The sequence below is a fragment of the Cavia porcellus genome, unplaced genomic scaffold, assembly GCF_034190915.1.
Source record: "Cavia porcellus strain 051 isolate PalLab524CR breed Dunkin Hartley unplaced genomic scaffold, mCavPor4.1 scaffold_22, whole genome shotgun sequence".
In the NCBI taxonomy this organism is placed as follows: Eukaryota; Metazoa; Chordata; class Mammalia; order Rodentia; family Caviidae; genus Cavia; species Cavia porcellus.
In genome coordinates, this window is record NW_026947505.1 from 25,515,995 (window position 1) to 25,660,173 (window position 144,179).

The window sequence follows — 144,179 nt, forward strand, 5'->3', positions numbered from 1 at the left end:
TTCCGGGATAGAAAAAGACTAAAAGACCAAAGCAGATGTTCAGTATATAGACTCTCCTGGCATTCTTTGTATTCACCAAGCCTCCTGCCTTCAGTGGGGCAGGTGTCCCCCAGTCCAAAGTCTCTCTGCTTCAGTCTCTTCAGACAACAGAATGCTCATCTTCTGCTCTAGAGTGAGAGGGATAGTAGCTTCGCTGTGGAAGAAAGAGAGGTACAGAGGTAAAGAAGGACTATAACCGCTTCATATATACTTTCAACCAATCCCTCTATTTACCTCCCAACAGGACTTCCAGGATATTCCTGGTAACTCTGGTTCCTGAGGTTTTCTAGGGTGCATGACTACAAGCAGTCTGTGTCGGAGTTCCTTCCAGCTTAGTAAATTTAGCTTTTTCTCTTCTGCAAAATCTGTGACATCTATCTAATGTAGAATCTCCAGTCTGCTAGCTTACAGTAAGCACACGCTCCTGTTCTCTTTGTGTTTACAAGTCTTTGCCTTTATTATTATTATTTTGATACAACTTTCAGAGGAAGCAGCTACAAATACGTTTACTCAATCCACCATGCTTAACTGACTCTTCTAAAACAACACATTTGTGGTGTACAAGGAAAATGTGTACCAAAGGCCTTAAGTGAGCTAAAAGTTTCACACAAAGTCTGCAAAACATTAGGGCCCACAATCTCTATGCAAACAGGTGAACTGTGTGCCCTTAATGCAAAGATTTCCACAAACACAACCATCTTCAATTTTATGCTTTCTTTCCAAGCTTGGAGAGAGCAAAATGAGAAAAGCCAGCCACAACCATCCCCAATTTTTCACAGCCCCAGCTAACAAGGCCATCATTTGTAGCATGAGCTACACTATTTTTCACAAAGCTTAGCCACTGTTATTTTAGGGCCAAACCAAGAAATGGTGCAGCCTACTAAATTGTACCACTGCCAGAGCTCTGGATCCTTTTAACTTCTAAATTTTGAAACTGTGCAATAGAGGAATGATATTTCATTTATAAAGAGAATGAATGCAATTTCTTACCGTCACCCATTAACACCAAAATCAAGTCAACCAATCCAGTAGTCTAGGTTGCATTTCTGTAGCCTAAAAATGAGAATGTGGCTGACTTCCAACATTAACTGAATGCATAATTGCTTCACCTGACCTCGCTCCCCACCATGGGCAGTAGACAACAGACAAGAAGAGACTTGAACAGACAATAAACACAAAGCCTAATTTTCTGGCTTTTCACCCCATTCCACTAGAAAAGAAAAGCTATAACAAAAGCAATTTTACAAGATGTCACATCCACCACTCACCTCCATAATAGGAGACCCGGGAGAGCCTCGCTCTGAAAGTATCTGGGCACCTTCTTATCCATTTACTATGTGATATTCCTTCCTTCATTTAGAATCACAATGCCCACACCATTCTAATTCTCAAAGAAAATGTATATAAGTCACAATATAGTATAAATAAAATGGGAAGATTTCCTGTGAATTTGTCACATCACACTTTCTCATGCAAGGAAACTGTGTGCTTTCTGCTCACTTTTTCAGTGACTTTGAAATTCCTTTAAAAATGAAGTTGAAAACGAAGGAAGGAAGGAAGGAAGGAAGGAAGGAAGGAAGGAATCCTTATAATTACTGAATATCTCATCAGCATTTCAGTAATTTCATATGCTTTCATTTTGTTTGGCAGCCTTCCTCAGATAATCAAAGACAAAGATGCATCCGCAGAATGTGATCAAGTTTGGTCTTTCTCCTTCTCGTAGAGAAGGAAATCATCACTTTTCACACTTTTAAAAAGACAGGAAAGTGTGGACAGAAGGAAGAGCGGGAAGAGGAAAGCTAATTAACAAAGAGCTGAGAGACCAACTGTGACTGCATTTGTTTTCTATTGCTAAAGAATGACCACCAGCTCAGGGGCCTCAAACATCACACATTTATTTTCTCGTGGTTTCTATGTGTCACCAGTATTCCAAGGCTCAGCTCCTCTGCACAGGGTCTTCCAAGGTTGCAGCTGAGGTGTCAGCTGGGTTGCATCTCATCTTAAGTCCAACAAAGGAGGGACTTGCTTCCATGCTCCTCCAGGGATTGGGAGGGTTGATCTTCTTGCAGCTGCAGGACTCTCAGCCACTTGTTTCTTCAAGGCCAGAAGAAGATAGTGTCTCTGACACTAGGAAGGGTCCCAGTTCCCCTTATATAGCTTTCTCCTGCTTAACTTAGACCTATTTAAGAAAATCTTTTTGATTAACTTTGGCTCGAGACCTTAATCAGAAACTCATATCTCTTGTCATACAGTATAACATAACCACAGAATGGCATCCCACCTCCTTTACCATACAGACTCTATTGGCCAGAAGCAAATCACAAATCCCAAGACACTCAAAAGATGAGATTATGCAAAGCTGTGGCTCATTTGAGGGTACCTTATGGAGTGTCCACAGCATCTACCCCATATTTCCTTAAGTAGAAAATAGAGTTAGTGAATCATTTGCTTATTGAAATATAAAAAGAATGAATCAATTAATTTAGGGTATAGATAGAAAAAGGAAGTCTGTTCTGGTGTTTGGTCAAGAATTGCCCTCAATTACATATATTGGAGGAAAGAAAGGCAAGATTCGATAAGTGTTTTGCTGGCTTTTGACTGTCAGTCATACAATCCACACAAAATGAATAGTAACATGTTTTTGAGATGCCCAGAGGCAATATTTTGAAAATTAGTCATGCACACTCATTTCTACCTTTATAAGCATATACCCTAGACAACTTCATTTGTTTGCCTAGAGGATAGTTAGGAAGTGTTACCAAAAGTATGCCAAGAGAAAGACTTCGGCTCTACACACACAGACACTCACATGGTGATTTATCAGCAAAAAGATTATTTTAGAGAACACACTACTCTCTTAAGGTGAAGGTGTCCATATAATCAAACTTCCCCTGTTATGCAGCAAAGGGTAGTTTGGTAGGCTAGATTACAGAGAGGCTCTAGGATAAAGGAGGTCCTATCTTACCCCAGCAGTATAGAGCCCCCAGCAGTAATAGAAGGTGACTCCCCAGGGAAGTTCAGGGACAATCATGAGGGTCATCAGGCTGGGTGAAGGTAATGAGGGCTTGTGGTTTAGATGCTGAAATTCCCTCCCCGCCAGAGTCCCATGCACTAAGAGGCAAAGCCTATGGAGTGTGATTGGTTTACAAGATGCTACAGCTGACTTGCTACTAGGAGATGGGGCTGGTTAAAGGTTGGTGAAAGGTGGATCATTGTGGGCATGTCAGGGAATGTATATCTCCCTCCTTTACTCCTCCCCTCTCTGCTTTCTGACATGAGCAGCTTTCCTCCACAGCAGATTCATCCTCCATGCTGTCTTTCCTTGGAGCTGGTCAACCATATACAAGGACTAATGCCACTGAAAATTTGAGCTTAAATAAGCCCTTATTTCTTTAATTTTTGGGTATCTAGCACTATGTCTCACCAAGCAGAAAATGACCCAGACAGAAGTCAAGGTAGTTGAGGCCAGCAGGGAAGACCACAGCTCCCTGAGCAAGGACACCAAGCAAAAGTGTAATCACCCCACTGCAAAAGCCCTCTGATGCTGCCCCACACAAGATGGAGCAAACAAGTTGGTTCCACAGACCCCAGCTCTCTCCAGAAGCTCTGAGATCATCTGAGCTGTGCCCCTTGACCCACATACCTCAGCTCATTTTGGGAAGAAAATCAAGAAAAAAAGAGAGGCTGAAGAGTTTTAAAACAAACTGCTCCTATTCATATATTTTTTAATTGTGCACACAAACCTTTGCTATATATTCTGTACTAGTATGAATCTACATTTATAATTTACTAGAAATGAATCTGGATACCCTAGAAATGAGTCTGGAGACCAAACTCAGGAGAAAGAGACAAGAACTGACAACAGGCTAGAAGAGCAGCTTTACCAAACGTAGATTCTGACATATCTGTTCCATCGAATCCAAACAATCATTTGGGATATTTAGTTTAATTAAAATTAGTTAAAAACTCATGCTCTCTGACTCTATCCTTGATCTTGAGAATCCTACTCTACAAAATGAGGGACCAGGATTCTGAATTGTTAACAGAAAATTTGGGGAATTGTGATGCAGAGATCCAAACCCATTTCAAACCTGCATTTGGAAAATGCTCCACAAGATCCTCTTTGACCCTATACTTATCAGTGTAACGTTGTCAACAGAAGGTACAAAGCTTAAGCTCTATTAGAATGCTCCAGGTGAGTCCAAGCTGAAGAACAGTGAAATCCAGCTCCAACAATGGAAGTGTTCTTTACTAAAATGGGAGCTCTGTAAAGACTTTGCTGAGAGTTTCGTCTGCTTTGCTACTGAAAGACTGAATGAATGAAGATTGGATGAATGGTGAGCCCACAAACCTGTCCGCCTTCCTAACAAGTGAAAGCGCCAAGTGTAACAGGACATGTGTCACACCAACACTTTAAGAAGTTTGTTTCCCCCCTTTTTTCTCCGCTCTACACTACCTCTGAACAGGGGAAGTCAAATCACTCCTGCTCTGTGAAGTAGCAGAGCCTTGGAGCAGCCCCCCCCTCTCTCCTGCTCTCCCTGGCTTGCTGCCACCAGCACCAACAAGAAGCATAAAACCAACCTGAAAATCCTTGCAAAGCCACATTTTTACTGATGACGCTAAAAGAGCCCCCAAAGGAACCCTCACATTGATATACAAGTTGTAAAACATCCCCCAAACCCCATTTCCCTATTTCTCCTCCAGGAGTTTGTACATGGCCCAGCAGGCACCTTCTAACCTGCACCTCTGCCTGCCTCCCCCATCCTGGTTTCCTGGGAGCCCCTCCTGCTCTTTCCTCTGCTTTCCTGATCTTTCCACTCTTCAAACTGTGGACTTTCACACCCTCTTAAGTTACACATTACATTCACGCCCTTACACAGCCACTACAGCAGCACTGGAGAGTCCCCACTGCCTGTCTCAGGTTCACTAAGAGAACCAGGATGTTTTAAAAAAAGGGCCTCCCCCAAGGCAAGAGAGACACAAGACTGTGGGTTCTTTGAAGTAAACAATGCATCCCTCATTTTGGTGGAGACTGACATTCTAATTTCTGTCATGAGATAGCCCTTGCAGGACTGGGCTACTTCCTTACCCTGCACTTTCAGGTCCACTTCCTTGTCCTTGTCCAGTGTCCTCATCCTGCTCTTATTCATATGTCCTCTGCCACTGCCCCTGGCCTGTTTCATTATATGTGGTTCTTCCTCCAAGGAGATTGTAAGATTCTCCAAGGCAGGAGCCCCACCTCTTCATGTCTTTGGGTTCCTTCTGCAGCTAGTCCCTATTTGCAAGTTGGGTGTGGACAAATTATGAGTATTTTCCAATAGGACTTTGAGTAACACTTCCATCTTTCTTTTCCACAAAGATTATGCCTGGGGAGTAAGAAGGCAACCAAGTCATCTCTGAACACAAAGGACAACTGTGTATGTAAATATATGATAGGAATAGTCATTCAAACATGAAATTGATCCTGGAGGACTCATAAAATAAACTGTAGGCAATCTGAACGGCTCCTGTGGATTATCAGCCAATTAATTCTACTGACACTATACGAAGAACGGTTCATATTAAAGCAGGTTCCGAAGGGGGCAATGCTAAGTCATTGCCCATTATCTCCCTCCCCCTGATTGGAGAAGTAGCTGGCCACTGGACCAGATGTGCATATCCAGGACTCTGCCCTGTTGTCAGCGGATAAGCCCCAGCTGGAAGGGATTTCCCCCTGGGAGCTAGATTCATAGAATTTGTCTTTTTCCTCGAGCCCCCTAAAATACCCGAGAGAAAGCCACGGGAGAAAGAGGAGGAGGAGATCAGTATGCCATAAAGGAGAAACTTAGCAGGGGTTTTAGGCTCATTAGTACCAAATGGTACAAAATAGTCAAATGCAAGAAGTAGGTCAGCAAGAGAGGAAGGAAAGACACTGTGCAAAATCATATGTGCTCTTCACCCTGGCACAAAGCTATTACTGTGAGTCCAGGGGAAAGTCGATGTGTGGTGGTTGTTTTTCACCTACACACTCTGAAATGTAAATCGGCAGCCAACTGCCTGCTCTCAGCCCTCGGAACCATGTCAAGTGTGGTTCACACAGAGCAAAATTAATGCTGTAAACGAGAGACAAAGTTCACTTATGAGCAACACTCTAATGGGCAATTACCTCTTCTCTTTGCTTTCATTCCTTTTTCCTTTTTTTCCCCCCTCGCGTTAAGGAAAAGCAGTCAGTAGAGGATATGAAGGAGACTGCAGTTTTATTTAGTCTGGCTAAGAAGGCAGCTTTTATGCATTTTCTGAGGTGTGTATAATTACAGGTGCAGTTAATGTGCTTAAGAGCTTAGGGGAAGCAATTGTATATGAAAGATAACTTCCTAACAGACAGCTTTATTACAGCCGGGCCGGCAGCTCTGGGCTCCGGAATGATGCACCCGTCTCCCTCCTGCCCATCCTCCTGTTCTAGCAGTGCTTAGCCCTGCAAAGATGCTGTCGCCTACGGAAATGTTTGATTGAGAATTCAGCGAGGCCCTGAGAGCGACACATATGCTGACTGCATGTCCTCAGATCTCCCAGAGCTGACCAAGGAAAAACAGCCTGCAAAGGGCCGACAGTGGCAGAAGATCCAAACCAACAGAAAGCTGATTGCTAGCAAGCCCTTGTGAGAATTTAAGAATGCAGATGAAAAGCTCCACTCGAGACATTTTCAAGTAAAGATGAGATTGCAGTGCTCCGTTTCAGTAGTGCCATTAACCAGATTGCAAGAGCCCACCGAATTTGGTCCCCTAAAGTCTCCCTATGCAGGACAAGCCTGGACACACAGTTGTTGGCTCCTCCACAATGTCCCTACTCCATGGGTTTAGATTATCTAGTGAAGGACATTTGCCCTGTCAAGGGTCATTCTCCTACATGTCTCACAGGGGAAAAGAGTCACAGATGTCATTACAGAAAATGCAGCATGCTTAACTTCTTTCATAGGGCTGGAACCAGGGACCAAATCAAACGGAAGAAACGATGAGAAGAAAATGAAGGGCCAGGAAGGGTGAGAAAAAAGGGAAACCACCTGACTGACCCCGACATCTTGTCTCTGTTTCCCCTATTTCTCTCCCGGGCTCCTCTCTCCCCTTTGTCTTCCCTCCCCATACCTGTGCCAGAACCACAGAGACAGAGTTTTTTAGTTTGAACTCTCCTGCCCTTTAAGAATGAGATGGACTGCTTTTGTTTTGGGTTTTTTTTTTTCTTTCTTTTTTTATGTAAGAGCAGTTGCAATTTTTGATGAATGTAAGCACAATTAATGATATCATTCCCTGGTACTTACTACATGTTCTGGTTAAAACAAGACTAAGAACACCCTGACCCTTCTACATACAGGTTGTTCTGGGAGAAGCAACAAGCAACTATCTGAGGCCTCGGCTAGATGTGAAAGTTCACAGTCTCTGTCTTCCGTTCTTTCTTAATTACTTTCTTTAGCTTTCTGCAGAAGCAGAGTTTAGGCCAGGAATTACATTCTTAGTCTTTTAATTTGCTACTCATCTACCTAAGGCCCACAGATAGAGCTTTTTATCTGGATCCCCATCCTCAAAATCGACTCATTTTTATAGTTTTTTAATATACTCATCTTTCAATACTTGCAGTCCCATAATAGTTTTTCCACTCCCAAAATATAACATTTGTTAAGTATTATGAAAAAAATCTAAGGTGATATTATTCATATTGCTTGATCCAGTACAATGGAAGAAGTAATAAGTACTGGGTTTCTGCCTTTCCTTTTTACCTTACAGCTTTCATCTAGTTACCTTCTGCTCCAAAATGGCTGCTAACATTTACTTGGAAAGACTAAGTGGGACCCCTCCCAGCTGAGTCAGCTCTCCTTAAGCAGCCTCCTGGAAGTTCCACACAACACTTCTACTTGCACGTGATTACCCAAAACCTAGTCACATGGCCATGTCTTAATACAAAGGAAATACAGAACTTTCACTGGGAAATTGTCACTCCAAGTAAAATCCAAATGCTCTTACTAAAGAAGAAGAGAAGACTGGATATTGGGAAGAACTTAAGTAAAACACTTTCATTTATTCAACAACTGTTTACAAACACCACTCAGTGCAGTTTGTATTGCACTGAGTATTCTCCTGCAAGTATGTTAAATCAAGAATGTCCCCCAAAGGCCTCATGCATGCATAGATGAGACTTTTGGAAGTGTTTGAATCAGGGGAGAAAGATGGCTGACTTACTACTGGGTAACGGGCCCTGGCTGGAAAAGGTATGACCTGAAAGGGCATATCTGCTCACTCTCTCTCTCTCTCTCTGTCTCTGTCTCTCTGTCTCTGTCTCTCTCTCTCTCTCTCTCTCTCTCTCTCTCTCTCTCTCTCTCTCTCTCTCTTTCTGTTTCTCTCTCCCTGCCTCTTGATCACCATGACATGAAGAGCTTTCTTCCACTAGACCCCCCTGCGATGCTATTTCTGCCTGGAGCCAGCTGATTGTGGACTGAAAGATCTAGAAACCATGATCCCAAATAAACCTCTCCTCTTGCAAGTTGTTGCTATCCAGGATTGTGTCTCAGCAATAAAAAAGTAATGCAGATAAGGCCCAGATCTAGCCTACAGGAGACACACCAATCACGATACTAACAGACACTGGTCATGCCAGACTTTCCAAGCAGCTTGTCATGGTGACATGCCAACAGAGAACATGACATCTCACTCTAAATTCTTCTCCTGGCAAATGCTCAGTTCTTGTATGCCCCAGCTCCTGGATGTAATAGAAGCTCTTGGGAACATAACCTGAGGAAGTTCCCTATGCTGGGGGGGGGGGGGCACAGCACACAGATATTCCCCTCATAGACACCCTCATTATCAACCTTTGGTCTCTGTGGGGGCTTTATACTATAGTTCTCAGAAATCTCTTCCTCATATAGTTCCAAGCTCAAATGGACCACACAGACATTTTTGCACTCACTGCACAAGGTGGATGTGAAGCCACAGCATGCTGATGTCTGGAAATGATGCTGGCTTATATTGTCCTTCTTTTCGGCCCCTTGCTATGGTTATTTATTTGTCTTGTGTCTTGCCTTTTTGCTATGGGATGATACCCACACACTTCACATCTCCAGTCCCATCAGATTTCCTCTACTCCAGGGCCCTGGCTAAGTGAATGTCCAGTTCTGTGTTAAGGGGGCATCCGTGCTCCCTGTAGGTCACTCACAGCCCTGAGTTACATAGCAGGTAAGAGGCAGGGGCAGCTTTTGGTTTGTTCTTGAAAATTTTCCATTGTCTTCGCCAAGCCAGTTCATCTCACAGGTGTATTTTCACCGTACTGTTGGTTACATCCAGCATTCCTTCCCACAGCCAGCCTAGCTAAACCTCTGCAAAGGAGGCCCAAGAGCAGATGCAGAGGCAATGTGCTGCGAGCTGCCTCACCCCCACCAAGGCCACTACAACGCAACAAGGCTACTCGCTTTAGAATACTGTTGTACATGACAACTAATGTTTTTTCTTAGCCTTTAGTACATCTGCAGACTCAGAGAGAGGAACAGGAAGCAATATGCTATCGTACGTCGTATTACACAGAGACACAATAGACTAGGTAGCTAGATGACACATAGAAGTAGGTTGATGGGTAGATACATCAGTAGATAGATAAAATTCTATAAATATATTGGAACTTGCCCATCACTGAGTGCTCTAGCCAAATGAATAGCTAAAAAAGTCGGTGACTACAATAAGGAGGTCTTTTCTATTATTATAAACTCCTATGGCTCAGATTCTATTAACAGAAATACAAAATAAACCACTTTGTGCTAATCTTCCTATTCCCTTGAGTAATATAATATATTCAGTATAAAAATGCCTTAAATATGTTTTTACTAAACTTTAAATGTTTTAATTAAAGAATAATTAGAAATACATGAAATGTGCTTGCTTTAGCAACACATATACTAAAAAAAGAAATACATAAAATGCTTTCTTACCATTATGTTAGTTCTTACAGATATTTACTTTAAAAATCATATATTATAAACTGTAAATGCATTTATAGAAAAAAATATAGCATTTTAGGAGCATTTTATTTATTTTTACATATTAATTTAATTTTGTTTTAAATAAATAAGACACTTTAGTGCCAGGGGTTTAGCTCAGTGGCAAAAAGCAACTGCCTAGCAAGCGCGAGGTCATGAGTTCGATCTCTGGTACCCAAGAACAACAACAACAAAAAATTCCACTTCTGGGCATAGTCCCAGAAGAGTTGAAAACATCGTATCACTGTGATACATGTTTATAGAAGTACAGTTTGTAATAGCCAGATCTTAGAAACAACCTAAATGTCCATCAACAGAGGAATGGTACTTTTATACAATGGAGTACTATTTGGCTATAAAGAAGGATCACATTGAGACTTTTATAGGGAAATGGAGGCAACTTGAGACCAAACTCATAAGTGAAATAAATCAAACTCACATGTGTAAATACCATATTGTCTCCCTAGTATAAAAAACAGCAAGAGTAAATAAGATACAGATCCTCAATAAGTACTGTAAAAGGGTAACAATTTGCTCAAAGGGGAAAAACTAACTCAGGGAAAAGGGAAAAAAAAGGAAGGGAAAAGAAAAAAATATATGAATTTGTATATATACACTTAAGATAGCTAAGATTATTGTGCTACTAATTCTATTAGTTCTTGGAACAAAACAGTTAACATTCATAGGAATGGGTCAATTTTGCATGGTAGTGTCTGGCAATCTGAGGAACTCTTTTGAAGATTCCTATGTAAAATAACAACCTTAGTTTTGTTCCTGCCACCTTGTTTTGAAAGCCTATACTGTCATTCTTTTAGCTCCTTGCTATTGTTGTTTATTTGTTGTGTTTCTTGTTTTTCTAGTAATTTGTTTAGTTTTGCTTTGTTTTGTTTTTCCCCCTAATGCAGAAAGGATAGATGAAATGTAGAGGCATATACATGCCTAGAACTTCTCCTAAATAGTTTACAAGAATTGATTGTATTATACATGATGATATGAACAGCTACTTTGAAGAAAAAGAGACATTATGGCAGTCATTGCTGATTTCCTGTCATCATGCAGTGAAGTCCAGTAATGATTTTATTCTTTGTTTAGATTGGTTTGGGTTTGTTTTGTATTGTTTAATTTCAATATATATGAAGATACGAACAGCTATTTTGAAGAGAACAAGAGACATTGTTGATTTTCCTCTTTTCTACTTTTGAAGACCTGTAAAGCTTTCATTCTTCTGTTTTGATCAGTTTTACACTATTTTGTTTTGTTTAAATTCATTGTGTGTGAAGATATAGACAACGATTTCAAAGAAAGTAAGCAGGGCCAGTGATTTAGCTCAGTGGCATAAGCGCCTGCCTGGCAAGTGAGAGGTCTTGAGTTTGATTCCCAGTACCAAAAAAAAAAGGGTTTGTCTTGAAGAAACTAAGAGACATTATGGTAGCCACTGTTGATCTCCTGTTTTCTTACTTTGAAATGTCACTTGAATTGTTTGCTTCTGATCTGCTTTGTTCTGTTTTTTTTTAACCCTCTTTAAAATAAAAATAAACAAATAAATAAGATGCTTTAATTTTTTATTTTATGAAAAAAGGTAAAACAAAATTTCATAACAAAATAATAGGATAATAACAATAGTTAATACATTGCATATTGTTAGCTTGGAAATAATTATTCAGAATACAAGATAAGGGTACTTAAATTTTGCCAAGCAATATTAGCACAAACTCTCCTTTTCAGTCAAGTAGGAGACATTAATATATAACAGAATTCTGCTTCATTCACTTTCCCTTCCATCCTTTCCCATTTCTCCATCCTAATTTCTTTTTCCTTATAAACAATTTCCTCCCATTTCACAAAATCTATTGTACATTTTAGACCTCAAATAAGACTCTTATAGCATGAGTGTATGGAAAGCTTCTTGTTTTGGATATTAAGAACTTAAATATTAACTTGACAAAAACTAATTGAACAGTATTTTCCAATCTGAACATCAAAGAACAAAATATTTATTAATCAGTGTTACTTAAATAAAGTTCATCTAATAGCCTTGAGATACTCTAGGTAAAGAAAAATCCACATTGATTTCTTTATCTCAGGAATTCATGATTTTTCTAGTCTAGTAGACTTACAACTCACTAAGAAGCGGTAAAAGAAGCTGCATTTTCCAAATTTATTTGATGACAATGACCTTTTTGGTAAAAATATTTTTATTTCCCACAAAAACTGTAAAAGATTTTCTTTCTTCCCACTTCCTCAACGGCATTTGTTATTGTTTGATTTCTTGGTGATAATCATTCTTTCGGAGTAGGATGGTATCTCAGTGTTGTTTGAATATGCATTTCTCTAATGGCCAGCTATTCTGAATATTTTTTTCATGTCTCACTGGACTTTTGTACTTCTAAGAAATATCTATTCATTTCACTTGTCCATTTTTTTGGTTGGTTGTTTCATTTTGGGTGAGTCTAATTTTTGAATTCTTTATACATTACTAGTAGTTAGTCTTGGCAAAATTGTCTTTCCCATTTCTGTAGGTAGTATTGATTTTTTTTTTTTTTTGGTTGTGCAAAAGCTTTATATCTGGTATGGTCTCATTTGTTGATTCTTTATACTATTTCACATGCAACCAGGGTTCTGTTCAGAAAGTCCTTTCCCATGCCTATGACATCAAATTTTACCTATTGTTATCTTCCAACAAGTTAAGTGTATCTGTTTCAACGTTTAGGTCTTTGATATACTTTGGTTTCAGTCCAGTTTTTCTAGGCTATATTTCATCCAGTGTATGTTTTTGGCTCCTTTGTATAAAATCAAATAGTTAAATATGCTTAGAGTTGTTCCTGTATCCTCTGTTTTATTCCATTGATCCTTCTGTCTATGTGTGTGTGTGTGTGTGTGTGTGTGTGTGTGTGTGCCAGTATCATTCTGGAAATAGACCATCTTTAGAATTTTCAACAATGATCTGTTCTCACTTGAATGTTTGATTTGAATTTACCAGCTCACATAATCCAGAAACCTCTGGGTCAAGAAATAAAGATTAAAATGTTTCCAAAATGCTAATATCTTTAAGGCAGAAGGAAATTCAGGAGAAGGAAGAGTTACTTTAACAAAGTCAAGCCACAGAGAAATTCACAAAGATAAATCCACTGAATTCATATAACTCAGAATTTAAAATTTTAAGAGGAAATGATCTGCCATGGAAAGGAGGTGAGCATCTAAATAATACAAAGTTCCTCCAAGAATTTTAGATGATAGAACAATTATATAAAGATTCTGAATATGTTTAGAATCATTAATCACTGACCAGGGGTGTTGGCACATACTTGGGCATCCCAGCACTCAGGAGGCTGAGGTAAGAGGATCCTCGTGAGTTCAAGGAAAGCCTGAGATATATAGCAAGCTTAAGGCCAGCCTGAACTACATAGCAAACCCTATTTTTAAAAAAATAAAATAAAATCATTACTAATATGAGGGAAACAAAGATGTAAGGACATGAAACTATGGAAAAACAGATACTTTTTAAACTATGCAAATATAGCTTCTAGAAATAAAAAAAATATAGTCTTTATGTTTAAAACTCAATAGGTAGAGTATCAAACACAGCTGAAGAATTCTACAAATTACCAAGAAAGAAAACAGAAAGACAAAGCAATGGAAAACTTTTTGGTTTTACTTTCTAGTGCCAGGGGTCACTCAAGGGCCTTATGCATTCTAAGCAAGTGTTCTACCACAAAGCTATACCTAAGCTGGAAGATGTTTTAAGTTTAGAAAAAACTGAGAAGAATAAAATGAGAAGTATTAAAAACTTCAAAAACATCTAGATAAAAATAGAAAGAAGAGGCAATATTTCCAGAATTAAAGAAATGTAAGAATCCTCTAATTCAGGAATCACTTTGATAACAAACATAATAAATAAAAATAAGCCCATGCTTAACACAGTTTTAAAAACAAACAAAAGAAAAAAGCTGCAAAATACTAAATATACAGAGACTGTTTTTATGTGAAACATAGCTAAAACACAGACTGCCCAGGAGGAACAATAGTCAGATCAACAATAGACTTTTCAACTGCAATAATACAACACAGAAAATAATGAAAAATATTTTCAAAGTATAAATATCATCATAAAATTCTAAAATACAGTCAACCTATTAATCAAGACCGAGGACAAATAAGGAAATTTTCAGACCATCTGAGACACATTTTAAGAAATAACAAAGCTTCATTTGAAAAAATACACCTAAAGCATTATTTCAGCAATTAAGAAAAACCTGAAAGGATATGACATGTCATTGTGTAAAGACAGCATTGAGATGTTTGTCTTTTTAAATAGCATAGTATTGGGGGTGGAGCAAAGATGGCGGATAGATAACAGCAGGCTACAGAGACTCCCTGAAATAGTCAGCTTTGAATTCAGAATAATATAGCATGGGGAACCCTGAACAGGGGGAGATGAATTCTCTCATCTCAAGAAGAAACTAAGGTAAGAAGAACCAATCAAACATACAGTCCCGGTGCTATTATTGGAACAGCTAAAGGTTCAGTGTTCCTGCCGCAGTGGGTGACTTGCTGAGCCATCCGAGGTCCCACTGCTTCAACTCACTGGAGGTGCAGTCACACTGAGGTCAGGGGTTGGCCAGCCAAACACAGAGCTGAGCTAGTGGGGCGCCTCATCGACCTGTGGTGAGTGACAGGAGTGGAGCCATTCTATAGAAAGGGGGGCTCTGGCGAATGACATTCTGGGACTGGGCAGGACTGGCAAGTACAAGGGGCAGCAGTGACTTCAGCCAGTTGTTCCCTTCCCGAACGGGACTGGTGGAGTGAGCTAGGCCTGGGTCGCACAACCTGGCTGAGACCCAATAGGTTATCCAAAATCAATTCCCTAGTACTGTTGCACGTTAACCACACTAAAACAGTGAAGCCTCAGCAGCTTGACTGCTCCGAAGTGGCGGGGCCAGCATACACTGCCCTTGTCTGTAACTCACTGGCACATTGCAGTGCTGCTTCAGAAGAACTGTAACCAACAAAGAAAGAAACTGGGGCCTCCTGGGGGAAACAAAAAAGATGGGAAGAGGAAGCAACAGCCTAAAGCCCCCAGGTCCCAACCCTGAGAACACTGAACCAAGACAGGTAAATACAAAGGAGAATGAGAAGAACAAACATGCAATATCAGACACGGCACCAGTGGACATAAAGAGATAACCTTGGGACCTCATAGACGAGTTCAAAATATTTAGCCAAGTAAAGCAAGATATAAGAAGATTAATAAAAGAGATGCTAAGCACCCCTCAAGCAGACACAGATGGAAGAAGGGAGGAACTGAAACAAAGGAGAGAACCATTTGATGAATAATATAAAAAATATAGAATACATGAAGCAGATTCAAAGAGATTACCAGGAAATTAAAAACTCTATGGAAAGATGACAAATCTGCTTGAAAGAAACTAAGGATAGATTATCCAAACTGAAGGACAGTTTTGCAAAGTGGGAGTATGAAAGGGAAAACTTTTTAAAAATAACAAGGAAACAAGCAGTAAAAATACAAAGGCTAGAAGACGACAAGAGTATCTACAACTTGAGAATAAAGAATGTGAATGAAGAAGCAGGGGTACAAACAGAGAAACTACAAAGGCTATTCACAGAGATAATTAAGGAAAACTTCCCAAACATAGGAAAAGGAAATGATATTCTGATGTATGAGGCATACAGAACTCCAGCCACCTACCACCAAAACACAGCTACACCCAGGCATATAATAATCAAGATCCCAGAAATTCAACATAAGAACAGAATATTAAAAGCTGTTAGACACAAGAAACAGATAACCTATAAAGGAAGGCCCATCAGAATAATAGCAGACTTCCTCGACACAAACCATGAAGTCAAGAAGAGCCTGGAGCAAAATATTCCAAGCCCTGAAAGAAAATAACCTCCAGCCCTGCTAAACTATCTCCAGAAATTAATGGAGAAACAAAATGCTTCCAAGACAAAGAGGAACTTGGGAAATTCACAACCACCAATCCAACTCTACAGAAAATACTGCAGGGCATTCTAGAGAAAGAGAAAAGTACTAGGATTCCAGCAACAGTGGCAGAGAAGCCTCAATGAATGGAGTAGAAAACAGAATGAAGAAGATAAGCAGACAACTGATGACAAAAAAAAGAGCATAACAGAAATGAGGCAGAGAAGGTTGGTTATAATCTCTAATATAGATGGCCTGGATACACTAAATTTTAAAAAAAAGATCCACACATGGAGGAGATCAGGAGGCAGGGTCCACCAAGATGCTATTTATAGGAAATATAATGAACATGAAAAAGAGTGCATGGACTGAAAATCAAATATGAGAAAACAATGCTCTATATGACAGAGAACCAGAGAGTAATAGGGGCAACTAGACGAGTGTTTGTGGATACGTTAGAAAGACAGGCTTTAATAGGTAAAGGAATACAATTAGAGATCAAATCCAGGAGAGAGAAGGTTCAGAAACACTTAGGTAAATAGCAGGTTTCCCTCCCCTGGACCAATTTAAAACCAAGGGTATTGGTCAGACCCAAAAATGCACAGTGCACCCTGGGGAAGTGACAGGGAAGGGAGAGTCTTAAAAAAGGTGGCAGAAGATATTGTTAATAGTGTATCGGGATTTAAAACCCACATTACTCGCACCACTTTGCTTAGATTTTATTCTTTTTTTTTTTTTGATAGATTTTATTCTGTCCCAGTTTGTCTACTTGCATTAGATTTGAGGGCACAGACAGCTATTCCAAAAACATCATGATATAGCACAGTAATCATCTTTAATTTCATATTATCTTAATCTAGAGACCTGTATGATTTATACTGTTTTATTATGACTGATCTTAGTTAAATCTGGTTTGTTTGATTGCTGTTAGGTGTCAACAGATTTTATTCAAAACTGATATGACTGATAGTATCAAGTCTGAGAGTATAGGCAACTACACCGAAGGTGACAAGACTCTACTATACACATGCTGGTTTGATAACTGCCTACTTTTGAAGTTTTATACTATATACAATGTTCTATTTTTATTAATACTGTTATGTACTGACATATTCAATTATACTATATCTGATGATATAGCCAATTCTGTGGAAGATAACAAGAGACAACACAGGAACTATGGTAGAACTCCTTGTACAATGGTCTTAAATGTCTTTTTCATTTCATGTGTTTATAGGAGTATGTTTTGTTTTGTCTTGGTTTGTTTTTGTTTCTTCCTCTAACATAAAAAGGACAGAAATACATGTTAGGACTCATGCATGTGCAAAATCTATAAACAGTTTATGAGAACTGATCTTATGACACATGATGAAATGGACAAATACTTTGAAGAAAAAGAGACACTAAAGTACCCAGTGCTGATCCTGAAGTGTCATAACATGAAACCCAGCAATAGTACTATTCTTTGTTCAGAGTGATATTAGACTGCTTGAGTTTGTTCAATCTCAACAAAATTGAAGATATCGATAACTGCATGTATGTTTAAGTGTATAGGATTGATAACCATATTTCTAAGTTTTTGATGGATAGTTGTACAGAACTGGATGCAGTGTCACTGCTTAAATCCCCACTTTATAAGCTCCCCTTTAGTATCTTGAATAACTATTTGTAAGAGGACAATCTGTAATCATCAACTAATGATTTCTTACTGTTTATTTTTTTCTTTGAAAGTATGTATTATTTCTACCCATTTTCTGTTTTGTTTAGTCTTCCTTTGAATAAATTTTTTTAAAAAGACACTACAGTACCCAGTGCTGATCCCAGAGTGTCATGATGTGAAATTCAGCATTACTATTATTCTTTGTTCAGAATGACTTTAGCCTGCTTTAGTTTGTTTAATCCCAACATAAATGAAGATATGGATAACTGCATGTATTTTTAAGTGTATAGAATTGACAACCATATTACTAAGTTTTTGATGGATAGTTGAACAGAACTGTTTGCAGTCTTGCTGTTTGAATTCCCACTTTATATGTTCCACTTTTGTATCTTGAACAACTATTTGTAAAAGGACAGTATGTAAACATTAACTAGTGTTTTCTTACTATTTATTTTTTCTCTGACAGTATGTATTATTTCTACCCATATTCTGTTTTGTTTAGTTTTTCTTTAAATAAAATTAAAAATAAATAAATAGTATTTTTATCAAACAAGGAAATGGAATTTTAAAAAGAAAAGATTGGGATATAAAAGATGAATAAAGAAGTTGGTAAATACATGAATATAGTGAAGATCTGGCTAAAATAAAAGAATGATAATAAAGCATAAAAGTGAAAATAAATAATATTGGATGCAAATTATCATGAAATATGGGAGGACAAGTGAAGTTAAAACATTCTAAGGTATTAGATACTAATGTATTAGTCAGAAAGTGTGTTTATAGTGCTTAACAATAATATATTGTGTTTCAGGGTAAGCAATATCCACCAATGAAACTAGGCATAGGGAGGGCATAAGTAGAGAAAACTAACCAATAAAGTGAAAGAAAGGAGAGCTAAAGCAAAGACAAAGTATATTAGCTTTCTCATTGCTGAACATAGTACCTGATAAGCACACTGAAGGAGAGAGATTAATTTGCCTTACAGTTCAAGGGCGTCAGTCCATGGTGAACTGGTTCCAAGTAGAAACATTATGTGTGTGGCACAACTAAGATGCTCACTTCCTTTCAGCCAGGGAGCAGAGCAGAGGAACAGTGCAAGTGAGACAGAGTCAAGAGACCAGGCAGAGACCCCAGGGCCACTCCCCACGACACACTTGGTAGTATGCTCCACCAATCCTTCAGACCAACTCCAAAGCCAGTTCTGTTGACCCTCCACCCTAACTGCCACAGTAAGTGAAAGGGGAGAGCAAATCTGTAATCATAATGTATGTATATTTATCAAATAAAAGAAAGATTCTCAAATTTCTTTATAAACATCAAAACCTTGCTATATATTTTTATACTAAATAGACTTAAAATATACAGTGAAAGAAGTATAAATAAATAAAAAGCATGCCAGAAAAGTATAAATCAAATAAAGCCTGGCATTCCTACACAACATGAGACAAAACAAACCACAAAGCAAAATGTTCAAGGAGAGAAAAAGATATTCACAGCATAATGATAAGCTCATCAGGAAGACACTGTCACTGTAAACATTTATTTAACAGTATATCCTCAAGATATACAAAGTTGTTAGAATTATTAAAACAAGCATTCAAAAACATTGTGGGAGATTGTTGCATACATTTCTGAGTATCTGATAGATTAAGCAGAATAAAAAATAAGGAAGGCATCAAAAACATACAGAACGCTATTACCAAGATCAAATGCATGTTCATATACGCTGAATTCTCAAATTAGAAAAAGACATTATTTCCAAATACATCGAAATCATATTATAAGTACTCGTGGCAGTGGGTAAAAACCGATATAAATGCATTGAGATTTAGATTTACTCTAAATGGCGTTTGGCAGACTTTTATTAGAAGCTTCATGTTCTGTCAAGATGCTTAATCAGAGGCAAGGAATGAGAATGTTGAAGAGGCTGAGTAAAGGAAGAAAGGGTGCTTGAAAGTCTTAGAAAGGGGCTCCTTCAGTTCAATCTAGTGGCCAAGATCTAGCTCATGCAGGTTTTTTAAAGGGGCTAAGATGAGATTTTGTTTACACTTTAGAACAAGCCTATGGGAAGAGTATCTCCCCAAGGGTGCTCTTCACTGAAGTAGGTGCAAAGAAAAGAGCAGAATTTAGAATGCGGACACAGAATCCAAGACACCATGTACTTGGGATTCGCGGTGTCCACAGGAGCAGAGCCACGCTCTCCGCCTCTTAGAGACCACCAGCCTTTTATCCGTTCTCCTCTGCACATACACCTGCTCCACCTTCCTCCTTCTCACCTGCCGCCTTGTTCACGGTCAGCCTGCCAGGCCCCAAGACAGCCACTCTGAGGCACTAAGGCTCTGAGCCACACACACTGGCAGCAACATCTTCATGATTTCCAAGTACTGTGTAAGAGTGACACCATGGAAAACCTAAGTCACCTGACAGAGCAAAGCCAAAATTCTACCCTGCCTTTTCATCAAGGCCAGGAGAAGTGGCAGATGCCAATGGCACATGACCTCTGAGAGCTGGAAAGGCTGTGGGTAGAGAAGCAATAATAGATCTACCATATACATTGACACTTTACCCAATTCCAACAAGAAAATAGAGATGTAGTTAGTAAGAATAGACATTAACATTCATAAGTGCAAAAACTTAACAGAGAAATCATGATCATTTAATATTCATTCAATAAGCATTTATGAACACTTGCCATATGCAAGGAACTAAGCCAGAAAAGCAGCTAGAAATGAATTAAACACCTTTGTGTTTGGTTGCATTTATTTTTATCAAGTTCATGAATCATCCCATCAATTGTCTCCTAACGTGGGTGGTATCAAAAGTGAGAATTTACCAGCATGCACAAGCAGAGGTAGGCAAATCAGGGTGTCTGCAACCTGTCACTTTTACTACCGTGGCCATCTGTTCCGCAGACACAGTGCTGCTAGGTTATACAGTAGCCCCTTGCTCTAGGCTTCTCAGAGAACATTACAGATATATTAGTCCCAATTCACTACTCCACTTCTACAAGAAAATAAAATACTATTTCCTGGTGGAAAACCTAAAGCACAGTAAGAACACTTAATTCACTACATAGAATTAGTGGGAAGAGAATCCTGATCTCCTAATTCCAAGTCTCATGTGAGAACAGAAAACCAACACCCCCAAAACTGGAACTTGCCAGGCACAATTCCAGAATCACTTGCCTCTGATTAGCACTGATTGTGGTGATGAGTTACTTATTAAGATCAGAGTCAGGAGAATAGAACCAGGAGAAAGCAGAAGTAAAATGTCTTTTTCTCGTAAAAGATCTGAAGGTTGTTCACAGCCAGTCCTGGGAGGGACCCAAGCAATGATAATCTCTGTTGCGTTTATCCCCTTCCAATGGGTAAGCAGTCTTGCTTCAGAGGCACTGCCGTACAGAGTTGGCCAGAATCTAGCTCTGTGGGCCTGGGCTTATTGGTCATAAAAATTTTCCAACCCACTTATTTGTATGCTACGTCTCCTGTTTGAATGAATGGGGTTAAGGGAACGTGTGGAGAAAGAGGGCTGGGGGCTCCACACAAACCCACTGAGACAGCATGGAATGAGTCCACCACAGTGGGAAGCCTGATTTCTTCCAGCTGCTCTGGAGACCTTCCAGGTAACTCCTCAGCAAAAGCATCCTTTCTGCTGCTTTCTAGCACGGTTCCCTCATCAGCTAGCCCTGCCTGTGGGCTCTGAGGTCCATTATGGAGTGACTCTGAGTAGGACTCCCTGCAGCACAACCTGCCTTTCCGTAAGAAAGACCTGCCTTAGAGTCAGCCATTATGACCACGATTTTGTTTCTCCTATTCTATTTCTAGAATGTGTCTTCATGACATTTCTTTTCACCAAAAAGAAAACAGGATAAACTTGATGCAGCGTCACTTCAAATTAAGTCCACAAGTTTTCAAATGCATGTTTCCAGGAAGCACTAAGGTGTGTCTCACCAACCACCTTGCTACCCAGAATGATCAACCAAAGTGCCCTGAGATTTGTCCCTATTGTGTACACTGTGCATTTATGAGCTGTAGAGCATCAGGTGGTTTACTTTATAGGAGACTGTTTCCCCATCTGCACTCTAAGGACCCTAACACTACCCATTTCCTGGTTAGGATCTAATATGATAATGTAACCATTTGGTACCTACCACAGTAATCACTGTTTCTAGGCAGGCATCCTCAAAAATGCCGAAACTCCTGGGTGAAAATAGGTCTAAGAAATGGGATCTTTTCATATTTTCAAAGAACCTCGTTAGGAGACATCTTTTATTACAAAGTGAAAAATATTAACTTTATAGAGGAAAAAAAATGACGAAACACCACCCTAGTCAATGGATCAGAATTAAGCCAAGATTCTCCCTCAACCTCATTTTCCTTTTCTACAGTTTTAGTTATACTCAGTCAGTTGTGGTATAAAACAGTAAGTGGAAATAAACAATCCCAAAAATAAACAATTCATACATTTTAAATAATTTTATTATAGTATATTGTTATAGTTGTTCTACTTTATTTTTGGCTATTGTTAATCTCTCTTACTGTCCCTAACTTACAAATCAAACATATATATATATATATATATATATATATATATATATAAATAACATTTATATATACATATATATATAAAACATAGGATTTATATGACTTGGTATTATCCATGGTTTCAGGTCTCACTAGTGTCTTACCTAAGAGAGAACTATTATAATAGGCACAGTAATGGAAAGATCTGTATCATGTTCTTCCTGATTAACAGTATTGAAAGGGATACAATAGAAGAATACTCTTGCCAAAATTTAGTCACATAGAAACAGAAGACAAATTTATAGCAACAGAAATTCTACAGAATAATTGTTCTATATTTCTAAAAATGCTAAGCTTATAGTCAGAGGCAGAATAATGTACCCCAAAATGCCTTGAACCTGTTACCAGGTCACCATGCAAAGTGATGGGGTCTTTAGAAATGTAGAGAACTTTGTGAACTGCCTTGGTGAACCAATCTAGTCACATGAGGCTATAAAAAAGCAAATCTAGCTTTCTTGGCTGTGGTCAGAGATAAGAAGATTTTAAAAAGCATCAAGAAAAATGTGTCACTGTGAGAGGGCCTCAATCAAGAATTTCTAACTCTGAAAATAGAAAAAGGGGCCACAAGTCAAGGAATGGAGGTGGCATCTAGAAGCTGGAGAGAACAAGGGAACAGTTTCTCCCTCAGAGCCTGCAGAAGGCCCAGCCCTCTCACTGATTTAAGCCCAGTGAGACAGTGTTATATTCCTGACAACTGTAAAATAATAACTGTATTGATAATGCACTGATCTTATGATAAATTACTACAGCAATGTATCAGTCAGGGTTTTACAAGAGAAACAGATATAACATAAGATACACAAATATTTGAGAGATTACAAGATTGGCTCATGATGGTCAGCCACAGAGTTGGAGGAGGAAGCATGCACAAGCTGTCTGCATACTGGAGACCAAAGGATTCAGTCCAAGGTCTGGAGTTCACTTCAGTGTCCTGTGCAAGTCCGGATCAAGAGGTTGATGGGTTTTTGAGGGAAGGTTGAAGAGTCTACACCAGAAGGCAGAAGAATCTATGCCAGAAGATTGAAGAATCTGAAGTGGAAGCCTGAGAATGTGCACTAGAAGCCAGGAGATGTCCAAGCTGAAGGCAAAGACTGGAGATCCTCCAAAGAACAGAAACAAGTCATTCCTCATTTCCCCTTTATATGGCCAGGCATCAAACTGTCCTAGGGAGGGTCCTTTACACCCTAGGGTGTAGAATTGCTGAACCAATTTACTTAAGCTTCTAAACTTCTAAAATTGACAGAATCAATCAACCATCACAAGCAGTAATAGAAAATGTACACAGCCAAGAAAGACAAAAAAAAAAAAAAATGAGGAGCTATTACAGATTGAAAGCAAGAGAGAATCATTGGGGTGCAGTGATCAGGCACAAGATACTGGACTCAGGTTTGAATCATAAGTTTGTTTGGAAAAAGCATGTAGCCATCCTAGTCTTCAGCTTTTACATCTGTGGTAATAGCAGATGATATCTAGCCATAACCTTATGAGGATTAAATGACCTAATGTATATTTAAAAACATAGGACAGAACAACAAATGCAATAAGTTCGTTCTACAAAAGACTGTTAAAGAGACCATTGTCTAAGAAATCACAGTAGACTCACCCAGCCAGCTGTTGGTCTCATCTGCCATTAGAGTTCATCATCATCATATAAGATTGACTTTTTGCCTAAATTTTGCAAGTCTTATCCAACATTCAGAGTTTGGTATATAAATATGCCAATCAGATCTTTTACTAAAAGCAGATTCGTATGACAAGAGAACACAAAGGGATCAATTCTAAGGAGTATGTCTCATTGCAAGGAGGAGAATAACACTGAAAAGTTACATGCCAAAAATGAAAGATAAACTGATCACTACAAATCAGTTCCATTCTATTTTTGAAGGCACAGAATAAAAAGAAGATGCAAACAAAGGAACTAGAATCAAACTGACATGAAACTTCTCAACAACACTGAATTCAGGAAGACAACGGAATAGTACTTTTAAAGGATAGAAAGAAAAGAACTTTGAACCTAGTATATTTATCTAAAAAGCCTTCAGATATAAAGGTATTTTTAGTCACTTGCTTTAACACCACGACACAATACCCACAGTTTAAAGGAGAGGCTTATTTTGGCTCACAGGTTCAGAAGTTCCAGTCCGTGGTTGGCAGGGTCAAACACAGAAACTGCATAGGATAAGAGCCTGCTGCAGAGAAAAAATATTCCCATCATGATGGTCAGAGAGCAGAGAACAAAGGCAGAGCCAGGGAAGGAGACAAACTTTTCCAGGTCACATCGCCAGTGACCCACCTCCTCCAAGTAAGCCCCACATCGTAACAGCACATTCCACCCTCATGGTCTATGGTCTATGATCCAAGTACCTCCAAAAGCCCCACTTCTGAGTAGATGAGAGTTTTGGGACTCATCCTCAACCTAAAATATAATGACACAAAATAAAAATGTTCTCAGACACCGTATTAAGTGACTTTATGTTGCTGGGACAAAATACCAGACAAACACAACTTAAAGGGGAAGAGGTTTATTCTGGCTCATGGTTTCAGAGGTTTCAGTCCGCAGTTGGCTGGCTCCAAAATAAAATGGCATGAGAAAGCTGCTCACTTCATGGAAGCAAGGAAGGGACAGAGCGAGAGAACACCTATAGCCTGCAATAGCATGTTCCTAGGGACCTACTTCCTCTGATCAGACCCTCAGTCCTAAAAATGCACCTAGCTATGACCTCAGCAGTGGATTCCACTGAGGAAATCAGTGCCCCAAAGAGAGTCAGTTTCAAAAGCTCTGGCTCTACACATGTAAGCTTTTTGGGGAACATTGTTAATATAAAGCATAACAGACACCTCACAGCTTGTGGCAAAAAGACCCATATTAAAAACACTTTTGAAGAACCCAAAGATGAAAAATAGGACTAAGAAAAGCTGCAGAACAGTATGGAGAGGCAAGAATCAAATATCATTATTATCTTAAAGTTCTTAAAAGTTGAAATAGCTAAATAAACAAAAAAGTATACCCACAACAAAAATAAGATCCTAGACAATATTTTATTAGCAGTCTTTTAGAAAAATAATAGGCAATTCATTGGTTTTAGAAACCAATAGGGATAAATTGCTGTATGAGGCTATAGTAAAGGCAAACACCAGCAGAACAAAAATAGACTAAAAGTCATTAAGCTAATTCAATCCAGCAATGAAAAATAATTGGAAAATACAAAAGAAATAAAACTTATTATAATAATTATGTTAAAACTAAATGATTTAAGCTAATAAATCAACAAGTCTTGGCAAATGTCAGAAATCCGAGGTCCAACAATATGCTGTCTAAAATGACATACTTGAAACCAAAAGTTACAGAGAGGCTGACACAAAATGATCCTTCTTTGTCTATATGGAGAGAAAAAGGGAGACTGTCAAAATACATACAGAAACTTCAGCAGTTCGCATACTAGTAACTCTTGGGAGGCTAATGGCCATTACTTTGAACACCTCTAGCAATTGTAGAGGCCAAAGATAATTTGTATTAATTTCATAGTATGAATAAATTTAGTATTAAAATATTTATGCATTTTTCCTGACATTTGAATTGTTGACAAGATATATATATATTCATATGTATATATTTCAGCATAAAATTATTATATATATATATATATATATATATATTCTATTTTAAACTTTTGATTCATCTTTCCAAAATTTCTATTTTAGAAAGCTACATGTGGTGGCCCAATTGTTTTTGAGCCATTATAATCTTCAGGTGTTTAGTTACAGTGATACATCAGGGTGGTAATTTATGGAGATGGAGGGTGAAGAGTGGCCCAGAGTAGAGGCAGGCCAGGGTCTGGGTGGATGTAGAGTAGCCTCAAGGGAGAGCTCCCACACACCAGAGAAGCACCCGAACCCCCTCTCTGGAAACTTCAGGTGAGCTCTTCTCTTGCCAGCACCACTGTCTCTCACCTGGCCACACAACAGAATGCCTAAGGGAGCTTTTAAAACATACTAAATGTTGGTGCACATCAAGAAATTCCAACTAGTGAATTGTTCTGGGGGTCTCCTGGGATAGACTTGTAAAGCTCCTTTGGTGATGCCAAAGTACACCCCAGGCTAAAAGAAATCTCAACAAGTAGTCAACACCCAGTGCTTAGGTGTGGAAAGACAAATGCCTAAGAGCTGGTGCCTGTGGCCAGTCAAAAAAGGGTTCAACAATTTCTCACCTCAGCAGAGTTCAGGCTCTGCCTTGTTAATACCTGCTCCAAGTGTCTAGATGTGTTTCCAGCTAAGGAACTGACATGATGTCCCAAAGTGACATGCAATCCTCTCACTGATGTCCCCAACCATACCCTACCTCAGCCTAAGACACACACACACACACACATCACATCACATCACAAGGTTTTATCCTGTTTTACTTTGTAATTGTTTTCTTTAGTTCCTAGAATCCATGTTCTTCAGTTTCTACAGTTTCTCTAGAGTTGACTTTTGGGAAAAGGGATATAAGTTCAGGTTTATTTGTCATTTGGCAAAATCCTAAGGTCTGAAGGACGAGGGTTGTTTGGGAGAGGAGAGGGTTGTTTGGGAGAGGGGGAAAATTGGGAAATTATTGGAAAGCGGAGAAATGAACTAGAAGACTATGAGAAAAAAAACTTTTAGAAGCTAAAAACCAAAGAGATTTACACTACTGACACCTTAACAGTCGCAGAAGGTCTGTAGCCAGACCACTAATCCACAGGCAAAAGACCAGCACCAGTCTCTCTGAGTGTCAGACAAGCCCACAAGGTTCTGTTGCCAGAGTTAAACAGCCCACCTTTCATCCTGACATGAAACCTGAAACTGACATCTCTGCCCCAGCAACTCTTGGTTCTCACTTTTAATCACAAGCACACAGGCTAGGATGGCAAAACACCCAATGAAACTTTCTAATACAGAAGACAGAGACCAAAATAAACAGGGGACAGCAGCTTGAGGCAGAAAAAAATAGAGGGGGAAAAAACTTAAAAATATAACTATGATTCAAGTGCTCAAAGAAGCAAAAACAGATACTGCATCCAAAGCCTAAGAATAGATTTCTACTTTTTTTAAGACAGAAGGGTATTCAAAAAACATCTCTTGGAAATTTAAATTATGACAGTTGACAAAAATCCATAAGGATTTTATCTTATTCATTATAGAATATTTAGATGAAAGATATTTGCACACTGCAATCTATGAAATATTGTCAAAAGGAAATTTTAAAAATATAAATAAGTGGAATGACATCCTCTGTTCACAGACTGGAAGACATAACATTCTTCAAATGACCACACTGTATGAAGCAATGTTCAAGTCCAGCATAACCTGAGTCCCAACAGAATTTGTCTGTGTTGTCTGAAATACAAATCCTGTCCTAAAATTTGTACAAAATTTTAAGAAAGGCAAAATAGTCAAAAAAAACAAAAACAAAAAACCTGGAGATGTAGCTCAGTGGCACATCACCTGCCTGGCAAGCACAAGGCCCTCAGTTCGATTCCCAGTACAAAAAAAATAATAAGAAAATAGTCAAAAAATTACTTAAAAAGAACAAAATTTAGAGAACATACATTTCTGGGAAACTCGGTAGAACACCAGAACATCTGAAACACTGTAATACTGGCATTAGAACAATGAAGTAGAAGAAAAAAGTAAAAAATAAGCCCTCACATTTACAGTCAATTGATTTTTGATTTTTGGTGCCAAGACTATATCCACTAGAGAAAGATTTTCTTTTCAATTTGTGGCTTTTGAAAAACTGTATATCCACATGCACAAGAACGCAGTTGGACCTTTACCTGACATAATATGCAAAATTTATTCAAACGAATCAAAGGTCTAAGCTTAAAAGCTTTTTTAAAACTATAAAACTCTTAAAAGAAAACACAGGAGAAAGTCTTAATGACATTAGATATGGCAGTGATTTATGACATGACACCAAATGCAAAAGCAAAAACAGAAAGCTGATAAATTTACTTCATCAAAATCAAAAATTTTATGCAACAAAAAACACTATCAACAAAGAAATGGCAGCCCACAAAAAAGGGAAAATATTGGTAAATCATATATTTAATAATATTAAATATATGATATATATATATATTTCTGGTGTTCTACTGAGTTTCCCAGGGATTAATATTCTGAATATATTTTTAAAAACTGCTATAGCTCAGCAACCAAAAAACATTCAAAAATGAACAAAGACTTGAATAGTCATTTCTCCAAAAAGACCAAGGACCAGTGAGCACACTGCCTCGTTAGTCACTGAGGAAATGTAAATCAAAATAACAGCTTACATTCATAGGACAGCTATAACCAAAAAGATAGAAAAAATCATTGTTGAAGATGTGGAAGAATTAGAATACACATGCTTTGCTGATAGAAATTTAAAGTAATGCAGCTACTGTGGGGAATATTTTGCTGCTTCCCCAAAAGTTAATCAAAAAGATACTACATACAATTCCACTGGTAGGTACATACTCAGAGGACTTGAAAGCAGAGACTCAGATACTTATCTAATGTTTATAGCAGCATTGTTCATTACATTACATTGTAACATTACATTGTACTTTACATTGTACATTACATTGTTCATTACATTATACATTAAAAAGTAAAACAACTCAAATATCCATCAACAGTTGACTGAATAAACAAAATGTAATGTGTATATACAATGGAATATTATTTAGTCATTTAAAAATAAAATTACGATACATGCTACAATGCAGATATACTTTGAAAGTATTTTGCTATGTGAAATAAGCCAGACACTGTTCCCTTTACATGACGTACCCACCATAGGCAAACTGATAGAAATAAAAAGCAGAATAAAGGTAATCAGGACTGCAGGGAGTTATTGTTTACTGGGTACAGAGTTTCCATTTGTTGTAATGAAAAATATGAAAACACTGGTGATAGCACAACTCTGTAGTGTCTTAGAAAATCACTGAGTTGTATAGATAAAAATGACAGGAGTGGTAAACTCTGTGTTACGTATATTTTATAACACTAAAAATAAATCAATAAGCAAAACTATGACAATAAAAGTGAGAAACTCAGTAGAGAGTTGACAGATACAATCAAGAAAATATCCAAGAAAAAAAGGCAAGAGAACGGGTGGAAAATGAGCAAAAACAAAATAAGAACTTCAGCCCATGCAATAGTCAGGTTTCTCCACAAAAGCAAGGACAATGGAAATTTATTAAGGGGAGCCGAGAAATCTCACAATATCCTGAAGATCAGGAAAGTGCAGCCCTGGGTGTAACCCAGTTTGTATCCAGAGGCCTGAAAACCCAAGGAGCCACTGGTCTAAATCTTCAAGTCAGAAGGCCCAAGAATCCGAAGCTTCAGGTTTCCCGGGCAGAAGGTTGACGTCCAGCTCAAGAAGAGAATTCAACTTCCCTTCACCTTTGAATTGGATTCTACCAATGATTCCTACCCACGATGATATAGGTGGATTTTATTTATTCTGTTTAGTGATCCGAATACCAAATCTCTCTGGAAACACTCTCACTAACACACCCAGAAACTATGTTTTAACAGATATCTAGGCATTTCTAAACCCAGTCAATCTGATACATAAAATTAGCCATCCCAATATCCAAATAATAAGAATCCCAGAAAAAGAGAATGAAAGAAAATGGCATAGGAGCAGATTTCCTAGAAAATTTCCCTACTTTATGTTTTAAATTGAAGGAAATAAATTTTCATATTGAAAGGATCCTCCCAACATCTGGCACACTGTACAAATGAGCCCCACCAAAACCACTGTGACATTTCAGATCCCATGAGGTAAGGAAACCACGGAACTGCAAGACCCAGGAATGGAACTGGGGTGAAACCAGTAAGAATGATGAGAAGAGCAATGCTGGAGAGGAGGGGGCTGTAGGGCCCCGCGTTCTGACCCACGGCCTAGCAAGTGCCCAGTACAGATGGTTCTCTGCTAAAGGGATGGAAGGTCAGATGAATGGCCCACCAGCTGCCTCAAAGTCTCCAAGGAATCTTGCCTCCAAACAAAGGCAAGATCACAAACTTAGGAGAGGTCATCTCAGTAAATATGTCAAATGACGTTTAAAATGACTTTTGTATGGTAAGTAGAATTTCAACAAGCCCATGCTGGGGAGCAATATGAATAGAGGTTTCATGGGCAAAAAACAGGCAAGTCAGGGAGCCTACCTGGTCCAGGGTGGCTGCTGTGGAGGGATGTTAACAGGAGGCAGACAGCAAAGGAGGTGGCTGGGAGGTGGTGGAGGCTGGCCTTAGAGCAGCACGGCAAGGTGTACAAAACCGGACAGGAGAGTAGATCCTACCCAGCTCCCTGAGATTCCACCTGCCTTTAGTATCCTGTGTGCATGTGTGTGTGTGTGTGTGTGAGAGAGAGAGAGAGAGAGAGAGAGAGAAAGAGAGACAGAGACAGAGACAGAGACAGAGACAGAGACAGACAGAGAGAATGAACTATAAAATCAGGGTCATTTAGAACAGATTGCTGGACCAAACACAATGCATGATTTCTGTACATAATCTTGATTCTTGTCCTAAAGATACTCAGATGCCAGCGGGAAGCAGACGTATCCATCTCAGTAATTGAAGAAAATAAGCCAAAGTAAAGAAGTGGGTGAAGAACCAATATGGACACAATCAGTCTCACATTCTGCTGTGAGAAACACCTAGGACTCTTAGCATCAGAGATGATAAGGAAGTGCTGAACCTCGGGAGAGGAGACAAAGTAGCCGCCATGGAGAGAGATCACTTGTAAAGCCCTTGCCAGTGGTGTGTCTGTGCTATGTATCATTGCTGGTATCTGTTTTAAGATATTCCTTAAACGGGAAAACTGAGGGTGCAGTGATCTTCCCTCATCTTCCAGGCAAGAGACTAATGATTTTACTCAATGATGCTCAGCACACAACTCTAGGTGTATCTGAAAATCTGGGCAGACTATAAAAATCCTCAGTGTGACTCAGGCAGTGTGTCGCACTAAAGATCAACAGCCTTTTTACAGCGGCAGTTATCACCTATCAGATCAACAATTCTTATCCCATCACAATTTTAAAATGAAAAGATTTTATGGAACTAATGAGCTACTCTGCTCCATTGGGCCATAATTTGCAGTTTTAAGTATCTATATTCACAAGCACAGGGTAAACAGAACCTCACCAGCACCATTGTTCTTGACTTTGTGATAATTAATGAGCATTTTTCAAATGATCTGAATCTCTATTTAAATGATTTATATAATAGACCTTCAGAGCTGCCGTTACAATCTATCACATTGCAATGAAGGAACTTAGGTGTGTTTATTACCAATTTATAGAGAAGATGGAAGACTAGGGGTGATAAAACTTTTATTGTCTCTTGATTTCCTTAAAGTCCTAACATTTGTGATTGGAATAAACAGAACACATCTTCACACATGTGACACGCATAGTCTGAAGCCAAGAGTATTTTATTCTGGGTGCTGGCCAGTCCCTTGTGATTTATGGCATTATTTCATTACAAATTGCTGTAAGGACAACCATTGCTCACCCACAAGGTGGTGTACATTTACTCATAAATTTTCACGAATGAGACAATGTGTGTGTCAGGAATGATAAAATACTGTTTACTTTTCCCTTCTCTAATCCTTTTAAAACAAAAGGGTATTTAAGGAAATAGAGGCTTAGGATTCCAGCCTAAGAAAAGGAAAGTTACCCAAGCTAGTACGCATGTATATTAGCATCCTCAAAGCAAAGACACAGACAAGGAACACTCATCACATGCTCTACCAAAGTAGCTAAAATTCCAGAGTAATAGAGTTCTTGGAGAAATATAAGCTCCTCTAGGGTTAAGATCAAGTCTCAGTTAAGTTCCACATGCCTTAAGTCTATTAAGTTCTGTGCCCAACAAATAGTTATTCAATAAATATAAAATTTTAATCAATCTACATAATAGATTAATTGTGCAATCTATAATTGAGAAATAAACCATTATTCAAGAAAATGTTATTTTAAATAGGAAAGTCATTTGCAATTACAAGATGCTTGTAATATGATCTAAGCCCCTGAGTACAATATCATTTTGCATCCTTATATTCTAATCTTCTACATTTCTTAAATATTGTAATATACAAAATAATATCTTGTCTGACACATTTTGAGAGAATATAAAAAAAACCTTTATAACATTGAGAATGTTATATAATGATTAACACACACCATACAGTATTTCCTAATTCAAAAAGTTTGATTTATGAAATACGGATTTCTTTGATACATGGAAGTTTCTTTTAGGTTGGGTTGGGTTGGTTTGTTTTGGTTTGGTTTTTTAAGACAAGGTCTTGCTATGTAAGGCTGGCCTTAACTTACTGTGTAGCCCAGGCTGGCTTCAAACACAAAGCAATCCTCTTGCCTCGGCCTCCCAAGTGCTCAGATTACAGGTATGCATCCCCATACCCAGACGTGGAAGTCTTTCTCACCAGTATTTTTGCTTCTGTGGAGCTGATAACTGCATGATTAAATATGCCAAGTTAGCAATTACTGGTTGGTTATATTACATATAGATTCACTCTGGTCTGTGAGAGTCTCAGTGATGTTTTGAATGTGTCCCTCAAAGTTCTTAGGTTGGAAATTTAATCCCCAAGACAAGAACGTTGATAGAGCGAGACCTTTAAGAGGTAATTAGCATGATAGCTCTGCTTTCATTAATGGATCAGTTATGGTGGGAATGGGCTAATTATTGTACAATTGTGTTCATGATATGAGTTTGGCTCTACTGATCTGTCCCATCCTGTCTCTTTCTGTTTGTCTGTCTCTTTGTCTCACCTATCTGATGCTCTCTTGTCCTGTAATGCCTTCTGCCATATGACATCAGATGCAGCTCCTAAATTTTGGACATTTCAGATCTCAGACTCCAGAACCACGAGAAACTAATCCTTTCTTTGTAATTACCTAGTCTAAAAGGAAGTAAGACACCTTCAAAGCATTTTTTTCATGAAACAACTAAATTTCTTACAACTTATATCTCCCTTTAGAATTCAGTTGTTCTTTGCTCTAGAATATTTTTCAAAGTTTTTGATCAAACCTTAATAAAAACGTCAACTTTATTATGTTTGCATGTCTGAAAATGCATTTTTCTATCATCTCATTTTTCCTTATAATTCAAGAATAATTTATTTACAGTAAACATCTAAGTTTAATTAGCTATAATACTCATAAAACTTGCACCACAATTATTTCCATCATGCCCAAAAGATTTTTGTCACTATTTTCAGCCCATCTCTTCCTCCATCCCAGCTGTAGGCAACACAGATCTGCTGTTTATCACTACGGATCAACCCACAGTTTATGTAAACAATACAGTATGCGCTCTTTTGTACGTGGCTTTATCTTGATTATTTTTATCTGTATTATGAATGCTTTAGAGATTTATGTTGCTGTATATCTCAGTAGTTTTTACTGAGTACTTTTACTGCTGAGTACTATTTTACATGTTGCTTACTTATCAGTTGCTGGATATTTTGGATCATTTCTAGGCATTATAATCGAGACCATTATGAACATTTTTGCATAAATATTACTGTGGACACATTCTTTCATTAATTTATGATAAGCACCCAACTGTGAAATTCCTGGATCAGATGGCAAGTATGGTTCAATTTTTAAAGAACTAGCAAATTTCCAAAGTGATTGTACATTTTATACTCATAAGAGCACTTTCTGAGGGTTTTTCTTGTCCTACAATTTTCCCGACAGTTGGGGTATTCAGTCTTATAACTTCAGTCTTTTTCAATCTAGTGAGTAAACAGTGGCTGTTCTGTGTGGTTTTATTTTTGGCTTTCCATGATGGATAATCATATTAATCTTTTTATATGTTTATTGGTCATTTTATTCATCCTTTTGAAAGTTTTGTTCAAATATTTTATCTACTTTGAATTGGGTTTTCATTATTAAATTATAAGAATTCTTTGTATGTTCTAGAAGCAAGCCCTTTGTCAGACACACACACAACAAATATTTTCCTTCATTCTGTAGCTTTTTATTTTCTTAATAGTTTTTGAGGGCAAAAGTTTTTAATTTTGAAAACAATTCAACTTAATTTTTTTTCATGGTTCATATTTATTTGTGTCCCGAGAAATTTTATCTGTTTTATTTTATTTAAAGGGGAAAAAAAACAATAAAAGCAAAAGAGACAAACAACAACAACAAACCCAAAACAGTAACAATATAGGCTTTCAAAAAGATTTATCTTCCTTAAGTTCACGAAAGTTTTCCGTTTTATTTGTGTAGTTTTAGCTTCGCTGTTTAGGTAGATGATCCAGCTCTGTCTTGTCACACGCTGCAGAATGTCCTGCCAGAAGCACATGACTGTCATAGGCAGCTGGGACCATTTGCTTCCTTTTGGCAGGTGTTTTTTGTTTTGCTTTTTTTCCCCCTTTTTGTCTGAAAGAGTGACTGAACCCCTGCATATATCTCGCTTCATAGCTGTTTTCCCTCTACATCTTTAAGATCTTACTCCATCATCTGCCGGCTCATGTGACTGATGAAAACTCTGCTACCAGTGTGACCGCCGTGCCTTGGTAAGCTGATTTGTCACTGATAATTTTCTCTCTTTAGTCCTGCCATTCTGTAGTTTCGCAAAACTGTTTATGAAAGCCAAAGTTTGTTTTGTTTTTATCTTTCTCTCTGCTGTGCTTAACAAAATGCCCTTTTCATGCCAGGATTCAGGTTTACCTTTAATTTTAGAAAAGTATGAGCTTACATCTTTCAAACATTGCTTCTCTGCTTTGCTTGCTGTTGTCTTTTAGAAATGTCTATCATAACAGCTTGTCATTTCTCAACCTGCCCTCCATAAATTTTGTTTCAGATTTCCTTTTCTTTCCCTCTCATCAGATCATTCCAGGAGAGAGGCAAAGTTCTGGCTTCCTTCTCTATCTCAAGAACATACAGTTCACTACATCACTTAAAAAGTTTGCTTTTTCACTTGATTGCATGTTTTTCATTTCCAACATTTCTGATTTTTATTTATATCCATCTCTTCTTAATACATTTACCACTTAATTCACGTTTTATCATTGTTTATCATGCATTATTGAAAATTGTAAATGTGGGGCTGGGGATTTAGCTCAGTGGCATAAGCGCCTGCCTTGCAATCAGGCAGTCGTGAGTTCGATCCCTGGTACGATAAAAATTAAAAAGACAAAAAAAAAAAAGAAAGAAAGAAAGAAAGAAAATTGTAAATGTATTTATTTCAAAGTAATTTTCAGAGTCTCTAGTATTTATAGTTTCCAGGGATGAATTCTTCTCATTTTGTTTGAGAGCTCATATTTCATGGGCATGGCCCACCCAACAGCCATTCCCATTTCTGTAATAAAAGTTCAGTTTTACCATAGGTGGCAACAAATGTGTCACGCCAGTAGACAGTTGTGACCATTTGTTTCCCTTTGCCAGACTTTCAGTGTCCCTGCCTCCTATGAAGACAAGAGTAGGGGACATGTGACTCAGTCCAGCCTCACAAGATGTAATGGAGATTTTGCTTGGCAGCTTCTGGAAAGGGAGGAGCTGTGATACTTGGAGCTGCAGCAGCCACCTTATGACCCTAACGCATGAACCACAAATTCAGCAAAAAAGAGAATGTTGGAGAGAGCCCAGATCCTTGGTGGTGGTATTGAGTACCAGCTCTAGAATTCTTATTATTCAAAAAATAATAATAAACATCAGGGATCTGTGCCACAATTTCCATACTAAAATTCCCAACTGATACAGGGAGTTGTCCCTTCCCCAGCCTGAGATGCCTCTGCCTGATTTCTTGGAGGCCTGCAGCTTAGAACTATGGTGTCACCCTTTCAGGTCTTCCTTGTTCTCAACCCTAACCATGACAGACTGTGCTCTGCCTCCCAGTCCTGTGGGCGCCTCGCTTCTACCCTCTGCCTCTGGTCAGCAGCCTGTCACGTGCTGACACCTAAAGCAAGTTGGTTGGAATCTTCTTAGCTTCCCTGCTACCAGGCAGAGACCAAATGCCCAACCCTTGATCCAGGATGGGACCCTACTACGGGAGACTCACCCCTTGCTCCTGGGACCACTCTCAGTTCAGAATTCCAGAGCCCAGACTCTTTCCTCTCAGCTCCACAGGCCTCCAGCCTCAGCCAGTGTTTTGCTGTGGGACTGTCTCGGCTCTGTCCTCACATTTGCGTCTTTTCTGGAAGACAGTCGTGCTGGTCTACCTTGTGTTTCCAACGTGTTCCTAATTCCTGCATGCTGGGAACAGAGGAAAGTATCTGAGCTGCTTACTTTGATCTCTTGCCCACACCAGTGCATTGTTGAGCGGTGGTACAGCCTTGATGTCTTTGGGCTCCTTTCAGATACACTTACTCTTGTAAAAATTTGGAAACACAAAGAAACGGAAACATAAAAACCAATACAGACTCACTGGCTGTTAACATGTTGATATATTTCTTTCTAGTCTTTTTTCTATCGATTTCTACAAGTAAACTCTTTCATAAAATTGTGGTACTACTGGAAAAAGCAGAATTGTATCCTGCCTTTTTACTTAAAATGTTACTGTATAAATGTTTTCATACAGATGATATATAGATATATCACAGATCTACCACAATTTCCCTGCTCCCCTATTATAGAGATTTTAATTTGTAGCTACTATACATAATGTTGTATGATAAATATTTCAAAATTTCCTTAGGAAAAAGTCCTAGAAGCAGGATTACTTAGACAAAAGATATAAACATTTAAATACATATATATACACACATATATCTACATATTGCCAAAGCACTCTCCCAACAAATGTTCATTCTCACAAGCTCTGAGTATAATAATGTTTAAACTTGCCAATTTGATAGGCAAAAAAGTCTCAGCGTTCTTTAATTTACATTTCTTTGATACTCTAAGTTCGAACATTTTTCATATGGTAATTAGCCATTTGTCTTTTCTCCCAGTGCATTTTAAATAAGATTGTATTTACTTACAACTTTGCAGAGACAGTTATTTCACAAATCAAATCAAAATCTTTTTATGCACAGTAAATGTATAACGCCACCTCTGAAGAGTTCATATAGATATCAATTTTATAATGGATATCTCTCCTTTGCAAGCTAAAATGTCATCTTCACTTCAGATCCAACTTCTAGTTGTCTTTTCTAATCTATATTTGGGCAACTTACAATCAAAAATATGGGAGTATAGAGCAGACATGTAAACTCAAGTGATCAAATTTTGTATATGTGTATGACTATATGCAATTATTTTATGTATATATGTATATACAAATGAATAATTTACCATATATTTTTAATCTGTAAACACCAATGTAATTATGGACCCCCATAACCTCTGATCATGTACAAACTTGTCTTTTAAGTCCACTAAAAACTGCAATTGAGACATCTCTTTGGAAATTTTACCATTTTATCTCATAAACTTCAAATCAAATTAAGTTGTAATTTAGAATGGATGAAAGACAACCGCTATGTGGTTGACTGAAGAGTTGCTCCTTCATATTCTCAAAGCTATAAGTAGCAGTAAATCATATTTCAGAAAACTAGAATAATGAAGTCTGGAAAGAGATGGTTAGAGGGAAAATGAGTCAGGTTGAAGGTGGAGCTGGGAGGAAACAAGGCACTCCTCTGCAGAGAGGTGCCAGAAAGAGCTTCCTCGGAGGAAGACAGTGGAAGAAACAGCAACCTACTAGGGGCCTGGGAGGACCCTTGCACATGGTGCTGAATTTCTCTGCAGATAATGAAACAATGATACAGTGACCACCTCATTCTTACCTCCAGGATTTAATAACATACATAAAGGAACTCTGCACCATGCAGCCTGTGTGTGAGGTGCTCAGCAGTTGTGACTTATTAACAATGCCAAAGCAGGACATCCAGGGGGATGTCAAGTAATAGTAACAATCATGGAAAAGGCGAGGGACAACATGGAGCAGGTGCACAAGATCCAGGCCCACAGGAGGGGAGGTGGATGACAGGGCTATGGTAGTTAATTGACTAATTGGCAATATGAGTGGGAACACCTAGCTGATTTGAGTCAGCATGATATAAAAGAAGAAATGGGGGAAGGATTTCAGCTGATCTTCCTTGGAAGAATTTCTTTGCAGCTGCTTTTCTTCAGAAGAGTTTCTGTGATTTTTCTTTGAAGGAACTTTGGCTGCTTTCTTTCTTTGAGGAAGCTTTAATGCTCGTTTTCATCTTGAACACTGTCTCCAGGTTTCCGGTGCAGATCCCTCACCCTTGTGGCTCAGAACCTTCAGTGTCTAGCACTAGCCCTTGGGCCTTTCAGCACAGATCTCTAATCTCCCATTGAGAATCCTTTGGCTTTCTGATTCAGACTTGCACAGGACATTGCGATGGGCTCCAAGTGCTTGACTGGATCCTTTGGGTCTCCAGCACACAGACAGACATCTTGCACTCTTCTACATCTAACTCTGGTAAACACTGACTAATAGAAGGATCAAGGCTGACAACTGCAAAAGAGCATTAGAGATTCCCTGGAGGCAGCTGAGACCCTGCAAGGTTGACAAGGCATGATATGATGAAAGCAAACCAGGAGACTCCCACATCTGGGATGCAAACAGAGTGTGGAGCAAACAGAGGGTACAGGAATAAAGCAGCTGGCCCAAAGTAGAGTTAAACAGGGCCTAGACATGGTGGCACCTACCTGTCATCCCAGCACTTAAGGAGGGTAAGGCAGGGGGATGGTGAGTTTTGTGAGTGTCTTTATAAGACATGATGAAAAGCACACTCAGCTGCTGAATGCCATCAGTTGCAAAGATACGTTCATAAAAACAGTGTGTCCTCACCCACTGAATTAACCAGGTGTAGTATCATGCACCTTCTGGCTCTTCACTCAACTCAAAATTACCAGGAAAAATAAATATTTTGAATATTCAGGACATGGAAGTTACCATGACAGCACAACTAAGGACTTAAAGAATCCAGCTGAGGACCTGGATCCCATGGCAGTGTCTCATGCACATCTATCTCAAGGATCTGCACTGGGAAGGCTTAAAGGACAGTGATAGAAGCTAGGAAGTCTGTGCCAGTAGGATGAAGATTCTGATCTAAAGCCAGGAAGCAACACTCAACATAAGAACCAGAGCTCTCCCAAAAAGAACCACAGCCATCCTCAGTGACCTGGGCTTCTCTGATGATGGGAACATATCAGGAAAAGCAATATGACAGCCTTCTCCAGGAGAATCAACAGCATACCATTTCTTTCTAGTTCTCTTTTATGCTGTTGGCAATAATCCTCAGGTGGGCCATCCACACCAAGTTCCACACTGATTCAGTTCACCTGTGTGTTCCAAGTTGCTCAGTTAATCCATCACAAGTCTTTTGTTTTTCCTTACTACAGTACCAAGGATGAAACCAAGGGCCTTGTGTATGCTAGGCAAGCCCTCTACCACCTACTTGCAGCTCCAGTTTAGATGCTTCTTAAATAAGGAAGAATCATGAGGGCCCAAATATGAAATGTAACTAGTTGCCTCACTTATGACATGGCATTGAGATTATTGTTCATATCATTTTGTCAAGGTAAGATATATTTATATACACACAGAGGCAGAGAAAGACTCACTGCCTAACACAGTAGGCATACAAATTATTGCTGTCTTCTCATGACTTTAATCTACTATTTTGAAATAAAGAATTTTTCATCAGAGAGCTTTGCCTACCTGTGAGGCCACTACCACACTTCCAATCTCTACTGTAGAACTCTGCACCCAATCTCAGCTCTCTCTCCTCATAAGAACTCAGGCTTGCAGCCAGAGGTCCTTAATAAATCTTTACTGGTGATGATCCATTATGTGCCATACACAGAAGCTTTAAGTGGACCTGCTTCAGTCACAAAAACAAAGACTAGAACCCCAGAAAAGAACAAACAAATGTTCTGACATCCCTCTCTGAATTTCATCCAGACTTCCCCCCAGGCACCAATTCCTTCCAGGTCATCTCTCAATACCATCTCCATCTCTATCTTCATCTTCTTGGTTCTCTAATCCCTCTTTGATGTACTTTGATTCCAAAGGTCTTCCTGCTTTTGTGGGCCCATTTTTCACATCTCTCTCTAGTTTAGTCTCCAACCTCTCCCTTGTTTGTGATTTTGGCATTCTCCCTGAGTTCTCTGATAGTGCAACCCAGATAGGCCCTGATTTCCTGCTTTCCCTTGTACAGGGGAGAAGGGACCAGATACTCATACACTTCAAGTTACTTCTGGGTATGGTTCTTCCACCACACACATAAGAACAAGTTCTACAAAGATAGAATTCAGAAGCATCTTAGACAGGCTAAAACAAGCAAGGTCTAAACTGGTAATGAGCAGACTGGGCATTGAAGCTGGAGCCAAAACACAAAACTAAGCCCAGAGATAGTTAAATGAAGAGTTATCACACACAGCCATGAGTCCAAAGATGAACTAAAATTATGAGGCTTGCCTTCAGACAAAGAACTAACCCCGCCCCAAACCCAAAGCTCTGCTTCAGGCAGAAAAACAGGTGGACCAAGGAAACGGTCCAGAAATAGATCAAAGAGGCTGAGTGCTGCAGATGCTGGGAATAGGACAAGGACCTGGTCTGGGACACAAACTAACCCTGTAAATCACACTAAGGCAATCATTTAAATACCAAACATAGAGGATGGTAGATAGCCTCAGAGATCCCAGAAAAGAAAGGAAATGATTGAGAGTAGGTATTGAGCAATAGCTACGACTCCCAGTTTAGTGGGTTGGCTGCTACAACAGGCACCAGATAGGTCATTTATAATGTGACTCCCACCTCTCAAAGTCAAGCCTGATTTCTGCAGGTTGCATGGTACTCACTGAGGCACCGGGTCCAAGTGGGCTCCAGCCTGCTCCTTGGTAGATGATTCAAGGTCCAAATGGAGGTCCCAAACGCTAGAAGCACTAGGCTTTTTCTGTGAGTCCTTTATCTCCTAAGAAGTATGAATATGAAAGGCTGGTAGGAACCTAAATAAACTAAGGTTTACCAGCTCTGTGGCCAGTGGGTAAGCACGCCCCTGTCTGAGGCTCAAGACTGCAGGTGTGGCTGACATTTGAACCTCTCAAGCCTCCTAGGGGATCTGAACCAGCAAGAAACACAATAGTAGCTTGATAAGACACAACCCTTAACTGGAGGTGAAGAGGCATGAGAGTAACCCCAAGATACCCATAATCTTGATGGTAAACTTGGTCACAAAACTCATTAAGGGACCTGTGCTTATTTTTCAGTCTAAAACTGCCTTCCCTGGCAAGAAAGGTACTGCGGAATGGGCCATCTGAGGTGGACCATAATTGTTTCTAGGCCACCTTTGTTCCTTGGGTCCTTTCTACCACAGTAGGTAAGGCTATGGTAATGCTTCCACGCTGGGATTTTATGTGGCCCTTTATTCTGTTTTGTCTTGTTTTTGTGGCTTTTTGTTGTTCATTTATGTAGCTCAGACTGGCCTTGAACACCATGCCTAGCAAGGCCTTTTATTCTTATCTGTTCTTGACTCAATGACTATTTGCAGTTAAATTTTTCACTCCAATGGATGACCAGCACTATTTATTCCATTACCCTGTCTCCCAGGATTTCACTGTACAAAACTTATATTCAGCCCTTTAACTAAAGTTAGATTCAACTTGTGCCTTGACTCAAGATTTTGACAAGTTGGCTGCCCCTGCTTGAACTTCTATCTTTGCAAAAACAAGGTCTATTGGAAATCTAGAATTGTCACATTTTCCCCCTGGGCAATCAACTGTACAATCACAAGGAATGCTGGCTATTGCCATTACTGCAATTCTGGGAACACAGACACTGTATAACTCTGCTAAAGAACGGACTCATAACTTAGAAAGCTGCCAGGGTTTCCACAATGGCCTTCAAGAGCCCAGCACTGGGAGCTACTCACTTCTGAAACGCTTTGCTCTGAAAAAGAGACATAATGAATATTAGCATTCTCAGCAGAAGCACTTTAGCCAACTCTGTTTTCATATTCCTCAGCCCAATTCCTTTGAAAATGAAAGTAAAAATAAAGCACAACTCCTTATAATTTCCTCAAGACCTTGGAGTCGAGGGGTAAAGAAAATCTGCTGACTTCGCCGACCTTGGGGCTGCGCAGAGCGGGCAGGGAGAGAGGTGGTTGCTGCCTGCGTTTGGGTCTTGTGTGGGTCTTAATCGCTCAGCGTTGCCTGTGCTTTCGATATTTCCTTTCAAAGTTGCCATTTTGCTGTTGCAGCTGGTCTTGTCAGTTTTCAGGACTAATGGGTTCTGATGGGGTGTCAGGGGAAGTCAACAATCAATTCTTGGAACAAAAAAAGGTGGGGGTGCAGGGGGCCCATCACGGCTGACACAGCCAGGAGTGGAAATATGATGGCTTTCTTTTGTAGAAAGAGTCCAGAAATTCTTTGCTGTGTTTTGCTTTTTTTTTTTTTTTTTTAAGATTAGTAAAGCTCTTTGTCCTTTGAGGACTGGACTGTCTGCCCTTCTCCCAGTCGAAGTTTGGCTATCATATACATAGACTCGAGAGTTTTTAAATAACCAATTGACAACATAGTTAAAGGGGTAATTCACGTTATGAATTGTGTATATTTATATTTCTTGCAGGAAGATGAAATAAGATGGGGAAACATCTGCTAAAACAGAAACATGAAAGAAATGATGTAAGATGGCTCTGGCTACCTTCATGTAGGCCTCTTTTTAGAAAAACCCATTCAGACCCCAATGTTGTGTGACAGGACAACCCCATTACAGTAACACTCAGCATAATGATGCTAACATGAAAAACATCAATGCCTGGCTGTGGTGTACATCAAATACAAGCGATCTCATTGAAAACGTTCTTTATTAATAATCCAGTAGAACACTATTATGACGCTGGTGTCAGAACGCAGAATATTTATCTCATAGATTTTTAATTCGAGTCATATATCAGAGACTAGATGGGAGAGTGGATTTGACCAACAATCAAATGTGATATAATCTGTGACAGCAAAGCACTTTCTAAACGAAGGTTTATTGTACATATGTATGTGAACTATACGTATGCCAAGAATCCCAAAGTGGTTATTAAGCAAAATTATTCCAAGCTGACTGTGTACAACACATGAGTTCTGGAGAAGTTTTATATAATTTAGAGTAAAATTCAGGATGGCATCCTGATCTATTCACTTTGTAAATGCAATCTGCATCGCTCAGGTTTTCTTAAAGGAGAGTCCATTTCTATTCATCTTTCTCTAAATTCAAAAATTGAGTTACAGATAAGAATGTGGACAGAAAGTGTCTAAAGCTGTGATAGGAAAGGCTTTGCTGGCCCCTCCCCCTGCCTACACTGTTTACTTCCTTCTCTACACAGTCTCATCCAGCCCACTGTTACTTTTAATTTCATCCTTTTATGTATTACCAAAATCTTAATATGCATATAGTATTTTCATAATCAGAGTAAAATAATACACTCATTCTTTCCTTAAAATTATTTATCAAAAGGATGAGAAGTATTTTTTCCTATTGCTCCCACCAATTACAACAAAAAGTGCTAGATACTACATATCTGCACACATATATCAAACATCAGAAGACTGAAGGATGGTGAGAAAAAAGCTGGCTGCATAGAGACCCTGGGATTTGAACAATAGTGTTGAGCTCTGTTTTTGTTTTTGTTTGTTTGTTTTGTTTTGTTTGTTTGGTGTTTTGTTTTGTTTAAGTTTGTTTTGTTTTGCCTCATACACAAGACCTAGAACTAGAAGCTGGCAGCTCTGAAAGCCACTGGGTACAGACAAAAATAGCCCAACAGAAGCCTGCTCTCTTTAACCAAAAGACCAAGAAAGGGGCAGTTGGACCAGACAGAAGACTATTAGCCAAAACCAGTCTACTCCAGCCAGACTTCACAGAAAACCTGCTGGCACCATCCATGCCACAGAAGTGGGGTGGACAGCCTAGACGTACACCTTGTGCAACTCTGACAGTCCCCCCCAACACCTCTATCAGAGACAGGACACAGAAAACACCGTAAGGAGTTAAGACATTAATTCATCCTTGCAGCCAAATGTAAAAATTTTGGAAACAAAAAAGCAAGAAGCCTCAATAAAGATAACAAGAGACTACAACTCTCCACATATAAGTCTGACACTTCACACAAAATAGACCATATCTTCAAAAATACCAACTATCAACTCATTGTGTTAATGAATAGCCCAAATACTATTCAGATCATTGAATTTGTGGTTTTTAAATTTTCAAAAATTAGTATAAACAAATTTTTTATGGACAATGAGATAATATAGTAACCATTGCTTGTTTTTTGTTATTTGGTTCTGAATGCCCTGTAATACTTTCATTTTCTTTAATGGTTTTATATTATTTTGTTATGTTTGATATTATTTTGTATGAAGGTATGCTCAACTATTTCAAGGAAAGAGACATTATGGTAGCTACTGTTATATCCAGTTGTCTTGTGGTAAAATACTGTGTTGCTTAAATTGTTCTGTTCTGATCTGCTTTGTTATATCCTATTTTATCTTAATCTCTTTTTAAAAATTTTTAAAAAAATAAATAAATTATCAAAAACGAAAATCCTTAGGTGCAGAGAGTTTCCCTGGAAAAATATTCAACACAGAAGTGAAAATTAGCACAAATTTCTTATAATATATCCCAGAAAACTGAAAAGAGAACATTTTATTTTGTAAAGCTAGTGTTACCCCAATACAAAAATCAGCAAAAGGCAATGTAAAAAAGAAAACCACAAATCAATATGCCCCATGAATATAGATGCAAAAATCCTTACCAAAATACTAGCAAATAAAATTCAGCACTATATTAAAAATTCATATCCATGACCAAGTAGAATTTATGCTAGGGATGCGAATCCAGTTCAATATTCAAAAATCAATCAGTATAATCCACCATATTAACAAGCTAAAGAAAAAGGTCATACAATCGTATTAATGCATAAAAATCATTTTTTTAAAAAATGCACACCCATTCATGATTAAAATGAAAATTCTTAGGTTAAAAAAAATCCTGTTCAGAATTCTATGCCAAATTTCTTTTTTCCATTTACTGGCTGGGTGATACTGGGCAAATTATTTAATTTTCCCATCTAAAACCAAAGGGCAAAGAGGATACCTAGCACACTGAGATGCTGCGTGAATTATCGTTACATAACTAATAAGTAATGATTACACAAAAGTGAGATGTTGAGTGATATTTCACAGAACGGCTTCTTTTCCAGTTTTATACACTACAAGCATGCATTAGTATTTTGCCTACAAAGTCGGGCAAGGCTCTCGTAGTTCAAGAATCTACCTCCAGCAGTACTTGCAAGTACTTTTTAATTCAGAATTTTGTAAGAAGAAGAAACATAAAGAGAGGGTTAAAAAAATTTAAAATAACATGAGTACACATACATGCATTTGGGCAGGGGACAGGTTACTTGGTACTGAACCCAGGGCCTCATACATGCTAGCTAAGCACACTACCACTAAGCCAAACACCATCCCTTCTTAAACTTGTATTTAGAGACAGAGTCCTTTGAATTGCCCAGGCTGGCCGTTAGCTGTCAGTTCTCCAGCCCAGACCTTCCAAGTAGCTGGGATCACAAGTGGACTCACGTATATTTTACTCTATAATTAATTTAGGCAATTATGACAAACGAGAAATGCTATGTAATTCTAGAATATATTACTAATCACTCTAAGTAATATTAGAATTTTTTAACCAAACATAGTGATAAGAACAACAATAAAAGATGCCTTCTGGTCTATTTTTCTCTCATTTTTCAAGTTCTTCTAATCCTCTTCTGTATGTCCAATGTAGACCCCTTCCCATGTCAAACTGTATAGAATAGACTCTTCCTTGTCTCATTGTCCTTATTCCCATTTGCAGAAAAAGAAAATTCCTGGTCTTTGCCGATATGTTTGCTGCATGTATATTTAAATATTGATTGACGATGCCATCTCTAAGCAGCCTAAGGTACCCTGCAATCCGTGAGGCAAATTGCCTGCCTGTTGTTACAGTCAGCCCCCAAATTCATAGGTCTGCACTGTGGGTTCAACCAACAGTGGATCAAAAATATTTGGGAAAAAAATCACATCTGTACTACACATGTACAAATTTTTCTTGTCATTGTTCCCTAAACAACACAGTATAACAACTACTTAAAGAGCATTTACACTATATTAGTATTACAAGTTATTTAGAGGTCATTTAAAGCATACAAAAGGATGTACCTAGGTCATATGCACAGTTGTGCTATTTTATATAAAGATTTTTAAGCATCCTTGGAGTCAAGGATCTTCAGGAGGTGCTGGAAGCAATATTCCAAATACCAACCAACAACTGTATTTATTGCCATGAATGGCTTCCTTTCCTTCCATGGAGGGGTGTCTATTCTGTATTAGAGGGTCCATGGAGGGTCTATTCTGTAACCTGCATGCTTAGCACCTGGGTTCTCCAAATGGCACAGCCTGACAAAGGGCTGATTCTGTGCCTTTGACAAGAAGAGAACCTTTCTATTTGGGGTCGAGGCTAAAAACACTCCCACCACTCCCACTCCATAGTTATATTTGCACCTTGTCATTTGGGTATTATGCCGAAACATCTTTCCCAGTCTCAGGATTTCGGATTTACTATTTAGCCATTTTAGGTTTATCATGGTGTAGGTCATAAATGCTCAAAAAATACTTACTAAACAGATAAACATGTACTGGCACCACAGGCTGAGCAGACCTAAAAGGATACACACACACATATTCCAAGCACCTGAAAATGTTGAATAAACTTTTTTAAATGTATACTCAAAAACAATAAATCTCCAAGTGTCAGAAATAAAGAAAAATAGATGAGTAGCAGCTGAAGCCAAACAGATGACAGAGGTGCTCTAACAGATACGGTTTAAAATGCTTGGGACCCACATTTTAAGGCCTGCACAGGAAAAGGCAGCAAGGGATTGGGCCCACACAAAGCAGGGAGCTGAAACTAAGCTCCCATATGAAACTGGGAGCCATAAAGCTGTGTCTGTGCTGTGACACTGAATTTAGAAGCTTGGCATATTGGTTTAGGGTATCAACAAGGAAGCTTGTCAGCAACTTGGGGCAGTGGATACCAAAAGACACCCACAGGAGGTTGAAACCACATGTCTGTTCTGCACACATAATGTAGTGCTCGCAGCTGTATTATCTACAAGCTGAGGGAACTCCAACCAAGAAATTAATACAAACACATGCAGCAAGCCCACTTATTACTAGATATACAAAAGAATTGAAGGGTCCCAAAAAGATATTTGCACATCTGTGTTCATAGAAGTGTTATTTATAATTGACAAAGATAGAAAATAAACCCAAGGGGATGAATAAATAAAATATGGTGTGTATATATATACAAGAATACTATTCATGGGGGCTGGGGATATAGCTCAGCAACATAAGTGCCTGCCTAGCCAAGCACAAGGTCATGAGTTTAATTCCCAGTACCCACCCACCCCCTGCAAAAAAAATACTATTCAGTCTTAGAAAAGAAGAAAATTCTGACACACACTATAACATGAATGAACCTTAAGGACATTGTGCTAAATGAAATAGGTTAGTCAGAAATAGACAAGTATTTTTATGATTCCATTTATTTTAAACACCTAAAGTGGCCACTCACAGAAATGGAAAGTAGAAATATGGTTGCCAGGGGCTGCAGAGAAGGGGGAAAGAGGGCACTGTGAGAGGGATATAATTTTTACTTTTGCAAGATGAAAAAGTTCTGCACAACCACGTAAATATGCTCAACACTACTGAACTATATACACTTAAAATTGTTACAATGATAAATTTGTATTACAGATATTTAAACACAATTTAAAATTTAAACATAAAAACACAGTACAGAACCACCGAAGCTCAGTCGGTCTCAGAAGGAAAAGAAGACTGTCTAGAAGAAAAGCACAGTTAGGAACCTATATTATCTTAAGAAACCATCCTGCCAAAGATGAGTGTACTCTCAAAGGTGAGCACGCACTGATGCCAGACACTGTGGGGAAGGCAGTCATCATGGAGAAGCTCTCAAAGACAGCAAAGGAAAAATCTTTCTCTCCAAGAAATAAAGACAATGGAGCAATGGAAAGAATGTAAAGCAAGTATTCTTGCCCAATATATAAAACATTGTCTGTAAACCATAATGAAAGAGGAGAAAATAAAGGAGTTTAAAAGACAAAGGTACTGTAGTGTTTAAACAACTAAGTAGGCCAGGGATATAGCTCAGCAGCATAAGCACCTGCCTGGCAAATGCAAGGTCCTGAGTTCGAATCCTACTACCAAAAAAACCCTAAGAATTCTAGACATAAGATATATTTCATTTCATTGTTTAAAAAATCACAATATCGGGGCTGGGGATTTAGCTCAGCAGCATAAGCGTCTGCCTTGCAAGCAGGCAGTCATGAGTTCGATCCCTGGTACCGATAAAAAGGAAAAAGACAAAAAAAAATGTTTTTAAAAATCACAATATCAGTTAAATTCTAATTTAATGAACATTCCTAATGAATCTGAAACAAGGAAAAAAGCAATATGTTATATTCAAGCCAAGCATTTTCCTAGCCAATAGCATGATTTATGAACATTATCACAATACTTGATCCACAACAAAACACAGACTAACACTAGACTTCCTTCCTGATTATTCTCAACTTTGGAATTTTGGATGAAGTCCTCTTTTTAAGCCTAAAGATAGAGTTATGCGTAAGACAACGAAGTCCTTCCTCTTCTGGTTCTTGCATTCCAATAATTTGTTGTCAGAAAAAGACAGTAGACAAAGATAAAATAATTTCAGATATTGATAAGTACAGTGAAAAACTAACCCAAAGCAGTGAGAAAGTAATGGACAGTGGGCACTTAGACTGTGTTGAGAGAAGCCTGCCTGCAGAGGAGGCATTGAAACTGAGCCCGGGTGAGAAGGTGACATTCAAGTAAACATCTTGGAGAAGAACGTACAAAAGGAAAAACACTGAAGACAACAGTTGTGAGAGAATAAGGAGCAGAAGTCTTTGGGTTTTCATCTGGGACAGATAACGGGCAAAAAGAAAGGCCAATGAAGTTGGGCATGGTGGCACGTACCTGTCATCACACACTCCAGGAGGCGGAGGCAGGAGGGTCACAAGTTCATATACAGGCCAGCCTGGGAAACTTTGTAACTTACGGAGCTCTTGTCTCAAACTTTTTAAAATAAATAAATAAATGACTGGGTACATAACTTGGTGCCCAGGCCCTGGGTTCAGTCTTCTGTAACACAGTGTAAAAATAGAAAGCTTACTGGTGCGCCCCTTCAGCTCTGGTGCATAAGATGCCACAGAAGAGATATGTACAGCTATTTACATTGGTCTTCTTTCCTGTTTCCTGCCATATAACTCCTGAATTCTTGGAATCTCCACAGCAATGCATCTTTCTGTATGAGAAAGTAAGGAAGTAACTTTTCAACCCCATTCCCCAACCTCTGGGGAGGGGAGAGATGGGAGAAAGGCTGAAGGTCAAGCTAGGCATCGATTTAATCAAGATGCCTGCAGGAAGCGCCTATAAAAATTCAAGAGAACGGAGTTCAGACAGCCTCCACACAGCTGAACACATGAAGACTGCTGGAAGGAGGGATATCAGACAGGGAGTAACTCCTCACCTCCCACCCCTGAGTACATACCTCGCGCTCTGCGTCTCTGCCATCTGGCTGTTCATCTATATCTTTTGCAATATCTTTTATAATAAACCAATATAAGTGTTTCCCTGGGCTCAGTGAGCCACCCTAGCAAGTTAATTAAATCCAAGGAAGGGTTCATAGAAACCTCAATTTATAGCTGATTGGTCAGAAGTACAGGTAACAACCTATTACTTGAGATTTGTAACTAAAAAGAGGACAACCTTGTGACACCTGACACTTTACCTTCAGCTTGAGGCATCTACACTATCCTAAGATACAGGATGTCAGAATTAAACTTAATTAAAGGATACCCAGCTGATACCTGTTTGAGAACTGATTGCTTGCTCGCTGGAAGAAGATGAGGAATCTGCACACATCTGGTGTCAAAAATACAGTGTAGATTGTGTTGTAAGAGTGTAATAGAATAAAAAGAGGCTTTTTTTCTTCTACTCACTATTGGCTCCCTTGAAGTTGAAGTTGTACCTGGACCCTGGGATACAGTCTGTTTAAAAGAATCAAAGCCCCAGGTCCTGAACCTCAGCCAGAATTACACAGCCATGGGCAAATACAGAAATACATTCTCTCAGAAGTTGTGGGTGAATTTTACACTTCAAATTACCTGCCTCTGTATGAGTAAAGAAATGAATTGATGCTAGGCATTTGGGATGCCTCAAGCTCTGTCCATTTGCTAAAGCAAAGATAGCAACCTTTTTCTGTAAAGGTCCAAATAGTAAATACTGCATTCCCATCTTATTAGTAGGGGATATGTTCCAAAACCCTCTCAAACCTCAGGTAGTGCTAATCCTATATATATTGGGTTTTTTCCTAAATATACATATGTTGGGGCTTAACTTACAAAGTAGACACACTAAGAGATTAGTATCAATTACTAATAATAAAATAGAACAATTAAAACATATTGTAATAAAAATCATATGAATGTTGTCTTTTGCTGTCTCTCAAAATCCTACAGTACTGTAGTCACCTCTCTTCCTGTTATGATGACATTAGATGATACAATGCCTTTATGATGAGATAAAGTGAGAGAAACAACACAGGCACTGTGACACACAGCCTCAGGCTCCTACTGACCTGACAATATGTCAGAAAGAGGATCATCTGCTGTGGGTGATCCTGGATCACTGAGCCATGGAAATGCTGGTGTCTTGAGTGTCAAGAGCAAATGATGTGAATGGTGGGAGACCCTCTATAGTTGCAAGGTTTGTTGTTGGCTGGCTTTTTTTCACTTCATTCTTTGTTTTTTGTTTTTAGAAAACTTTTGGAAGAACTATGCAATGTGAAGCTGTCTCCTTAACTGGTTTCAGAGGTTGCAACCTTTCACTGATCATTAACTTCTATGCTGCATTTTATCCAAGGGTTATATCCTACAAGTTTGTCCTTTGATGCTTATACAATTCAAAATACTTTGGAAAACTTTGGTAATGTTCATATTGGTTCTTCTTCAGATTCCTCATCTTCAACTTCCTCTGCAAATGATTCAAAAAGTTCCAAATCCTTGTTTTTTAATAATTCTCAATGGCCTTTATGATGTTCTCCCACGTCCTTGTCAAATACATCATCAGCAAGTCTTTCTATATCAACTTATCTTGCTGGCTGAATGATTTCCCAACTTTTATATCAATCCCCTGAAATTTTTAAAAAATCATTCATAGTTGTATTCTATTAGTTCAGCAATTCATAGTTGTAATTTTAATTTATCCATTGCAGCTTTGATGAATAGTATCAGGTCAGAAGGAGTGAATGCTATTTCAGCACTGTGTTGTGTCCAGATTAGAACCCATACCATTACTAACTGATATGATCAAATACCAGGTGGGTGTATGTGGCCTTAACAAACTGATCTCATGATCGAGGAACTGAAGCAAGATAGAAATACAATCTCAACATTTTCACAGCAAACAAGATGACTAGGCACATTGCCCATTATTAATAGGATCTTAAATTCTAACCCTTGTGCTTGCAAGTATTTTTTCATGTCTAGGATAAAGTATTTGGTCATGAGCTGTGACCACATTATCTATGTTGTCATAGATAGGTAGATAAATTTTGCTTTCATTTTTGAGAACATGCTGGTTATTCTGTCTTTACACTATGCCTGGCTTTGTCATATGAAGTGCTACCACATAGTCCCAGATCTAATCTGTCTACCTACTCATGCCCTGGTAACTCTTTTGCTCTTTTACAAATAGAGGTTCTTTTGGGCATCTTGTTACAGGTTTGTAAGAGCTGAACTTTTTCCTCTTCAACTTCTTCAGTTCTTATAGAAATATGGTAGTAATTTCATCAATGGTATAGGCAGCCTTTCTAGCAATTTTTCTATTTGACCCTCTAAATATATCCCTAAATCTGGTTATTTATCCTTTCCTTGAAGTAAATGGCTGGTGACACATATCAGGAGATTCCTCGTTGAGGTCTTTATACAGACTCCATGGCTTTTGGTTCAACATGTTGCCATCAATTGGGACATGTTTTCTCTTCATGTCTTCCAGTCACGAATTTAATCCCTTTTGCAACTAACTAAGCATATACACAGTGGCTTTAACTTTTGTATAATGAGGTGCAACAAAAAAAATTGACAAGAGTTTCTTTTTCCTTCTTCACAATTTCAAGATAGATAATTTTTATCATAGAGCACCTTTTCACTTAAAGGAAGCACTTTATAGCTTCTCTTAGACATATCCAAATTGCCAGCATCACAATTCTTATGCTTCAGAGCCTTTATTAAGCAAAATAAAGGTTATTTAAACACAAACACTATGAACCTATGTAAGTCCATCTGATCACCTAAGCAGCTACTTAAGTAACTGGAAAATGGGAAGCCTACACAGTGTAGCTAGGCTGGACAGTTCACATCCTGGACTGGACAGGGCGTAGCTAGCTGTTGCAAGGTTTCATCATACTATTCAAAATGACGTGTAGCTTAAAACTTATGAAATGTTTATTTCTGAGATTTTTTCCATTTAATATTTTTTGGAAATTACAGTTGACCTTAGGTAACCAAAACAGAAGAAAGCATGACATGGATGAGGGGACTACTGCAGATCAGGCTTCGAAGCTCACATAATCTCTGTTGCAGGTGCTCACTCTGCCTTTGTAATGCAAAAGCAGCCAAGGACAATGTGGAGCAAGCACTGCTATGTTCTAACAACACTTCACTTACAAAAATAGGTAGCAGACTACCAAGCCCTGTTTAAAACCAGAAGTCTCCAAAGTCTATCGTATCTAACCTAAAGCCTAGAGTAATGTGTGTAAAAGATATTGGGGTTTTGTTTATATTTTTATTTCAGCAAAAAATTCAGAAAGAAATTGGCCCACTAGTATATAATATACAGTTAACAATGGTACCTTTTTTCAATCAGAAGATAAGGTCACATCGTCTAGAAGGAACTATGGTGGAAAGCTGGGTGACTGAAATGTGGCAGCGTAGACAGCGTAGAAATGTGACAGTGGTCCTCGGTCTTTCACCTACTTTCAATGCATTGTGGTACTTTACAATGTGTGTAACACCTGCAATACACGCAAGTAGCTTAAATGATTTCTTCAGTGACAACTCAGATGGAAGACAATGCCACCAAGGCCAGCACAAACAATAATAGCACGATCAGTACCTCTCCAAATCCTACCATGAGTACTGATTGTTCACGTGAAAGACAAAAGGTGAAAAATTAATTATATCTGAAAAGCAACCCACAAACGTATTCAAAGTTGTATTATCTATTATTGTATAATAAATTGCCCCCAAATTTAATGACTTTAAAAGGTAACAAATATTTGTAATCACACACAGTTGCTATTGGTCAGTTGGGTGATCACAGTTTTGTGGGTGGTTCTGACTCAATGTATCGTGTGAGATCACAGGCAACATGCTGACCAGGGTTACAGATGAAAGGATCACTTCCAAAGTGGCTCACTCTATTGGCTGGCAAGTTGATGCTGTAAGATGTGTACTCAATTCCTAGCCACATGGCCCTTCTATTTGACTGTTTCAGTCTCCATATAACATGGCAGTTGGCTTCTCCCAAGATTGAGTGATTCAAGAAAGCAGCACAAAAGTAATTTCAGAAGTCACGCACCATCACACCCACCACATGCTAGGGGTCATCTTGTAGGTTGGCTATCAGAGTCTACCATTAATCCTCAGTGGTTCAGTTCCTCCAACAAGAAGGCAAAATGTATATAATCCCTCCAAACCCACATCTCATTAGGACTTGTTACTTTTAAGTTTGACTATGTCAACTTGATTGGCTTGGAAGCCAACCAAAGGATTGGTGAAGCATGCTTCTGGATGTGTCTGGGAAGGCATGGAGGCACGACCTTAGGTAACATATCTAGTTCCTGGCCACTTCCTCTCTGGTACTATCTGTCCCCTGCTCTTCTCAGCTGCCTTGAGCCAAGCAACTTTACTCAACCACACCTTCTGCCGTGATGTTTCAGGTCTGGAGCTAGCAAACCCTGAACTGAATCCCTGGCTGAAGTCTCTGAAACCATGAATCAAATTAAACTGCTTCTCCTTTAAGTTATGGACATTGGTTATTGTGTCCCAAAGATGGAAAATCTGACTAATACAGAGTCTTAACTCAAAATCTAGAATCTCATCATTTATATAAGATCTAGGAATAATGAAGATCCTCAAAGGCCAGTGAACTTTATTTCAAAGGTTTGGAATTTAGAGTTTAGAGATCCTTAAAATTTAGGGTATGTTAAGTATCTTAAAACCCTAAACAAAGTGATTTATATTGCTGTTTTATTAATAGGAGGAAAGAGAGATTTTAAGGAACTGGCTCACACTAGCTAAAGGGTAAGAAGTCCCACAACCTGGTGTTTGTCAGCTGGAATGAAGGAATCTGGTGGTGTCATTCAGTCCATGTCCACAGGCCTGAGAGCCAAGGGCACCAAAGGTGCGCGTTCCAGTTCAAAAACAAGAGAAGGAGTTCCCAGCTCAAGCAGTCAAGCAAAAAGAACAAATCCTTCCTACTCACTTTTGTTCTATTCATGCCTCTAAGAGACTGAGTGATGACCACTCACATTGGAGAGGGAAGTCTGCTTTCTTCAGTCTGCTGATTCAATGTGTTCTTAACCAAAGACACCTCACGACACACACAGAATAATCTTACCAAATATCTAGGAACCCCATTTCCCAGTCAAGGTGACACATAGAATTAACCATCACAACCACTGAAACAAAAAAATAAACTAAAATATTTCTTTCTCATCTCATTTAATTTATATCTTAAGTATGTTTCATTATATGCATAATATAATTATATTTAAGTTCAATTATATCATATATAAAACATGCATACATGTATATTATATGTTCACAGGATTCTTTTTAGCAGACAGAGGCACAGCATCATAATAAATCTGAAGACAACTGGTGTAAAGAGCCTGAGGGGGAAAAAACAGTGTTTGTCCATTCTGTTTCTATTTCTAGTAATCATTTGTCAGGGCTTTATCTGGTGGTTGGTAAGTAGTATCAGAACACAGTGGCTAGCTTGGCTTCAGGATGGGAAGTGGCAGAAAATGGCATGGTTTTTGAAGGGAAGTAAATGTAAACACCACATCAAGAAGAAGAGGTGGAAGCTGTGGCAAGCATTTACTTATTCTTCAAAATAAACAGAATAGTTAGAATCAAGGACAAACTCCCTTTTAAACAGCCAGTAAATATGTGACCCTTTGTATAAGAGTAAAGGAACAAATACCTAAGAAAACAGTCAGGGACATAGCTGAGGGGCATAAGTGGCTGCCCGGCAAACACAAGGTTGTGAGTTTGATTCCTGGTATGAAGGAAGAGGAGGAGGAGGTGAAGAAGAAGGAGAAGGAGAAGGAGAAGGAGAAGGAGAAGGAGAAGAGGAGAAGGAAGAGGAAGAAGAAGAAGGGACCTACTTAAAAAAAGTACTTGGAGAAGATTAACAGATAAACATTTATCCTTCCTTGGAAGAACTGTGTCTTATTTTTGAAAAGGAGAAGGGATAGATTTAGTGTAAAAGATAGATGGAAGGAAGGAAGAAAGAAGGAAAGAAAGAAAGTATTCATTGACATCTACATCATGAGATGCCAGATACTTAGAAGAAAATATTTTACTCTTTTCTCCCTTTTCCTCTCCCTTTCAATAAAAGGATCGGTTTATAGAATCAAAGAACAGTCATGCTGCATTCCCTTGCCTGCATGATGCTCCATTAGGCTAGTTCTACCAAACACCTCTAGTCTAGTCATCCAATAGCTCCATTCTCAGGAGCATCCTTGTACCTTAGCAGCCATAGTGGGCCAGTGAAGGGAGTCCCAGGTGAATGGTGCCTCCACGGGTCATTTACCATAGCTGAAACTCTTATGCACATGGCTAATATTATCTATAGTAAAACCTACAATATGCAGTAAGTAATGTGAGTTGCATGCTGCCACAAACATGTTTACAAAATTGAAGGATGCCTTAATTCATTATTATTATTGAGACGTACAGTCTAGGTTCTTGCTGTGATTTGAATGGTTCCCCCACAAGTTCATCTGTTAAAAATTGAATCCTCAAATTCACAAGTTGGTGCCACTGGAGATGGGGCCAATGAGGGATAATCAGGGTTACGTGAGATCGTGATGCAGCAGCCTCACTATGCTTCATAAGAGGAAAAGAGACCTGAGCTTGCAGCTTCCCTCACATCACATGGTGTCCTCTGTCACCTATGATACGGTGAGAAGGCCATCATCTGATAACAGGATCTTTATGCTGGGCCTCCCAGCCTCCAGAACTGTGAGAGATAAGTTTCTTTCCTCCATAAGTAATTTAGTCTATGGTATTTAGTCAGAGCAGTGGATAAAAAACTACGAAAACTGTAAGCAACTGTAGCCACCACCTACTGCAGCTTGGATTTGAGTCACATACTCTCAAACACGACACACATTATGTCATTGCATCCTCCTAGGAGCCTGATGAAGTAGGTTTACCTACTATTCCCATTTTCCAGAAGAGAGAACAGAAAACTAAGGCCTAAATAATTTGCCACAAGCCAAACAAGAAGCAGAGGCAGAATTTAACCTCAGGGACTACTCTCTCAGGCATTACACAATCAGCTCTCACACTTAGGTGTGTATAGGAATCATACAAAATACTGCTTGATAAATATATTCCTGGGCCCCATCCAAAAATTATGATGTCGCTGGCCAACACTATGACCTGATTTTTTTCATGAAGCACCACCAGCTGATGCTAATTTGTGTAGTTAGTAGTTTTCTGGGAAACACATTTACTGCATTGTAAGACAGCCCTTAAGATGATGTTTACTATAACCAAATAAATTGAACTTCATAAGGCTCTGTTCTCTCTGACGCTATGAGTGAAGGAGAATGTTATGTACATACATGCAAACACACATATTCAAACTTACAAAATGGAAAAGCAGAGGCTGTGATTTATACTACAAAATTATTCTTCAGTTCACAAAAAGATTCTTTGCAGTGAGTCTTCTGCCAGAAGAAAATGTCAGAACAAGGTGCCGTACAGCACTGCCTAAAAGCTGAATGAAAATGCTTATCCACTACAACTGAAAATAATAATGGTGGAATTTCCAAAACATAGAAAAACACTTAGGCTAGAGAATTTAATTTTAACCAGTTTAATTTTGTCTCCTATGTATTTTTATTAGACATCTAGTGACAATACTGCTTATCTGCCCTTGACAACAAAGAAAATAAAAAAGTACTAAGCAATGATTAAAGAAAACAGTCAATCATGTCACATTTGACAGATCTTTTTTGGCTGTGGTTTTACATTGCACTGACATGGCAGTTACACTTTCTGCTGGTAAAGTTGTCTATGGCTCACATAATGTGTGTCTTTATCATGGATTTATACTGAAAAAAAAACCACCAAGATGGCCTGGTACACTGCCATCTAAACAAGTCTGTGAACAGCTGACCTAGCTTCCTTTAAATGTGATTTGATTTGTACCATTTCAGTGATATACTTTTCAGAAACATACTTAGCTATTATGCAAGCTTTTAGGTCAAAAAGAGATCCCTGCCATTGTTGCCTTGGAATTGTTGTTCTTATGGTCATTTTCCTGTAGCAAAGCAGGAAAATGTATGCAACCCAGGGAAGTTACATCCCTGAGACAGACAGAAGAGATCCAGGAGAACTCGAGCTCCTGTATGTCATCACCTCTGCTTTGCAGAAGACCCAGTGACATCTTTCAGTAAAGAAAGAGGAAATCTGTGGGAGGCCCCAAGGGAACGTGCTGGGAACACAAAGCTGGACTTCTGCTGTTAGCAGAGTGGATGGAATGTAAAGAGCCTCCAGGGATGACTAAATAAAGAGTCTATCTCACCAAGATTCAGAGCTTCACTTCTGGGCTGAGTCAGCTTTAACCACCAGTTTTGTGCCAAACTAAGCCAGCAGGTCAAGAAAATGGCTTGGGAGTCAGGAATGGACCTGGAATGAGTGAGAGGAGGGAGAAATTTGCAAAAGTGCTAAGGAGGTGGGGCTGGCAAGAGAAGCACTCCACAAAGCCTAGGGATGGGTGGTGCTCCCCAACCAGTAGAGGTAAAGCTCCTCCAAAGTTCTGCCCACTAATTCACTCTGTGTGCCACCAACTACTTCATTCCTGGGACAGTCTCTATATACAACTGGAGTCAGCCTATCCCTTGGAGGCATCTTGTCCAGTCCATTTTTTCTCTGTACATGTTACAATCTGCCTTCCCTTCTCATCTGGACCAACTGCAAATTTGTCGTCATTTCTCCTTTCCTATATACACACAAGACCAACTGTCCAAAGGGACATCAGTAGTGTAGTGAGCATTTAGATCTCTTGAAAAGTCCACAGCTCCCACTGACATTTAAGAACCCCTGATGAAGCAACCCATCCACCAATAGAAACGGCCACAGATCACACTGAACCGACCGGGCTGAGGGAACACTGAGCACAAAAGTGGGTCTAGTGCTCACTGGATCTAAAGGAAGGTGAAATCTTTCCTGGGGGTTATTGGCTAGAACTTCAGAAGACAATGGACAAGTAGGTGTTGGGGAAAGGTTCTAAAGTGAGAAAGGAGCAGAGAGAGGCTGTCCCACTCCCATGCTTCTTGGGATTTAGAGATCAGCAGGAACAGCACCACCAGGTAATGAGTAAACTACATTATTCATTGTGCTGCAGGAAATATTTGAAAAAGTCTTTAAGCATGCACCGTCATTACTGCATTCTCTCCATGGTGGCTATAACTGATGCTCTTCCTGACTTAAAGGAAAGATGGCTAAACCCTGCAAAGAATACTGAAAGACAGCCTAGATACATTTAGGAAAAAAACGCTAAACAAAGAAGACAGTTGAACAGAGCAGAAAGATAAACATGCAACAGCAGAAAGATAATATGTCAACAATAAATCAATTTATAACAGTTCTTACTATTAATGTAAATGGTCTCAATACATCAATTAAAAGAAACAGACTGGCAGAATGGATCAAGAAACAAAATCCAACCATATGCTGTCTACAAGAAACCCACCTAACTCAAAAGGATACTCACAGACTCAAAGTCAAAGGATGGAAAACAACACTTCATGCAACAGGAACCCAAAAAAAGCAGGGGTAGCTATTCTGTTTGCAGACAAAGTCAACGTCAAGCCAATAATGATCAGAAAGGATAAAGAAGGTCACTACATACTGGTTAGGGGAAAACTCCAAGAGGAAGAGATAACTATCTTAAATGTATATGCACCAAACTCCAGAGCACCCCGTTATATAAAATAAGTACTAACAGAAATGAAAAACCAAATCAGCAGTAACAAATTCTGATAGGAGATCTTAACACACCATTGACACCAATGGACAGATCAACCAAACAGAAAATCAACAAAGAAATAAAAGAACTGAATTGCACCTGTGAACAAATGGACTTAATAGACATATACAAAGTATTCCACCCAACAACAACAGAATACACATTCTTCTCAGCAGTACATGGGTCATTCTTTAAAATATACCATATATTAATTCACAGAACATATTTAAATAAATGCAAAAGAGTTGAAATTATCCCTTGCATGCTATTGGACCATAGCGCCATGAAATTAGTAATTAACAATAAAAGATACTGCAAAAATCCCACAAACACATGGAAACTGAATAACACACTCCTGAGTAATCAGTGGGTCACAGAGGAAATTAAAAAGGAAATTAAGCAATACCGACAAACAAATGAAAATACAGATACAACTTACTGGAATCTATGGGATGCAATGAAAGCCGTCCTCAGAGGAAAATTTATTGCACTGAGCTCCCACATCAGGAAAACAGAACAAATACAAATAAACAACATGATACTACACCTCAAACAGGTAGAAAAAGAAGACCAAGTCAAGCCCAAAGCCAAAAGAAGAGAGGAAATTATAACAATCAGAGCAGAAATCAACGCAATAGAGACTAAGATAACAATCCAAAAAATCAACGAGTCAAAAAGTTAGTTCTTTGAAAGAATAAATAAAATAGATAAGCCCCTAGCCAACCTTATTTTAAAAAAGGGAAGAAAGAGCTCAAATTCATGCAATAAGAAATGAAAAAGGTGAAGTCACTAAAGACTCAATAGAAATACAGAAGATCATCAACACCTATTTCAAAAACCTCTACTCTCAAAGGTTTGATAACACAGAAGAAATAGACATATTCTTAGAAACATATGAAGTACCAAAGCTAGATCAAGAGGATGTAAAACTGCTGAATAACCCAATCTCTATCAATGAAATTGAACATGTAATTAATTCCTTACCTACAAAGAAGAGCCCAGGCCCAGACAGATTCACTGCAGAATTCTACAAGAAATACAAAGAAGACCTAATACCAACATTCCTCAAACTCTTCAATGAAATTGAAAGGGAAGCAATCCTTCCCAAGTCATTCCTGGAAGCAAATATTACTCTAGTACCAAAACCTGAGAAAGACCCAACTGAAAAAGAGAACTATAGACCAATCTCCCTAAGGAACACAGATGCAAAAATCCTCAATAAAATATTGGCAAATAGGATGCAGCAAATCATCAAGAAGATTATACACCATGACCAAGTGGGATTCATCCCAGGCATGCAGGGATGATTCAACATACGTAAATCAATAAATGTAATCCACCATATCAATAAAGCCAAAAGTAAGAATCACATGATGATTTCCATAGTTACAGAAAAAGCCTTCGATAAGGTCCAACATTCATTCATGATAAGAACTTTACAGAAAATTAGAATAGATGGTCTTTACCTCAATATAATAAAGGCTGTCTACGACAAACCAACAGCCAGTATCATACTAAATAGCCAAAAATTGAAAGCCTTTGCTTTAAAATCAGGCACAAGACAAGGATGTCCTTTATCAACTCTCCTATTTAATATAGTACTGGAAGTAGTAGCCAGAGCAATTAGACAAGAGAGAAAAATAAAAGGGATAAAGTTAGGAAAAGAAGAAGTTAAATTGCCATTATTTGCAGATGACATGATACTCTACATAGAAGACCCCCTAAACTCCATTGAAAGACTCTTAGATATAATAAATAAATTCAGTAATGTAGCTGGGTACAAAATCAATACTCAGAAATCAATAGCATTCTTATACACTAACAACAAAATCACAGAGAGAGAAATAAGAGAAGCCACACTCTTCACACTAGTAAGCAAAAAAATGAAATATTTAGGAATTACTCTTATGAAAGAGGTGAAAGACCTATACAGGGAAAATTATAATACACTGAAAGAAGAAATTGAAAATGATCTCAGAAAATGGAAAGACATCCCATGTTCATGGATAGGAAGAATAAACATTGTGAAAATGGCCATTCTCCCAAAACTGTTATACAGATTCAATGCAATCCCAATAAAAATGCCATCAACATACCTTATAGATCTAGAGAAATCACTCCTAAGGTTCATCTGGAACCAGAAGAGACCTAGAATATCAAAGGCAATTCTAAGCAACAAAGGCAAGGCAGGAGGAATCACAATCCCTGACTTGACGTTATACTACAAAGCAACAGTAGTAAAATCAACATGGTACTGGAAAAAATAGAGAAGAGGATCAATGGAATAGATTAGAAGATACAACCACAACTACAAACACACTCAACCACCTTATCTTTGATAAAGGAGCCAAGCAGGTTCACTGGAAAAACGACAGTCTTTTTAATAAATGGTGTTGGAAAAACTGGCTCTCCATTTGCCAAAAACTAAAACTCGACCCAAGCCTATCACCATGTACTAAATTAAAATCTAAATGGATCAAAGATCTGAATATTAAAACAGAAACACTAAATCTATTGGAAGACAAATTAGGTAGAAACCTTGAAGACATAGGGGTAGGTAGAAAATTCATGAACAGGACTCAAACTGCATGGGAAATACTTCCCAGAATCAATAACTGGGACCACCTCTTATTAAAAAGTTTCTGTAAGTCAAAAAAAATCTCCAGCATAGTGAAAAGAAAACCCACAAATTGGGAAAAGATCTTAGTGAACTCCCCCTCAGACAAAGGACTTTTGTCTAAAACATATAAAGAATTTTAAAAAATCAGACCCCCAAAATTCAAAGACCCAATCCAAAAATGGGCATCTGCGATGAATACACACTTCTCAGAGGAAGCAATACAAATGGCAAATAAATACATGAAAAAATGTTCATCATCATTGGTTATTAGGGAAATGCAAATTAAAACCACACTGAGATTCCATCTCACTCCTGAAAAGATGGCCAGGGTCAAAAAAAACAACAACAACAAGTGTTGGAGAGGCTGTGGGGGAAAAGGAACTGTCCTACGCTGTTGGTGGGAGTGTAGACTGGTACAACCTTTGTGGAGGTCAGTCTGGAGATTTCTCAAAAAGCTGGGATTGGAAGTCCCATTTGTTCCAGCTATTCCACTTCTAGGCATCTTCCCAGAAGAACTGAAAGCATCATACCACAGTGATATACGTGCACCCATGTTTATAGCAGCACAATTTGTAATTGCCAGATCTTGGAAACAACCCAAATGTCCATCAACTGAGGAATGGATAAAAAAGCTGTGGTATTTCTATACAATGGAGTACTAGTCAGCTATAAAGAAGGATCACATTGAGGTATTTATCAATAAATGGGTGCAGCTTGAAAACATACTCATAAGTGAACTAAATCAAACTCGCATCTGTGAACACCAAATAGTTTCCCTAGTGTAGGAAATGATTCCCCATTATGTGGCCTTGAAGCCTTATAAAATTTTCACTCATTAATTGGAATGGCTTTATTCTGGGCTGTTTGATATTATGGCCTGTGATGCAATGAACAGCTACTTTGAAGAAAATAAGACATCATAATAGCTAGTGCTGATTTAATACCATCTTGTCTTAAAGCCGCACCAAACTATGGCTCTTCTGTCTCCATTGATTTTATCATGTTGTAGCTTGCTGGATTTTATCGTATGTGGTAGTATAAACAAAAATTGTTATAGGCAAAGAGACAATATAGAAACCATTGATCATTTTTTCTGTTAGCTGGTTCTAAATACTCTTCAATGCTTTCATCCACTTGAATGGTGTTACACAGTCTTGATATGTTTGATGCTATAGCATATGATGTTATAATCAAATATTTCAAGGAAAAAGACACTATGGTAACTACTATTAAGTCGGGTTATTTGGTGGTGAAGCACTAGGTTGCTGAAAGTGTCATGCTTTAACCTGTATTGTTATGTTGTTATGCCCCCTTTTATCTCATCCTCTCCCTTATTCATTAAAAAATTATTTAATTTTTTAAATTCCTTTTTTAAACTAAGGGGAAAAAGTCAAAAAAACTAGCAGGATATATTATAGTAACTTTTTTGATTTCCTATCAACTTGAAGTCCTATAATACCCCCGTTATCTTGTTTTGACTGTTTAGACTCTATTCTGCTCTATATGAAAGTATCAAGTATCAGAGTATAGGCAACTACTTTAAAGGCAATAAGATTCACTATGATGCCCATTCTGGGCATTTGACTATTATCCTCTTTTGAGGTGCTGTAAGATTTACAAAGTTTAGATTTTATTGGTCTTGTTCTCTACTGTTATGTTTAACTTTATAATACCTAAAGAGATAGACAATTCTTCTTAAGGATATAAGAGGCATTATGGTAACCATTGTTGATAACCTTGTACTCTGTTTTTACATCATGTGCTATGTCTATCCTTGGTTTTGACTGACAGCTTTGTTTTATCATGCTTGATTTTATTCTCTTACAAAAAAAAAGTAATAAGATCTAAAGGAGCAATAAAGCCCCAAATGTGTAAATTTTGTTGTAATAAAGAGGGAAAGAAAAGTGCCCTGAAGGATACAACAGCAAGGGTGTTTAGGTGTGTTACATAGAAGACCATATTAATAGTTTGGATTGGATTATTGAACACAACTGTTTGCAGTCTCACTGTTTGAATGTTCGCTTTGTGTGCTTTGATCCTGTGACCTGTTTCTAAGATGATAGCGAACAATCTATTAACTGGTGATCAGCATACTGTTTTTTGTTTTTTTGCTTTTCTGTAGTTCTGAATTACTTGTACCCTTACACTGTTTTGTTTTGTTCTGCTTTTTTTTTCCTCTTTTTCCTTTTAAATAAAATATTTTAAAAAATAAAATAAAATAAAAAAGGAAAGATGGTTAGCTTGGAGCCCAGCACTGTGATGCACACCTGTAGAGCCAACTACTAGAGAAGCTGAGGCAAAAGGATCCCTTGAATCCAGAGTTTGTGGCCAGCCTTGACAACATAGTTTATTTTAAAAAGTAGGAGATCTAACGTGTATTGAACAGTTCCTCCGAGCTGTGCACCCTACTAAGCATTTCACATTATTTCACTGATTTCTTATTTCAGCCCAATGAACTAGATGCTAGGCACAACTATCTTTGTTATTGATAAAGAAGTCGAAGCTTGGAAATGTAAACTCACATGCTCTGAGAATGAGTAGCACTGAGCCATTCAGGATGCTCAGGAAGTCCTAAGTCAGTGCCATAGCTTGCAAGTACCCCATTTAATAGCCCAGTATAACTGCTATATATAAAAGTACCTCAAATCACTGTTAAGTCTCACATCATGCTTGGTAATGCTCTATAAGAACACAAGCACTTAAAACATTCTGGGAAGATTACTATTCCATGTGAAGGAAACAAACTAAATTTTGGTATAGTTCACCTGTCTAGAAAACGCAGTTATGTGAAATAGTTCATACCTGCTGATGCCAGATAAGTGAAATGCTGCCATGTTAGTAATAAGAGGAGATGTAGCAAGGTTAATAACATCAGTCAAGCTGCAGTGGTTAGGCAGATTAGGGCCAAAGAGCAGGGAGAATTTAAGAACCATTTGGGAAGTAACCTACCTGCCTATGGAAATAGCTTCAAAGAGACTTTGGCAGGCTGGTCCCACTCCCTTCAAAAGACATCACCAATTGCTTGGGACATCAAGATGAAAAAATTAGAGTGCATATACAAGTAATATATTTCTTTCTTGCAACAGACACTTGATACTTCTCTATTTTAAAACCCCTGGCTCTGGGTTCCTCTGTACTTTGGCATGGCCAGCACTAGAAAATATATACATGCTAGAGCCTTTGTGCACACAGTACAAGGCTGTAGTAAAAGCAAACTGATTCTCCTTGTCTGGTATATTTATGCTGTGCAGCAGAAAACCAATAAGTGCATGACCTTGTTCCACACACAAATATGTTCTTTTAATGGGCTTTTCCTTTAAGGCAGCAAGTTGGTGCTTGTGGGGAGAAAAGAATGAATTTTCCTTTTAAGAACCATGTAAAGTCTCTTCTTTTCTGAGCCTTTTTATTTTTCCTTTTCTTTTCTTGGTTTTGCAAAATACACTTGTAAAAAGCAAATCCTTTTTTTCACATGATGATGTTAGCAAAACCATCATGCTTCCTCCCAGGATTGCTGGATTGGTTTTCTCTGGCCCTGGAAATGGACTCTAGTCACAGAGACTCGTGCCAATTCCAATTCTTATCAGTGATGTTCAAGGCACTGCATTTCCAGCTGTATTCCTAAGTGACCCCTGACTATCTTAGACATGTGGATATACGGAAAGACAGAAAGACAAATAATCAGATCCCATGGGTCAATATCTGCTTTCAAACCAGTGCTATAATTAAGAAAGCCCTGGTTTGATTTTCCTGCTCTGCCATAATTCTTGTTTAGAACTGAGCAAAGTTGAGACTGACTTAAACCACAGTAAAGCTTTGGAAATAAAAAGTGTAGCCACAAATGCATTCAATTTACATATATATTAAGAAGATCTTAACTTCATGTGACAATATTTACATGCAACACAACATCAGGTACACTTCACATTCCACTCCCTATTTTTACCAGGTACCTGCTACATGCCTACTTTAGAGACAGACAGAAAAACAAAAGGAGGCAGAGACAGACGTGCTGCTAGTGAAGCAATGCCACTGGATAAGACCTAGTGGATACTTTCACAACTCGTTAAAACTGCTTAAACATCATCATGATGTGTGTCAGACTGAAAACCACCCCTCCACCCCTGCATCAGTCAAGAACGAAAGGAAACAGTTCTGAATTCTTCCCTTCTTTTCAAGTACCTTGGGAAGAATGAGGCATAGTGCCAAAAAGAAGAGGAGTTTTGCTGAGGAAAACCACCACTCTGTCTGACTTTGATGAAAAAAATTTTAAAAAAGCAAGTGCATCATGCACAGAGGCTTGAAGGAGTATGTAGGAGAGGGGTGTCTTTATGGATGACTGCCGTGGGCACAACAGCAGATCTAATCAAAAGCACAACCCATGTGGATGTTCCCAGCCGCTGGAAGAAGAGATTCTTACAAGGCCAGGTTTCTCCACTTTTCTTCTTTAGTTCAACATAGAGGGTAGACAGCCTTACACTGTGTATAAAATATTCCTTAAATCCTCCCTGTCCTCCACAAAAAGAAAAAAGAAAAGAAAAGGACATTGTTAAGACAAATCATTAAATCCAAATTAATTCCAGATGAATCAAATGTTCTCTTTCACTGTAACTTTTTTTTTTTAAATCGGTACCAGGGATCGAACTCACGACTGCCTGCTTGCAAGGCAGGCACTTATGCTGCTGAGCTAAATCCCCAGCCCCCAAATGTTCTTCTCTTCATGGCCCAGGTGAGCAGGGGTGCAGCTTCCCATGTGGTTCTACACTCATGAGCAGCCAGGAGTCGGCAATACTTTGGGAAACGATTGTGCTGAGACAATCATCTTCTCATCCTTCTCTACCTCCTCCTCCCTTACCCCTTTTGTTTGCCCATCAAAGATACTGATTCTGCAGTGAGCATCCAGCACAGCTATGAAGGAGCGAGGAGCTAAGGTCACTGCTCTCTCTGCTGGCCACTGTGCCCTCCATGTTTACAGGCCTGTGGACATTGCCTACTGAGGTTCCTGTTTTCCCCTCATGGGTTCCAGACACAGAATCTGACATGAAACCACCCTGAACAGGCAGGAAAAAGAGAGAAGGGAAGAGCAGTGTGAAGAGACAGGGCCTGGCTCGCAGAGACTTGAGGAGAGAGGGGCTCCCCCAAGGAGAGCTTCTGATGCAAGTATTGGGAAACATTAGGACAGAAACCAGACTAGCAAGGAAGTGGGAGGTGGAGATGCTATCTTGTGGTGCAGAATTCTGATTAAAGAAACCAAATTCACTAAGAAACTCTTTCACCAGAGCCCAAATAGATGTGTTTTAAATTAGATCCAAAGTCAACCACTTCCCAGATCCCTCGCATTCTTTTCCAAATAATATGGGAAACATGGTTAATAATCCTTAGGCACTAGATGCCTGCAAAGCACTATGCCATGTTTACCTGGATTTTCCTATTAATACTCTGATATATGTACCATAATGAGCTCCCTTCTAGTGACTCATAGTAAGAACTTACCCAGCATAGCCTAGCCAGCAAGGACCACAGCTGGGTTCTGCAGCCAGCTGGTCTGCAGGCTAGCATCCACATCCCTAACCACTAGCTTCATGCCATGCTTTCAGAAACAGCCACAAAAACTTACTAAGCTTCTAAACCCTAATACAATCAGATTGAACTCTATTCATGCTGCCAAGATGGCAGAATGAAAATACCCCCTATTGTCTCTTCTTTCTTTCCTAGCAGATGCCAAAGTGTAAGGGAGGTAGAAATTAGGCTTATAATAGTTAGTGCAATCCCTTCTAGAAAATACAAACATGAAACCAATCTCCTATAATTGGACTAAGACTCAAAATGACTATTTTTTTCTTGTATTTTAAAGATGTGGACACCAATTTCAGCCCATGGTGGGCCCACCAGCTTTCATCTGGGAGTCCTCAGCTTCTCACTGTTACATCTTCATTCTTTTGCTGATAATTCCACCTTACCCCTCTGGTCTGCATCTATCTCCCACCCTCCCGGGGACTCGTTCCAGTCCTATTTCTTAGAGAAATAAGGTCCTTCTCCGTGAGTTTCCTCTACTGCTTTCCTCTTCTTTGGTTTTTCCTTCTCTTTTAGCAAAAAAAGGTTGCCCTTCTTCCTTTCCCAAAGAGGACTCTCCTGTCTTCCACCTTGTCTGTCGACTCTATGCCATGTCCTCTCTGTTGGTAAACCTGGGATACCCTCTCATCTTAATGACTAAAACAAATGAGTAAATGTGTAAAATCTAAACTGGACACAATGGTGCATCCCTGTAATCCCAGCATTTTGGGAGGCTGAGTCATGAGGAATATAAATTAAAATCCTGCTAAGAACACTTGTGATATTTGTGTCAAAATTAAAAAATAACACGGACTGAGGCATGCTCAGTGGTAGAAAGTCCTTGGTTTTGCTCTCTAGTACCATAAATAAATAAATAAAATCTTCTTTTTGCTCATATAGCAACGTTTGCCAAGCTTGCTGGGTCACAGGAATCACCAGAGATCCCTGTTAATCACACCGATTGTCAAGTGCTTTCCCCATATACCAATGCTGGTATATAGCACTGACACAGAATTGGTCAATCTGGGTAGGTTTGGAAAATAACACACTCCAGCTCCTATTATCTTCACAAACCTAAAAGCACCACTGCTCTCACGCACACTGCGGAGCTTCTACTCAAAGGAACCTCTGTCTTGTGGGTACTTAGTAATATGAGAGCACAGCCAAGTATTGACAATTTCCCAGCCTGCATGGTTCTGACTTCAAGACTGAGCACAAGAGAAATGGCATGAGGTTTGCAAGGCGGGAGTTAAGCAGCAGGTCAGGGTTTGAAGGCTGCGGAGGCTCAGCCTCCTGGAATTCACACCAGTAAGTTTTGCTGGCTTGGGGTACTGACCTCAGGTCACACTTGGACTCAGGCTCCTCCTCCTGCTAGATTCCCTCCTGCAGCCTCTCTGGGCCTCAGCCAAGCATTGTGCAACCCCATAAGGAAGTATACTGGCCACTTCTGCAGGTAATTCGTATCACTGAGGTTACAGGTAGTCAGAAATAGAAGAGTGATGGTTTGTCCTTGAGGATATAGTTTATTCTCACAGGTTCTAGTTCATCCTCAGTTTCTTCCACATTTCCTCTCGCTTTTCTTACCAACCTCTGATTCTGCAGACTTGGAAAGACACCCATTACACACACACACATACACGCGCGCACACACACACACACACACACACACACGCACACATAACCCATTGAAGCAACAGTCTTCCTTAGACCTTGAACCGGCTTCCACAACTGTATATGGTACAATTGCCATAAGAAATGTCACATGCATGTCACTCATGCTGGTCCTGCTTCTCTGATCAAACCCTATTGGCACATGTTGATATTGGCAGTGGTTTCAAGAGAATAGAAGTTTAAAGATGGGTTCTTTGGCTAGTAACTAGCTTATCTAGAGTTGGATCTAATTACAGCTAAAGGTCTTAAAGGCTTTGAGTGGCCAAGTATCTGCTACTATAATACATTTGGTAAAAATAAAAAGTATGAAAAATAAATAAATAAAAATTAAAAGTATTAGAGAACAACTGGGATGAGGGAAAAGAGAAAGGGAAGAAAGGAAAACTATATATATATATATATGTTGGTAAATATATATAAAGGTATGTATGTATATGTATGCAAGATAGATTACTATACTACTAACCCCTGTTGATTCATCAAAAAGAACAGACTGTGCTATCACTGTTTGGTTATTGTTGTGCCTAGATCTTGTAACCTGAACAACTGCTTCTAAGATAACAGTGTGCAGTATATTAACTAGTGTTAATTTCCTACTCTTTTTAAAAATTCTGTATCATTTCTATCCTTTTTTCCTGTTTTGCTTTTTAAAATAAAATAAAAAATAAGATAAAATAAAAATAAATAAAACTCTCATGAGTTAGCTGCTCTCAAGAGCCTTACTACAGAACTTAGCAAAACAGAACAATGAATTTGAGCTTCTGGTTTTCAGTGCAAAGTCTAGGAAGACCACAGTCCCTTGTCTCCTGTAGCCAAGATTTCCAAAGCAAACCCTAAGTCCAGTCTTAAAAGGGTTGCTGAGTCACCAAGCTCACTGAATTCATAACCCTGAAGCATCTCTAATGTTAAAACCAGGGCATTGATTGGGACCCTGAAAATCTGAACTGGTTTGAGTACCTACCATGTTTAAGTTCTTGGGACTATCAGGCAATTGGTCTTCTCTTGGAATGTTTAGAATGTGGCCATTCAAAGTCTTACACATCTTTCAAGGTTGGTCCAGATGCCACGACTCTCATGGACTCTTGAGCTCTCAGCCAGAGGTGAGCATCTGGCGCTCGTGGTATATATCAATGTCACACATTAGTCCTTCTTCCTTCAAAATCGTAATGATGCTATTCCCTCTGCCTAGATGCCCTCCCCTAAATTTATAGCTAAATTGTTCACTTTCTTCAGTCGCCACTCACATGTCACATTCTCAGAGAGCACCTCTCCAGTCACCCTACCTCAGATATTCTCCAACCTTCACCCTACTTCATTCTTTCATTCTTTCTGGAAATGTCAGTATCTGCACAGAACTCGTGTGTGTGTGCGCGTGTACGTGTGTGTGTGTGTGTGTGTGTGTGTGCATGTACGTGTGTGTGTGCACACACACTTAGTGTTCCAGTATTATACATCTTCTTCACTATGCTATAAACTCTTATGAGAATGTCATGGTTATATCCTAGAACTGTCCTCTAGAAACAGAAATCACATTTCCCTAATCATTTCTCTTCACAAAGAATACACAACTATGAAATTGTAGTTTACATGTTCTTTGGTCCACATCAAATTTTTAGACAGGAATTCCTTTTCCCCAATAATTATTTCCACAAGCAGAAAGGAAAAAGGAAATGCACTTTATTATATTCTCTGTCAAGCTCACTGCTTTTGATTTTTTTTTTTCCGGTTACAGCTAAAACAACCTCTGCCCTCTACCCAAGTTCCTAACATAAGAACTTGATCAATGTCTTCTGAGTGAATCCCCCTACCCAAGACACAACCTCTTATACATCTTTTCCACAGCTCAATATCCTCCAGGTGGCCTGAAATATCGACAGTGCTAACCACTGACCATAGTTCGCTTTTAGGGCAGCTGCCTTCCACAGGCTCCCACATAAGCTATAAAAGCAGAGAATGATCAAAGAACAAGAAGGCTCAGCCCCACATCAGACAATGCCTCCTCTCGGTGTCTCATTAGCTCCAGAAGGCAAGAACATTGGAAATAGACCTCGTCCCTGGTCCCAACCTCCTAGATTCTCAAGAGCCTTTATCCTCTAATTTCCCATATCACTTGGAGTTGATATTTTTTTTAAGCATCACTGACCGGATACAAAAGCTCTGTTTGGAGCTTCAGTTGTCCTAAGCGGCAGTGGCAGCTCATGCTTCCACTGTGTATCTGTCTGAAAAGAGAAAAATGGTAGCAAAGGCTATTTTGTTCATTCCTTTCCCCTAGCATAACTTTTGAGTGCTCAGTAGAAAAAGCAGCCTCAGCATTTCTGCTCTGGCAACCTGGGGCCTCCACAAGACCACACTGGGGAAGGCTCCTCTTTGAAAGGAAGAAGCTCCTACATCTCTGCAGTATAGGGACACAGAGCAGACTGCATAAAGACAACAGGCATGCAACAAAGGCTTTCCAGGAAACAACGAAGGCAATTCCCCTTGGATGAGCTGCAGTATCAATCATTTTCAACCCTTTCTTTTTGGTCCATGAAAGGCACTGTTCTTTGTTGGTCACTGAGACATAGTGGGTCGTCAGGATTCACACCTTGAAAGCCTTCATCCCAGTCTTTCTATTAACCGAAATGTACCCTCCAGTTCTCTAATATCTGGTCTGCATCTGTGACTTACTTACCTATCCCTGATTGTTTTAATTTACTGCAGAATCAGGCCAACTGAAAACCATCCATCCAGAGAAATTCTTTGCAGCTCCTCTAATGTATCACTGAAGGGACAACAGCCTGTCACTTTTAGACATGTCGCTTGATTTCTTTGGCCCTAGTAGATTAGTTGGTGGTTCTAATCCTTGCTGCATATTAGTGTCACCTGGGGAACTTGTAAACCAAGTCTGATGCATGGGCCCCTCCTTCTCAGACCAATTAAGTTAGAATCTGAAGGAGAAGAGTGGAGGCTAAAGCACTAGTATTTTTTAAAAGCTCCCCAGGGCATCCTAATTGCAGCCAACATTGGGGAACCACCAGATTGGATGATCCTCAGATCCCTCAGCGCTGACCTCACTCCACTCTCCAATGCCCCAGGATGGGCCCGGGAGCAGCTGGTGCTGTCTGAGAAGCTGAGCACTGAGAGGCATCTCTGATGATGGCTTGTTTTAGGAAACAAGGAGGCTGTGGGCTGGCTGATGCACCAGTGTTATTTTATTGTCCCAAGAAAAACCTCAGTCACAATCAAAATGATCTCTGTAGAGGTTTAGTATGTCTGTGGAGAACATGCAGAAAATAAAGTCTGTGGACTTCTTCCGGACCTTCACCTTACCAAGAAGCACCAGGAAGAAAGACTCATTGACCTACTAGTGGCCTACAAGTGGTTTTTATAGGTGGCCTCGCCTCTGAAAGGCTACCTTCAAAGCCCATCCAATCCCGCTTCTCCCTACCTGTTTTTCCCAAAACCTCCCCCCCCGCCCCATCCATCAATTCATTCATTCAACAAGATCAATTACCTCACTTATATACTGATCTGGGCACACAGAATGGATTAGTAATCAAAAGCAGAGAGAGTGGAAAGAAGAGCCAAGTATGCTGATAAGGCGGACTAGCAAAGCAAGGGGCAAAGCTCAACCCTTGGCCTAAGAGAAATCCTAGTAGAAGCCTGAACTGCATCTCTCAGCTCTGCTCTAGGCCCTGTTCCACACAGGCCTGTGCTGTTCCACAGTGTCAGTCATTTCCTCCATGAAATGCAAAGCATCTTATGGGAAGGAATGTAGTTTACATTTTGTCTGAACCTACTCAGCACAGAGTAAGCACTAAGGGAAGAGAAAAAAAAACCCTCTGAGATAGCAAAAAACAGAAATAAGGCTAAAAGGAGTGATTTATCTTATCTGTAGTAGGATCCATTCCTCCATCAAGAACACACCCAGAAGGCTTTCAGTTGTAATTTTAGATCAAATGGGCTTAATTTCATAGAAGCATAGCATGTTAGAATAGAAAGAGACATTGCAAATCATCTAATCCAAATCTCTCATTTTGTAGACGAGGAATCTGTGGCCTGAAAGTCTGGGGTTCTCCCAAGTGGGTGAGTGGCAGACATTTCCCCGAAGGTCACTCTGCAGCTGAATGAGCTGTCACTGCCACTTAGGAGTTCTGTGCGCTGCAGCACCAGATGGGCCACCCCTCACCCACTGAATGACTACTTCAAACAAATGAGAGCTGCAGGGCCCTGTAAGGTGGGCCAGCCCGCTGTCTCTAGCACTGCATGCCCCCAGTCCCTGGCTCCTCAAGCACATAGCCTCTCTTCCACGTGCCTCCAAAAGCAGAGCTTTGGCCAAATCCATTTCTAGAGCAGAAAATTTTTTCAGTGTACTATGTTTTTCTATAATAAACCTCCTTTTACTTTGGCTTATCTCTTGGAAAAAAATGTAAATGGTAAAAATTACATTAAATGAGTGGAAAATTCATACTAAAATGGAAATCTACAATGATGTTTTAACTTCGTTAACCCATGCACTCTATAATAAGTGCAAAATCACACCTCCTTTAGAAGTCATTAGTATTGCAAAGAAAATCACAAACTATCGCTAAACACCAAACAGTAATATTTAAAAGGCATTAGTATCTTGAGAGATACTAAATCAAGCTAAAAATCATGTAACCTTAATATAAATATTAAATCTGTTTGCCTACTTGCTTCTAACTTGTTTAGGAGAAAATAGACTTTTTATTTTTCAAAATATAAAATATCATAATATTGACAAATTACATGGAGTGTTTTTAGGCATTGAAAGAAAATGGCAAAAAAACTTCACTTCCATATTTTTACCTCTGATGACCTAAGAGTTAAATGATGCCAGGAGGCACAGGAGTATCTGGAACAAACCCACAGCTTAGAATCAGTCACCATGTTTTTAATTCAGATAATAGGTGTGCTTGGCAGGAACTGCTTTGCCAAGTCTGCATGATTTGATTCCACCATCACAAATTCTGAAGCCTCACCTAATTCTCAAGATAACTGCTATCTTAGGGTCTGGCCTTAGCAACCTCTCTGCCCAGAATGAACAAAAAATGAATGAAAACCAAGTACCATATGTGTAGTCTTAAAAAGTAAAAGGTTTATGTGTCTGTGGTCTGCCAGAGGTTTATAATAGAACTTCAAATAATAGCCAAGCAGGGAAATAGGCAAAGGCTTATAGTTTCATCCTTTGTAGGCAGAAATCATGATATTTTCCAAACAGTGAAAAAATTTAAAAATTGAAAATGTTATCATTGATACTGTTGAGCTGGGTTGCAGACTGTGTTATACTTTGCCGTCTTTTGTATTCAAAGATAATGTGCCTGACGATGATTGTTGTCTGAGCCTCAGAGTAGCTTAAATGCCAGTGGGGAAACTCAAGTCTTTTCCGTGATTCATAAATTGTTCCGCGGTCTGCTGCTGCCGTGTCACTGTTTGCTGCTCTGCTGTTCAGATTCATGGCAAGCTTCTGGTCCAAGAGTTGGGAGCTCACGCCTTCCTACCCACTATGGTGTGATTAGCTCATCACTCTTGTTTGACAAATGTTAACTAAAAGTAGCTTCAGGGACCATTCTTGTGTCATACTTACCCTACCCTCAATAACTCAGAAAATAGCAAGTGTACCAGGTTATAGCTGAGCATCATAACAACACAGGCATTGAGTAGTGAACATAAAGAAGCCTCCAGCTCCATGGTCCTGCTCACAGGATCCTCCATCTAGCAAGCACCTATACCAGATGTACATGAATGCCTTACAGCGTGCATTCTCACAATAATCATGCCACATAAGAATCAGAAACTTCATTTACACGTGAGGAAAGTGAGGTTCAGAACAATTAACTTAATCGTTAATTTGTCAAAGGTCAAAAAGTTAATAAGCAGGACTTGGGTTCCTGGCCCAGCAGGTAAGCCTCAAAGCTCTTGTTCCCTCCTAGTAAAAAATAAAAAACTGAAATCCAATAACCCTGTGTGTGTATGTGTGTGCGTGTATGCGTGTGTTTGCATGTGGTACTGGGAAATTAACTCAAGGTTTATGCACTGACCAACACCCAAACTCTTTTTTATTTTTCATTTTGAGACAGGGTCTTGCTAAGTTGCCCATCCTGAGATCAAGCTTGTAACCCTCCTGCCTCAGCCTCCCCATATGCTAAGATTACCACACCACCCATTTCTAAAACCTTTTCTTAGTACAGCAAGGTGAGGTCACAGGTCAAACTTCTGCCTCCAAAATCAGAGAGACAGGCGGGCAGAAAAAGAGAATCACAATCTTAGCAGAGCAGAAACTTCCATAGAAATCAACACCAAGATAGAAAACTCTGAAGTATAACTGACAAATCACTGACGGCTGGGTGTGGAGGCTTCCAGGGGGAGAAACCAGTCTCAGGCAAAACTACACACTTCGGTGTCAACTTTGGTGTCATACCTCGAAGAGCTCAACCAGGTCCTTTCAGTGAATACCAGAGAAAATTCTCCTTGGGCTTCCAACAGAGAAAGGCGAAAAGGAACCATTTTGAAATATATTAGCACATTCCGTTCTTAAAGAAGACTTGCTCTCAGGAGAAACTATTTCATCAGAGTCCAGCTGCTAGATCTTCTTCCAGAACTTAAAACAACTGGAAGAAGGGAAATGGCCAATCCCTGCTCATTCTAGCTACACTCTCCTCTCTAAAGAATGGGAAAGAGTAAAACGAAACAAACCTGGGAAGCACGGATGAAGTTTATGGGCCAAAAGCACAAGCTCAGCAAAAGATGAAAGGCCCAGCTGTAGAACTACAGAGTGATACATCTTCCTATCTACCTTCCCACTGCATTATAGGCTCCTTTTTAAAAGCCCATCTTTTAACAAAAAAAATCAAGGCATTCTAAAAGGCAAAAAAGGAAAAAGCAACAATTACAAGAGATTGAACTAGAATCAGAGTCATATATGGCAGAGAGGTTGCAATTACAAAACTAAGAATTTATTTTTTTAATCAGTACAGGGGATTGAACTCACAGCTACCTGCTTGCAAGGCAGGCGCTTATGCCACTGAGCTAAATCCCCAGCCCCTACAAAACTAAGAATTTTTTAAACTAAATGAATATGCTAAGGGTTTCAGTAAGAAAATACACAATGTACAAGAACAGATGTAAAATGTAATTAGAAGTTCTAAGAAGTAATCAAAAGAAACACTAGAGACCAAAAACTATTACAAAAATGAAGAAAGTCTTTGATGGACTCAGAGTAGACCGCACATGACCACAGATCCAGAAAGTTTAGAAGACACAAAGAAAGAAAAGGAGGAGCAGAAGGAGAAGAAAAAGCAGGAGGAGAGGATGACAACTACCTCGGCATGTCACATTCAAACTTCAGAAAATCAAAGATGAAGAAAAAAACCTTGAAAGAAGCTAGAGAGGAAAACGACATATCTACAGAGCAGCAAAGCTGAGAACTGCCTCTGTGTCCTCATAAACCATTCAAATGAGAGAGAATAAAGCATTTAAAGGGTTTTGAGGGGGGAAAACCAGCACCTAGATTTCTGCCCTGTGAAATTATCCTTCAAAAGTGAAAAAGAAAGACTATCTCAGACAAAAATTGAGGGAAATTGTTGTTAGTAGACTTGCTTTGCAAGAAATTTTAAAGTAACTTCAAAGAGAAAGAAAATAATATAGGTAAGGAAATCTACGTAGTGAAAGGAAAGCCATTAGAGAAATAATGAGGGAAAGTAAATTTTAAAACCTTGTGTTTCTCATTTTAATTACCCCAATATATAAGTTTAAAAAAATAGCAATGTATTTGACCATCTTGGAAACAGAAAGGAGGTGCATGACTCTCCCTTTGTTTGCTTGGGATGGCTGGAGGGAGGCTGTCACACGCCTCCTCGCCTTCCTTGGTTCTCCTGCCACCACCACCACCTAGAAGAGGATCTGGTAGAACTTGCCTCAGTTCCTTGGCAACAGCTGGAGTGCAGGTCACTCCAACAGGAGATGCAGCTTCACTGTCAGCATGGCTCCTCTCCAGACTCTGCCACCTTTTTGAAGAAGTGGCAGGAAACCACCCTTAATGTGATGGAGCGAAGGAGGGATCTGGGCCACCCACTGTTAACATCCTCCACTTCCCTAAGCTCCAACAAACACAGCTAGTGCTCCTGAAGATTCTCCAGTGTGGGCCTGCCATTTTTCACAGAAACACAACAGTTGTCAATCAAACAGCTTGTGTCTCCCCTGCATTTCCTTTAATTGCCAACATGACAGCTGCAGCCGCCTTGGGTACCCTCCACGCACTTGTATGAATCACAGACCTGCAGCTGCTACATGCACTTCTCTACTTAGTCTAAGACTCCCATTAGTGTACTGACCCTCCTTATTCTTATTCTCCCCCCCAGGGTTCATATAAAGCCTCACTCTTTGGATCCTGTAAATCTGCTCATGATTTATTTCTCAGGTGTGGGCTTGGAAGGTCCTGTAAATGTATTTGTGATTCTTTCCTGAGTACTGTGAACAGAACAGTCACTTCAAAGGAAATAGCAATTAATACCAGGAGCTCTTAGGCCAAAAGACTTCCAGAGACCAGCAGACAAAGAAAATGAGCCACAGAGAGCAACTACTAAAGAGTCAACTGACAGCATCAAGCAAAAGCTTGATGACATATGGTGGTGGCCAGCAGTAGCAGAGACAAGTATCCAGCAGCACCAACCAATGGCATCCACTATAATCTGATGTCAGTCCATCGCATCAGTGCTGCTAGCAGAGATACACTTTGCCAATTCAAGATTTCTATCTAAATCAAGCAAAAGAACCCTACTGATTGGCAACAGATATGCTTTTGTGTGTATGTGATTATATATGTAGGCTTATGTTTCACATATTTGCATGTGTTTCACTTATATACATGAAATAAATGACAACAATGAAATAATAAATAGAAGGAATTAATAATGTTATGTTATTATAAGATATGTTCATTATCCATGACGCAGTATATTGTTTGAAAATGGAGTTGGATTAGTAATAAATATACATTGCAAATTCTCAGACAAGCCCATAAAAAAGAAATAATTGTCATGCTAAGAAATAAAATAGAATCATACAAAATACTCAAAAAAAACCACAAAAGGTAAAAAAAAAAGTATGAAAACAAAAGTAACAACAATGAACAACAGCAGGAATTAGGAAACAAGAAAAAACAAGATAGATATTCATCCAACTCTATCAATGATCATGTGAATTGTCAATGATCTACACACACCAATTAAAAGACAAAGATGGTCAGAGTGGGTCAAAAAACATGACCCAACTATATGTCATCTACAAGAAATCCAAATTAAATATAAAGACACAGTTTAAAAGTTTTAAAAAAAATGAAGAAAGTTATAGTAAGCCAACATTAATCAAAAGAAATATAAGCTATATCAACTTCATACAGAGCAGATTTCAGTGTAAGGAAAGCTATCAGGGATAAAGAGAAAAATGTGTATGATAAAGGGGCCAATACTACAAAAGGACATAATAATCCTTATTGTATAGGGTCTAATAATAGAGCATCAAAATGAAGTTGACAAAAACTGATCAAACTGCAGGAAAAAGAGATGAAAACACTGCCGTATTTAAAGAATCTAATACTCCTCTATCAGAAATGTACATGCCCAACAGGTATATCATTAATAGCTGAACTCAACAGTAACATCCGTCAACTAGCTATAATTGACATCTATGACTACATCATCCAACAACAACAAATTACACATTCTTGTCAAGACAACGTAGAATAACGAAGGCCATCCACACCCTGAGCTCAAAGCATAGCCTAACAATTTTAAAATAATAGAACTCAAAGTATGTTCTTAGACCACAATGAACAAACTAGAAACCAGTAACCGAAAGATAGCTGAAAAACCCCAAAATGCCTGGATATTAAACATGCATTTATCTGACATAATTATCTATGAAAGAAAGAAAGAAAATAACAAGAGGGGAAAAAAACCTTTAGGGGCTATTAAGTAATCATAGCAAGATTTCAGAATTCAAGACTAATATACAAAAGTCAATAACCTTTTTATGCATCACCAATTAACATGCAGAATTTGACATAAAAATACATTATCATTTTTACATTATCGGCCAAAAAGTGAAATATTTAGATATAAATCTTTTTTAAAGCACAAAATCAATATGAAGAAAATTATAAAACTCTGAGGAAAACTACACACATAACTAAATATATGGAGAGACATTTCATGTTTATGGATAGAAACACTCAATGCCATTAAGATGTCAATGTTTCTCAATTTGACCAATAGACTAGTACCATAGCAATGAAAATCCCACCAAGTTATCTTGTGGATGTTGATGACTAAATTCTAATGTTTATATAGAAGACAAAAGATCTAGAATGCACAATGTTAAAAAAAAGAACAACATCAGAGTTCAAACTCTGCCCAACTTCAAAAACTATAGTAAATAAAACAATGTGGTACTTATGAAAAAATGGACAAATAAATCAATAGAACAGAGTAATCTGGGAAAGTGACCCACACAAAAAATAATCAACTGGTCTCTCACAAAAAAACAAAGGTAAAACAACAGAACAAATATAGCCTTTTGCACAAATACTTCTACAACAATTGGACATCCTTTGTAGAAAAACGAAAGAAAAAGAAAATAGTCGATACATAGATCTTACTATGTCTTTTACTAAAACAAATTCAACATGGGTCAAAAACAAAAATATAAAAGGCAAAAGTATAAAATGCATTGATACAACATAGGAGAAAATCTAGGTGACCATAATGTATGGCAATGACTTTGGAGGGGGTTGTTTGTGTGTTTGGTGGTACTGGAGATTTGACCTGTGTCCTTCACACTGAACTACATCCCCAGTCCCATTTTGTTTTTAAATTTCAAAACAGGCTCTCCCTAAATTGCTAAATTGTGTAGCCTCTGCTCTCAGAGTACTAAGATTACAGGCCCAGACCACCACACTTGGCTTGCCAATGACTTTTTAAATACAACCAGAGTCAATAAAAGAATTTATAAACTGCACTTATTAAAATTAAAAACATCTTTTCAGGGAAAGACAATATCAAGAGTGAGAAGACAATCCACACAGTGGGTGAAAATATCACAAATGACATATTTGAAAAATAAACCTGTTGCATAAAGTATACAAGGAACTCTTAAAACTCAACAATGAGAAAACAAACAACCTGATTAAAAAATGGATAAAAGACCAAAAGAGAGACCTCACCAGAATAGATATATAAATTGTATATACACTCTGCATCATACGTCATTAGAGAATTTCAAATTAAGACATAAATGAAGTACGACTGCATAAATATAATAGCCAAAATCCAAGAAAATGCAACACTAAATGATGGCAAGGACATGGAACAATAGCTTTCATTCATTCAGGAATGTTTCAGGGAATTGCTAAATGATACAAACCATTTTTTGAGGCAGTTCGGCAGTTTCTACCCAATACTTATCACATGCTCTAGCAGTTCTTGGTAGTATTTACAAAGTGCAAGTTTATTTCTACACAAAACGTGCACATGAATGTTTATAGCAATGTTTTCTGTAATTGCTAAAACTGGAAATAATCCAGGCATTCTTTTCTAGGTAAATAAATAAATGTTCATGACACGTACAACCAGACACTAGTCTATTATTCAACACTAAAAAGAAATGAGCAATCAGACTGCCATGAAAAGACATGGAGAAAATTTGAATGTGCATTACTAAGTGAAAGAAGCCAATGTGAGAAAGGTGAATGTTGTATGATTCCAACCATATGACATTCTGGAAAAGGCAAAACAATGCAGACAGGAAGCAGTTCAGTGGTTGCCAAGGCCTGAGGAGATGGAAGAGATAAACAGGCAGAGCACAGAGGAGTTTGAGCCAATAAAACTACTCTGTACAATACCACAGTGGTAGATACATGTCATTATGTATCTGTCCAAACCCATAAAATGTACAACACCAAGAGCGAAGTCTAATGTAAACTTTGGCCTTCAGGTGACACTGCTATGTGAATGAAGTGTAACACACATTATGATGTGAGATGGCAATCGTGGGGTGGAGGATTCATGTGTGGGGACAAGAGATATGTAAAACCTTCTGAACTTCCAGTTCAGTTTTTCTATGAACCTCAAACTGCTATCAAGAAACAAAGCTTACTAACTCTTTTAAAAGTTAATTTAGTTTCAGAGCTGGAATTTGATGTGCAGAAGATCCAACTCTAAAATCTTTACTTAATTGATAACACCAACAGGCTTCTGAAATTAAAGAAGCAGGTCCCGAGCAACTGAATTGGACCCTGTAGCATGTCATTTTTCTTTCACCACCTCTTCCTGAACTTCGTCAGTTAAAACTCCAAATAACATAGAGGCTCATACTGTCAACCAAACCACACATCGAGAGCTCTATTACTACAAGCAGGAAAAGGTCGTTAAGGAAATTTTTCATTTACACCAACCCCCTACTAAATACTAATTTGTACCAGTTATCTACGGCTCTTAAGTAAACTACCCCAAAACCCAGTGCTTTAAAGCAACAACAATTTATTATTACTCATGCCTCTGTGGGTTGGCCAAATGCTTCTGCTACTGTCTCACTGATGCTGACTCACAACCATATTCAGCTGGCAGACCAACAAGTGGCCATGCTTAGCCAAGATGGCTGGGAGAGCTGTCCCCTCTCCATCTGATCTTTTATGTTGGACTTTTCCACAGTGTGGTGAAGACCAAGATAACCAAAGCAGAGGCATTGAGCCTTATAGGCCTTAGCTTCAGAAGCTGGATGGCGCTGCTTCTCCTATACTTCATTGATAAAGAGCAAATCCATAAAGCCAGCCTGGATTGAAACTATGAGGAGTTAGACCCCACTCCACTTCTTGGTGAGAAGAACAGCAACATCACATCGCCAAGAGGATGAATTTAAGAAGGGATGCATGACTCATTGGGGACCACTGTTGCACACATTATTGTGTGCAACACAATACCACAGTCTTCCTTTTGGTCCCAGTGATTCACAACCCCTTCATGAGCAAATCCCCAAAGCCTCACTCAGTTCCAGAACCAAGCTCAAAGTCCAGATGAGGTTAAGTACAGCTCATTGGTCCAAAAACTCTTAATCTAGAAATTTGTGAACTACAAAGATGGGGTATCTGCCCCTACAGCATCAATGAGAAGACAGGACTTTTAAATACTCACATTTAAAAATGGGAAAAATGATACAAAACTGTCACTGGTTAACAATTCTGCAGCCCAGCTAAGCACATTTCAGGCCTCCTTTCAGGACTAGAAAATGTTCTCCTTTATTGAAGAACCAGTTATGATCTGTAAAGTTGGTTAACTCAATCATTGCTTTTCCAGGTCTTGGCTTTAGACCAAGTTTGTGTGTCTACCTTCTGAAACATCTTTTGCTTACTACAAGCAATGACCCACATTTGCAAAAGAGATACTTTTTTACTCTTCATTTTGCCCCTGGAAGACCAAGAGCTTAGAAGCTGCTTTTTAATTTTTAAGACTCTCTGTCTTTCTGAGTCCTGAGTCCAAGTTGATAGTGCTCCTATAAATACAACACTGTCAAAATGTTTAAGGTTTCCTATGAACTTTATGGTGTTTCTCTCTATGCCTTTCTATAATTCCTGTCAATATACATCTGTATTTTGGGCATGTGAAGTTGCTAAGAAATAATACCCATAAGATGTTTTTTAAATATGTTATCTGGCTGATAGGGTTCATTAGGCACCACCTTATCTTCTAAAATCTTAATGGTCACAGCCTAGATTCAATACTTACCTTGAATCCATTTCTTATTTTGAAAATCTTTCACCAATTGGAAAGATTAGAAATTTTTAAAAGGTTTTACTTTCTAACTCAAAATGTCCTAGGTCTCCTATAGTCCTTATTAATTATAAATTATAAACAAACATTTTACTCTTTCTTCAAACTATTTCCCATAGGCATCTTTTGCCTGGAAATATCCTTAACCAAGTACACAAACTCATTAGGCACATTTTTTATATCTTGCAAGTTACTGTTTTTAATTACTTTCTCATTGCTTGGACAAAACACCTGAAACCCACAACAAATTAAAGCAGGAAAGGTTTATTTTGGCTCACAGTTTGTAGACGCTTCAGTCCATAGTTGGCTGACCCCAAGGCAGAACAGCAGAGCAGAGAAGCATCAAAGAGGAGAAACAATCCATGGCAAAGAGATGAAAGGCAGCAGCTAAGTAAAGCAGCAAGTATCCTTTTCCCTTTTAACCCATCCAAGCTACCAACCTTTTGGGTGGCACCACCCATACTAAGGATGGGCCTTCCCATTATCCACACACAGAATCATGCTAAACCAATCAATGGACAAATATAGTTTCACATGCACTTAATCCCAATATCACATACCCTACATCCAGCAAACTCTGAAAAGCCCCACGTATGAGTGCATGAGGCTTTGAGGGGGCATCCAGATACAAGGCATATCAGTTACTATGGTCATCAGTTTTCTCATTACATGACTTGCCTCTTCTAGGCTATAATAGCAGTTTCTTCACTGTTCTTCCAATCTCTCCTAACATACTCCTTGCTGTACCTGATACACAGTCCCCACGCCAATGTTGTATTTAAGGTTTTGTCTTACATCTTACGTTTAAGGTGGGTAACCGTACCAGTTACCCATCATCATAAAGTAAAGCATCCAAAAACTTAGTGCTATAATACAACTACTACTTATTATTTCCAATAATTCTGTGGGTTGGCTGGAGAATTCTTTTTCTGCTCTTGCTTGTATGTCATCTGTTGGCAGGGTGGCAAGAACTGGGGTCACCTGGGTCTTTCTCTTCAGAAGGCTTTAATCTTGAGCATACCCTCTCAAAGTGAGCAAAATCAGTGGTTCAATAGCCTCTCTAAGTCCTTCCTCACAAGGCACCCAATGTCACTTCGGCCATACTCTATAGGTCAAATCAATTCACAAAACCAGACCATAATCTAAGAATAGAAAAATGAACTCGTCCTATGGGTTGGAGGATGGCAAAGAATGTGAATATGGAGAAGTCTGATTCATTATAGGCTATTATTATAACAGTCTACCATATTTTATATATTTTATATATGGAGATATATGAATATGCACACATCATAATTTTTTTACTTCTGAATATTTAAATGATATTTGCTTTACTAGTTTTTTAGTAAATGTAGTTGAGTCATTATACTTTATGATAGCTAGTGAATGGCCTGTAGTATATTTGGCAAAAGTAATGAATTCTTAGTGATTTGAGATTTGCCTAGAGCCTCTGGCTATAAAATGTTTCCTGTGAAGTAAAAGATATTGCTGAGGAATTTTGTGGAAATTATAGGGTTTATGGATTAGCAAAGTGAGAATTAATGAGATTCTTCTCTCTTTAGTGCAACCTAAGAACTAGAATTCCTATAAAGAAATTAGTTCTAAGAGTGAAGGCCTTTCCAAATCACTCTGGCAAAAATGACATCATATTGAAAGCAGAAGGCAATAAAGTCCACATTTTGCTATTAGAAAGATCATTTTATTGCAACGTATAATTTATATTAATTAAATTTTCTCACAGATAACTTGGCAATAAAATTATTTATAATCTAAGTGTATGTCTATAATCTTACGTGAATTTTTTGCAAAGGTTTGAGATGATATAAACTACAGTTTCCTATCTTTATTTTTCAGAACACTTTACTATTTAAATTAAGAAATTGAAATTGTTATGAAGTGTTTCTCAAACACTTGTGACTAAAACAAAATGTTATTTTTACTGTCTCCCGAAATGTATAAAATAAGTGGTTACTAAAATACGCCATCATAATATTTACCATCTTATTTCCACATTAAAGGAATAACTAATAAAGTTATGCTGAGAAATACTTTTTCAGCTGGAGAGCACTTAATTTTACATATAGAAGAAACAGCCAATCAAATTAGAGGAGTCAGAATCTCATGATATAATTCATAGCATTGTTTTGCCACCCTACTTGTTCAGTACTCTTTATTAAGCAATAGTTTTGACCCTCATTGATGACAACTTGCAACTCACTGACATAACCAGTTTCAGATTAAATTACACATGCACAGAAAATCAAAATTCTGTACACACAAGATTTGCATGCTTTAAATGTTCCATAATTTCCTGTAAAATCTTTATCCAACCCCATTGCAAATCTAAAAGTTATTCTGCCAAAGATTAAAATGTAAAATGATTATATGAGGTACCTATGATAGTGAAACTAGTAGAGACAGAAAGTAGAATGGTTATTTGATGGGGAATAAAAAGAAAAAAATGGAAACTTATTGGCAATATACAGTTGTGATTTGGACAACAATAAATGTATTAATGCCACTAAATTGTACTCTTTGAAATGATTAAAATGGTGAATCTTATGTCATATGTATTTCATCACAATAAAAATAAAATGAATGTAACTAAAATAACATAACTGCAAAACAAAAGTGAACATCTTGGAAAGCTTGTAAGTACAAAAGAAGGCAACTAATGCTATAGAACATAATCAGCATCAACAATGGTAGTATAATCACACAAAAAAAGAAGAAAAATTACTTTTCCAAAATCTAATACCAATATTACATGTTAAACTCTAGCTTAGAGGGTTCATCAGACTCAGAAGCCATCATGGGGCATATTTAATTTGCAAAATCACTCATTGCTTAAGAGATAAGTGAATCTTTTATCAATCACTTATTTTCAAGATTTTAAAAGACAAGGACAAACTGAAGTACCTCTATGTCCAGTGTGTTTACAAATGTGGGGCAAAATTATTTGTCTCCATACAACAACTCAAATACTGTACTTAAGATTTCAGTCTCCCTTCCCTTCATGTTTGCACATGCCCTGGTCCTCACCTGACTGATTCCCAGCCATTTTTCTTGGTGTCACCTCAGGCTTCCTGAGGGTATTTCCCACTTTTCTCTTCTCTGCTGGATTCCTTAGGAATCTTCAAGGAGGATCATCTAATTTCCCTATTGGTGTTTACTTGATTGCCTATGGATCTTTTCAACACACCTGGAAGCTGTCAGAAGGCTATAACTGTGCCCTTAACAGTATATTCCTGGGGTGGAGCAAAGATGGTGGATAGATAACAATGGGCTACAGAGGTTCCCTGAGATGGTCAACTTAGAATTCAACATAATACGGTATGGGGAGCCCAAACAGAGGGAGATGAATTCTCTTGTCCCAAGAAAAAAGCAGGCAACTTGCCGAGCTGCCAAAGGTCCCACCATGACATGCCAAGCCATCCGAGGACCCCTGCTTCGACTCACTGGAGGTGCAGCTAAACTGAGATCAGGGGTCGGCAAGCCAAACAGAGAGCTGAGTTGGCAGGGTGTCTGCATCAACCTGTGGTGAGTGACAGGAGTGGAGCCATTCCACAGAAAGAGGGACTCTGGTGGGTGACATTCTGGGACCGGGCAGGACTGGCAAGTACAAAGGGCAGCAGTGACTTCAATCAGTTGTTCCCTTGTTGAACAGGATTGGTGGGGTGAGCTAGGCCTGGGTCATGTGACCTGGCTGAGACTCAACAGGTTACCCAAAATCAAGTCCCTACGAGGTGGCATACACTAACCCAGTGAAGCCTCAGAAGTTTGACTGACCCAGAGGAGAGGCAGCACAAAGTAATACAGTGCAGGCCACAGCAGCTTGACTGATCTGGAGGAGAGGGGCCAGCATATGTTATCCCTGTCTGCAACTCACTGGCACACTGCAGTGTGAAGGGTCATCTAGCCAGTGTGCTTCAGGAGAATTGTAACCAACAAAGAAAGAAACTGGGGCCTCCTGGAAGAAACAAAAAAGATGGGAAGAGGAAGCAACAACAAAAAGTCCCCAGGTCCCAACCCTGAGAACATTGACCCAGGACAGGCAAATACAAAGGAAAATGAGAACGGCAAACATGCAATATCAGATATAGCACCAGTGGACATAAAGAGATATCTTCGGGACCTCATAGACGAGTTCAAAAGTGAAATATTTAGCCAAGTAAAACAAGATATAAGATTAATAAAGGAGATACTAAGCACCCCTCAAGCAGACACACACAGAGAAAGGGAGGAACTCAAACAAAGGAGAGAACTATTTGATGAAGAATATAAAAAAATATAGAATACATGAAGCCGATTCAAAGAGATTACTAGGAAATTAAAACTCTATGGAAAGATGGCAAATCTTCTTGAAAGAAACTAAGGATAGATTATCCAAACTGCAGGACAGTTTTGCAATGTGGGATTATAAAAGGGAAAACTTCTTAAAAATAACAAGGAAACAAGCAGTAACAATACAAAGGCTAGAAGACGACAAGAGGATCTATAACTTCAGAATAAAGAATGTGAATGAAGAAGCACGGGTACAAACAAAGGAACTACAAAGGTTAATCACAGAAATAATTAAGGAAAACTTCCCAAACATAGGAAAAGGAAATGATATTCTGATATCATTCTGATTCTGTATGAGGCATACAGAACTCCAGCCACTACAACCAAAACAGAGCTACACTCAGGCATATAATAATCAAGATCCCGGAAATTCAATATAAGTACAGAATATTAAAAGCTATTAGAGACAAGAAACAGATAACCTATAAAGGAAGGCCCATCAGAAAAAAGGCAGACTTCTTGACATAAACCATCTCGACATAAACCAAGTCAAGAAGAACCTGGAGTGAAATATTCCAAGCCCTGAAAGAAAATAACCTCTATCCAAGATTGACATACCCTGATAAGCTGTCTTTAGAAATTAATGGAGAAACAAGATACTTCCAAGACAAAGAAGAACTTGGGAAATTCGCAACCACCAATCCAACTCTACAGAGAATGCTGCAGGGCATTCTAGAGAGAGAGAAAAGTACTAGGATTCCAGGAACAGTGGCAGAGAGGCCTCAATGAATGGAGCAGAAAACAGAATGAAGAAGATAAGCAGACCACTGAAGGCAAAAAAAAAAAAAAAGAGTATAACAGAAATGAGTCAGAGAAGATTTTATTCAAAACTGATATGATTAATAGTATCAAGTCTGACAGTATAGGTAACTACACTAAGATGACAAGACTCTACGATACACATTCTGATTTGATAACTACCTGCTTTTGAAGTTCTATACTATATACAAAGTTGTGTTTTTATTACTACTGTTATGTACTGATATATTCAATTATACTATGTTTGATGATATAGCCAATTCTATTGAAGATAACAAGAGACAACACAGGAACTATGGTAGAACTGTTTGTACAATGGTCTTACATGTTTTTTTGTTTCATGTGTTTATAGAAATATGTTTTGTTTTGTCTTGCTTTGTTTTGTTTCTCCCTCTAATATAGAAAAGATAGAAATACATGTTAAAACTCATGCATATGTAGAATCTATAAGCAGTTTATGAGAACTGATCTTATGACACATGATGAAATGAACAGATACTTTGAAGAAAAAGAGACACTAAAGTACCCAGTGCTGATCCTGGAGTGTTATAATGTGAAACCTAGCAATAGTATTATTCTTTGTTCAGAGTGATATTAGCCTGCTTGGGTTTGTTCAATCTCAACATAATTGAAGATATGGGTAACTGCATGTGTGTTTAAGTGTATAGGATTGAAACCATATATCTAAGTTTTTGTTGGATAGTTGAACGTAACTGGTTGCAATCTCACTGTTTGGATCCCCACTTTATATGCTCCACTTTAGTATCTTGAATAACTATTTAGAAGAAGACAAGCTGTAATCATCAACTAATGATTGCTGTTTATTTTTTTTCTTTGAAAGTATGCATTATTTCTACCTGTTTTCTCTTTTGTTTAGTGTTTCTTTAAATTAAATTTAAAAAAAAAAAGAGACACTACATTACCCAGTGCTGATCACGGAGTGTCATGATGTGAAATCTAGCAATACTATTATTCTTTGTTCAGAATGATTTTAACCTGCTTTAGTTTGTTTAATCTAAACATAAATGAAGATATGGATAACTGCATGTATGTTTAAGTGTACAGGGTTGACAACCATGTTACTAAGTTTTTGTGGACGGTTGCAGTTTTGTTGAACTGTTTGCAGTCTTGCTGTTTGAATTCCCACTTTATATGTTCCACTTTTGTATCTTGAACAATTATTTGTAAAATGACAATATGTAAACATCAACTAGTGATTTCTTACTGTTTATTTTTTCCTCTGAACGTATGTATTATTTCTACCTATTTTCTGTTTTGTTTAGTGTGTTTAAAATTTTTAATAAGTTATAAAAAAAACAGTATATTCCTACCCCTTTGTTCATGCAATTTGTCCACAGTAGACAGATAACACATATTTGTTGAACTGATTAATTAAATGAATAAAACACATGGATCAAGCATCATAAAAAGGCTCCAATTTCAAGAGAAAGTCTCAACCACAGACTGAGCTAAGTGAGCCAATCATTCCACTGAAATGAAGTTTACAGGCCACCATAGGATGATACAAACTGAGTCACAGTAGCAAGTGGCTGGAGTGCAATTTAGGCCAGTACCATATGAGAAGACATTACATTTTCCAGTTGGTGCATTCCAGAAAGCAATTTCCATTCTGGAAGATTGTGAGAATTCTTGTATTCAGAATACAATTTTTGAAGGATCTATAAAGATCTATGAAAAGCAGCTGAGTCTTTTGTTTATGAAAAATCTTTTTTACTGTGCATATTACACACAATGTATATGATCAGTATGAACCAATTTTTAAAAATGCTTTGAGTTTTATCTATATGATCATTTTAAGAAAAAAAAGCATACACAAAATCATGCAACTGAGATAGTTCATCTGTAATCCAATTAAATATTGAAGTAACATGGCTTCACTCTGGGATTCATGAAGCCATATATTCTTTCCACAAGCATGCACACATCTTCCCCCACCTCATGCCCACCTCTGCCTCTAAACCTCAATCATTGAGATTTATAGACTTTTCATTTATGATTTTTGTTAAAATTTTAAGTGAGATGCTAAGTTAGGAATTTTCTTTCAAAAATAAAAATATTAAGTTGTACTTTACTTATTTATGACTTCCTGACCATACCTCCTTCCTCACACCACTCTTGGACAAACTCATCTTTGGGGGAAGAACTGCGTCTCAGGAACACTGTAATTCTGTAGCTATATCTGGGTGGATATAGCTCAAGACCTGGCCCTCCATGTGAAAGTCATTATTTGCACTCTACCAAAGACCCAAGAAAACTCCCATTATATACTACAAATAAGAGATGTACAGGTGGTCTCCATTTCCATGGGCTCTGCAGCTGTGGATTTAATTGCATCTACACTAAGTATGTATGGACCTTTTGTCTCATCATAGTGGATGTGCATATGCTATCTGCAAATGCTATGCCCTTTTATAAAAAGGACTTGAGCATCACTGAATCTGGTTATCCACAAGGAATCCTGGAACTAATCCCCCACAGATACTGAGGCATATATACATTGCTAACGATTATTTACTGCCAGAAGTGTAAAGTAAAATATAATACTAAGCATGTTAATTTTGGTGGCTCCTAAAATGATAAAGAATGTATCCTCCTGAATGTTAGTTAACATTTTGAAAATCCAGCAAAGGAAGAAGAAATACATAAAAATAACTAAAAAAAAAAACAAAAAAAAACAAAAAAAACAAAAAAAAAACCTCTAAGGGCTAGGTATGGTGGGGCAGGCGTGAATCACGGCATTCAGATAAGCTGAGACACAAGGACAAGTTGGAGCCCAACCCTGGCAACTTAACAACTAGCAAGGCTCTAACACAAAACTAGAGCTACGGATGTAGCTCACTATGAAGGCGCCAGGTTCAATTCCCAATCTGAACGGGGGAAAAAAGAAGAAAAGGAAAGGAAACAAAAGAAAAAGAAAAAAAAGAAACACTCCCTATATAAGCAAAAGGCCTACTCAAATCCTAGATGACTCCTTCTCCCTTTTATGCTCATATTATAGAAAATAAACAACATTTTCATTTAAGGACAAATGGTTCAACATGCGTCACTCCAGGCCAGGATCTAGTAGTATACAGTTAGTCTCCCTTTCACGGATAAAGCAGCTTCTCTCATTTGGACTCAGCTCTCCTGGGAAAGGTTCATACAAAATTCTCTCTTTGTGAAGCCAACACCTAGCTCAATAGCTTCAACAACAAGACTCGCATGTTATTGCAAGTACTGAAGAATAAGAGGGGCAGGCAGGAAATGGTAAAGAAGAAACTGTTAAGCAGTTAGCTGATTTCATTTGTTTATCAAACAGGCTTAATACCTAACGTAAAATAAAGATTTCATTAAAAGCTGGCTGTTTCAGTCATCTTTTTGTTGCTATACCTGAATACCTGATACCAAGTATATTACTGTTTTTTTTTAAAAAAATTAAGCTTATTTGCTCAGAGTTCTGGAACCTAGAAGCCCAAGACCAAGCAGCCACATATGCTCAGCTTCTGCTGAGGGCCTGCTTGCTCCCATAATGTAATAAAGGATATCAAAGCAAGACGGAGCAAATGTGTTAGAGAGAGCTCACTTTTGCAACAAAGCCATTCCTTCAATGACCCATTACTCCATAAGTCAACTCCTGAAGGTCCTACCTTTAAATATCAAGAACATTTTACTTTGGGAATTAGGTTTTCTTGTGCCTGAAATTTGGAGAACACATTCAAAAATTAGAACCAGCATGTGCTCATTTTATGTTTTTGTTTCATTTGTTGTTGTTTTGATTTTTTTCTTACATCTCATGATTCTGTGGGTCAGCTAAGCACAAACAGGCAGTTCTTACTGCTTTTTTCATGCAGTTGTGATCAGATAATAGGAGTTAGGGTGAGAATCATCAGAAGGTTCAATGGGGGTGGGGGGCGAGTAGTACATGATTTATAATCCTGGCACTCTGGGACCCTGAGACAAAATAATTCCAAGTTCAAGCCCAGACTGGGCGATGAAGCCTTAGTAAGACTTTGTCTCAAAATAAAAATTAAAAAGGCAAGGTAGCTCAGTGCAAAGGCACTGGTACATACTATGTTGGGGGACACTGGACACCCAAGATAGCTAATTCACAGGGCTCACAACTGATACTGTCTTTTGGCAAGGAGAATATTGGAACTTGAGTGTTATCAGCCTTCCCACCTTTGTGCAACTCACCTGCACACAATTCACCATTCTTGAAGATTACAGCTGGGTCCTGAGAGGAAGTGTCCTGAAAGCCAGCATTGTAAGGAACAGCAAGACTCTGAGGGTATAGTCTTGAAAGTCATTCAACATCACCTCAGCTGCAACTCAGACTTAAGGAAGATCCACAGGGCAATCTAACTACAGTTGTTATGGCTCCTGAATAGGAGATCTTTGGTGAAGGAACAAATGGAGAGAGAGAGAGAGAGAGAGAGAGAGAGAGAGAGAGGTTATGTAATATAAACAATATAAAATTATATACATGCATATGTCTATATAGTAAGATGTTATAAATTATGCTGTGTGCTTTACACATATTATTTCAGCCACAAATGTGATTCCTGGTGAGACAGTATAAGTATCCCCATTTTACCAGTTCAGGGACCTGAAGTTTAGAGAGGCTAGGTCACTTGTCTGAGCTTACCCAGTAACACCTTTTGTGAAATTCCGCCAGTGTGCCATCTGCCTATACTACTAACCCAAAGCATTCAATCAGCTCACTGTGCAAGATTTTGTTCTAAAAGCATTGCTGGAAATATGAATGAGAAAGGAAATATATTCCTTGTCCAAATATTGAAGTAAGAATTTGTGGAAGAACAAGAAAATCTTAATTTCAACAGACTCTCTTCTAGCTGAACTACTGAAATTAAATACAGTCAACCCTCTATTATTGTTATGGTCTGTGCTTAGATGGCCCCCAAACCTCATGCAATCATGGAGACAGCTCAGACTAGTATTTATGATTGTTGTCTAGCACTGGGATAGGCAGTGTGTGAGTTGTACCCACCCAGGGGCAGGTAGTTGGCATATTATATAAGGGAAGGAAGAAGGCATGCTTTTCCCACTTTTGCCCTTTAGCTCTTGTTGTTTGCAGCTACCATGAACAGCTGCAGCTCAGCCACGCCACCCTGCCTTGGAGCCAGCTGCCTTTGGCCAGAGTATGGACTGAAACCTCCAAAAATTGTAAGTGAAATAAATGTTTCCTAGTTTCACTTTGGGCATCAGGTATTTTATCTCAACAACAAGAGAAAAGTAACTAAGACAATTATTATCCATGACTTCTACATTCATGGATTCAAACAATAAAAGATGGAGAAAAATCTTTTTTAAGTATGTCTGTACCAAATATGTACCAAAAATATTTGGTTTATTATTCCCTAAGCAATACAGTATCACAGTATTGGATTAGCTATGCTAAGTAATCTAGAGATGATTTAAACCATACAGGACGATTGTGTAGATGATATGCAAGTCCCAAACCACGTTAGGGACTTGAGTAGGGAATTTGGGCATCCACGGAGGATCCTACAATCAATTTCCCATAAAACAGAGGAACACCTTATTGGAAATAACCTCGAAAAAGCATCCTAAAAAAGCTCCCTGATCCTTTTTATGTTCTTCAGTAATAATGAAAAAAAAAGGTAAAAATAAGGAAGATATGGATAAAAGGTAAGGATTAGAATGCAGAATCCTTTGGAGGAGCCCCTAAAACACTACCAAAAGAAAAGTTCACCCACCGTTGCCTTCTGATGCCTTCACAATACTGAAGAAACTTTAATGTGTAAAAATGTAAATGCTATTGATTCTTTTCCAAAAGGCCATAGAAATAAGACTTGTGTTTTCATGTCAGCATAGGTTTTAAAAGCCTTCTTCCCTTTCCTACTGTAGTAGGTGGGTATTCATAAAACCTTCAACGGTTTTATCACACTGTTGATCACTTTCCCTACCTACAGGGCAATAATTTTCCACTTTGTAACCCAATCAATACGCTATCCACTATGGTTAACTCCCCTCCTACTCCTCATTGTCAGTTATCATATTACTTTTTAAATTACAAGTTCAAAGTTTCAGACAATTTAAATCTTCGGTGTCTTTCAAAGCTCCTAGATTTTTTTTTAACTTTAAAAAAGTGTGTGTATATTTTTGCACTCAACTGCTAAAAGCTCAAGTTTTAAGAACCTGAGTCACAGTACACCATATTCGTCCCCTTATGCCTTGTTACTGCAGCCCTAGGTGCTTTGTATAATGCATGAGTGAACCCCGCTTAGAAATAGAAATGCATTTTCAATAAGTATTTATTATGTTGTTCTGAGCATACAGCTTTAAATTTGCCCGCTGTAGCTTGAAGCATTACACAAACTGTTGGTCTGCTGACTGCCTCTCTGGCAGCAACACACACAGAAAATAGATTGCTAAGGGTTTTTTCCTCCTCCTCCCCCTCTCCTCCTCTCTCTCCTCTCTCTCTCCCTCCTTGCTTTTTCCTTTTTCTCATTTTTTTAAGCCAGTCATGAACATTTTTTTAATCTTGTGGCATTTTTAATCAACACGTATTTCCTTCCAGGACCTATGATCCTCTATTGATTCCCATTAAAATGCTTTTCTTTTCTTTGCCCCCTCTGCTGATCGAATTTCAGATCAGCCACAGGATATGCAAGTAACCTTCCGGCACTACTGAACCCAGCCGAGCGAGGGTGATCAAAAGACTTGATGCATTCATTAAACATTCCCATCGTCCGGGCAGGAGCTCTAATGGAAGCTATCTCTTTGCATTGCAATTTTTTTTCCTTTTTGTCTTCCCCCCACTACCTCCAAAAAAATGGGTTTTTTGCCTTTGATCGCAAGGGAGGGGAGGGGAAAGAACAGAAGAACAAAAGAGACCTTTTTCCCCCGGGCTGACGTCAGTTTGATTTTACTGACAACTATTCGAGCGTGTGTAGCAGTTGGAAGCGGCCCCACGCCACCCCCGCCCCCCACGTCTTCCACTTGGGGAGAAAACAAGACTTTTAGCGGCTCTGGAGACACTCCTGAAAATGGCCCTCTCGGGCTCTGCACTCGCTGCCCTCCCGCCCGCTCGGCAAAGGACATTCGAAGCTTGTTTGTGTGGCACGATCTTTACTGGGGCGGAAAACACGCGGCGGGGGAGGAGCGGGAACAGGCGCAGCCAGGCGGGGAGAGCCAAGAACGTTCTTTCCCAGCCGCTGGGAGAACACGGGCTGAAAAAATAGTCCCGCCCGGCGCGCAGAGCGGGTCCGGGGCCCGGCGGCTCCGGGCGGCTCCGGGCAGGGCGGGGCGCGAGGGTTCCGGCCGTGCAGAGCCCGGGCCCGGGGAGCCAGGACCCCGCGGGCGCGCCTGCGCAGTGTGGTCCCCACGCCCCGGCTGCGGCGGCCTCGGCGGCGCCAGCCTCCGGCTTGACTAGCGCGGCGGCGGGCAGGCTGCAAAACCCGGGCCGGAGCCGCGCGCGGATCGGGCGACGGCGTGGAGAGCTGGAGCAGCCTGCGGCGGCAGAGAGCGCTCACCCCGGCAGAGAGGCCCCGCTCCAGCGTGTCCCGCTGGCCCCGGGGGCCGAGGTGTACGGCTCGCCGAGCTGGTGCAAAATTCCCAATCAGGCCTGGGAGGAAATGGATCCAATTAGGGCACAGCCTTGTCCTGCAGTTGCCAGGAGCCCGAAGATCTATGACCGACCCAGACCATTTCTGGAAAAGTCATATTTTCCAGGCTTTCGTGAAATAGTCATGACTCCTATTCTAAATCTGGAGGCGAGAGTGCATCTATTTCAGGGAGGAAAGAAAGATGTAAAAAAAGTAGACTTGACTCCGGGAAATATGGGCCCTGGCACTGTCCCGGTGCCTGGTTTCTTACCCCCTCCCAGGACCCTTCTAGCACACCTGAGATGACTTCGTTAACATGCGGTCTCGCTGCCGCTGCGGCCACTGTAAAGAAAGTCCTGGCTTTTTGGGTTGGGGGAAAGAGACTTTAAAATGGCTCACTTATCACTCAGGCTCCTGACTTTTATAAAGGAAAAGCACACATTAAGTGAAAGTCAACCATGTGATACCCTTCGCACTTTGTGCTTACCTCCATTTCTGCTTCTGCCAACCTATGTTGGGACTGTGTGTTCACATCTCACACCAAGGCTAAGGAGTCAGCGTGGGTACCAAGGCTTATTGTTCTTCTGCCTTCCCCTGCCCTTCGGAGCCCACCATAGGCACTGAATAAACGTCTTCCTAAATGAGAGTGCTTTAAAGATAATAATGAAGTGCTGCGAAGCACAGAAGAAAGAGCAATTAACTTTGGCTAAGAAAAGAGGGCAGACAAGGCTTCCTGAAAGGCCAGGCCTGCGAGCTGAAGCCGGGGAGACCAACCAACGATAGACGCCAATATAGGCCATTCCAGGTCAAGAGAATAACACGAGCATAGGAGGGAATATGCGGTGGGTGGGAGTGCCGCGGGTCTGAGCAGCGATTAGTTGGGACTGTAGGAAAGGAAGCTAAGAGGCTACATTTGAAAGCTGGTATGCCTCGCTACAATGTAACAGCCAGGAAAAGCACAAAATATGTTACTGGGTGGTACAGGAATGTGAACATGCAAATATACAGTAAACGAATATGGATATAGAAATGCCAAAAGAAAGAAAATAAAGAAAATACAGTTTATAGGGAAATTTCAGAAATAGTATATGAACAAAAAAGAATACCAAGGAAAACCCCTGGCCTGAGACTCCAGAAGCAAAGCACTTGAAAAGCACTGGGCTTGAAAGAGGTCTGTTGAGGGACAGAAAAGAGGTAACAATGAAACTAATGCTTTGGTTAAAAATTTTTTACCATTACAGTGTTTCTCATTGGTAAAATCGTCAGTTGGTTCAGAAACTGAAGAAAGATGTAGCTCAAAAATGACAAAACAGTGATACATTGAAAAAAAGTCATCCTCAAGGACTTTATAATAAATTATGTCATGGTCACTCAGTAAAATATTATGCAGTCATTAGAAAAGAAGTGCACATTGTTAAATTCTTATCTTGTGTTGAAATCCTGTATCACTATTGTTTTTGTTGTTGTCATTTGGCTTTTGGTTTTTTTTTTCTTTGCTTTTTTATTTTGCTATGTCCTGTTTAAAAATAAAAATAAATGAAATGTATTTATTAGAAAGATGTACAGTACACAGTATATTGTTACATGGAGAACGAAGTTACAAGGCAGTGTGCTTATAAGAACATCTTTAAAATATTAGCAGTGACACTAGAAGTTTTTGTTACAACTGATTTTTCACCGTCTCCTGATCTCTGTTAGAATTTATACGATGAGAAAATTTTACAATTTTAATCAGAAACTAAACAAATACAAATTAAGTTACATTTTATCTTTTGAAACTGTATGTGGTTCTTTTGTTGCAAAACTGAAGTGGAAATTCTCCTGGCAAACAGCGAGAACACAGTCTACAGAGTCAGACTGACCCAAGGTCTGCACAAGCGTCATTTTTTATTCCCTGTGCCATCTGGCTCAAACTGCTCCAAGCTCTTTCTGTGTCTCAATGACTTGTCTGTGAAATGAAGGTAATAATAGTATCTACCTAACAGGATGTTGTGAGGACCAGAAATAATATTTGTAGCCTGGCACAGTGACCCATGTCTGTAATCCCAGCTTTCTGGGAGGCAAAAGATCACAAGTTCAAACCCTGCCTAGACAACTCAGCGATTTAGTGAAACTTTGCCTCAAAATAAAAGGTGAAGAGAAGGCAATGTAGCTCCATGTAAAGCCCCCGTGTTTAATCCAAAATACTACTACTGAGAGTAATACCAATACCTCTAATAATATATCTGTAAAGTGTATCGTGCTTGGCACTCATGAGATGTTTGGGGCTGAACAAATGGGAAGCTTTTATAGGATGCAAAAAGCATCTGCTTTAGAAACTAACTTTCATCATAGACCCTCCCTCTGCTATCAGAGCCGCCCTTTGAGCTGCCTACAGATATTGCTCCTTCCTGCCTTTTGAAGTTATGGGTAGCCATATGACAAGCTGAAGGCACCAACATAAACAAAAGTAGCGGGAGACTGGTGAGCATCCAAGCAGGTTCTCTTCTTCAATCTGCCATGACAGCCAGCAATACCAGGTGGTATCTTCTGGGATCCCAGACTGGGGAAGAGAAAAAGCTTCCAGTGACCCTTGTTAGATATGTAGCGTGTTGAGAAGATTAAATCTTTGTTAGTATGAATCACTAAAATTTGAGGATCTGATGTTACCGAAGCTGAGTTTAACTCATCCTGCACAGCTACACTCTAGATTTTAGATGTTGGGAAAGATTCCTTTGCTCCGTGTTGCCATTGCTTTTCCTCCATAGGGTTGGAGAAGGAAACGAATGAATGTCTGAAGTATTTGGCACTGTGCCTGGTGCCTGACAACCACATGCAAAGTGACAGGGATAATCATCATCTCACTATACCAGCTTCTTTCCAGATCTCTGAAATAGAAGACATAAATGCCAGCGGGACCCACTGATGCCATCCCTTGCCTTTCTGACATTACATTTGCTTGTACTGCATCCATATATAATCAGAGACACTTACACATGGCTGAGAGATAGCAGAGTGAGAGTAGGTAAGAACACCAATGAGAACGATTCCTTCCATCCTGCAAAGAAAAAAAAAAAGGCAAATGTTCAAGTCCTTGGGGTGTCAGCAGCCTCACACCAGGGGAGATGTCTCTACCATGATGGCCAAGACAGCTTTCTGGGAAGCTTAGAACAGAAGATTCCAGTGACCTCAAGGTCCCACAAAGTGTGAATGTGAGTTAGGGAAATGGATGTAAGGAGAATGACCATCAGTTCTTCTGGTGTAAAAGCAATGTCCTTATCCTTACCGAGTCTCAAAAACACATGGTCTGTACTGCAGGAGCAAGCAGAGATTTAGGGTCTGAGTTGTTCTAATGCTCTGTGTGCTTTCCTGTTTAGACTGGGGGTGGGGGGAGCATGTGGCCACAAAAGCGTCTGGTTTTCAGAGCACAGGAAAGCTTTGTTTCTGTTGCTACATAATCAAGAAGACTCACGATTCTGACAGAAAATGAGCAGTGCTCTGTGGGAGCTGGGCACAGGGCCAGACACCTCAGAGAATCCAGAAGGAGGAGGAAAGAGCAGCTCTTCTCCTGGTGGGCTCAGCAGGGTATACTGCAGCACCTTCCTATTTGGAAAGGACAAAGCCCCATGAAATTCTCAGGCATTGCGTAGTGGAGCCTGTTACCTGGATATCAATTCCTCAAGGCTAATGGTGAGACTCTCAGAAAACCTCTTTATTCCTTTTAAGAAAGAGAAGCATCAACAATATGAAGGAAAAGCAAACAATTGAATCTTTGCATTTGCAGGGATTCTAGTCAACCAAGTGTTTTCATATGCAGTTACTCGCTTCGTGCTTACAATGAAAGGGTCAAGCAGCAGAGACATGTTGCCCTATGGTACCTCTGCTTGATTCATTGAAAAGTGGGCTTTAAATACCTCACCAGTGCAGAAGCCATGTGAGAGCAGAGGGAAGGCAGGGAGTTTGTTCTGGGACTTGACAGCCCGTCTGAAATGAAGATCATTAAGCAGGAGGCACACAACTGAGCTGTAATATAGGCGTTTCTATTTCCAGCACACAGCTATCCCTTGGTGTTCAGTACAGTTACAGTGATCCAGGCATTAATGACCACACCCCTGGATTTCTTCCTGCCCCCCAACTCAGCCCAGTGATCCTCCATATGGAAGTCTTGGTGATCTTCCTCAGTATCATTTTCATCATGACACTTTCTCATGAAAAAATTTCTAGTGTATAAACTCTCAGATCCCTAAATTCATGGGCCTTGTGGGCTGATCTGACCATAGAGCTAATCTTTTCAGAAGTCCATTCCCAAATTCCTTCCTCTCTGAGTGGAACAACCTTCCTTCCTCTTGCCACAAATTGAAATCTACACAAAGGCCAGCAGATGTCCCATCCTCTATGAAAATGCTATCACCTACATCCCTGCATCACAGCAGGCTGTCTCTAGTTTGGCACAGCCATCTTCAACAAGGTACTACTGTTTCTCTGGGCCTGACACTTCCCAAAGGGCCCCACTAGCAAGGGAGGTTTGAAGGAAAGCAAATTGCAGATATTCAAATTCAGTATCTAAAAGCATCATTCAGTCCTTCTTCCACAAGTGCTTCAATGGAGCGGGGGAGATGCTCAGTCTCCTGGGGTGAATTGCTTTAGAGATTTTAAAAATGTGGAACCTAAAAAAAAAGAATGTGACACCGAATAAAGGAAAAATGATAAATAGTGAAGCGGGAAGGTGGCTCTAAGGGCTTCAGGTTACAACATCATAGAACCATAGACAGCAGCCAGGAATTTAGCTCAGCAAGTGTAAGCGCCTGCCTGGCAAGCATGAGATGGTGAGTTCAGTCCCTGATACAAAAAAAAAAAAAAAAAGCAGCAGACAGAGGCTAACACAATAGAAAGTTATTTTCTCCCAGTTCTGAAGGCCAGAGGTCCAAAATTGAGGTGCAGACATGGTTAGTTTCTTCTGAAGATCACAAGAGACAGTGTGCCCCAGGCCTTTTTCCTGGGTTTGTAGATAGCCATCTTTTCCTCACATTTCTGTTTCATTTTCCCTTTCTCGATTTACTTCTTTCTCTGTATCCAAATTTCTCCTTTTATAAGGACATCAGTTGCAGTGGACTAGAGTCATCCTAAGGGCTTCACCCTGTCTAATTATGTCTACAAAGATTCTATCTCCAAATAAAGTCATATTTGAGGTGCTTGGGTTATGAATTTGATAAGAGAGGCTAATCCAACCCACAACAGATCTTTTATAAATCTTTTACAAATCAGGCAGTTTCCCATGTTGAATCTCAACAAAATTAAAGGACTGTTATGGTTTGTGTCTAGATGTACCCCTCAAAGCCTCATGCAGTCATAAGTTGTTTTGTTTTGTTTAGTTTTGTTTTGTTGGAGCTGCTGGAATCCAGAGTGTGTGATTGATTCATAGTATAATGCTGAGATTAAGGGTATTCCAATTAAGGGTGGGTGATGGTTGGATCAGTCCACTGATTGGATTGGCACAGCCCTAATCTCATTAGGCAGGATCCAACAAAAGGGATAGAAAGAAGCTTGTTTATTCCCTCCCTTGTTGCTTTTGCTGTCTTCTGCCTACCATAAATTTTTTTTTTTATCAGTACCGGGGATCAAATTCATGACCATGTGCTTGCAAGGCAGACACTTATGGCGCTGAGCTAAATCTTCCTACCATAAATTGTTCTCTTTTGTGAAGTCACCTTGCCATGAAGCCAGTTGATCATGGACTGAAACCTCTACAAATTGAACTAAACAAACCTTTCTTTCTTTAACTTCAGATATCAGGTAGTTTGTATCAGCAATGAGAAAAGTAACTAAGACAAGGTTATAGTAAAGTTAGTTGACTGATCTTTAAGACCTGCAATAATAGATAACTTGCAGTAATAGATTACCATGTGATTTGGGGCAAATAAGTCAAGATACCATTCCAAAAACTGAAGTTTTTTTTTTGTTTTTGGAGAGGGTTTGGTACCAGGGATCAAATTCATGACTTTGTGCTTGCCTGACAGGCACTTATGCCACTAAGCTAAATCCCCAGCCCCTAAAGCATGTTTTTTTCTAACAAAACTCTTTCCATTCTCATCTCCTGTATAGGAAGAAGAATTTCTCAACTCTTAAACATAAAAAATAAAATTATAAGTTATGCCACACATTTTGTTATCCTAGCAAACCAGCAATAAGTAATACTTATCCACAACCACATAATATTTGAAAAAAGACATCATCATTTTTCTTATTAAAAATTCAAATTTCAATAAAACTTTGTTTCATGTTGGCATCTATCAAAATTTGTTATTCATTTAGCTTGTTTTCATCAATTGCTTAATACTAGTAATTGTAATGATAACTCAATCCAGAAAACACTTAAAGCTTTAAGTCACAGCAATTTTAAAGTATATAAATTTAAATATCATACATGCTTGATAGATACAAGCACAATGTGATATTCAATGTAAAACTTTATATTATAATTATATTACATTAGCATAAATTTTTGAAGAGGAAATAGAATGGAAATGAAATTTCAAAGGGAAAACAATGTCATTTTTTGCTTTCTAAAGATGAGCTGTTTTTGTATTTCTTAAATGGATGATAAGGAAACAAACTGTGATGGGATTTAAATTTCATTTAGATACATTTGAAAGAATGATGTCACAGTTTTATCTTAAATTCCAATATTTACAATATGCTAGAAATTACATTCTTTGCAACTATATTTAAATTTATGGCAAAATAATAGATACAAATTCTAAAATGTGTAGAGAAGCACATAGCCCTTTAAGCTGTTTTAAGAACCTTGAACAAAAACTTTCAAGGCTGCTTCAGTGTATGGTGCCAATTTTTTGTTTTCCTTTTTTGTCTATGTGTCATAGTGGTGTTCAGAATGTGCTCTCGTGTAGTTCCCAGGAATCCAGAGACTTAGTTAACTGACTGTTCTCAACCAAATAATGTCAGTGCTTCACCTGAAAAGTGGAATGCGGGAACTGGATGTGTTCTTGGAATCTTTGATTCCTTTCTCAGAGACAGCAGAGTGGCATGAAAAGCACATGGGTTTAAAGCCATGCAGTGACAAACCTTTTCATGTCCATTTAGATGGCTACCAGAAGGCAGAGAAGAGAGAGAAATAAAGACAGGGAGGGAGGGACGGGTGGAGAGAGGGAGGGAGGGAGAGACAGAGACAGAGACAGAGCCAGAGACAGAGAGGAATGAATGAAGGGAAGAGCCACGGTGGCAAGAATGAGGAGAAACTGCAGCCCTAGAATACCTACACAGTGCTAGTAGAAATAAAAAATAGGAGGATGATTATCCCTCAAAAATAAAAACAGCACTCCATATGACCCAGCAATACCACTTCTGGGTATATATTCAAAAGAATTGAGTGCCAGTTCTCAGAGAGATGTTTGCAGACCCATGTTTACAGCAGCATTATTCAGGAGAGCAGCGAAGTGCAAACAAAACATATATTCACAACAGATTTAGAAAACTGTGATTATATTCATGTAATGGAATATTATTCTGCCTTTAAAAGGAAGGAAGCTCTGACACATACTGTAACACAGGCGACCCCTGAAGACATCTTGCTAAGTGAAATAAGCCAGCTATAGAAGGCAGTGCTCTGCAGTTTCATTTATTTGAGGTACCCAGAGTAGTCACATTCATAACGATAGATGGAAGAATAATGGTTACCAGAGTCCCAAGAGGAGAAAAGGAGCAGTTATTCTTTAATGATAGTGTTTCAGGTTTTTTTTTGTTTGTTTGTTTTTTTATCGGTACCGGGGATTGAACTCACGACCGCCTGCTTGCAAGGCAGGTGCTTATGCCACTGAACTAAATCCCCAGCCCCAGTGTTTCAGTTTTGCAGGATGCAAGAAGTTCCAGACATGAATGGTAGTGATGATTGCACAAAAATGCAAATATACATAATGGCACTGAACTGAACACTTTAGGGGAGTTAAAATGGTAAATTTTATTTACGGATATTTTACATAATTTTCAACATAAATGATCTTTGACTTAAGAGAGACTGGTTCAAATTCAACATTTGCTAGTTAAGGTGACCTTAAACTGGTTATCAAAGGTTCCCAGGGCTCAAATTCCTCCCAACAAAATGAAATAAAATGCCTCTCTTGGACGATTGTTAGAATGAAACCATAAACCAACCGTGGTGGGTGCAGTCACTTCCCCCTTTAGCCCAGGCACATCTTTGCCTCAGCTGGTGAGGGTGTTGACGGCCACAGCCCACAGCTGTGTCCTTCTGAGTACGGGTCCCAAAGGAGTTGCCTCACCCATGTTTATCACCTCTCAGAAGATAGCAGCTTGTTGATGCCAGTTACAAGGTCCAACCCTCTCAGCTCAATTTGGGATACCTCTGCAGATCACTCCAACTCCATAGGTACAGTATGATGGGCTGAGGGCCCTGCTTAGGTAACACAGTCATATGGCAGTGGGAGATTAAGTCTCCTGCGTGTGATCCCCATCTCAGTCAGCTTCCAGGTAATCCTGCCGTGCTCAGAAATGCCTAAGAGCTGCTTGTCCTCAGAAGGACACCAAGAATACTTATCAGTTCCCACAATGCTTAGCCACTCTCCTCTTTCTCTTCCTTCTCCTCTCTCTCCTCCTTTTCCTTCTCGTTATTCTCCTTTCTTCTCCATTCACCCCATTCCAGCTACCTTGGCTTTGAGGATCTCAAGCTCACCTCCCCTCAGTGCCTCTGCACTGGCTACTTGCTTCAGGGACACTTGTTCTCCTGAGTTTTGAAAATCTCACTTCATGCTGCAAAGTCACCTTCTCAGAGGCCCACCTTAAAATCACCCTACGTATGCCCCAGCCCCTCTTTGTCCCTGTGCCTTCCTCTGTTGTTCATTATAGCGTATCTCCTTGCCTGAAAGGATGGTAGATGTTCACTTGCTTATAAGTACTAGAAATTCTTCAAAGGCAGGGACTTTGTCTTCGTTGTGCCCTGTGGCACTCCCAGAATGCTTGGCACATCATAGGCACTCAAGAAGCATTTGTGGAAAGAACTAATGAATGAGAGATAATGTACACTGAGCACATAACTCAGCAAATAGCATATGTCAGCACCTCAGCAAATGGTACATGATATTATTTTATTATTTCGCATCTCTCCAACTCAGACAATGAATGTCACTGTCCTTCTTATCTATGCTTTTCTAGATACAAAATCACCACTAAGTACTTCTTAACTAGAAGTACTTGCTCTAAAAGTCAATGGCAAGAGAGAACTGAGATTATTTTTGTCCAAATTGACTGCTTGGTCCTGTTTCATTTGAATGGCCAAGATTCTATCATAGCACATCAGGTCTCTATTACCATTAATTATGATCAGACTCCATGTATCACTTCCCAAGGAGAAAAGATGACAGAGCTGTCCCTCTAAAGCCACCTTGGCTGCTAGAGGAGGCAGAGTGTTGCTCTGGGGCCCTATGTGACGTTTCTTCACTGCAATCATCAAACGTTTTTAAACATTACTCAATAATCTTCTAGAAACTGCAAAAAGGGAGGTAACCGATGTGAGCTCTGCCCCAAAATCACTAAAGTCCAAACTTGTCAGAGCAAAAAAGAGAGGCCCTGTTGTTCTGCACCTGTACCCTAACCTGCTTTCAATGCCTTGAGCAATTTCCCTTTCTCTGTACTCAGTTCCCCCTTCAGGTCTGACAGGCATGAACTGCCTGAGTTCCTACTTACTTGACACCCCTTTTCTTGGCAGTAAAATGAGAGTATATTTATGAATTCAAGGATTCCTGCTTTGTCATATCCACAGAGAAGCAAATACATATACACAGTTTCAATGCCCTGTTTCTTTCAAAGCCGTATCCTTTCCACTAGGAAGGCTTCCAAAGTAAGGAAAAGAGGGCTGTGTGTGAATCCACATGGTGACACTTTGAGATAACTTTGAGGTATTGTCCTCAACTTACAGATGGGAAAACAGGTTAAAACCAGGGCTGGGGGGGTTAGCTCAATGGCATAAGTGCCTACCTGGCAAGCACAAGGTTGTGAGTTCAATCCCTGGTACCAAAATTTTTAAAAAAAGAGGTTAAAAGAATAGGTAATGTATCTTGCCCCACCCAGGTGGTGAGCAATAAACAGGATTTGAACCCAGCTCCCTCTGATTCCAAGCCCTCTGGAAAAATGTGCTGGACTACAGAGTACCTTTGGGCTCTTATTCTTTTGGGTCCAAATTTGACTGTCTCCTGTATAGAATCTTCTCTGACCTGGATTCTATTGAAAACAACAATTATAAAAAGTTGTCTGACCAGAATATTAACAAACTACAATAATTAAAATAGAACAATAAGTAGTAAAATAGTATCATTCAGAAATAAATCCAGGTATATGATAGGAGAGTTTTTCAAGTCAGTTGATCATAAATGGTATTGGAAAACCTGGTTAGTGAAACAATCAGGAGATGCTCATTAAGGGTTTGTGATTAGTTTATTGTCAAATGAAATAACGTAACGTACGTTCTTTAGCTTTCATAGTAACTACTGAAAAAACTTTAGGATAACTTTTTCAGTTCTGGACTTCCGTTTGTTTAAGAGGCATAAAAAGATTTATTAGGAAAAAAATTTATAAATACACACTCAAAGTAGTAGAGTATAACCCTCAAGAGAAAGAATGAGGCTGAGTTTTGGACTTCTTAACTCTGTTCTACCAAATACAGCACTCTGGCCTTAATTCCTCATACCCCTACAATACTTTCAAATTTAGAGTGCTTTCACTACCCCATTGTTGCAGGGCAGATGTATTATTATTCTCACTTTCTATATCTGGACACTGAGTCTCTGAGAGTTTACGTTCACAGCTGGTGCGGCCATGTAAAACTTAGACAAAAGTTCCTGATACCTCGTGTAGTGATCTTACTGCTGGACTATATTTAGTCTTTCTTCATCCCATCCCCATGTCCACATCACAGGATGTGACAGTGGAAAATGAATACCATCACTACATTAACATGAACACAATATGTTTATTTTCATGTATTCAAAGTCCTTGTTCACTGCACTGCATATTTTACAAAATTACAGCCATAGTTAAATTACAATCTAGGAGCTCACTTTTCCACTTGACATCGTATCTTATGTCAGCAACACTCTATAGTTTTGTAGCAAATGACTGGTGAACATCTTCCTTATCTTTTGCATGCTCCTCTTCTTTAAAGGCATTGGTGTAGATTCTTATCTCTAATCTAATTGCTTTCTGGGGTGTTTTGTTTCTTTTTTTTTTTGTTTTGTTTTGTTTTGTTTTGTTTTTGTGCTGGGGATTGAACTCATGACCTTGTGTTTGTCAGGCAGGAGTCTGCGCTCTGAGCTAAACCCCTGGCCTCCAATTGCTCATAAATGGATTTTATTCACTTGAGTGCATTTAGTTGTGCCTCTCTCTCTCTCTCTCTCTCTCTCTCTCTCTCTGTCTCTCTTCTATTTTATGAAATTTTAAACAAAATTTCATTGCAAAGTAATAAAAAAATAACTCATTAACACAAGCATTTTTTTTTCTTCTCCTAATGAGAAATCCAGTTTCTCTTTTGGGTCCATGAGTAGCTAAAGGGTGTGTTTGGTTTCCTCCATGCTCAGGATTCCTCTCCCGCGGATGAAAGACCAACAGCTCTTCTTTGGCAGAGTCTGTCTAGGTGTCAGCAGCACAAGGAGGTGTCTGTTACCTTCTTGAGTTTCTGACAATTGCATTCCTGTGAAGAACTCAGTCTTTTGCTCCTTTTTAACCTGTGGCTTCTCAATTTAGCTTTCTCAGGACAGTCACCACTAAATCTATGATTCACCCCATGGTTTCCTCCCCGGCCAGGGAAAAATTTCAAACCGAACATTTTCATCACCATTATTATGCATACAGGATGATTCATAGAGAAGAGACTCTGCTCAGAGCATTAAGTAAGTCATTGTTTTCAATCATCCACATCATATGTTTAAAAAGAGAGTTGTCTTACATACTTAATGTTCTATTTGCCCCATTTCAGAAGATAGAAATGGCTCATGGAAACACGTCCTGTTTGATTGGTCTGTGGAGAATAGAGAGAGACACAGAGAAAAGGGTACATTTTTGGCTAGTGCCTGTCCTAAATGTTCCTCCAGATCAAATGTAGTCTGCTTTAAAATAAAGAGCTAGGATATCTTTACAAAGTGGTATTCTAATAGTCTGTCAATAAATTTCTTTTGATAGTTTGCTCACAATTTTTATAGAGATCTCTGAAGTTCCTGCCCTCAAGAAGCAGACTCTCTAAGCACGTCATCTGGCAGATAAACACACTGGCAAAATCTATGGAAAGAGGGTAATGTGAAATAACAACTGTAATGTTTTCACAAAAGGTTGGTTTTTTATCATGTTATAACTGTGAAATGCTGTTACTTAATTAAAATGGAAATGATAAGACTACAGTATAGTAACAATAGTAGCAATTGAGAAAGATACTATTGTGATTTGGTTTTACTTCCAGACATCTAATTGTAAGAGCTCTGTGCAAGAGGAAAGACAAGAATTATTTTTTCCTAGGAACTTATTTTAACTAGCAACAAATCCAGCTATTATGTTTTTCACCAGAAAAAAAGATATCCCAATTTCCTTTTGGGAGCAAAGAAGAAACATAACAAACTTACAATTTACCACATTGCAGACTGGATTTAACTTTTCATGACCCAGCTAAGACGGGTTATGAATGGCCAAATATTTTTGAATATTTTGCTTTTTGAGGTGTGAGCATTGCTGATAGTTGAAAGTTATAATTCATAAGAGGGAATAGCAGTGCTGACCTGAGAAAAATGTAGTACCATAGTAACAGCTAAGGATAGGCATCGTCGGGAGCTGTGATTTCAGTGTATTGATTGTCCCCTATAAAACATGAGGCTCTTTATTTGAGTCATTTGTATAGGTGTCATACTGGGTTAATTGCAAGCCAATTGGATTTAATAATAATATAAGAGTGTATCCATGTATATTGATTCCTAGAATTGTGAGATGTGAATTGTATTTGATCATGAGCTTGTACCTTCCAGTGCTATGAGATGAGCAAGTCCCAGACTAATTGTGTAAATTTAAACTGTCTAAGGTGAGCTTTAATTTGCACACCAGTTTGGATTATTATTGAAAGTAATTTATAGGCATAGAACATGATGAGTTATAAATGGTGTCCTTGAATTTTAAAAGCTGTTTAAAAAGCATAGTTCTATGTTCCGCTAACAGCATGTCATTAAGATCAGTACCAGTGTAAACACAGAGAATTCTTGCAGAATTTCATAGTTGCTGAAATGATTTCACCATTAGCTATGTTTCTCTGTCTTAGTCCACTGACTAAGGAATCCAAAATAGATGGTTCTCAAAGTAGGCAGAACTCCAAATCAATGACCAAGTTCATGATATTGTGGTAACTGAATAAATATGTTTCCACAGTTATTTTTAAGTTGATGGATATTTTTCACTTTTCCAGTTGAAGTCTCTTCTCTTCCAAGAAGAATGAGACAAGGAAAAGTCCACATCCAAATGATGAGGGGAAAAATAGAAAAAGCTCAAGACACATCAAGAGTAGGGAAATTTAAGAGGCACTAGAGAAGGAGAAAACAAGAAGAAAGAAATGAGTGAGAAAATGAGATTATGTAACATCATAAATATTGCCTGGCACAGTGCAGGCACTCAGTAGATGTTTTTAATCAATAATTACATTGACCAGGCTTTTCAAATAGTTGCAAAAAATAATGAATCAAAATGTATTGTCTAGAGTGACGTCTTTGATGTTTCTAAATAGGGACAATAAATATTCTTTAGGTCAAATTTTGCTGTGAAATCTTGTCTTCAGTTATGTTTATTTTGTCCACTGTTGTAACTAGTCTAATTGCCATAACACTTTCTCAATATCGTTTTATTTCATGGTCAAATTAAAGAAGTTTCCAGGAGAGTCACTGACTTCTATAATTCATTCAGACCTGAGATGTTAAATCACTCTCCAAAACCAGTATTGTGGGCATCAAATGCTTCTCATTTTCCTTCTGTTATGGTAGAATTGACTCACCCACGTAAAGACAAATTTTTTGTTACTAATTCAAAAACAAAACTAAATATATTCATGTAATGTGTATTTATCTATTAGGATATTAGCTATGCTTTCTGATTTCCTACAGGTTGGTCTGTGAGCACAAATCAAAGCTACGAGATGGTTTTTAAATGTTTTTCAGCAGTGTATTTGCAAGAATGTGTTAATGGCTGAGAAGGAGTCCCTTTCTAAATGCTAATGACTGCTGTGACTGTTCTTAGCTGCTCTGGGCCTAAGTTGACAGCTGAATCAGCTAAAAGGAATTGCAGTGACAGAAGAGAAAAGAAGCTACTGTTATCTTTTGCAGATCTTTATTTTAATTTGATGTAGAGGTCCTGATAACACTGCAGAGTTAGGAGTGCTTTAGAAATCTAGGAAATTCTGAAAGAGAGGCCTAAGGGAGATTAAACCTCCTAGTCAGAGGAAAAATCCCGTTTATGGGTAAAGTGAAGCACAGGACATTTTGCAGTGTAATGGGGACAGGAGGAGTCTGTCTCCTGTCAACCTCTTGGCCTTATGATTCCAGCATGTAGGCATCAGATACTGAGTTTTCCTCATCAAAGCAAGATTCCACTTAAGTGAAAATAATAAAATGAAAAGATTTAAGAATCAACAAGAGAAAAGCAACATTAACATGATGAATCTTGCCTTACTGTCAAACATTTATGTAATACCTCATAAACACTCATGTTTTATAAAAAGTACAGCATTTTTTTAGTTATTATGATGAAATTTGGACCCAAAAGTCAAGAAAAATTTAAAACGATGGTATATTCTTCATTCTAAGGAGATTCTTACCCTGAGTAGATGGGTGTTAGTTACATTTTAAGGGTTTTTGTGCAAGGGGAGCACTTTTTCTTCAGAAGCATTTTATTCCTGGTTTATTTTGCTCTTAATTCCTACTACTCTGTGATTTCTGCCCTCTCTTTTCCTGCTACTTTTCTATGGCCTCACCATTAGTACAGTAAAGAAAAACAAGGTGACTATAGTGTTTACGCAAAATATCACCAAACTGCTCCACCTTCCCAAACCTATGCTCTGGACTGGCTACAAAATGGGACTGGGGAAGAGAAAGGAAGAGAGAGATTGCGAAATATGACCTGGTAGCACACTGTGGGAAATGGTGCTTGGCCCTCTCGTAGGCCAGAGTTCTTGTCTCATAAAAGCTTTGCAGTTTTCATCCTGTCACAGAACAAACAGAACCATGACTGTTGTTTCACAAGCTCCTCAGTCCATTGCACATACCGATTGCACGGTTCTGGTTCTATCACATTTTTAGAAGTTGCAAATATTTCTTCCTCTGGGACATCGGGACATTGTCTTTTTTGTTTTGTTTTGTTTTGTTTGTTTTATTTTGTTTTGGGGGGTTTTTTAATGGAAGAAAGAATAGTATTAGAACAAAAGTAGGTGGGAAAAGCAAAACAGACAGGAGCCACATGTCCAAGGACTTGAAAGAGAGGCCACGGGGCTGGGGGCTTAGCTCAGCGGCATAAGTGCCTGCCTTGAAAGCAGGCAGTTGTGAGTTCGATCCCCGGTACCGATAAAAAGGAAAAAGACAAAAAAAAAAAGTAAAAAAAAAAGAAAGAGAGGCCACATAAGATGCTCAAGAATAATATGCTCAGGTAACAGTGAATGAGGGATTAAAATGACAAAGGTCAAGCTCAAGAGTTCAGGAGAAAGAACATGATTAGAAACTTTGTAAGCCTGTTAAAAGTTTAGGTTTTTATTCTCAAAACCACAGAACACCACTGAAAGGAATGGTATATTGCATTGCTGGTCACCAAATAGTATGGCTTCTATTCCTCCAGTGTACCTTCCTCTGGGATGACTGTGTGTCCCTTCCCTGTTTAACTCAGAAGAGACTCTGCTTTCAGACAGAAGCTTGATGAACCAGCATGTGGGCTACATTTTTTCTTTGCTCTCTACTTTAACCAGCAATGTCCCCTAGTAAACTGCTCCATCACCTTGAATTCCAAAGTGAAGTTTCTATAGAGCAGAACCATAGACACACCATGAACAAGCAATAAAATGTTGTTGATGAAAGATAATTAGATGCCCTAGGTCATTTTTACTAAAGTATTACTTAACTTATTCTGACTTACAGATGGTTTTATGAGGCCTAAGGAAATATGACTCTCTTAGTCTATTATGCCTGCTATAACAAAAATAGCATGGATAACTTAAACATCAGAAATTTATTTGTCACCATTCAAGTGTCTGGAAAGACTGAGATAAAGGTGACAGCAGATCTTGGAGTTGCTAAGGGTCCAGCTTCTTGTTTTCAGGTGGTTATATTCTCTGTTGGAGAGAAAAGAGGGAGGAAGTCTCTTTTTATAAAGGCATTAAATTCTATACACAAAGCTCCATCCTCACAACCTAATTATTTCTCACTTCCAAATACCATCACATTGGGATTAAGCTTTAAACATACACATTATGGGGAAGCACAAATATTCAGTTCATGTATTAGTTTTCCATTATTATAATGAAATACCTTGGATAATAAATTTAAGAAAAAGAAAGGTTCATTTTGGTTCTCAGTTACATAGATTTCTGACCATGGTTGGGTGGCCCTGATGCTTTTGGGCTTGTGGCAAGGCAAACCATTATGGCTGGGATACATGGTAAGACAAAGCTGTTTACCACATGGCAGCCAATGAGGAAAAAGAGAGAAGAGAAGGGAGGCCAGGGTACCAGTATTCCCTTCTAGTGCACACTTTTAATTGTTTTCCTAGGCTCCACCTCCTAAAGTTTCTGTCACTTCTCAATAGCATTATGATATAGGGAATGAGCCTTTAATGCTTCAGTGAACCTTTGGGAGATACTTATACAAACCATGGTAGTCCGTATCAATGATGAAATTTATATTCTGAAAAGATGAGTAACTACTATGCAGAAAGTAGATTGAAGGGAAACCAATCTGCAAAAATGTAGCTATATCCAGAAGCTATTTAGGAGGTAAAAGTGTTAGAGCTAGATGATTGATTTAGATTCTTTGGAAGGAATGGCAGGATAGAGGAATGGAATGATGCCTATGTTTCTGGTGAATATTTGTAAATTATGATGAAATGGGTACAATTAAAGAGAGAGAATGCTTGAGTTAAAGATCATAAAATTAGTTTAGAACATGTTATATCTGAAATGCTTTTGAGGTTAAGGTCACTGGCTACAGGTACAAGATTCAAAGGACAGGTCACATTAGTAGTTCCTCAAGTTTTAAATTAAGGAACTACTAAAATAGAGATGGTGACTGTAAGTAGCAGCAAGTTTGCCTGGGCAGATAGTACAGTAAAAGAGAGAAGGGGAGAGTGAGAGAGAGAGAGAGAGTTTTTTCATGACTAATGTGGAGAAGTCTCATGATTTAACATCTGGTTAATAAACCCTCTCATATTAACGAGGCCCAAGAGAGGAGAGAAGAAAATCAGGAGACTGTAGTGTCTCAGAAGTCCCAGAAGGCAAATTTGGTTTAAAAGAAGAAGGTGAGGGGATTAATAGCATTAAATTTGCTTAAAACTCAAAAAAGATGAGAAGCCTCAAAGCTCCATTTGACGTGGTAACATGAAGGTCATCAGTGGCCTTTGCCCAAGCAGGTTGTTGACAGAATGATGAAGCAGAAGTGCTCTGGGGTGGTGCCACACAGTCTTCCAATGTCCCTGATAGCTGTGAGCCAGGGCAAGGTGAGTGAAAGATGTGGGTACTCCATGCATGGCACCAGTGGGACCAGTGTCTTAATGCACGCATCCTATTGACAGGCTCATTGACGTGAGTCTGTGAATGCACAGGAACATGTCCTGCCTACTTCTTACACCTTCTCCAGAAAGACTATATCCCCAAACCATAATAAAACCATCTTTTAATAATATTTTGTGGGTACTTAGGAAAATACTATAAAATACAGATACTATGATAATCAGTTATGAAACTAAACAAACTCAAGTTTATTCATATTTAATGTAATTTAATGAAAAGAAAGTATCAAAATGCACACAGAATGTAAAAAAAAAGAAAAACAACTTTTCATTGATTAAAAAACATATTTTATCTTGCTTTAAAGTGTGAGTACTTTTATTTTTGGATGGAAGAAGAATCCATCTTTCTTAGTTTTCTTAATTTCTGGTTCAGACCACTCATACAAATATTGTGGCTGCATATTTCTAGATTATTCAATTATAAAGAATATGAGTCTATGGACTTTTTATAAAACTCATTTTCTGCTGAATCCCCCCTTGAAACTGTCTTGAAACCTCAGCCGTTGCTCTCTCTCCCAAGCCCACCACCAGTAATGTCATTGCCTCAGGCCTCGGTGTTTGCTCCTCCCCGATTCATTCTGCACAAGCATCAGCCATAATCTTATTCCTAAAATCTTTGTTTTAATGTCTCTGCTTTTTTAAGAATTCACAATGGCCCCCCACTTCCCATCACATGAAATCCAAAGCCTCCTACTTAGAAGATAGGATTTTACACAATCTGTCCCCGTTTGACTCATTCCCATTATTTTATTTAACTGATTCCTAAAGTAAACGCTCTGCTTTCCTCTGGCAGGATCAGAACTAACTTTTGTTATTGCTATCTGTCCTTCCCTCTAGAGTTTAGTGCTTTCCTCCCCTTCGGCTGAAATGTTCTCTGGTAATACTTTACCTAACCAAATCCCTCCCATTCTTCAAGGTCCCAGCAGGGAAACTAAATATAGAAATCGTGATCTTTCTATAAGAAATTTGCCAATAGCCAACTAATTTTTGAGGGAGATTTTGCAAAGCACATTTTTCATATGAACTCTTTCAGAATAACCCTTTAAGTTAAGCAACATTTTACAAGTGATGACATTAATTTATGTGGGGCCTCTAGAACAGTGCCTTCCATATTAAGGATGTAATCAATGTTGACTATCATTCTGCTTATTAGAAAAATTGGGTCGTTTTCCCAGGTCACACAGCAGAAAGTCAAAGAGATAGAATTCAAATCCTGTCTCCAGAGCTCCCCGCCCACTTACCTTGAAGCAGACAGGTTGCCATCTTTCCAAACTTCCTCTGCTATTACAGTTGACATAGATTTCTGCTGTCTGTATTTCTCAGCAGATTGAATGTCTGCTCTGTTCTCTTTAGCACTTGATGGCTTCTTACTTATTTTACTTTTTCTTCAGTAAATGTCTTACCTCTACAACTATACTACAAGTCATTCAAGAGTAAAGGCTAGTAGTGTGCTGATAAATGTTTCACACCCAGCTCTGGAGGAGAAGGAACTGATTCCCAATGTTTGCTGACTTCAGTGGTATAAATACATCCCCCTCGGCCAATTTAAAGATATCAAAGAGAAGTCAACCAACTCAAAATTCCTGAAATTTTAACAATCAGCTCTTATAAGTTGGTGCAAGTCTTCTGCTATTAAACCTCTGGTACTAAGGATTGTATCTTATACTATATTCTCTTATATCTTTCTAGTTCTAAAGACAGTGATAAGCAAACAAGATTCACGACCACATATCTGGAGCTTCTGTTTCAAGGACGTAAATTGCACATAAACATTTACTATACTTAGACTATTTCCCAAAAATCCCACTGAGATGATGATACACAAAAACTAATAATCCATAATAGTGCATAAACAAGAAAGGATGCCAATCGCCAATTAGAAAACTTGAAAAATTTATGAAAGGAGAGAAGGCAGATGGAATACTGTTGATGGACAAGCCAAAGAAAACCACAACTGATACATCCATGGTGAGGGTTGCTCTGGCAGAGGGGACGTGCTTCTCAGGGATCCTTATGCAGTGGGCAGTTAAAGAGGATTGGGAGCGCAAGCAATCAAGTTGACTAAATAAAGGATTGGAAACCACTGAGCCAGTCTGCTCCACACATATTTTCTACATATTTTGAGCTTTGTATCCCCAGATAAGGGTTTCAGAATTGCCTTCTAAACCAACAACATTTCTCTGTGGAGGATCTTTGAGGCTAGAATAATAGACCATGGTGGGCTAACTTTGAACTTCCAAATAGACTCAGAGGAGGAAATGATTACCCTCTTGGCAACCTCCCTAAATTAAACTGTGTTCACCACCATAACCCCAGATCCTAGCTCAGGATATAGGGTGAAATAGATCCCCAGTATCTTTTTAGTGAATGACTGTATGAAGGTTATACTTTGTGGAAAATAAACGACTCCTTAGGCAATATGACAGACTTAAGCAAAGACAGAGACACTGTAGATTATACAACCAACAAAACTTTGTCTCAGCAGCCAGGGTGGAGAGGAACAGAAGGAAGTCACCAAGTGCCACAGAGGAAGAAAAATATCAAAAGACAGGTGATGAAGCTTCACTGTGCGTCCACATCCTTGACACTGGGAATGACCATGTGGTGCATGAAGGGGACATATCCTTGTTGCTCTCTTTTCTCCTTTCTTATCCAGATCATGTCTGTGGGGCTAGACACTAGTCAGCCAGCTATTCACCATAAAACAACCAGAGGGATAATACACCATACCTTAAGGTGGAGGAGCAAGAAGACATAAGGAACTTGAGTAAAAGGGTGTGGATAACAGGTTTTTCTGTCCTGCTGTGCCTACTGTCAACTTCCCTGATATGTTAGAAAATTAAAACCCTACCTAGTCAGGCCACTGTAATAGTTTGGTTGCATCCCTAAATGATGTAATGCTTATCAGAGAACTTGGGCAGTAGTAAAACATATTTAAGAAATGGAGTTTCCAGGCCTAGGATGGATAGATGGATAGATAGATAGATAGATAGATAGATAGATAGATAGATAGATAGTTGCTGAATTTATATTATTTACTTGATTTAGGAATTCTAAATTAAGAAATAACAAATTAAAAACTAAGCCAGGACATTTAAAATCTCTACAGCCCTAGCAGCAAAACCATCCATTCACTCCATAGAAACTCTATTACATCCCCTGGGAAGAAAAAGTAAGTTCCCAATCAGAAATTACAATATCCAGGGAAAAATAAAGAGCCATGAGGCAGAATCAACAGATACAGTGAATCAAAGATTCAGCCTTCAAAGATCTACATGTAAAAGTACACTCTGAAAGAATCTTTGGAAAAACTATAACATGATGAGAGCTGTAACAGAAGCAATAACTAAACCATAATGAAAAGAAGACAATATAAAAGCAGGACAAACAACTAGAGAAAAAAATCAAATTAGCCCTTATATATGAAAAAGTCACTGAAATTTAAAAAACTCAGTGAACAGAATAATGAATAGATAAGACAAAAGTGAAGAAAGAATCATAAAGCAGAAAACAGATTTGAGGAAATTTCTTAAAATGCAGAAGAGAAAGAGAAACTATGAAAATGCAGCAAAGAAAGCCTGGCATGGTGGCTCACACCTGAAATCCCAGCACTTGAGAGGCTGTGGCAGGAGAATCACTGCAAGTTCAAGGCCAGCGTGGGCTACATAGTGAGTCCAAAACTAGCCTGAGCTACATGAAAAATAAATACATGAAAAATAATGTGGCAAAGAGCTCTGGGAAACAGATTGAGAAGGAATAATGTAAATCAAATAGACATTTCAGACAGAACAAAGAAAAGACACACAATATTTAAGAGAACAACAACTGAGAAATTTTCAGAACTAAAGAAAAGCATAAGTTAAGCCTTCAGGTGTAGAAGCTTATGAAGGACCTAACAATATAAAAATTATTATGTTAGAATTTGACACCCTGAGGTGAAACTTCAGAATGTCAACGGGAAAGCAAAAATCTTAAGAGCAAATAAAATACAAAAGCACATCTCTTTAAGTCAAAAAGCAAATGACATCCAATTAGACTACCATCAAACTTGTCCCTAGTCACAACAAAGAAACAAATGCCATTTTCTCATGAAGACAACAAAACATAATTCTCATCCTAGATCATTCTTTTTCTATACCCAGCTAAATTTCCATTCTAGACTAAGAATGAATGAAGACATTTCAAGCCTACAATCTTGAGACATTTCCTAAAATCTGTCTTCTGGTTTATGGTCACTTTCCTCACTTTTGTCTCATCTATTCATTACCTTTTTATTGATATCTTAATTTACCACCTAGTAACCCTTCCAAAAGTCTTATCAAAGGCTCTACTTTGGTAAGAAAAACCATTGAAAAAAGAGGACCAAGTATAGGGCAAAATCCAAGATGAAATAGAGAAATCTGTAAATATATCATCAAGATCAAATAATTTATTATTAATCAAAAATACTGAACTAGTGCCATTGTGGTGCATGGCAGTAATTTCAGCTCTCTAGGAAGCCAAGCCAGGAGAATCACAAGTTCAAGTCCAACCTGAACACATTTGTGACTCAGTGAGATGCTGTCTCAAAATAACAATAAATGAAAAGGACTGGGGATATAGCTCACTGCAAAAACACTGGGTTTAACTCCCAGTCAAACGCACATATACACACACAAGCATGCATATCACACAACATTACAAAAACTAATGGTAAGTAATGTAACACTACAATACAATCCCAACATACAAAGAAATGTGAGTTAAAGAGTCATAAGGTCCTGAAGAAAATAGTCATATGGACTTTACATTCTTGCAGAATTTTAGAAGCCAGCAGTGTAGCTCAGTGTTAGAACAAATACTTATCATGGGTGAAGCTCCTAAGTGGAATTACAGCACATAAACACATAAATGAATAAATAGAATTGTTTTAATTTTTTAAAGAATGTGTAAGAGTAAATACCAAAGAAATAAGATTATCATGTATATTTCCCAAATCAAGCAAGAAAGAAAAATTAAATGATAAAAAAACTGGGGCAACTCCATGGCAGAGCATTTATCTACGGTGCATAAGCACTGGCTTTGATCACCAGCACTGAAGAATAAAAAAAAAAGAGCTTGAATATTGACAATCCAATAAAAAGTAGGAAACAAAGTGAACAGAAAAAAAATCCAGAAATCAAAATCTAAATAAATTCCAAGTCTAAGTAGCCAAAAAAACATAATGTTCAATGATGCATGCATATATTATGTGACATGTATGTATATTTTAAATAATAAATCATGAACAAATTATACCTAGAGGGCAAATGCATGAAGAAAAATATAAAAACATATGGAAAAAAGGAACTACATCTAAAGAATTGAAGAGACTAAAATTGAAAATTAGAACAAAGTGGCTTCAAAACACTTTCACATCTTTTTTTATGATGTGAAACAAAAAAAGAAAGAAAAGGATAAATGATTGTCTTGTGGTCCAAAAACAATATTACACAGACAACTGGAAAAAAAAAACCTGCTTTCTCAACAAATTTAAATTATGGAGAAATAGATAAAACACAAATAAGGATGAAATGAAATCTACAAAGGAAAATTTGCAAACAGATTTGTCTTGAGTTATTACTATTGACATTAGCATTTTAACTTCAGAGATTTCTGAGAGGAAATTAATTTAATTTGAAAAAATATTAATATTACAGCAAAAGATTATATGACTCCAGAGTTTTAACACTCAATAGCATCTAATATTGATATTTTAGAAGATCTTTATATTTACAAATCAGAATCATTTAACTAACTTAATAAAAACCTCTTTCCAAAGAAAAATATGATACCCTAGATCATGGGTTCTCAAAATTGTTGGTCTGCAAATATCTGGTTGAAAAAGTCCAAACCCAGTTGAATGAATGAAAGCCTTTTCCAGACTTCCAAGTGTAGAAGTCTCAGCCAAGGAGATTCCACCACCATCTGCTGTTTGACATCACTGTGAAGAGGAGGAAAAGGAAGAAGGAGAAGGGGAAGATCAAATGTAGAACTGTACAAACCATTCGCCTATTTTTATCTATTGGTTCTCTGTTGTTTCTCCCTAAGACCAAGTGTTTGCACCCAAAGAGAAATGTAATCAACTTTAAATATAACAACTTACAACATTTCCTCTCCTAAACAGTTTTTCAGATGGTTGACCCAGACATCAAGATCACCAGACTAGTGCTGGGAATGGTGGTGTATGCCTGCGAGGCTGAGGCAGGAGGATTGTTGCAAGTTCAAGACCAGCCTGGGCTACAAAGTGAGCTCAGAGACAGCCTGAATTTCATAAGTAGACCCTGTCTCAAAAAGACCAGGCCCACCAAAAAAAAAAAAAAAAAAAGAAAGAAAAGAAAAAGACCACCAGACATATCATCCATCAGTCCTGTAGAACCTTCAGAGGCTCCAGGAGGGTCTCTGCTAGATATATGATCTCTGCCACTTCAACCAGAGGACAATTCTAAAATTTCATTTTCCTCAAATTCGCTTTTTCATTATGGTATAATTTACATATTATAAAATGCATATACCCTAAGCAATTCTATTAATGTATATAAACTATACATTTATCACAATCAAGAAAATTTATTATCTGATGAACTCAACAGCAATGAAGAACAATAACATGTTTCCAAATCCTGTATTTGAAATCTGAGAAATATTGTATTATTTGAAACTTAAAACTAATAAGATAGTGTCATAAATAGCACATTCTACCCCATCTATAACAATTGTTTTATTTTCCACAGTCAGGTAAGAACCAGTAGATGCTATAAATCACCATAAAATGGTTTGTACTTTTAGGAACAAATCTTAACATTTATACACTGAGACAAATGATTAATCATATTTTGTTTTCTTTTTAAGTGTTCTTATATAGCCACATGAATAAGCCTATACAGTTTATCTTGTGTCCTATCGGAAAAATCTGGATTAACAGCCTAGGCTGAATTCCATTCTAGTAACAGGAGCATATAGCTACAAATAGCTCTCTTTAAGTCAAAGGAAAATAACAACAAATACAGGAACACCTCACTCTGAAGTTCTTTTATTTTGGTTTAAACCTCTCTTAACAGGCTCTTTTCAAGTCTTTGGAGCATTATTAAACGATTCTACTATTGATTTTCTGTGTTCAGTACTGGTGAAAATGGAGTGGCTTGCAGCACTAATAACCGAAGTCTACTCACTGTCTAAAGGACAGGTACAAAGGCAGAGGAAGCACTTGGCGTTCGCTCCGCTCCCACAACCGTTCTCGTAACTTAGATTGCGATGCCTGAAAATAGGACAGGTGGGAAATAGGGCATGGGATTCAACTCATCTCTCTTACTTAAATATAGCACTGCTGCTATTTCTGTTACTTATCTTGTGAGATTTTATGAGTATGTGTATATCTTGCTATTCAGCACAAATCTGTATGCTTCATTTCTACCTCCAAAATCCAAATTTCCAAGTAATCTCTTTTAGGAAAGCATTTCTCTATTTTCAGCTTCATTCTCCATGGACCATTTGTTTGTGATGTAGGGCCATTGAGTAACCAGAGATTACAGTAAGAATTCATCACACCAGTTTCCATCTTGAAAAGAAGAGTCTTTAAGACAAAACCTATTTAAAAAAAAAAAAATGAGTAACAAAAAGGAATAGGCATTTCCCATAAGACGGAAAGAGAATGGTTTTACAAATTCTATCTCATAAATAATCAGGCAAATGCAAATTAAAACCACAATGAGACAGCATTTTACACCTCATTAGATTACCAAAACTTTGTAGTCTGGCAATACCAAATGTTGATGAAAATGCAAAACTACAGAAACTCTCATACAAGTTGGGATGAGGGAAAAGGTGTCTAAAAGGGTAAAGCATGTTGAAAAACAACTTGTATTACATAGAACAGTGAGTAAACCCTATATTCCACGTATTCCATTTCTAGGAGATGTGCAGATGTAAGTACAATATACTGTATGTTAGGTGATATTGTTAGTTTGATAATTTTGGGCTGAAATATCAAGATATCTACAACTTAAAAAATGGGTTAGCAGAAAACATGAAGAGAGAGAAAAAGAAAAAGTAAATGTGGTAGAGGAGCTGGCTTTGGGGCAGAGAGTGTTAGTTTGAATCATGGTTCTGCCAATTATTAATTGTAACCTGGGGAATTTATTTAAATGCTCTCAACCTCCATTTAATCATCTGAATAATGAGAATAACAGTGTAGGCACTTGACAGATGTGAGCATTAAATAAAATAATTCAACTAAAGTACTTAAGCTATTGCTACTTTGTTATAAGACTTTAGTAAATGTTAGCTCTTACTTCTGTTAGCTCCACTTTGCAAATGATGTAAGTTGAGACTCAGTGACTTGTTCGGTCACATAACTGGCTGTTGGTGGTTGGCCAAAGAGCAGAGCTGCAGGAAGCTCACTTACTGAGCAGCAGAGAGAGCTATGCAAGCAATGTTTGCAACAAGATACCTGAGAGCAAAACAGGCTCATCCACTGCAGGACTGACAACTGAATTGTGTTTCTACAGCAGAATGCCATACACCTATAAGATGCATTAACAGGAAGAATATTTTTAAATGAAGTTAAATTAAAGGCTGTTATTTTATCCTGAAAGATTTTCACTGTCCCAACAACAAAATGTGTGGTTTAAAATTCCACTGTACTTCTCCACAGTATGTTTGCTAAGAGTGAAAAATTACTGTTCAGATGTTCAACAGGTAAATAAAACAAAGAAAAAGCAGTTGTAAGTCAAAGAAATATTTCTAGAGTAACTAATTTGCAGTCATTGAAATAGTTTTTAAATGAATGTTTAGTGATGTGGTACAATACAATGTTAAATTTTAAAACAGAGGTTCTAGGATTGAATGCACAGTAATGATAGGGCACTGGCCGAACACAAAAAGGTCCTAGATTCAATGCCCAGCTTCACAGAAAAGGAAAGTAGATCTAAACTGTATTTATAAGTATACATACATGTATATTATATATATATGATACATATGTGGCAATACATATAATGATATGGTAACTGTACGAATAGACATAAACATCACTGAAGAATATTGCCAATTTATATACCAAAATTTTTTAAAAATTAAAACTGGATTTCTCTTTATGGACAAATGAGGAATTACTCTCCTTCCCTTTTCTCTTTCTCGTCTGTAATCTATATTGTCTCCTATTTCCATAGTGAAAATGCAAAACGGGTAACTCAGAGTCATTTGGCAGCACCTGAACAAACTGCAGATTTTACACTTAAAATTTGGAAACATTTCCACTCTTCAGTGAAAATCTTTACACGTGCACAATGCGACATGAATAAGGAGGTTTACACATATCAACGAAAACTTATGGGCATGGGACATAGACAGCAGTTACAAGGAAGGAAGCAGAGCTACTGTAATCAGTGTAGATTTATCACAATACATGATGCAGAATAACATATCTGCCAATTGCACAAATGCAGCTGCAATGATATCCTTTTATATGAAGATTAGAAACACGCAAACCAACACTGCACAACATGTTTGTGTATACACACATATGCAATAAAAAACTTCAGTTCGTGGGAATGATAAACTCCAAATGGAGGGTAATCAGTCCTTATCTCTGGAATGTGAAGAAGGGATGGAGACAGGGAAGAAGGGATGCAGCAGGAGCTCCTGTTATATCTGTAATTATTTATATGGAGCTGGGTATAGGAGTACAGATGTTTATTATATAATTCTCTGGAGCTGTTTGTGTGTGTGTGTGCTTGAAATAATTCATAATAAAAAGTAGTACTCATATAATGAAATAAAATTTCAAAATTAAATGTGTCCCTAGCTATGTATTTAATTGAACCATGGACTTTTGAAATAATTTTTTAAAATATTTTTACATTTTTATTTTTGGCAAAAGCAGGATTTCCAAAACTAGAAAATTTAATTTCTGCAAAACAGAAACAATTTTAAACGAGGATATTTGTATTATAATTATTAAACAATTTTGTTTAAAATCCAAACTATCCACTAGAGAGAAAATTAAGACTTGTTTTCTCCTTCTTAAAAAAAAATACATTATTTTAAAAAGGGAGGATACAGAAAGACATTAAATCTGTAAAAGTGGTAGTCATTTTATTTTTCCAGCATATTCTGGGGGGTATTTTATGACTCAGAGCAGCCCCTGGGTGACTGAAGTCACTTGTAGTCTTGGCACGGCTAATGAGCAGCACAGCCAGGCTTGACAGCATCAGAAGGCAAAGTTACCCATTTGTACATGGTATGACTGTTTCGTCAGTGAAATGGATTTAAACTGGATTAAAAGGAAAATAAAACATTCGATGCACTCCACGCTTTCCCTTAAGTATACTGCACCTTCAAGTCACGCTGCATTTTGTGTCCCTCAGACCTCGAAATACCGTTTAAATTGTGTACATAAATCACTTCATCCCGGGTGAAATATGTCTGCCTTTTCCGGGTTGCAAAAGGAGCTACCAGTGCCCAGGACTGCACCCCGGGGCGAGGACCCCAGCCCTGCAACCATCACAGCCAGAGTTGCCAGGGCCTCGCTCGGTCTTCCCTCCAGAGTCTGGGGGACGTTCCCGGCCTTTCTGTTGCCCATCCACCACAATCTTTGGGTTAAAAACTCTAGTTTAAGAGACTGGAAAATTCCGTCTCCTGACCACACAGCTCAGCAGTTCCGGCGCGTGGGAACGAGGATTACAGGAGCGGAAAGGACTTCAAAGGGGGAACCAAGTAGGCTGCAGCCCTGCGAGGTCACAAAGCCTGAGATAGTAAAGGACGGCGTGGACCGCTGTGCGCTCCCGCCTGGCGGGCCTGCCTTCCACGGGAGAACCCTCCGTGGGCTCGGGGAACTCACGAGACGCCGCTGATGGACGGTTTTGTTTACAGCGGAGCGCGGGGCGGGGGAGACGCACAGCAGCGCCCGCGTTCCGGACGCGTCCTCCGCAGCGGCGGGGCGGGGCGGGGCGACGCGGGGGCGGGGCGGGGCGGCGCGGGGGCGGGGCGGGCCCTGGCCGGGAAGGCTGTTGCTCAACCTCACCTCTCCCTGCAGGCCCGGCTCAGCTGGAGGAGGCGCTGAGGACGAGTGGAACTAGTTCATGTGTCAGCTGCCTGCGATCCGGCCAAGGAGGGCTGGGCAGGAAGCGGCGGGCCTGAGAAAACACCCAGTATCTGCCGGGCACAGACCAGGACCACCGTGCGTGTTCACCGAGTGGCTTTGCTTGTGTAATGAGAGCCTCCAAGGAACGTAGATCATTTCCAAACCCAGACCCTGTCCCCAGCCCCAACACACACACACACACACACACACACACACACGTACGCCATAGGTTCAAATAACACTTGTCCCTGGGAAATGCTTAGTAGCTGAATCCAGGGCGAAGAAATGATCCAAAGGCAGCCTTGCTCTGGGCCCTCCCTAGGGAGAAGAGAAAGCTCTGCCTCTAAGACTGCCTGGAAGCTTCTATCCTACCGGCTCTCGAGTTTTGCCCCTCCCCTTGGACTAGACCGAAAATCTCTCCATGCTTTTGGGCCTGGCTTTCCCAGTTATTGAAAGGGCTGCGTTTCTAACACTGAAGATCACAAAATTGCTTTGCAATCAAAAAGTGTAATCTTAGCTTTAGAATTAAACTCCGTACCTAATGCCCCATGCTAATCCCCCAAAATTAACTCCCAGAATCCTCACATAACTAAATGGGGTGACTGCTCACATTTCCAGAGAAAGGTTTATGTACGTTGTGTTGTTCCTGAGAAGTCACACAGACCCGATCATCGCCATGTTAGCTATTTAAACTTCAAGGGTCCATACATAGACGAATCGGTGCCAGCTTCACCCCTAACACATTATCTTTATCGTGCACCATTATGCACGACCCATTTTCATTTCCTCCTCTTCCTACTTTGCTTTTCCTGGTTTCCACCGCTCTCTGACAGGCCTACTTGTTTCTAAATTCTGGAAGGCCAGAGGGGAGGAGGATTTTAGGCCCACAAGCAGGGGAAATCCTATCAGGAAAGAAGGGCAGAGCCGGGGACTTCCGTACTTGTCCCGCCGCGGAGTTAATATACTACAAGAATCAGCTGCGTCGGGTCTGGACATGCTTTTCTGTGCTGCAGCTCGCAAAACTATTTTTTTTTTTTTTTAGGTCACTTTAACTTCAGTGATCTTTGGTGCCCCCGAAGGCAAGTAGCACACCTGAATCGTAAAGCTTTAGATGAGCTAAGTTCAAAGTTTTATTTTCCACTTTTAAAGCCCTCTATAAATTAGGGCAAAGGTAGTTGGAATCCAGCCTCCTGCTGTGGTGTACCTCTGGGATTACTGAGGTTGGCTAAGCAATCTGCTCTTGAGAAACCAGGTGTAACGAGACCTGGTTGAAGGAATAGGGAATTGTTTGTGGACCTTTCTCCTCCTCTGCAGCCTTTGCCAGAGTCTCTCAGGAGAAAACCTGCTAGTTAACCACCAGAGCTAGTTGGTGTACACCTGCCTCTGTTATGCAAGTCCCCGACACAAAAAATATCCCAGCCAGTATTTCTGGCTAGCGCTTTCTCTAGGGAGGGCTGGGTCAGTGTGAATTCTGGACACCAGGCCTGGATGACCTGGTCACTTTCCCTACCACCTTATGTGCATCCTATATTATCTTCAAAAATGCAGCTAGGTAATGTTCAAAAAGAAGCAGTCCTCCCAGGCTCAGCCACCAACTTGAGTAGTGTCTTTAGGATGAAAGCAGTATAATTTAGTCAAAGCAAATGTTTTGAACAAAGCAAGTTGATCCTAAAGAAAGCAATGAATTCTTAATGTTCACTTTTCCTTACCTTTATGTGGCATCATGTTTTGTCTAAGCTTGCTAAAGTTTTCATATCAGCAGCAAAATAGTTGTTTCTAAGGCATTTAAAAATTATAGTATCAAGGAGAGTCAGGAATTTTTTTTCAACTGAACTTGTTTTACTTGCATATCTTCAAGTTTAGTAGTAACCAAGATGTCTGGACTGTGGCTGCAGAGATGATATTTGGTAGATCTGACTGTTTCCCCAGTGATAGCTGACCCTGGAACATAGCATGGGAGGGAAAGGGGAAGGAACCTGGGATAGGGAAGATCTCTTTGGAATAGGAAAAATCTCTTAAAGTGGCTTTGTCCCAAATCCTCAGGATGCCCCACAACCACAGTAACTCCTGTTCTGGGAGATTTGCCCTACGGAATCAAACTCTAAAGGTCAAAGGACACACAGCCAAACCTAGAAAGCAACAAGAAAAGTTGTTGCAGAAGCAATCCCTAATGAAATGACCTTATCGACATTATCTATGTCTTTCTTTTGGATAGATTGGAACTTGGGTTTGGGAAGGTAATTTTGAAAACGAAACAAAAGCTTCTTTCCAGGAAAGAAATAAAAAAGAGAAAGTGAACCACTTTTCCAGAAATAAAGGAAATTTCACACTCTGCTTTGCAAGGATCTGAACCTACCAGAAGAGAGATCCAAGGATATACAACCTCAAACTGATGTAGCAAGCATACTGTTAGCTCCTTGAAGTTAGGAAGAAGCTAAGAAACGCCTCTGTCCCTCATGATTGTCCCAGTGAGTTTCTACAACAGCAGCTGCTTTTCCTCTCTTGTTTGCCAGTGGGAGTTCTGCATCCAGGGAGGATTCCTTTCCTGTTTATTTCAGAATGGCTGGTCCTACAGTGCTTATCTCAGTGGTCCCTAAGTCACTTTGCTGAGGAATCAGATCTATTCATTATTATGGGGAAAATTTAGAGAATTCAGAGAATTGTGATAGGAAAGTCTTTGGACTGGAATAATTTGCTCTTTATTTCATTAAGTCTCTCAGCAACACAATGAACCCATCTGGTGGCAAATAGATTCAAAGTCATGGGGGGAAAATGACCCAAAGATTATGATTTGTTTTTATGCTTTTACTGGAATAGATTCAGAAAATCAGTAAATAGTCTGAGTGTGATAGCTTCTACCTGTGTCCTTATAAATTAACATTGACATATGTCCCTTAAAAATCACAAGACACCTCTTGAATAATGATGAAAAAATCATTTGTTGTAACCAACAAATGAAGGGACCATTTTTAAAATAAGAATTAGATGAACTGGACAGAAAGAGAATTAATTCAAGATTCTGATTGTTGCCTTTTCTCAGAATTCCTTTTGGCAAAGATTAAATTATGCCAAATAGCTCTCAGTTTTATGGTGACAAGACTATCAAACTTGTTTCACTAAACACTTCCCTTCTCTTTACAAATGTCTAAACAGGATTTTCCCATTTAACACCCTATCAATCCAGTTATGATTATGCCATAATTTAGGAGAGCTTGTGCATCAAGTATTAATATTTATGTGGTTACTAAAATATTTGGTGATTTGAATCTGTAAAATTAAATATGCATGTCATTTATAGTATTAGAAGAGTATAAATAAAAAATTATTTGCCCAGCCTTTAATGACATATTTGAATGCTAGGTAGAATAAGAAAATGCTTTTTAAAAGCACAGTGTTTAAATGAAACCTTTTATATTACATAGTATAGTGGTTTCCAGAGTGCACTTATCCAAAGACTCCTTTCCAAACAAAGTATTAATTAGAAGCCAAATGGATAAAAATAAAAGATAAAAAACAGATATTTAAGGAAAAAACAGAGGTTTTGAGGCAGCATAGGCTTTGACACTCGTAACCCACCAAAGGACTATTAGTAGCACCTTTGAGGAGCGTCAGCTCTCTAGGAAATCTGAAAACCAATGTAATATTGTAAGGCTTATTAAAAGTTAATAAATAAAAAGCACTGTTTGACATGACATACCTAATTCTTGCCTCTATATGGCTATATATATATATGTGTGTTGCATATGTGTCTCTGTGCACTTGAGAAGCATTATTCAGTTAATATTTGGCTCTTTTTCATTTGCATACTCAAGCTGTAATATTTGCTGCATTGTATGTTAGCACAATACATGGATAGTTTATTCTACATGTATGAGTTTCAAGTATAAAGAAAGATTCTTTAAATTGTAACAGTACTGAAGAGACCAAAGGACAAATTAGGCCAAATATGTATAACCTGGATGAAATTATTTAGTAACTCTTACCATTTTGTAGAACAATAAAGCATCTTTGTAAATGATTGTCAAATCTTTATTGTGATCCTAGAGACTAGAGAACTCTGATTCTTTTTCCTTTTTCTTTATTTTGAGGTGGGGGGTGGTTTGTCTCCTTGCTGAGACAAAATACCCAATGCCCAATATAAAGGAAGGGAAGGTTTATTTCTTACAGTTTGGAGGTTTCAGTCCATACTCAGCCAGCTACAAGGCAGGATGGCATATCAGGGCAGCATGGCCACCACAAACAGCAAGTGTGAACAGAGAGAAAAAGAGAAAAGGCACGCCTTCTTCCCACTCTTACTTGTATCCTGACTCCATCCCTGGAAGGTGCAGCACTTACACCACCAATTCCAGTGCCAGACAACAAATCAATCATGAATGTCAGACTCAGCTGTGTCCATGATTGCATGAGGCTTGGGGGGGGGGCATCCAAACACAAACCATAATAGTGTTGGTCTTGATATCAGTGAGGATCTGGAAGTTAGAGGATGTTACAAGGTCACATTGATGAGTTCCAGGTCACAGCAAAATTATCTTGCTCTTTAGGTAATGCTTGCATAGCTATTTTATGTATTATTGTATTGTATAAATTAATAGAGAATTTTTTACTACTTGAAAATATCAAAGTTGGCTATTAACTGAAACTTGTTGAATATTTCTACATTTTTTTGGAATAATCCAGTCTGCTCTGTGTTTCAGTCATAGACAAGAAATACAAAATGTGTCAGATTGAAAATGATATAAACAACCTTACATGTCATGTGCCGAAGAATTTCAGTGTTAAACATATAGAAGGTCATAGAGGGAGTCACAGTGAACTGAGGCATATAAAGCATTCATGCATTCTTTGTAAAGCAGATGTTGTACAAATATACATGTAACAAATTAACGAATATGAGACTGAGATAAGTAAGTTTCCAACTTGCTTTCACAGGAGCCTGTTGTTTTTCACCTTTGGGAACAACTTTTTCACTTAAGCCCTGAGCCAAAGTTGACATGAGGTAATCCCAGAAACTGGCCTTTTTACACATCCAGGCTATTAAATCTTGGACTAAATTTAATGGACTGTGATTGTGGTCTGTTTTGTATATGTATGATCAAAATAAGAAGGGTTGTGCTGTGGTTTAATGGAAGAGTGTTTACATATATACCACGTATATTTGCGAATTATTTGATTGGACACTTTACAAGCCATATGTCTTTAAACATGGGACTTCTTTGACTTGACTAAGTTAAAATTATTAGTTTCAAGTGCTTTTTGAGCTCAGGAGAAATACTAGAGAAAAATTTGCTATGAACCAAATGAATACACTAATTTCTATTTTGTATTTTTGGCAGCTTTGTTTCTGCTGGAAAATATTAGGTCCTTAATGTTATTCACTGTGCACATAATTGAATATAAAATTGTATTATTGTGCATGCATTTCAGTATTTGTAAATGCAAATGCTTGGAGTGAGACATCACCATGATCTTAAAGGAGAGAGATGAAGAAGTAGGTGGGATCATCGGTGGTATCATTCCATCTGAGTCTATACACAGCATAGCATGATGAGTCTCCAGTTGGGGGCTTATATATCTTTTGTATAATTTGGCAAGTGGAAGGTATATGCCATTGTAAAACCATCTGGGGTACTTGGGGCAATGATAATGTTTTTTTATCTGGTTTATTCATATTATATTATCCAGAATTGACTTGATTTTAGAGTTATATGATCTGCACAGTGTTTGACTTTTCTAAGAACACAGCTAAAAAGAAAAAGAAAAATGTTTATTATGTATTGCATAATACTTACTCAATCTTACTCACAGGAATTGTATGAGAAAAAAATAAATTTGAAAATTCTAAAGACATTGCAAACTGTGAAGTATTTGTATGTATTTTTAGCTACATCTTTAAATTGCATTTTAGATTCAATGAAACATGAAAAGATGATCATTTTGACTCATTCCCATGAAAATGTTGCACACAAAGTTTTTGGGTTTGTTTGTTTTAAATCTTTAGTAGCTTTATTAAGGTATAATATATATATCATAAAACCCTCTTCACTGTCAGTATACAACTCTGTAATTTTTAATAAATGTATATGGTGTGTAGCCATCACTAGAATTCAATCTGAAAACATTTTCGTGATCCTAAAAGTTTCCTTCATTTCATTTGTGGTTAACCCCCACTCTCACCCCCAGCCTCCAATAGTCAGTGATGTACTTTTCATAGGTGTAACTCTGCCTTTTCTATATGTAACACAGAGTTGTACAAAGACCATCCATTGCATCTGACTTCTTTCATTTAGCATGCTTTTCAGATTCAGGCATCAGTTCAGTTCCTTTCACTGCTGAATAATATTCTATTTTATGAGTATATCACATGTTATTTACCCAATCTCAATTAAATGAACATTGTGTTTGTTTCCAAGTTTGGGCTATTGTGACTAATGCTGCCATGAACAATCTCCTACATATCTCTGTTTGTAGGTATGGTATGTTTTCATTTCTCTTGCATAAATTCTAAAAGTAAATTATTAGGTTTTATAGTAAGTATATGTTTAATTTTTTCAGCATCTGCCAATATGTTATGCAAAATAGCTGTACCATTTTACATTCTTACTAGTAATGTATGGAATTTTTAAGTTTTTCACATTCTCACCAACACTGAGTATGATCTGTCTTTTTGGACTTACAGTTATCCCAGTGGGTATGGAAACAGGTAACTCATTTTGATTTTGATTTGCATTTCCCTAGTGATTAATGATGGTAAGCACTGTAATTATCTACTAGTTTATATTCTTTGCTGAAATGTCTATTCAAATCTCTTACCGATTAATTAAAGTTGTGTTCATTTCCTTATTTCTAAGTTGAAGACTACTTTTTTTGCCATTAATTGCCACTTCACCTTATACTGACTTGTGGTCACTCTCGTTTTGTCACTGTCAAATGTTAATAAACTTCTGTACAGTTAGTTGATTTTTAGTTTACATATATTTTCTTTTCCAAATTTGACTTTTAAATTCTCTCTGGAAGAAGATTCTTACCTTATTTTTTTTTTATAAACAAAGCCTAGCAAAATACTCAGAAAATAATAATCATTAATAAGTATTTGTTGCTTATGTGATTAAAAACTTGTCTTCATGTAAATATTTTCAGAGCATCTGGCATCACATTTAGTAAGTTGTATAGATACTGTTTTTTTATTGCTTATTTTGTACATGAGAGGCTTTAATTTTAAAATGATTTTCTAGAGGAAGAGGTGTTTCAGAGTATATAAACTTTGACAAATTTAATTATCAAAGAAAAATTATAAGGGCTTCTACAGCAACACTAAAATTTATATCAATTAACATGCTTAAATAAATTCAAAATTTTAGGATTTTTTTTCCCGCAAATTTCCTCAGTGCCTTAAAAACAGAAATAACATAACTGATCACAAATGAACACTTGTCTCAAGTATACCCAAGAGTAAGTAGAAAGTAAACCAATACCTCTACCAGCATCTTAGAACAAAAAGAAAAGCTTTTGAATTATACATATAAATTTACGCATGTGTAAACCTAAATGTAAACTAGAAACAACTTTCCCTATTACTAGTAAATACAGCGAATAAGAAAAAAAAAAAAAACTTTTGAGCCTTACCTGGAAGGATGCCAAAGATATACACTTGAGAATATTTTAAGGTAATTAGCATTTTTGTCTCTGTGTCAGTTAAAATAGGCTTTTGCCTGCTACTAATTTTCTTTGGGTTACTGAGACCATTGTATGAATGAAGGGCTGTTAAAGGCCATTTATATTGTGCAAACAGAGGCACAAATTAGAGAGGGCATGTTAATAAGGAAAGGGGGGTTATGAGTGCTCAATTATGAGCCCAGAACCTGTTTCTATTTTAGAGGAATAGAAAACACATCAATCTTGCTTTTAGAATATTTTCAATTAAAATGAATAGCACATGGCACACTAAGAACTAGCAAAGGCTGTGGCCATGAGGATTTTGAATAATTCTTCCATACCATTTTAGTATCAAAACTGATACATACATAATGAGTTGAAATATAATTTAAGGTCTCAGAAGACCCAGGTCCCTGAGCTACAGAATAAATTCCAAGGAAGAGATGTAGAAAAGTGAACCATCTGTTTCACTTCTCAACATGCAACCTTTAGAGTAGAAAATTTGGAAGGGATGCTGTTTAAAACCTGAATCAGGATGAAATGCAGCGCATATACTCACAATGTCTCATTAACTCGCTCTCTCTTAAGCATAATCAATAGCACCTACAAGCCTAGTTCTGCACGTTAAATGCAAAGCATGATGTTAGCTGCACCGAATCCAGCTCCTTTTTCTTATCCACACTTAGACAATAGTGAGTAGATTCCTTTCCTACCTTAAGCAGAGCCTCCTGCCTAATTGGAGTAAGCAAAGGAAGACATCCACACTGCACAGAAGTGTTCAGGGATTCAAATTGTTGTTCAAATGTATATAGACAACTATATACATGAGTATCGTTTTACACCTATTTAGCCATTATTTCCAGTTGCCTAATACCATGTTTTCGATAGATACTTAAGAAAACATTGCAATATACTTTCCCTGAAGCTGCCTTTTTCCTGTGAAATACCTATTTCAGAATTGTAAATAATCAGATCGCTAGTGTTTGTGTAATGCTTATAGCATGGAGATGCAGGAAATAAAACAGTGACAGGACAACAGGACTGAGGCTGGGGGAAAGGCCTTTAGACTCAAAGAAGAAAATCCACTAGCCTTCAGCGCAAGCCATTAAGATGAACTTCTGCAACACACAGTTGTGTTGGATTTTTCCAGCCCTTTGTTTCAGGAGTTGCTAGTCTTTTCTCTAGAAATTTTTGTTAATTTACAAAACTAAAGTGCCATTTAAAGAAAAAGAAAGTGAAAAATGAGCCATGGGAAGTCACAGTGAGTCATTTGTCAGTGTACTTTTTTCTGGAGTTCATTGGGGAAGCAGTCTTCAGAGTGATGCGATCACGGGCTTTATTTTAAATTTATCTGTTGTAATTTTAAGGCTTCCTTCAAGGGAGACACATAGGATTCATGTCTGAGATACAATGTCTGTTGCTATGGAAAAGTTTGTAGTTAACCTTATAACAGTGCTGTGTTAGGGGTGGGAAACTTACTGGATGAAACAAAACAAAAACCATGTACAGCACATATTTCAGCTATTAGAAAAAAATAAAATAAAGGCCTCCTTTTTTTTTGGTACTGGGGATTGAACTCACAACTGCGCGCTTGCAAGGCAGGCACTTATGCGACTGAGCTAAACCCCCAGCCCTAAAGGCCTTTTCCATATTGCATATCTTGAAATGATATTCTGCATCCTAAGATCTTTAGTTGCTGTGACTGCGAAAGCTAGGGATAATGCCATAGGTGTTGGTTAATCATAGTGTATTATTTAAGCTCTTTCGCAATTTCGGAATTCATTCTTTGCTGCATTTCTAATTTCCACACAAAGATCTGCTGTTGTCTCCACAAAAGAGCCGTCGTTCAGATATGTTATCTGTTTTCCTTATTGCACAACTGACAGATCGTTCAATTGTATTGTGAATACTTGCTGGTCATTAGAACAGTCCTATTTGAAACTAGAAGATGGGGTCACTTTGATGTTATAATCTTGGTTTTCTAGAAAAATCTAACAATTTCTCAGACACGATCTAAAAATATTTGACCTTCACATTTTTGTTGAACATTGAAAATATAATATTCTATGTTAAACATTGTTCTTTAATAAATACTTTTTGCTGAACATTGAAAATATAATATCCTTTTTGTTAAACATTGAAAATAAATATTCTTTGTTTCTGGTTTTTTTCTTTCATTGTAGTATGCTATACAATGCTAACTCCTACATTAGGATAGACGCAAACAGGAAAACACAGTTGTCAGGACAGAGTATGGACTCAGACAGCCCAGCTCTGTCACTTATGAGCTGTGTGACCCTGAGCTACATTTATAATAACTTTTCAACCTTTTTTTTGCCCAATGTTACATCTACAATAACTCTTTCATAAAGTTGATGGGAATTAAATGAGATAGCTTCGAGAAAGCACTTAGAACTGTAATGGCACATAGGAAGTCTACAGTAAGTGCTAGTTTATTGCACCAGGGCATGGCATCATCATATAATGTTTATTCTTGCCTTTTTTGTGACTATGCAGTCTCTTCCTTGATTCAGAAGAATTTAATGTTGTAGACTTTGTGGCAGCATGGAAAGATGCTTAAAAATGCAATGTTTTTCAAATTTCCATTTGAAAAAATAGGATACTTCCAGTGCTCCACAAGCACTACTAAGAATATGGTTGATAGCTACCACACAGCTGTGAAGACAACTTAGTCTTCAACATGTAATAACTATAATTCCCTTTTGTCCTACTGTCTTACTAAAAGCTCCATTTTGGCTCTACACAATAGAACTGTAAAAACAGTTATGCATGCTTTACATATATCCTTTAAAATCTCTGTTTGTATCACTTATTTTAGTGTAGTCACTCTTCCCTATTTACAGCCCTTATATGTTATCTAATGTAGAAGGAAGTTTAAAATAATTGTGATGATTACTCCCCAACAGACAAGATTTTACTGGTGTCCTAAAGTTAGTGAATGCAAACATACAGAAGCAGGCAAATAGCTGTTTGTACATCTAAACTGATGCTTAAAAATTTCAGCCCAGACCTGGAATTCATTGACAGCTTTTTGTATCTGTCCACAAAAGCAGAACCACTATTTGCAGCATTGTTTTCTTTACTCAAAACATAATTTGGTACAGTCAAGTCAATCGGGCTCAAATTGAATAGAATATTTTGTTCTTTAAATGTTTTTTTAAAATGTTTGTTTATATGCTATCTCTACTGTGGTCAAATTCCCCTGTAAATATTATCTAATTTATTCTAATAATATCTCTAAGAGATAGAATGCATTTGTCTTTATTATTAGCATCTGGTATGAGGAGATTCACATTTACTTTGTTGGAAATCACCAGGAATAAATCTCATGTAGACACTAATGGAAAATATAATAGGAGATAAATACAGGTATGCCTGCAAATGAAGATATTTTCCACCTTTGAAATGTGTTGACTAAAAGATAAAAAGTGGAACAACTTATGATGATTGAACAGTAATAAAAAGCAGCATTTAATCTAAATCTCTCCTTCCTATGATTACAGCATACTAAATATTACTCAATGCTAGGGAGTCTGCTGATGAGCTATGTGAATGTTTTCCAATAAAATTAAATAGATTAAATTTGGAAAGAGAATGCTAATATTTTGAAGGCTTTTAAGGAGCCTTAAAACTTCTCTGAAAAATATAATTTAAGAGTATGTCATAGTTTCAGTAGCCTTGAAAAGATATATACCATTATTTCTATATGGCTTGCATAGGCAGGGAAGTTCTTGTCATATATGATTGTATATTGTTAATTTTTGTATATTTTGCTTGTTACTTTGCCTTGTTTGTCAAGGTTTGTTACTGAGACAAGACTAAGATCATCCTGCTCTGACAATCACAGATTGACTCAGCCTGATGCACCATGAGGTGAGACTAATTGTTGTTAAAATTGGAAGGATGAATAATTCTATCAAAAAGGCCAGTTATCTAAAAAATAAATAAGTGGACACAAGTAGAGGTTATATGAGAGGACAGCTTAATGAGGGGAAAACCATTAACCTGAAAGGAGGCAGCTCCTTGTTTCTGATTTAGCGGTTGCGAACAAGATTGCATTTATATTAAGTCAAAATGAAACAATTCTGCTGATTCATTTGTAGACTAATATATTAATTCTTTTTATACGTAGAAAAAAAGAGATCCTCCTGTGGTTCTTAATTGTTAGTACAAAATGCCAAGTTAGGTGAGCTGATGGGAAAACCATTCTCTTGCTATTAAGTATTATTAATGAGTCAAAAGAGATAATTCCATCAGATTGATAGCACAAACCCCTAAACCAGTGTTTCTCAACTTCAGATGTACCCAAGAACCCCCAAGATCTCAATGATTTTCAGTCACTGACTCAAAGCTCTGGAGTGTGAACTAGGAGGGCGTGCTGGAAAAATTCTCCGAGGATTTTCTGCTGCCAACTCAGGACCACTTTGAATAAGCCAGACTCCAGACAACTTCTTTAAAAAGACCTCTGCACAAACACACTGTGGCCTGTTTTATGAAAGTCTGAGATCAGAAAAGACCCACTATCATACTGAGGATGGGGAAACTCTCTGATGTTACAAACAAGAGCCAACTCTGTGTTCTGTGGCACAGAACTCTCAAAACAGTGATAACATCCAGGAGTGCTTTCATTAATATCTGGTTCACTCAAGGGAGGTTCATCAGTTTAGGAAATTGAATGGTATCAGGATAACAAAACAGCCATTTTCTTTGTAAATGGAAGCAGAAAAAAACAAATTTAAAACTTTAAGGACTCTCTCTTAACAACTGAATCACTGCTAAGAGGCCAAAGCTAAAATGGGCTGGTGTGAAAAGACAAGAAGTCTCCTGGTTCCTGAAGGAGCTTCATAAGTAGTCTCCTTCAGTTCCTCTCTTCCTTATGGTCAGAGATGGCTACAGAAAATGTGGGAATATTCTTCTATCAAACAGACTTCGGTGCATTGTGCACCTTCTAATTCACCCTCCCAATGATTAAGCTCTGAAGAGAAACTGTAAGGATCACACAGCATTCACACCTCATCCATTCAATCTGTACCCAGGCCATGCTATTTATTGGTAGCTACACACTGGTAAGATCATCTGACACTCCTCAGCATGAAGTCTGGTATTCTGGGCTCTTGAATACATTAATCTTAATCAAACCTCAGATAGCTGAATAGAAAGAATTATTGAATTGCTTTGAATAATTAAGAGTGCATTTGAGTTAGGAGAGCTTTAAATGGGAAAATTGAGTTTCAGAAACTTGAATGCAAACTAAATACTCTAAATTTGGGGTGATCACAGACTATCACTTATTCTTACTCATCTGATAAGTATACAGAGATCACAATAGACTGAAACAAATAGACTTACTTAAACAGGTAATAGAAAAGAAATTATAATGATGTATGAACAGTATGTGCATGAAAGGTGGATGAAGGTTGATGATATCTCTATACATGTATAGTATATGCTACATTCCTACAACATAACTACATATTATTATACACATTTGGGGCTGGGGATTTAGCTCAGCAGCATAAGCGCCTACCTTGCAAGTAGGCAGTCGTGAGTTCGATCCCCGGTACTAATTAAAAAAGATTTGCATTATACACATTTATATCTGTATGTATATATATATAATATATATACAGAATATATATATATATATACAGAATATATATATATATATACAGAATATATATATATATATATACACAGAAGAGATATATATATATAAATCTGTTGTCTCCAAAATCATGGATCTGTACTTATATCACACTGATATCCTCAAGTTTGGAAATAAAATCCTTGATGGTTATTTCATGACATTGTTGAAGGTTATTTATTCTAAAATTAATTTATTCTAACCTATAGCATAGTCTTTTTTTAAAAAAAGTTGTGATGCATTTATCAGTTACTAACTCATATAATGTCTTTAGTCTATTTTACAAAGACAAATTTACTTTTGCATTTAATACAATATTTCCCCATTTCAATACACGTAATGAGAACGTGAATATGGAATAGAATGTAATACAGAAAGACTGCCTTCTTAAGGGCATGGAGAATAGGTAAAATGAAACTCTTCCCCAGATGTTAGAACCAAGGTAAAAAACCACATAGTCAGTTTGCCCATCACAACACCCAACATTCACATGTTACAGGAAGAGAGGTTTAATTTGGCTTATGATTTCAAAGCATTCAGTCCATGGTTGATGACTCCAAGGCAAAAACATCATAACAGAAGGGTGTGGCAAATCAAAGCTGCTTAGTTTGTGGTTGTGGGGATGTAAGTCAGGGGAATAGAGCAAAAGAGAAAGAGACCAGGCGCCATATATAGTACCCAAGTTTACCCACCCAGATATATCTAGAAATGTGCTTTCCTAACTTGTTAAGCAGCTCCCAAGCCAATCAAGTTGACAATTAATCTTAATCATCTTATAAAACAAAGCCAAAAAAACAGTACTAGTGCTGTAAACATCTGTAGGGGTTTTAGCGCTGGACAAAGGCTCTTCTAGTAGAGGATGGGTGCGAAGAAACAGATCCAAGGACAGATGATAAGACCTTAGATTCACTGAAACCAGCTCCCTCCATAAAGCCCAGAACCTCAAAAAGGAAATGTAGAGATATATTACTTTGGTCTAGGGAACCAGTAAGGAAATTTTCTGCTTATTGAGCTCTCATAGTTGATAATAGGTGGAAGAAGAGATACCAGTGAATTAGATGATGACTGCCTATGTTGGGAAGAACACCTTGCTTAATGAGTTCAACAATTTCCATGCTACTCACTGTCTTCTGGAAACTCACACAGACAACCAGAAGTAATGTTTAACTAGCTTTTGAGGTTTTCTGTAGCATAATCAAATTAAACATCACAGCCTTCAACATATGAAAGGGAGAGGAACACAATTTGTATAACCTGCAACAGAACTCTCGGAAAAATAACTGAACCTACACAACAACAGCAACAAAATGTTATAAAGCACACAAGGAATAAAACTGTCATAAAAAGGAGCAATCAGAGGCAAAAATAAAAGAATTATCACCAAAACAATTGCAAGTAGCATAACGAAATCAAAGACAATGTAAAATAAACACCTTTAAATTGAGAAAAGAGATTTTTAAAACATCGAAAACATGATATGGTAGGACACTAGGGAAATAAGGAGTAAGCTAATTTAAAATGTAAATGGAAACATAGTCCTTAAAATCTTGGTAAGTAGATTAAATAGCATATTAGACACAGCCAAAGAGAAAATTAGCAAACGGAAAACCACCTGTGATGAAGTACACAGAGAAAGAGATTGAAGCACTGACGATATAACGAGAAGGTTCAACATATCTCTGATCATCCCAGGGAGACACAGAAGAGAGTGGGAAATAGGAGAGAGGCAATATTAAAAAGAAAATCAACAATTGTTTCCCATAATGGTATACAGGAATCTAAAATCTGAACATATATACTGACTCCAAAGAAGGAAAAACAACAAATGTATATTAAAAAGTATTCAGCAATTGAAAAGTATTGAATAATTCAAATGTTTCCCACAAAAGAAATGTCAATAAATAGCAAAAAAATTGGTTTCATGTAGAACACATTCTTTAATCATAACATTAGAATCATTAGCTGTTTGGAAAAGGAAAATGACGGTACTGTCAATAAAAAGAACCTGAAATTCTCAAAGTCCCCAAATTGTAAAAGTTCAATCTATGCTGATCTCTGCAATGAGTTTATTCAGACATAATCCCATCAGAAATCAAGGAGTATCTATATTAAAGCATAAATGCAGTCTTAATTATATCCTCACCTCAGTACACACGTGTGCACACACACACACACACACACACACACATACACAAATACACAAAAGCTGGGTATGGTGTCACATGCCTTTAATCCCAGCACTTGGAAGATTCAGTCCAAGAGGGATCACAGTAGGTTCAAGTCCAGCATGGCCTACACAATGAGTTCAAGCCCAGCCTGAGCTACATAGTGAGGTCCTGTCTCAAAAAAGGAAAAAAATAAAGAAAGAAAAAATATATATACAAGAATACATGATTATGAGATATCTAATGTATAGTTTTACCTGATTATTTATAATTTTGATTTTTTATGCCAATACTTTTCTTTTTTCTAGTGGATATCTTTAAAATGATTGTTTTAGCTTTTTGTCTGATTTGGATACCAGAGGATTATATTTTATTGGTACTTTGTAAAGCACTTTCACACACATCCTGTTATCATCTAATTTCTTCCTCTCATTAAAGTAAATGGGAAGGCTGGGAATTTAGCTCAGTGGCATAAGCACCTGCCTGGCAAGCACAGGTTGTGGGTTCAATCCCTAGTACCAAAAACATTTTTAAAAAATAAAATAAATGGGAGATGCATTTGTGACATCCCTAGTAACATGTAAATTGTTTAACAATATGCAAATGAACAAGTACTGCTAAAGTCAGAAATTTCTTGCCAAGTGATTTTTACTTCCTGTTACAGTATCTAGAGACTTCACTCAACCAGTGAGTGCATTTTTACAGTAGAAAATTACTGGCATTAAGAAGACTGAGGGACTTGGAAGATACTATTCTCCCACTACTATTAAGCATTAAATATTTTCCAAAATAGATTTGTTGTTTCATTGATTTGAGAAAAAAAAGTCTGAATGTCCCTGATAGTGTCCATTATATTAATAATGAAGTATAACATAAGTAGAAAGCTTTTTATTCCCCTGTAAACTTTAGACTTTAAAAATTAAAATTTTAACAGTTTATTTTTTAAAAAATATTGTTGACTGATTTTAAATCTATATGCTAATTTTAACATTAAAATCTAAACTTCCAGTGAAGGTTATGTCCCCATAGTTTCTTTAATTAATAACCCACAGAAGTGTGCTTTGGAAGATTTTTGTTTCTGAACATGCTGTAAACTGTGGCTGTTATTCCAGATAGGCAGGTGGCTGTGTCTTGAGAAATGTTGCATAGGTCCAAGTCCAGGCACAGCCAAAGGGCAAAGCCTGTAACAAACATTTCTCTCGGTGGTTTCATTTTATTTATGTATTTATATATTTATTTGGTGTATATTATTGTGATGTCTGCTGTCCTTTTCACCTATGTGGTGTTAAATGTTTCTGCCTGGAACCTGTCTTCACATAAATCCTTCCTATTCGTGGGCTTTTGTAAGAAATTCAATTAGTTCAGTGCCCTTAAGCATTTAGTGAAGACTCATGGTGACAACAAAGCGGGATCTATGCCACACTGCAATTGCTGGCCCTAAGTGATCCCTGAATGTCTCATACCCTGGTCCTTGACCTTCAGGGACTCCTTCCTTGTGCCCTCTCCAGCACAGTCTCACTTAGAAACAATTTCCATCCTTCCACCTCCAGGATTTTCTCCCCAGTGGTCTTATATGACAGCTGCCCTTCATCCTTATCCTAATAAGAACAACAATTCAGTCACCTACCCTATCTTATCCCAGCACCTAGTACATAGCCTGCCCTCTTGCTACAAGAATGCAACTTCAAAGATGAAGGAGGACCACAAGCAACAAGAATTCTATCACTTTTAAATATAAATTGATTATTAAACTACCTGTACTGGCATGTTCCGCACAAGCCATCTTTGTTTTATGAATAAATTAAAATGCAAAATAGAATAATTTTAAATAAAGATAATCTTCTAATAATAGATTTACTATATTTCAAATTGTTAAACATTTCATAATTAGAACTTGAATTTATTTTGTCTTTTTGAGACAGGGTCTCACTATGCGGTTTAGGCTGGCCTTGGGACCATTTTGTAGCCCAGACAGGTCTTAAACTTGCAACAATTCACCTGCCTCAGCCTCCCAAGTGCTGGGATTACAGGACTGCACCACCACACCTGGCCTAACTTGAATTTATTTTGGGGTAGAGCAAAATCATAGGATTAACTCTCCTTGAACTTGGGTATTTCTGGGCAGTTTTTTTTCCAGAACAGGGATAGAACTCACAACCTGGTGCTTGCCAAGCAAGTGCTTATGCTGCTGAGCTAAATCCTTGGCCCTCTGAGCAGTTTCTTTTCTTTTCTTTCTTTCTTTCTTTCTTTCTTTATTTTTTATTTATTTTTTATTTTTTTTGGTACCAGCAATCAAACTCAGGAGCTCACACTTGCCAGGCAGGCACCATGTCACTGAGCTATATCCCCAGCCTTTGAGCAGTTTCAAAGCCCAGTGGGTATCTAAGGATTTTAGAAATTCAGATATCAATTTACTAAAAAAAATTATGTCAGTCTTCTGATATGGCTGCTCCTTTCCCCTTTGCTTAATCAAAACAAATTTTAAAAAAGCTTTGATTAAAAAAATAAATATTAATAAAATAACATATGTGTTATAATAAGTCTAACGTGAAATATTAAACAAAGCAATGTTTGTTTTTTACAAAACAATGTTTTAAGCAACCTTATTTCAGTTATATGTGAAAAAGCTAACAGTTCTTACTATCAATGTTAGTCTGTGTCTCATAACAATTTGAACCTTAAGCAATAATTTGGTAAACATAAGTAGTTATTTCCTTATGTAATCTTGGAATCATAAATTCATACAATTTGGGGAGTTATATGAAATAATTTTCAGAAATTTAGAAAAATTAAGGAATTTTATTTTACATAAATCAGCACTGAGTATCTCAGCAAGCATCATTGCTATTAACTTTCCTACTGTATTTCAGAGATGAACTTCTGTGTCAAGGTTAAAACTTAGCTACTGATGAACAATGTGCCCTGTGATCTGAGTTTCAGCAGTGGCTTTCTACAGAATTGTGTATAATCTAATAGTGTTCAGTACTGGAAACTCAATCTGGGTCCTCATGCGTGGTAGACAAGTATAGTACTATTGAGCTATATCTTCAGCCCTCAACTGTGGTTGATTTTTATGGCAAGACTTGGTCTCCTCAAATAAATGTAAAATTTTAGAAAATAGATGAGACATTTTAGGAAAAAAATAGAGGGATAAATAGAGGGAATCTGGAATGTGTCCTCCAAGATGATATTGAAACAGAAATGATAAAGAAAATAATTTGGCAAAATAATTAAGGACAAAGTTGTAAGACTTCAAGTCCCCATAAACATTCTATGCCTTATATTCTTAATTTTGTTATGGGAGAAGTTTTGTGAGACATGAAGATGGTCATCATTATTCTTTTATTTTTCATTGTTCTTTCCTAATTTTTCTTCTTTCTGAAATATAAGTCTATCTTGAGATAATGACTACGTATTAAATTTGCATCAAACAACTATCCTAAAACTAAATCAATTAGAAGAATGCACTTTCTTTAGAAAAAATTAATGAATCCAGTTTGCCTAATGAGAGATTTAAATAGAAATGAGTTTAAATCAAATTCTTCTGGGGCCTACTGGAAAAACTAAGAATATTTCTTTAAGTAGAATAGTTATTACATATTCTTGGAAAAATGGTTTTCATATGTCTGACAAAGTTATTTCCTTAATACTTAAATGTTCTCACATACTAATAAAAATGTAAACAAGCCAATTTAAAAATAATAGTTTTGTTTGTAAGGGAAGAAACTGACCAACAAACGTATCAAAGTTCAAGCTCATTTATAATGGAAGAAACAAAAATTTCTAAAACCGAGAAGTGAATCTTTTTGTC

At 38.3% G+C, this 144,179-nt stretch overlaps 1 long non-coding RNA gene across 1 annotated transcript; it reads right to left on the reverse strand.

Annotated features, from left to right (window-relative positions):
* Window positions 1–34,306: 34,306 nt before the first annotated feature.
* Window positions 34,307–92,924, reverse strand: LOC134472197 (uncharacterized). The gene is made up of 3 exons (XR_010042069.1): window positions 92,600–92,924; window positions 36,258–36,451; window positions 34,307–35,369 (listed from the first exon to the last, which is right to left on the reverse strand). It is a non-coding gene; the product is annotated as an uncharacterized LOC134472197 (long non-coding RNA).
* Window positions 92,925–144,179: the final 51,255 nt, after the last annotated feature.